The sequence below is a fragment of the Crinia signifera genome, chromosome 1, assembly GCF_055691185.1.
Source record: "Crinia signifera chromosome 1, ASM5569118v1, whole genome shotgun sequence".
In the NCBI taxonomy this organism is placed as follows: Eukaryota; Metazoa; Chordata; class Amphibia; order Anura; family Myobatrachidae; genus Crinia; species Crinia signifera.
Genome location: NC_139217.1, coordinates 379,651,081 through 379,794,328, shown reverse-complemented (window position 1 = coordinate 379,794,328; position 143,248 = coordinate 379,651,081). Strand labels below are relative to the sequence as shown.

The following is a 143,248-nucleotide window of genomic DNA, read 5'->3' as shown; positions in this document are numbered from 1 at the left end:
GGACTTCAGCAGAATAATGCTCATCTGAATCATCTGATGTAATGTCTGGCAGAACTGGCTCATCCAGTCTGGATGTAGCCACTACATTTATGTTAGGATTACAAAAAAAGGAAGATGTGCCAATCTAATGGCATGGACCTATCTCAATGTATAACCAGCCAGAAGTCCTGTTTTACTTTGCTATATAAATACTGCACAGTAAGCGGAAAATGAGTTCATCCTGTTTATGTGTGGGAGGTTTACACTATTCACAGCCCAAGCAGAATTTAATATAGCAATCATTTGAGCTAAATTTGTACATCCCAGTCACTGGATGAGCCCTAGTTTGGATTGAAAGTCACCAGAAATACTGTATGATGTGTTATATATTTTATGTCCGAGTGAGTTTATTTCCTCTAAAATTGTATGATTCTGTAGGTTTGGTATGGTGAGTGACTCATTAGATCAGTACCTCTGTCAGATATTTTCAACTATCTCACAGGCTTTAAATGTATATATTTTTTTAAATATGTGCATTTAAATAATACACATTTGATACCATTGGTAAGCACTGAGAACACTAAAAGGTGGTATTTGCCAAATCTTGGAGAAGATGAAACTTGTAGAGAAATAGTACCAGCCAATAAGCGTCTGCCTTTCATTTCAGTCTGTGTTTAAAAAATGAGTTAGATTTGTACTTTACCTGTCAGAAAATTTAACAATTGTATCTCTCTCCAAGATTTGATAAATATCCACGTTAGATCAGCATGTTGTTCCAGACATGCAGCATAAATATGTGTTTATATGTATATATATATATATATATATATATATGTATGTGATGTATCAGGAAATGTACCCTTGCACTGTCCAAATGCACAACATTTCAGGAGAAGGTAATCAGTGTTGAAGGGGACGCACTAGTAGTTACTTAAAAATGTTACTTTTATTGGTAATATGTATCAATAAAAGTTCAATCACAAGGTAACTACTAGTGCGTTACCTTCAACGGTCCTTCCGTACTCCTAAAATTTTTTTTAAACTTTGACTGTTGGGAACAGCACCCCCACTGTTGATTTAAGAACATTTGGGGTTCCTTTTTCCTGTAATGACCAATTAAAGTTGGTGTGCAGATATGTATTGTGCTCCCCAGAGGGGCAAACAAATACTGTCCGGATACACAAATGAACTTGGCATGTAGACTATATACAGACACAAAATGAAATTCTGGAATCTTAAAATGTAACAGCACAAAGCTTGAGCTTGCATAAATCCTCAGCTCTGCTCATATTAAGGCAAATCCCTTTCCGTTCCATTCAAAGCCAAAATTTTACAGCTACCTTTTCAGCTCCAGCTTGAATTATATATGTTACAAAACAGTTTAAAAAAAGCTACTACAAAGACCAACTTACTGAGCCCACCCTATTCATCACTCTAAAGTTCTAGTTTTTCTCCTTAAACACTGCTCATTGTAGCCTCTTATATTATCATGGGTGAAAGTACATCAGGACCATATTTAATACGTGTCATTTGTTGTCTGAATGTGTCTATTACACTGCATAGAAAAGCATGTTCCCAAATAAATGTGCTTCAACTGCACTTGGGGGGGGGGAGGATAAATATCAAAACGGGGATCATTTAAAAGAATCACATTTAAATGTACTGTGCCACTAAGTGATATCATTTAGCTACATGAGTATAAAAAGGGAGTCAAATACATTATCTGCCATGCTCCTCAGATCACTGCAAAATGGGCAAAACGATGGAAAAAAAAAACCTACAAAAATTAGAAAGAGGACAAACTTGAGATCTGCATACACCCTAGAGCAGGGGTTTTCAAACACGGTCCTCAAGGCACACCAAAAGTCCAATTTTTGCTACACTGGAGCACAGGTGACTTAATCAGTACCTCAGTTATTTTGATGAAGCCATCAGTACTAAGGTCTGTCAGTGTGCCTTGAGGACTGTGGTTGGGAAGCACTGCCCTAGACATAGAAGAATATAAATCTATACAAAAAAATAAGAATTAAAAACATCAGTCATCACTCCTATATAATGGAAGCAGAGCGGATACTACAGCCACAAACACCATCAGGCAAACTTCAGCTGGGTACATACTATATGACCTGCATGAACGATATGCACAATAAAAATATCATTGCGCATATCGTTCAGTGTGTAGGAACTATATCGTTAACATCGTCTTTATCGTCTGAGTACGCAGTCCACTCTGACGATATCGTCCGTGATTGCATGTTCACCGGAGCTCCCGGTGACCGCACTGAACAATATCATTGACTAAATGACTACTAGCAACAATAATAAAAATGTTTTCCAGATCTTTATAATACAGCTTCAAAAAAGGGGTTACATATTCATGCACAATCACTACATTTACACATATTCCCAATGGTTAGAAAAATAAACAACCATTCCCAAGCAGAAAAAAATCCCAAGTTAATTTCTAAATCTCAAGTGGTGTCCCTGGTGTGCTCATGTGATCAATAGCGTGCCAGACACCTCTCACATGGACTGCCCTGTACACAACAGCAACAGACCATCTCCTGGGATTCATGATTATACCATTACTCACTATTCTGCAAAAAGAGCAACATACACCACGTAATGGCATGCAATGCAAGTCACTGTTCCTTATAGCCACCTTCTCTGAAGTGGCTGCATTAATGATTCCTTATTTTCTAAGCCAGTGCTTTCTTAAATCCAGTCCTCAGGAAAAACTAAAGGTGCATACACACAATTTTTTTTGACCAATTTAGTTGAAAGACATTTCCATTGAACCCAGTGTCCTGGACGAAAGACGAAAGATCTAGCTACAATTTATAGGCTCTTTTTGAAAGATATCTTAATTGAGCTGCATGCACAGTTGACAAACAATCTTGATGAACAACTGGCGGGTATGGGCATCATCATCATTCGTTGTTCTTCACAAAAGCACTGAAAGATATTTTGACCAATTTCGTTTATAATGGCTGAAATGAGTGAAATTGGTCAAAAAAATTGGTAAAAAAAAAAAATCCGGTTTCCTCCCTCAATCCAAAAATATACTGGTAGTCAATTGTCTTTCAACAAAAATTAACCCAAGAATGTCTGTATGTGCGTGCACATGTGGTAGGGAATATAGATTGTAAGCTCGACTGGGGCAGCGACTGATGTGAATGTAAAGTGCTGCGGAATATGTATGGGCTATATAATAAACTGTTAATAAATAAATAAATAATAGGTGACCTGAAAAACGTTAACTGCCAGTGTGTCCCGAGGACTGGATTTCAGAAACACTGTTCTTAGACACTGAGCGGTGAATAAGAAACTAGAAACCAATACCTAAAAAGTGTTGAATGAAGGAACAAGCAATATGCAATGTTTTGGATATCGTACATTACCTAGATATCTTAAGAAGGAATAGTATTGTAGATTGAATGTCTAATTATGAAGAATACATGGATGATGGTCTGTCTCTTCCTCTTTCAGGTTAGGAAGTCTGGCATCCACATGAGGAGCAGTAATTGAAGCCATTGGTGCCTGAAGATGAAGAGGATATTCCTGTGCTGTACATATAGTGCAGATGAAGGAGCGGATACATGGAATGGCTTTGAGGGCTGACAACATCTGCCATCAGGGCTTCAATGCATGCAATGAACAATCAACCTTACTGTCCTCTAGGTAGTAGGTAGCTGCCACCAGCCAGCAAGGTCTGGAAGAATGTGCAATGAGCGGATTAATGTGTGGTGTGGTGAAGCTCTCCTGGAGGGCTCTAAAGTAAACCCGTAGTGCAATGGTTAAACTACAACCTAAATCGCACTACAGGGTTGCAACTGCTTCCAGTCTCAGAAGTTTGTTTGCAAGTGTGTGGATTTTTGAGGTTTCTATAAGACACACTATAATGTGTGTACATATTGTATGTACATAATAGATTCTATTTATTGTACATAAAGTGGTTACTCTTTTCATTCAGTACACACTCCGTACCATTATGGACAATTCCATTTTTAAGATTTATATTGCATAGGTATATTGCTCATGAGAAAGCAGGTTCACATCGATTGATTTATTATCTTTAATGGAAAAAGCAAGAGAAAGCTATTTATTAATGTTTATGTTATGTTTATTTATATGTGTGTGCTGCAGATCAGATACAGCCTTAATGATTTTCTAGGTGCTGTAAAAAGGTGATTTACTAAAAGATGTTCTCTTAAATCGGAATTTTATCATTATCCGGCTGGGCTGTCTACACAGTCTGGCTGCGGCTGGGAAATACAATCTAGCGAGCATTTATGTGGTACTTTTCTATGACAACACTGAGCCTCATCTTTCACTCAAACACTGTTAATCAGCACAAGTTTGTGCCAACCAAGTCATCTTTTACAGCAGACTTTGTACCTTTTACATTCTCTTTTGTAAATGGTTTAAATGTGAATTCTTATCTTGAATTATAAGTAACAGACATACATAAAAATGTTAATATTGTGTTTTTTTAAGTGACTTACGTGTATATAAATGATCAAACAGGAACTTATCTTAGGGAGTTAAATGGTGCTAAGATAATCTTTTTTACAGCACATAATACAAAATGTTTTTATCAATACTGAACTTAATCTGTCCCCGACTTCTTAAAGTTTGCTTTGGTCCTGATTATATATATATATATATATATATATATATATATATATATATATATATATATATATATATATATATATATATATATATATATATATATATATATATATATATATATATATATATATATGTTCAAAGCAAAAAAGTCCCAATTTGCACAGTCAAAAACTGACTTTATAATAACAAGGTCCAGAGGTAATTTGATTATATCGTCTCTGCAGCTCTCCGTATATGAGGGTCCTTCCAATAACCCGATTCTAGAATTGAATAAAAAAATGGGAGTAGCACGATAGTGTAGTACATTTTTTAAAAGGTAATGCTCAAAAGGAAAAAATGGGGCAGAGCATGGCTGATGGCAAGGACGCTGTGACGTCACAGACCCAGAAACCGGAAATCGATGGTTGGAGGCCATCGCTGTAGGAGATGGTGATATGCCAGTTATTTTTAACCAGTCCCCTTTGTGTTAATGGGGCAGATGTATTAGGCCTTAACAAGAGATAAATGCAAGGGTGATAAGAAGAGATAAACGTCCAGCCAATCACCTTCTTACTGGTTTTTTTTTCAAACTCAGCCTGTAACATGGCAGTTAGCAGGTGATTGGCTGGACATTTATCTCTCCTTATCACCCTTGCATTTATCTCTTGTTAAGGCTTAATACATCTGCCCCCATGTGAATTAACACCTCTATGCTTGTGAATGTTTTAATAACTGAAGCTTACCTTTTATAAATGTACTACACTATTGTGTGCCTCCCATTTTCTATTCAATATATAGTCAATGATTTTAATGGCCGGCACTCCGCTGACAAATGATAATGGACTGGGTGCCCTCCCAGGAGGTGAAAACTCACTCCAATATAGCAGCATACAGATGGGTGGCACTCCAAAAAAAACGACTCAGCAGCCAAGTATGGTGGACCGACATTTCAAATGTATTACAACATTTTTCACCCGGATGAAAAATGTTGTAATACATTTGAAACATCGGTCCACCATACTTGGCTGCTGAGTCGTTTTTTTTGGAGTGCCACCCATCTGTATGCTGCTATTCAATATATATATATATATATATATATATATATATATTCATTCACTGCCTCATGGCTGGGTACAGAATAAGGCCAACCCACCAACTAAGAAGAAGGTGTGCACCTACCATGTATAGACCAGCTACATTATTACAACATTCCCACTTGTTAGTATTTAAAAAATATCAATTGTGCTAATAAACAAAAACTAAACTCATTACAACAAAAGCAAAATAAAAAAAGTCATGCTGTGAACTAACTTTAAAATTAAGTATATATATATATATATATATATATATATATATATATATATATATATATATATATATATATATATATATATATATATAGTTGTAAGATAAGATATATTATTTCAACAATAAGGTTTGAAGGATTACCAGTTATGTTATATATAGGAATGTTGATTTAAACTGACCAAAATGAATTACAAGACTTGCCATGTAATAATCCGTTCTATAACCAGCACTACTATATCACATCTCTGCTGTTCATAACAGGATTTCATGCATATCTTAAATGCACTTTGTAATAAATACATTAGAGATGGAGCAGAGATTACTGCAATGAATGGCACGCCATGACAGATAGCGTGTATTCTCTGCACGGTCCTTAGTCACGGCGCACCATCCAACTCTGCTGCATTGCATATATTATACATTTAACACTGGAGCTATGGTGAATTAAAGACAATTAGAACATGTTGCCATTCATTCTCTAGTGTCCTGCACACTGCATGAAAATATATTAGTCATACTGAGTTTTGACATGCTTATTCAAGACAAAAAAGTCAACGATCATTAACCCTTTGAGTGTCAACATCTCTGTGAAGATGCGCAAAATATCCAATAAAAATGCCAGTGTCGCTCACATTTGTTATATAAATTAAAATAAAAATGTTGTGTAAAAAAAAAAAAAAGACTATTTCTTATATACTAAGGCAACATAACAGGTCATTATGATGAATAAAGGGATTTGCTTTGCAAATTTCACACCTATTTTGACAAATTCCCTTGACACTCAAAGAGTTAATATCAACACAATGTGTGGTATTTAATTGGCATATCGCTCTCAATCTCCCATCTAAAATGGCGGGAGATCGTATGGTGATATTTAATTGATCTATATTTTTGCGCATATCGTGCTTATTATGGTCAGGTTTAGTCACGCATTCGTGCATTTCAGCTCGCCACGCCCGGGGATAGTGAGCTGAAATGCTGGTGAAAAACAATTGAATACCGCCCCTTGTGTTTACACTTACCATGCATAATTTAATATTCACTGCATAGAGCAGTGGTTCCCAAACTGTTTGTGATGCCAAAGGCTATTCCAGTGATGCCTCCAGTTGGTGGTACAGAACTAAATCAAATTATTTATGGTCAACGTCATAGGCGAAATCAGTGCTAGCGCCTGCCAATCCAAAAAACATGTAGATAATCATAAGCACAACTGTACACCGACCCTGGGGATGACAGGCAAAACATTTATCAAAGGGGTGCTGTGAAAATAATACTGTTACTCTAGGGTGCTGTGATTCAGGACAGTTTGGGAACCACTGTTAGACTATAACTAGGGGGAAATTTACTAAGATGGGAGTTCTATTTAAGATGGTATGTTGCAATGGGCAACCAAACAGATTCTATTCTATTCTCTTCTAGAAGGTGCTAAATAAGAAGTAAAATCTGATTGGTTTCTCATAGCAACATGCCATCTGAAATTCCGTATTCACTGGAATACCTCAAATGTAGATAAAGCGTAAGGTCTCTACCAACTTCAGTAACATTTCTGATGTGTAGTATTAGATGCATACAGTACTTCTGAATATGTTTTTAATTTACCATGTCTCAAAAAACACAAGATTTCATCCTACAGTATAAGGAAAATACCTACACATAAAACACTTTGTAATGCAAAATTACTGTGTACAATTGCAATGCAGCACATTACAACACTAGTATATGATGTATGATTGATTTATAATGTGATCAGTAGTCTAGTTTCTTATGTAACAGTGGCTGGTAATTTTGTCATAGTATTTGCAATGATTACTGACTCCTTACCTAGTCTTGAAGCCATGTTAGAAGGCTTTCTGCTACAAGGTTCTGTACCAAGGAAGTTACTGATGGATGGCTTTGGAGGCAGGAGAACTTTTGCTGTAATAATCACTGCTGACAAGTGTTAGGTTCTGTATAAAACATTATTATAACTTATAGCACTAGCTATATAACCATTCTTTATCAGATTAAATAGAATACTTTTATATAAGTGCCTGATTTGGTCACCTTGGTATATATACCACTAGTGATAAGTATATAATATTACAACATGACTGTTAGAGCTGTACAATATTAACCAAACATGTATTTTCTTTACAGTGTGCTATGGGTCTGTTGTTTTGCCTTATAACACTGGGCTGGTGCTGATGAGTCAGGTTGGAAGGGAGATAATCTATAAATCTAGGCTGGACCTGGGATTTGCAGTAGGCTGGGGATGGGACTTGAGAAGTCCCGATGCTGGTGCTAGAGCCTAGTGAGGCCTTTAAACCTAGGCTCTTATCATGAAGAGTAATCTTAGGAAAGAGATTTATGAATAAAGGATTGTGCTGAAAATAATAGTAGATTCATTTTTTACATAGGTCCTGTATATAAAACTGGCAATACTAAGACTGGTTGTTTCTGGAGCCTGGAGTAACTTCATGGTAATCAAATAGACTGGTTTTGGCCTGGTGCTAATTCCTCAGATTTTCGGTCGGTGCTATGTTCTCTTGAACATTTCAAGGGCTATTGGAATGATTAATAAAAATAAAATAAAAACAAAACAAAATACATCTTAATGTAGTTGTGTGATCCAAAAACATTTGGGGTCATTTTGATACTTCAAGCTTCAAGTGATGACAAGTTTGGTGTATGAACTAGCACAAATATATATGTTTTTAGTAGAAGAACCAATGTAATAACAAAAGTACACAAAAACAAAATCAGTTTGCGTAAACGCAGGAAATTTAAAGAGCCCCGCGGCGCAGGGTGTTTCCCACAGCTGCAGGGTTTTGCTATTCAGTTGCTGGAGAAAAAATTGGATGCAGGCTCCTCCAGAGAAATCTGATTATTTCTACAACCTTGCACCCAATTTATTTCCCCAGAATTGTTTGTCCTTGAAACAATTTTCGATTACTGTTATTTTTGCTATCCATGAGCATTTGTTTTCATGCAAGCCAATCATTAATCAGGCAAGCAGAAACTATTTATAATAAAACAAAAAATATAGAAAACACGTTATAGATGCTGCAGGTAGTGGATGCATATTCCTGTATTGTACTTATATGTTTTTGGGATGAACTAAACCTTATACCCAACAACTATTTATTGCATTACTTTTAGTTTTGCTAACTAGATCACAAGTTAGCGGCAAGTCAATGAATGCATAATTAGCGCCTCAATGATACAGCTCGCATTAGCACACTGCTGTTTATTAAATGCTTTTTTTTTTTAAATCATTTCATACATACCCCCTCAGTGTAATGGGGAACAGAGTGACACTAAAATGACATGGCTGAATGTGCTTAATGTTATAATATTAATATTTTGATTATTAAAAACATTATTCCATTGTTCTATTTACCGTCATTTAAAAACAGAACATTTTATTTGCTTCATTAAAGTACTTACATGTTTATTTATCCTTGTATACAATGTGGCACCGAGTAGCAGTCAATTGATTGACTGACGTTTTACCGACGGTCAGAATACCAACATTCATTGACCGACAATCAAAATTCAGACATGGTCAATATACCAACATTCATTATGCTGACATGTTCAATTGACTGACACAGTCAAAATGCTGACATTTAACCCTTTCAAGTCCAATGTCTAGTCAGACTCAACAACCCTAGTGCTAGTAGCAGATCCAATGGTAAGAACATTAACATCGTTCAACATTCAATGTAGACCATTTTTTTTATTAAAAAAATTAAAAATAAACAATTAAATTTAAACATTTAAACCAGACCGTTTAAATTGCAAAAATAAATTTGGACTGCAAAAGGTTAACATGTGGACATGTCTTTCTGTGTCAGCCTTGTTATGTTTTATCCCATTAACTGTATTTTTCTGCCATTTATAATACTACCATTTGCAGAAATCAGTTGAATTCACCATTTCCAAACAATTTCTTTTAACAGATTAGCAGATTAGGAAGATAAAACCAGTCTGATGTTGGTGAATTGTCACAGTGGAAATATTAAACGATTGATGCTCTTCATTGTATATATCAGGCTGGGCACATAAAAAGAAAAATGTTTTTGTGCAATGGTACAAAATTATCTCTCCCTTCTCAAAGCACAAGATCTGGGGATTAAAACAATAACTTAATACTTAGTTATTGCTAATTAGTACATATTTTAACCACCTATTTTTTCTGCACATGAGTGGAAAAAGAATCAAACCCTACATGGGACATTGTAGAATAAATAAAATTCTACCTGCTTGTATGGAAAAAAATTATACAAGAAACATATATTGAAAATTCCATCATTTATTTCTCAAAGTGACCAACAAGGATTCCATATCTAATCTATTTATAATCAATTGTTTCACTTTGACAATGAGACCATTTCAATATTTTGAAGGAACACACAAACACACTCTTCAAGCTGGTTATTATAGCGTCTGAGTTCAACGGCTGTGCGGGATGTGTTTTTTTTTTTTAAAGTGGCAATCATTTACAAGGCACGGTGTTGCCTTGTACAAGATTGCCCCTTTAAAAAATCTGAGTTCATCTGGTATCCTGCACAGTCGCTGGACTTGGAAGCTATTACACCCAGGCCTAAGACTACTAAATACAAATAATACGGTATGCATTACCGAACAAACGAATATTCGTGCAATAATGTCAGAGTTTATACTGTACTGTACTCATCTGTATAGCACAATGCTCCATCAAAGTGTTGTAAGCAGACATTTTGAAACAGCTTAGGGAAAAGAGCCTCTATCTCGTGTATTGCTCAGAGGCAGAGCAAAATCTAGGCATTAGGTTAAAATACTGTGCAGGTTTGTGGATTGTGATGTTCGTAATTATTTAATGCCACAAAAAGCATGATTGTTGTGTGCCCTATATTGTATTTAGAATACTGGAGGTATTTAGTGTTCTAGGATGGTGTGAGTAGGAAATGCCCAAGTGCAAGTTACTTTTAATTAATATGAGTGGGGGAGGACCGATTCGTGCTTTTTATCTATATTCTTAACGTGAAAACATTTTTCTTAATTAAGTCACTTAACTAGTATTCATGGGCATGCAGCCTATCTCTTGACTAGGAACCATAAATGCGTTGCCTCTGTATGGTTTCCAGAATGTTTGAACAACATATATCTGTGATGTTACTAGCTACTAGTAAACTGCTTACACAGAAATATTGGTCTAGGCTGCACCCATTGTCTTAAAGTGATATGTACATTTTTCTTACTGAAACCAGTATGGGATAACATCCTGTAAGAAGAGTACAACTGTCAAGTTTGAATGGCACTTATTATTTGTATTAATAATATTTTTCTCATTACCATTGGAAATGCTGAATGTAATTTTATCGTCGCACTTTTTTCTATTATTATATATCATTCTAATTTATCACATCCTTACATGAGAGGAAAGGGGTCCATTTGGGAGAAAGATAAAGGACACTAAGGAATGACTTTGTTTTGCTGTCAAATGTAGGAGAAAATATTTATTATGTATACAAGTACAATAATGTACAATGTTTTTATTTTAATATTTAATGTTGTTTTTTTTTTTTTTTTCCATGAGTAGTAATAACTTAAGGAGAACCCCTGGATACGATTCTCCTGCCTGTTTTATGATAAATGTAAAAGATAAATGAAAAAAAATAATCTTTTTTTTCTTTCAAAAAATAATCTGCTGTTTACAGAAATTCTTAATACAGATGTTAATAAAAACTTGAAATTCTTCTCTTTTCTCGTTTTCTGCTACATACCTGTATATAGACTATATCTACAGATCACACTGACATATAGCCAACAATCTAAACAAGAAGTTCCCAAAAACAGTCCTCAAGGCATCCCAACAGTATATATACGGGAAGAGTTGGAATAATCATCAAACTGACTAAAGGTGCCCATAAACGGTACAATTATTGTATGCAATTTGGACTAGATTACATCGCATCGCAAAATGTATGCAATCTATTCTAAATTGCATATAATAATTGTACAGTGTATGGGCACCTTAAGTCAATGGTGCCTAAGCATGGATATGCTTAAAACCTGCACTGTTGGGGTTCCATGAGGACCACATTTGTGAACCACTGCTCTACACCATTATATGACAAGCACATTGAGTAGAGTATAAACAGAAAAACTCACTTGGAGACAAATGGAGAATGTCAACATCGGATTAACCTTACATTGGTTAGATACAGACGTATCCTTATACACTATTGCTGCAATTGTGCCAAACATCTTTTCTCTTACCAGATCCTGAGAAACAAAATAGTTTCACAAGACTTTACTGATTTGATATGCAACACCTGCATACAGTATCAATGTGGTTTTGAGGTTGTACAGGAAGTGTTACAATGTAGCAGCCACAATTTTCCTTCCATGGCGAGTTCCATTGTGCTTCATATACAGATTCAGGCTTATTGGCACACAGGGATACAAGTGTTGTATACATAATTATTCAGTTCAGCCTCATGGAGCAGTTTCGTTGCACTGCAATTAAGATGCACATTCAAGCAAAAAGATGCTATTCTGATAGGCATGGCTCACTCACCACAGGCGTCTCATGCTGCACGCCATATTGAGACTAGGGTATATATTCATTTGTTGGAATGGAACCAAAACTACCTATTCAAATTACCGACCAAATCCGAATGCCGGATGTGGGCACTAATTGCTGCTCCGGCCGGGAGAGCGTGAGGCAGCTGGGAGGGTGCAGGAGCTGGGACGGCAGGACAAGTGGTGTGTGGTTTGAGGACTGTTTCAATCCGGATTGAGATTGTCGGAAACGGGGCAAAAACCTGTCGGGTTTGGCCACGTTTCCGTGAAAAGCAGGTGGATCCATGGATATTACGCAAATCCCTCTGGTTTCCGACAGGTTGGAGCATTCCGACCTAATGGAAAAAAAGCAGCCAACCCTTTCTGACATAAATCAGTTGGATACTGCCATCTTACATACAGTATAGGCTGACAACTGGGAATGCCGTAGATGACTACATTTGGATTTGATTGCATCAAGGTGGAGAATTCCTGCTGCCAATAAATCAAATCAGACTGTCTGTGGCTAATAATGGATAATGATATAATTTAGATTTATTTTCCCAAATATACAATAATGCCACGTAATTTTCACATTGGCTAAATTCAGGAAGAATGTGTAGGTGAAATTGTGGGCTATGCAGAGTTGTGCATATGGGTAAGAGTGTATATGGGTACCCATTCTATTTTCACATGGATATGCACTGATGATTACAGCTATGAAACAAGTTTAGAGATAGAGAGAGCCTTGTAAACATCTAACAAAAGTCAAAGATTAAGGGGGCGTGGCTTGGCGGCCATCCGGGACGGCAGCTTTTCCAGAGGCTCCCTCTATCAGGTTGGAAACCTGCCTCCATCCACACCACAGACGGCCCCTACATCCCATCCCTACCCAGTCTTGCCTTGTGAGCAACCCGGTGACCGGCCCGCGGCGGCAGCGGAGTCGGGGGACCTCTCCTGAGGTTCCTGCGGATTGCGGCCTACCGCGGCCGGGAAGCCGGGGCCTCGATTAGGAGCCGCGTCGCCGATCGGAGCTACTCCACCGCGAACGGAGGGATTCCCTCCCCTCTGAGGGCTCCCCCCGAGCCTCCCAGCACCTGGGATCCCTCCGGTGACCGTCCCCAGAGAGAGGGGGAGCCGGGGATCCTTGGCTGCTGCCTGCGCGATTTGCGGCCTAGCGCGGCCTGAAGCCGGGGGCTAAATTAGAAGCATGTCGCCGGACGCGGCGCGACCCCGCTATCCGGAAGGCCCCACCTCCGCTTGAAGAGCTCCCATCGTGCCTGGGGGGCTACCTGGACCTGACAGGACCTTGCTGCCCACAGCAGAACAACGGACAGACGACTTTCAGGCAGCTGGGCACAAGTACAGGACCCACGGAGAGACTGAAGCTGCAGTGAGCCTCAGACTACAGCTAAGTGCCATTGTAACACTCAAGCCCAAGCTTCACATCAGCTGGCTGAGGCACTAGTTAGGCAGATTGATCCTGCTGGATTCCCATTTCACCCAGCATAGGCTGCCCCTCTTCAGAGAACCCGTCCTCCGGTGAGTCAGTTGGGGATCCCTGATTGTCATCCTGCTCACTGTGCTCCCCCCTCCTCTTACCTCCCACTGCCATTGATCTGACACACTAGAGGCCATTTACTGCCCACTACCGTCAAGTACGTGGGGGCACGGGAGAGAGTCCTCTAACACCTACCCCAGAAAGTGAGCTAGGTAATAATATCTCGCTGGGCCACGCTAACGACAGGCAGACCCCTGTCAGTACTACACCGTGATATCTATATATCCTGCTGCGGACCCCTAGAACCACAGAGAGGTCACAGCCCTGATTGCCCAAAGAGAGTGACACTCGAAGCAAGCCCAATCTTGCTTCTAAATAATACCATGACATTGTCCATCCTGCCTTAATCACTGAAGTAATGCCGGATTGACCGCCACCCCTCATGGGGACCGGTGATTGACGGGAAGCCTCCGGCAGATGACCACTCGCACCAAATAAGAAGACACCCAGACGAGAGAACCACTGCGGCTTTTCCGGGAAGCAATATGGGCAAATCTGGGAAATCATCCCAAAAGAAAGACACCTCAACTCCCAGAAAAGATTCCACTCAAACAAACCTGAGACCGTTCCTCCTACCCACATCTACTGATCCCGAACCTCCAACAGCTGTTATGGACTCGCCACACTCTCCATCAACAGCTCCCACTCTCGCTAAAGAGGATGATGTGTCAGCGTCAAGGCCCTCCAGGTCCGACAACGATATAGCAGAAATCCTTTCCTATATAAAGACTCTCCCAACAAAGAAGGACCTTCATGCCGTGGTTAGGGAGGAGATGACCTCACTTAAACAAGATCTGACTCAAATGTCCAACAGGATGGAGGCACTAGAAGAGAGCCAGGCTTTCACAGATAAAAGGGTGTCCTCCCTGTTAGAGGTGGTCTCCTCACAAGCTTCGGAATTGAGACTTATTCAAACAAAGCTGGAAGATCTGGACAATAGAGGGAGAAGAAATAACATCCGCATTAAAGGACTGCCAGAGGATGTAACAAATAATGACCTAATCAACGCCCTAACGAAGATATTCAATGAAATTCTGGGAAACGACCCCCAAACAGAGATTATCTTCGACCGGGCACACAGGGCACTAAAACCCCGAGGTTCTCCCGCCGATAGACCCAGAGATGTGATCTGCAGGCTCCACTATTACAATCAAAAGGAGGAAATTATGAGGAAGGCCCGTCAGCTAGAAGGAGTCGACTTCAACGGCTCTGTCATTCAGATCTACCAAGACCTGTCACTATCAACCCTTCAACAACGCAGAGCCCTACGACCCCTAACCGAGGAACTCCGCAAGAGGCAGTTGAGATACAGGTGGGGTTTCCCTTTTCATATTCAAGTCCTCCACGCCGGGAAGCCACACACCCTCCACTCTCCAGAAAACCTCCCTTCCTTCTGCACTGCGTTGGGGCTTCCGTCCATCACCCTCCCAGATTGGAAGACCACAGCAATGGCAGCTATCTCCGCAATACCCCAGAAACCCCCAGACTCTTGGCAAAAGGTCTCAGGGACTGGAAGACGCCGCGATCCAGCTCCAGAACGCTCTCCCTCCAGGAACACGTGAGAGACTCTTTTACATGACTGGTGTTTTTGATTGGTACATTCCTCAAGCTGCCCCTAAAATTAGTGATCGGCTATAAGCCTTTCATGTGGACCCCCCCACCACAGTTATTTAAGAATGATATACACCCAATGGCCCTGTGATGATGTACCACACTACGGCCTAGTCCGACCCCCGGTGGTTTTACTAAGGGTAGGCAGCTTTAGGCGGGCCGGCTGTGGTCCTCGGCGGGGTCCTCGGTTTACATGTGTATCTTAGGGGCTCGGTGAATTCTTAATCACCCCCTTCTTCTTTCTTTTCTTCTGAGGAATAACTTTTCACACTACCAGTCTCCGTGGACTCTAGATACTAGGTGGTTAAACGTTTGTTTATTTGATAGATTGTTTGTCTTCTAATTTCATTTCATTACCAATTATTTGGTTTCAATGGTTTTCTTTAGAAGGTTATCTCAAATATGTTAACTTGTTCTGTTTTCCTAGAAATTGAAATAAGGCTGACCTAAGTCACTTGTCCCCGGTGACCCCCGACCCGCACACGCAACAAGGTCTCTGTGGCCCTGGTTCCTCCCTTTTGGCACCAGCGCCCCAGAAGCGGGTATACCTGACTTATGTTTCATCTTTCTCTTATTGTTTTTTGTTATAATATGTTGTACCCTCCCCACTTCCCCCCCCCCCCACAATTTTGCCCACTCACTCCCCTCCAACTGGCACACCCTAGGCAAGCATTCCTCAAGACCAATTGCCATGACAGAGTCCCTTAAGTTCCTGTCTATTAATGCCAGGGGCCTCAACATACCAGAAAAACGTTCTATGTTACTCAGAATGCTATGGGCCGAGAGAGCTGATATTGTGTTCGTACAGGAGACGCACTTCAAAGTAGGACCCCAGAATCCCCGCCTTACCAATGCGCGCTTCCCGCTAGCATACTATAACAACAATCCTACTAGCAAGTCCAAAGGAGTGGCAATATTGTTCTCATCTAGATTACACGTCACAGAGGTGGTTACACACAAGATAGACCCTGGGAGAGCTCTCTTCCTGAATTGCACAATCTTCAACCAGCAATACACACTGGGAGTGATTTACGCCCCTAATCAGGACCAACTCCCCTTCCACAAGCGCTGTCTCTCCCCCCTAGACTCACTTATGCAGGGAGTGGTAGTTATTGGGGGCGACTTTAACTGGACGATGAACCCGAATATAGACTCCTCTACTCTGTCACCCCGCTACTCAGAAATGAAACACCGCCAAATGAGGAAGATTTTCCACAACTTAAGACTAGCTGACACTTGGAGGGTCCTACATCCTACAGAAAGAGATTACTCTTTTTACTCCCATCCCCGACAGTCTTACTCCCGTTTAGACTACTTCTTCATTAGCCATCACCACCTCCCACAATTAACAGATGCATCAATAGGACCTATCACATGGTCAGACCATGCCCCGATTACTGCTACCATTCAGGTTTTACCCAAAACGAAAGGACAATGGTCCTGGCGCCTCAACGAATCCCTCTTGCAGGATCCCTTCTGCAAGTCCGAAATTGAGAAGGCCCTAGCTGATTATATAGTCAACAATGATAACGGGCTCACATCCAAACTCACGTTGTGGGAAGCTCACAAATGTGTTCTAAGGGGGAAGATTATCCAACTAGGAGCTTATATTAAGAAGCAGAGAACGGCCCAAATAACTTCCCTCATTCAAAAAATCCATCTTCTAGAAGCCACCCATAAATCATCACCTCTAAACCCCCTACCAAATGAACTAACGGAAGCCCGCAAACATTTAAATTCACTACTCTCAGCCCAAGTAAAATCCTCCATGCGTAAATGCAAAAGCAGGTACTATCAATGGGGAAATAAACCCAGCCGTCTCCTAGCCAACGCCCTTAGGGCACAGAGAGTGTCATCTTTCATAAGCCATATGAAAAACTCATCGGGATCCCAGCATTCTCAGACCCCGGAGATAGCATCTTGCTTTCACGAGTTCTATTCCACCCTTTACAACCTACGCAAACCGCAATCGGACATAGAGGCCTCTAAATCTAAAACACAAATACAACAGTATCTGACCAGGGTGCTCTACCCCTCACTTCCTAGTGAGGAGCGGGACTCTTTGGATTCCCCTTTTACCCAAGAGGAGCTAGATAAGGCTATCGCATCGAGCCCCTCGGGTAAAAGCCCAGGTCCAGATGGTTTTACCATTTCATATTACAAAACCTTCAAGGACAAACTCACCCCCATACTCCTCGATGCTTTCAACTCAGTATCGGAAACGACCCCTTTTAGCCCACAGTCACTAGAAGCACACATTACAGTCTTGCCTAAACCTGGGAAGGATCCTTCAACCTGCTCGAGTTATAGACCCATATCGTTATTAAATGTAGACCTTAAGATCTACGCGAAGCTCCTAGCAAATAGGATCAATAGGTTGCTTCCTTCACTGATACACTCTGACCAGGTGGGGTTTGTGCCGGGGAGAGAGGCGAAAGATAATACTACCAAAATCTTGAGCCTACTACATCTTGCGACTTCCAAGCAAATCCCCACGATCCTCCTGTCTACGGACGCTGAAAAGGCTTTCGACAGGGTGGACTGGGGCTTCATGCGAGCAGTGTTAGAACATATAGGCCTTGGCCCAATATCCCTGCAGAGAATCATGGCACTTTATAGCCAACCTACCGCCAGAGTTAAGGTTAATGGGTCCCTCTCCGCCCCGTTCCCGATTAGAAACGGTACAAGACAGGGGTGTCCACTATCTCCCCTGCTCTTCGTACTATGTATTGAGGCTCTAGCTAGATCAATTCGAGCAAACGCAAACATTACGGGCATAGAAATAGGGGACTCCAGTTATAAACTAGCTTTATTTGCAGACGACCTCCTTGCAATAATAACCAGCCCAACTACCTCCCTCCCACACTTAACTGAAGAATTTGAACATTTCGGATCTCTCTCTAATTTTAAAATTAACATGAATAAATCCTCCGCGCTGAATATATCTACTCCCCAACACATAGTAACAGGCCTCAAAAGCTCTTTTCCCTTCACTTGGAGCAACTCCTCAATAACGTACCTAGGGATTAAAATAACAGGAGACTCGTCTAGACTGTTCACTTTGAATTATCAACCTCTGATCCGTGCTATGCAGCTAGACTATAACAGATGGCAGAATAGACGACTCTCCTGGCTAGGTAGACTGAATGTGGTAAAGATGAATACCCTCCCCAAACTACTTTTCACCCTCCAAGCTCTTCCTATCGCGGTGCCTGACTCTTGGTTCCGCTCAGTAAGGACGCTGATCCAGCAATTTGTATGGGCTCGTAAACCTTCTAGGATCAATTACTCCACTATGACGAGGTCCTTTCACCAGGGAGGCCTTCAACTTCCTGACATTAAACTTTACCATAGGGCAATCGTCCTGAGCAGAGTGTTAGACTGGTCAAGAAGCAGGCTCCACAAGCAGTGGGTGGAATTGGAGGGTGTCTGTATACAACAATTTCCCGAAATATTCCCCTGGCTGCCCTCATTCCCCAAATTGATACCCCATCACCCAACCATTACTCCCACCCTGTCAATCTGGAAACTCTTGAGAAGACTGAGTTATGTCTCTTCTGAAATAAGTCCTTTGACTTCATTCCTAGCAAACCCTGATTTCCAACCAGGTTTCCGCATAGTGCATTTCTCCAAATGGGCCAACGCAGGGCTTTTCAGGATAGGACAACTAATTTCTCCCCCTAGCTTTTTTAAACAGTTTTCAGAGATCACAGATAAATGGGATATCCCAACATCAGACTTCTGGAAATTCCTCCAGGTGCGTCATTTCGTAAGCTCGACAACCATTCTACCATCTGCTGCGCGAGAGCTAACTGCTTTCGAGAAGTTATGCATCTCCTCAGCCGATCTAACACGCACTATTTCCACCCTATACAAACTCCTCCAACATAACTTAGGACAATCCCCTACTAACTTCCGACAGGCCTGGGAAAGGGAGTTGAGAGTGTCTCTGACAGACAAGGATTGGGAAAACATCTACCTGAAAACTAAAGCTAGCTCAATCTGCATTCAAATAAGGGAAACCCAAGTTAAGATTTTGACACGATGGTATAGAAGTCCCAAACTTCTACACGCTATATCGCCCCGCATCTCAGACAAATGCTGGAGATGTTTGACTTCCACGGGGTCATTAATTCATATATGGTGGGAATGCCCACGTATTCGCCCTTTCTGGGAGGATGTGATTTCAACTACTAGATTGATCCTTTCCTCTGAGATTCCATCCGACCCTGCCTTTTGGATCTTAAGCCACTCCAAAATTCCCATATCAAAGTATAAGAAGTCGCTAGCAAGACATCTGTGTAATGCAGCCCGAGCAATTATTCCTTCACTGTGGAAGTCTGCTCTCCCCCCCACTATAAACCACTGGTTCTCTAGATTGGACTATTACATGTCGATGGAGGACTTGCTGATGTCGACAGGCAACAGAGTAACTGAATTTTCTGAAACATGGCTCCCATGGCTCGAGTTCAAAGAGTCTACCCACTACAAAAATAGAATTCGGGACACTACAGAAACATCATAAGAAAAGCACTGTTATTCGCCATTCTTTCTCACCAACCTAGTGATTTAAGATGTGTCACCCCCCCCCCTCCTCCTCCCCCCTATCCCCTCCTTATCCCCTTCCCTTCCACCCCCCCCCCAATCCTTCCCCCCCCTTCACTCACCCTTCCGCTCACCTCCTTCCCACCACATGATTAAGTTAAACAAACAACACAGGCCAACACAAGAGAGAAAACAAATTTTATAGCTCTATACAGGACTTGTTCACTACTTAACGATGTTTTAGACAATACCCTGTATGTTGTGATGCTCCTCTGTTTTTGTTATTCTCAATTATTTACGATTGTACTCTATCTGATTGTTTGGCTCTATGTTAATAAATAAATAAAGAATACAAAAAAAAAAAAAAGTCAAAGATTAAATTGGTATACATTTGCCAACCTATTTGAAGGGGATTTGCAAAATGGGAATGGACTTCTTCAAAAATTATCTTTCATTCACTTACATTACAATGTGTTTCAATGGTTGCAGACAATGGAGCATTTTCATTAAAACAGTCAAAAGGAAAGATTAAATACTATTATACAACTACAGGTCTAAAAGAAAGCAATATTGTCCATTCACAGCTGGAAATACAGGTGGCAGATTTTGGACAATAAATGAACAATGTAATTATGGCAATACCTGTATTTGTTATTTTCATTAAAAACCTTTGATAAATTTCCTCTTAAATGTTTTAATAAGGCTGTGGGCCACCGCGAGACACCGACACACCTTAAAGACGTCTTAGTATTTATTCTATACTTTCTTAATTTCTTAGCTGAAACTTTGTACGTGGTGGTGTGAATTCAGATATATGGCAACACTCTATAGCAGCTTTCATTAGTTGATGATACATTACCCCCAAGCTTCCATAATTGGCTTAGCCAGTGTTTCTCATAAAACAGCAATGCTGTCAATGTTACTTCTATTTGCACTAAAGATCACCTCTTAGTAAAGTCTATTAACCCCTTGAGGGATTTGCTGGGGCAGGACAAACCTACCAGGGCAGGTTTGTCCTGCCCCAGCAATACTTACCACTCAAGGGCAGCAGCCAGTTTGTCAACTCGCCTCTTGAGGACATCACAAGTTCTCAATGTGGAGGTTCCTGGCCATAAACCCAAAATTTCAATGTTTTGTTCCCAGAGCCACTTAGTTATCAATTTTGCCTTATCGCAAGGTGCTCCATCATTCTGGAAAAAACACGCGTTTCGCTCTGCAGCTTTCTCAAGGTGATGACCTCGAGAAGCTGCAAATCGAAACACATCAGTGTCTCTTAGCACGGACACCCACCAATTGTATTATACACCTGTCCTCTTATTTTGTGACCGGACCAGCTTCCATGTTATCCCGGTAGCCGTTTTCTAAATTGGGACTCCAAACAGCCAGCACACAAAGTGGAACTCCATAACAACAGGTGTTCCCTTGGCAGGAGAGCGCAGTCTCTCCCTCAAAGTCCTTTCTTTGGTTAAATCGGCCTCCAACATTTGGTACATAAAAAGGAAAGCATCATACAAACGGACACTGGACCTTGGGTGGCTATATCTATATTATTGAACCTCTCATGGTACCAGCTGCACTTTTTTCTTACATTGTTACCTAGCAAATTTATATTGTTTTTAAACTCAATACTTTTGTTTTAATAAATTATATATATTTTTTATCACACCTTTTGCATGTTCTTAGGTGTAGCGCAGTTTAACATTTTCTTCTTTGCATTTCCACAATATTTGGGCCTGACACCCAAATTATCTTAACTGCAGCTCAACAATGCTGCTCCCACTTAGTGCCCTAAACTCCCTCTTTTTTTCTATCCTAGAAACTGAGACATCAAACTTTGTGAATACCAATACTTGTCTCATTCTCTAAACTTTTGGCCATGGCTGTACAATGCACTGCTTCATTGCCGCAGAAAGCCAAAATAGACAGAAGAACCCCCTGAAAACACTTTCTAACCTTTAGTGAGCGGTTACCATTAATTATCTAGTGACTTTAATGGCCAATGGCATAGATTTAATACACAGCTAAAACAGACTGCTGAAACTCTTTATTACAGATTTCACACTTCGCAATATACTGTAGTTAATGTTTGAATTTTTTAATAGTTATACAATCCAAAAATTAAGATCATAGGTGCTAAACACGGTAACACAAAGACATTATTTTAGCCTTGTCACCTCGATCTAGAACTGGGATTAATCTATTTGTATGCACAATAGATTTTCATACTGCTTCTACTACCGGCAACTATTAACCATCATCTGTATATGACACAAGCACATTTGCTTTTGAGTTGTTAACAGTGTACACAGAATGTCAGTACACCACAAACAGATATCAAACAACACATTTGATCCAGTACATTTTTAAAAGGCAAAAAGAGGCAGCTGGATTTATCCAGGATGATACTTTGCTGTTCAGTACTGCTGGAAGTGCCAGAACCATTGTGCTTTTTGGTTAGCACAGGTACCGACATTTACCTAATATATTTTGTATGCGATAACCATGTATGTCAGTACACCTGGAAGTGGGCAGAGGTGGAACCATCCTTCCACAAGCGCAGAGTTTCCACAGCTAGAGAGCGGCAGAGGGGACAGGTTCTCTCTCTGTCAAACCAAAGACACAAGCATTCCTCACAGAACACGTGCTAAAATATGGGAGACAGAAACACTGTTTAGAAGTACTTAGTGGATTGTATAACAATATTCTAAGTAACAACAATAATATGAAGAAACAATGATATGACTTCAGCCTATTTACTTGTCAAATGGAAAACAAATATCTAAGTACAGATGTGCCCTCATACACTATTGTTGCAGTTGCGAAAAATATCTCTTCTAGGGGAGCCAGGAGCTGTGCAATTAGGCTTGCGCTGAGCATCTTTTTTTGCATCTTAAGGAATGAAACAAAACAGCTTCATGAGACTGTACTGATAAATATGATATGTGACAGGTGACACGTGTGTAACTAGGTGTGGCTGAGTCTGAAGCTGTGTCTTTTGAAGTTGTTTTGTCGCAAAGTTTTGCGTTAAAGTTTTAAAGGACGCTTGGCGCAGCTCACTTGCACCACATGGTGTAGCGAGGCTAGGTGTACAAGGACACATCTGTACACTACTTCCAGGTTTAAAAAAGGGATTTTTGTAAGAACTTACCGTTCGAATCCCTTTCTCTGATATGGTCCTGGTGACACAGCTTCACATTGGGATGTAGGAGGGTCCGCAGGAGCCAGGCACCTATCCTAAAGCTTTTGGAGGGTAGGCTCCTCCCCTACTGCATCCCAGATTCCTCAGTTCAATCTTTCAAAGCCACTGGAATACATTAACTCAGTACAAACAACTGCACATATTATATGCACAATTTTAAATTTAACTTTTCAACCAATTATAACATGAAACATCATGAACACTGGCATACTTACTGAGCGTAAGGGAGGGATCGCTGTGTCACCAGGACCATATCAGAGAAAGGGATTCGAACGGTAAGTTCTTACAAAAATCCCTTTTTCTCTTTCAATGGTCCTGGTGACACAGCTTCACATTGGGACGTTCCAGAGCCGGTCCTTTTGGGTGGGTACGCTCAGGTCTGCAGTATTCATCACTGCTCGCCCGAATGATGCGTCCACCGACGCGAACTCATGGAACCTATCGAATTTGGCAAAATTATGAACAGATGACCAAGTGGCAGCGCTGCAAACCTGCTCAGCTGTTGCCCCATGTCGAACCGCCCAAGAGGTGGCAACCGACCTGGTGGTATGCGCATTAATCCTGGCCGGTACAGGCCTACCAACTTTAGTATATGCAAACGCAATAACAGAGCGCAACCACCTAGCAATGGTCTGCTTTTTTAGAAGCAGGCCAACTAAGTTTGTGTATGTCATACAAAACCAGTAAAGTATCAGTCTTTCTGACACTCTTAACTCTGTCCACATAAACGCGCAAGACGCGCACAACATCCAAATTCCTCAATTTGTCCCTTTTCCTAACAACCCTCTGGGGGTTGAAACACAGGCAGAACAATCTCCTGATTTAGAAGAAAAGCAGAGACTACTTTTGGTAAAAATCTAGGGGTACTGTCCGAAAGGCAGCCCTATCATCATGACATATAAGGGAGGAATACTTGTAGAACAAAGCAATCAACTCCGATATTTTTTTTTTTTCTGCTGACGCCACCGCCAACAAAAATACCAGCTTCCCTGAAAGGAAACTAAGGTCAACCGACCTTAACGGCTCAAAAGGCGCCTCTTTAAGGTACTCCAGAGCCAGAGATAATTCCCCTGGTGCTACTGGTTGGTTGTAGGGAGGTTTCAATAGATAAACCCCCTGCAGGAAGGTCTGTACTTCTGGTTCTAACGCAATCCTTCTTTGGAAAGAAAAATTGACACGGTCGAGATATGTACTCTGAGTGACTGAAGGCCTAACCCAGAGGAAAGGCCCTCCTGTAAAAAACTCCAACAATTAAGCCATTTTAAATCTCGATGTGTGTGACCTCTGTCTTACACACCACCAAATATAGGTCTTTCAGGCCCCAAAATAATTTACAGAAGACACTGACTTTCTGGCTTTCCTCATTGTGTTAACCACCGCCTCTGAGAATCCTATATTCCTCAAAATGGCGTTTTCAACAGTCAGACCGTCAAAATTAATCGAGCTGAATCCAGCTGGTTGAACGGTCCTTGTTTTAGAAGGTCTGACCTCAGAGGTAGACGCCACGAGTCCACAGAGAATCTCTGAAGCCTCGAGTACCAGGATCTCCCTGGCCAATCTGGGGCCACTAAAATTACTGGAATTGTCTGGGCCTGTATTGTTTTCAACTCTCTTGCCAGCATTGGAACTGGCGGAAAATCATAAAGAAGATTCCCCTCCCAGGGGATAGTCATGGCATCCACTGCTTCTGCCAGTGGATCCCACATCCTGTCATACAACCTGGGTACCTGATGGATGAACCTGTATGCCTTCAGGTCCCTCTCCGGGGTTTCCCCCTTATTGTAATCTAGTGGAATACTTGTGGATTCAGCCTCCATTTTCCTTCCATCAGTTTCTCCCTGCTCAGGAAGTCGGCCTCTATATACTCCACTCCTGGTATGAAGATTGCTGATAATGCTAGAACATTCTGTTCCGCCCACAAGAAGATTCGGGACACCTCCCACATGGCCAGATTGCTGTGTGTGCCTCCCTGGTGATTCAGATATGCCACAGCTGTGACGTTGTCGGTCTGAATGCCTAAAAGGGAGCTCTTGTAATCTTTTCTCCCACCAGAGAAAACCTCTTCCACACAGCCCTCAGTTCCAAGATGTTGATCAGTAAGGCAGACTGTAAAGTATCAGTCTTTCTGCTCTAAAGTGCACAAGCCCTGCAGACGCAGGTCCATGACTACTGCCCCTCATCCTCTGAGACTGGCGTCGGTAGTTTTGACTACCAACCAGCTCCAGGACTGCAGGGACCGACTCCCCCGAAGGGAATCCACCTCCATCCACCATTTTAGGAAGGATCGAGTTTCTGAAAACAACACCATTTGTTCTGACCTCATGGTCTGAGTGTTCCCTGTCCACTGGGACACTCTAGAGTGGAACCTGGCGAACTGTAACGTCTCGAAAGACGCCACCATCTTCCCCAGCAGTTTGAGGCACCTCCATACTGCTGTGCTCTGAGACCCTAGGATCTCTTGTACCAAGGCAGCCAGATCCCTGGCCTATGCCTCTGGTAGAAACACCCAATGCAACTGGGTATCCAGACCAATCCCCAAGAATTGGAGTCTCTGTGACGGCACCAACTGAGACTTTTGTAAGTTTAAAAAAAAAAAAAAACAGCCGTGAGCCTGCCAAAAACCCAATGGCTTTTGCCCAGTGACTCTTCAACATGTCTGCTGACTCCGCTCTGAACAGCAGGTCGTCCAAATATGGGATCACAGTGTTTCCCCTCAGTCGAAGCACAGCCGCCATTACAGACATTATCTTGGTGAATACCCTTGACGCTGAGGCCAGGCCGAAGTGCAACACCTGGAATTGCAAGTGCATGGTCTCCTATCTCAATAGAACCTGATGTCCTGGGTGAACAGGAACATGAAGGTATGCGTCCTGGACATCCATGAACGCCAAAAATTCTCCCTGGTCCAGGCTACACAGCACTGACCGTAGAGACTCCATTTTGAAATGGTCTACCCACAAATGGATAATTAACGACTTTAAATTGAGAATCGGTCTGAAAGACCCTTCTGGTTTGGACACCCGACACAGAGTGGGATAAAAGCCTTTTTTCCATTCCGCTCTGGGGACCGGGATCACCACACCCTTCTCTAAAAGAGAATGAGCCGCTCCCAAGGGAGCTGTACGGAGCCGAGCCCCTTTTGGTATTGGCGTGGGAATGAATCTTCTTGGAAGAAGACCCTTGAAGGGAATTCTGTAACCCTGGGTTATAATTTCTAACACCCAAGAATCCCGGTCTAACAATGCCCATGCGTCTTTGAACAGTGTCAGATGTCCCCCCCCCATCTTGACCACCGCCGGGCAAAACCCTTGGCAGTCATGCAGACGGTTGTCCTCTCCTTTGTGTTTGGTTTCTTATGAAAGGAACCAAATTTAGACTTTAGGACCTTTCCCCTGAAGGGCTGTCCTCAGAAAGACGCACCTCCTCTAAGGGAGGGCCGCAAGGCTGGCCTGAAAGCAGAAAGCCTTGATGTCTGCTTGGCTGCAGGGACTGGCAGGACAGTACTTTTGCCACCTGTGGCCTGCTTAATAATCTCTTTCAGTTCAGAAGCAAGTAACAGCTTTCCTTTAAAAGCTATTGTCTCTAAGGCTTTCTTAGACACATTATCTGCCTCCCAAGCCTTAAGCCAGATCACTCTCCTGGCATTTACAGACACTGTGGAAACTCTGGCAGCCATTTTGAGAGCTTCCTCTCAGACTCCAATACATGCTCTGAAGCCGTTTTTAAGCTTCTCTGCAAGCAATAACACACAAGGGTCAGCGTGTAAAATAGTGCACAAATTTCTGGCCCACACGATCATGGCCTTGGAGACCCAGGCTGAAATCCTCAGAGGGCGTAGGGTGTATCCCACCCCTTAAAATAATGCTTTGAGGCTACCCTCCAGCTTTTAGTCTGCGGGGTCCTTAAACGCTGCTACCCCTTGTACTGGTAGCACAGTGGCTCCACCTGAGGTCTTGATACACGTGCCACAGAAGCATCTACCACTGGGACTTTTTTTCCGAGGTCAGCATGCACCTCAGGCATGGGGTACAGGCTTAGAAATCTTTTAAGTATCTGAAGCCTTTTATCAGGGGTTTTTCAGGCCCCTTAGCAGGGAGATATCAGATTCTTTACGCTGTCTCATAAAAAACAACCTTTGCAGGAGTTTATCCTTCACAGACAAATTTAATGCCTGTTTAACAGCAGTAATAAAATCCTCTACCCCTGAGGCTGAGGACTCTTCAGAAATATCACCCTGGTTTGCTCTGTGTACTCTCCTACCTCATCAGCAGCTAAAAATGGCCCTGAATAAGACCTTTTAGGGGTCCCCACAGAATAACCATAAAACTTGTGCAACAAGTAATTTAAACCTGCTGATTCCCATAGCAGTATCCTGCATGACCAGTAATAAATCAGGATCTGTCTGGGTCCGAGGCACAGAGCTAGGGGACTGCTGAGAGAATGGCAATGGTCTAGGGAAGTTACCAGCCATCCCTCTGCCTGTCCAGTAATGCTCCAAGGCATTTTTAGACCTGCCTAGGGCTTGGCCCATGCAAGTTCCGATGTACTACCCTCTGGAGTTCACTCCCCATGGGTTTCACAGCAGCGCATATAAATACATAAGCCCCCCTCAGGGACAATTCTCAGTGTACAACCACTGCAAGCGCTCAATGCATTTAAGGCTCCCTCCCCCAAGACCACAGGCTGTTGCTCAGACCTGATGTTCTCAATAACACGGTCACAACATTAAATGTACATACATTATATACAGTGTACTCAGTCACTTAGCTTTCTGTAGTCTTCAGAATGGGGAAAGCGAAGCCCAGGAAATCCAATCACTCTGTCAGGATCTGTAAGCCAGCTCAGCTCCGCTGCAAGCGTTCTGAATGGCGCCAAAACAGAGTGAGGGAAGGGATCAAGTCCCTGCTGCTGCGGGGTCTGTGACTTTTGGCGCCAACTACCCCCAGACAGCCGCTCCCATTGTAGGATCTCCTTGTTCCAGTATCTCCCCCTCAGCTGGGGACCACTCGGAACATGCCTGTAACAACACTGCTGTCCTCTCATATCAGGAGCTCAGTGTGTAAGCTCCGCATAAAATGGCCGCCGCCATCACGGAGCGCCTGTCCCCCATGATCCCCACCTAGCGTGAAGCCGGTTTCAGAGCGCTCCGGAGCCCAGGCAGCTTCTTAAAAGAAGCTGTAAGCGCTGCACAGGGAGGCCAGACAGCGTCTCCCATGTGCACAGTGAGCTGACAGGACGCGCTTCTGTCAGCTCCTGCTGCGCTAGCAGTGTGAAGATTCACTAATGAGAATCCTCACACTGTGCCTACCTAGCTAGTGTAAAAGTTAATAAAATAATAAAAACCCTAACTAGCTCTACTCCTTCGGCTGCTCCGGCAGCCCTTTAGAATAGCACCCACTCCAGTGGGCACCTAACACGAACTGAGGAATCTGGGATGCAGTAGGGGAGGAGCCTACCCTCCAAAAGCTTTAGGATAGGTGCCTGGCTCCTGCGGACCCTCCTACATCCCAATGTGAAGCTGTGTCACCAGGACCATTGAAAGAGAAATAGGATTTATATCCACTACCTGCCTGATCCTATCACAGCACAACAAATATGTGATGTAATACAATAACGTTTGAACTCTGCTAACCTAGATGAGAATCGAAATGTGAAAGTCTTGTATGGTATGATTTTATAGTGTAAGCTTACTGACAGGTTACTTATCCTATATAATACAAGGCTGATTCTGATCCCCACCTCTATGGGGGGCAACTAGATGGCGTCTGGTGGAGCAATTCAAGGTTTCTCTGTTCAGGCGCACACAGACATTGGTGCTGTCCTTACTGTTATGTTGTTCTCTCATTTTGGCCGGCTGGTAACTAGTAGGGACGTACAGTTTGTAGCAGCGCTCGATGTTGTTGCAACGACCACTAGTGACCCTTGGTGCGGAATCGCTATGCCACTTTTTATGAGCTGCATGTGCTAATGAGACCCACTAGGTTTCCTAGGTTGATGTGATCAGGGTTTGGCTGATTCGCAGCACCTGTGGCTTTCTGTTAAATCTGTGTCCAGGGCAGGAGGTAATTTCTCCTGATGGTGGAATAGCAGTCTAGGGGATAGGCTGGGGTTGTGGGCTACGATAGGGCCATTGGAGGGTGTGAGGAGTTTGGTGAACTGTGCTGCGGTCACCTGTATGCTGCTATACTGTAACCCTGTGACCATACTGGAATGCTGTTACCTGCTACAAATAAAGACTCAGACTGCATCTGTGTCCAGTGTATAGGATTCCTTGTCACATACTCACACACACATATATAATTAAATAAATGTTCATTACATTTAGTCTACCTTTAACTTCTAAAATTTTACCTGACATATTAGAATGATAGGATCTTTGAAGTCTGTCTGGCAAATAGCGCATATATTCCCAGCTTCACTGCATTGCTGGCTGCTGGCACGGACACCATACTTCTGCAGAGAAGGACGATAAACATGACAACAGACATAGACTTATAACTTAGCAGGTTAAATCAATACAGTGTCATTAGGCAGTAACCTTTCCATAACATAAAGCACCACCCCCACTAACAGGTCACAATATTACTAAACACACTGTACATTATTTAGAGGCATCATTATATACTTAGGTGAAGTCAGCACTACTGTAGCTGAGACACAGGAGAATGATGACAAATGGTTCACTGGGAGCAATTCAATTGTTTCTGCCTGTCCAATCATGTTTAAACAGACAGGACAATATTCAATTGTTTGAGATTTTGGTGCTTGTCACGCTTAGGGGGATATTCAATCTCCGTCGAGCATCTCCCGTGGGGGAGATGCTCGACGGGCCCTATTCAATGCTGTCTTCCCCGACAGCATTGAACAGGGTTTTCTCCCAGAACGAGTCCGACATCTCTAGCTGTCGGGCTCGTTCTGCCGAGAACAGCCGGGAAGTGACGAGATGCCGGCTGCATCTCGTCACTTCCCGGCCGCAACTCGCGGCCACGCCCCCTTCTCGACCCGCTGCAGGCGGGACATTGAATCCCGCCTGCGTGTTCTCGGTCGAGCTGACCGAGAACGGGACTGGCTCACGGCAGGCGAGCAAGCTCGCCTGCCGTGATCGGAACATTGAATATCCCCCTCAGTTAGAACAGCTTTAGCCATGTACAGGAGGTTAAACATGTCTAAAATCCTGTTTGTGCAATAATCCGCTCACGTCATAAATGTGTATGTCCTGATAAATTTGTAAAGTATGAACAAAATCCAGTAGCACCAGGGTGAAATCTCAGCAGAAGCTGAAGTCTGCTTAAATATTGGGACAATGTCCTGGTTAATATGGACATTGGTAAGAAATGTAGGACTATCCGGTCCGAATGAAATATAAGAATTGGTAGCATACGGGAGAGAGAGAGCAGCCATTTCTGAAAAAAAATAAATAAACAACCATCAAAGTGATATTGAAGCTCAAAAGGTTCAAGTGGGAGCCTTATTTATTACCAGTTATTTATATAACACTCACATATTCCACAGCTCTATCTGCTCTTATGAAAAATAAATGTTTTCCACTGCTTTAGTCCCTAAAAGTTACTATCAACACAGAAAATAACTTGCCTTTATAAAACAATATGAACAACAAGTCCCTCAAAAGAGAATAGCACAGTATATGTTGCTTATGAAATAGAATGCAGCAACCATTCAAAACACTAGGTTATTTACACAGAGGTAATAATCCTGGAATCTGCTTATCTGTTCCAGAGAGTTTAGCAGCAGTCCCCCAGTAGCTGTGAAAAGAAGACAATGCAGCTGTACACAGAGCCTGCCAAAATAGTGTTTAGGGCGGAGTTCATCTCAACCAAGCCATCAATCAATTGCAGGTGGGTGTGGCTGTGTACCCCGGTCTTCACACAGACTCATTGAACACAGCTGCACATTTGTTACAGCAATACAAAATAATATTGATTCTGTTTGTGGGGTCTGCTTTTATTAGTTATTGCACTATTTAGGCAAGGACATCATTGGCAGTTATTCAATGCTGTGGGCGAGCGGCGACAGCGAGCAGAGCTTCCTGCTCGCTGTCACCACTCACCCTGTCAGTATTCAATGCAGCCCCCTCATACGTCAATTTCCCCTTGCTCCATTTTTTGAGTAAGGGGGGAATTGGCGTATGCGGCTCCAGAAGCAGCAAGACTCGTGGCTAAATACAGCGGGTTCGCTGCATTAGCCGCAGGTCTCGCTGTTTTGGGGAATTCTCGCTGTGCTGTGACGGCGAGGATTTCCACAGAACGTTGACTAGAGCAAGCGGCCGGCGCGGGGGTTAAACAGCGAGGATCGCTGGTTTTCTGCAGTCCTTGCTGTTTAACCCCCTCGCCGGCCGCATTTAATACCTGCCTTTTTATTAGGAAGGGGCTGTTTGCACTACGAGCTGCTGCTTTTTTTGACATACTGTATATTATTATTATTAATTAACAGTTCCTTATATAGCGTACACATATTCAGCGCTTTACAGAGAATATTTGAACAGTCACAGTCCCAGCCCCAGTGGAGCTTACGATCTATATTCCCTACCACATATACACGCACACACAGACATTCTAGGGTTAATTTTTGTTGGGATCCAGTTAGCCTACCAGTATGTTTTTGGATTGTGGGAGAAACCCAGAGTACCCGGAGTAAACCCACGCAAGTACGGGGAGTATATACAAACTCCGCACAGTTAGGGCCATGGTGGGAAGCAAACCTATGACCTTAGTGCTGTGATACAGTAATGCTAACCATCACACCATCCGTATGTCAGCAATGTGTGCTAAGCGATCTGTGCTTAAGTGCATTGCTCAGCATGGGGCTCCATCGCCCCATGTGCATGGGGTGTTTAAGCATGGGCAAGTTTACTAGCCAATCTCTCATCTTCCATACTGCTCCAATATTTTAAAGGCCTGTTTACACTCATCTCACACAAACTACTGGACTCACTTCAGTTGGTTCCATCATTAGGCAGCTTTATGCAACTGCCTGGAGAACCGGGATCTGGTAAGTTGCCACTGAGTCTGTCTATAACAAAATGAATGAAGTCTACGAGCGCCTAATGTATGGGGCAGCTGTGGAACTTCTAAGTCACGACCTCCAGGAGCTCACTTGAGGGTCTGGAAAGTGGGTATTGGAGGAGGAGGAGGGGGGGGGGGGAATGTTCGATTTGAAGACCTCTCTTCTATTTACAGTATAATTCTTCTCTTGGAAAAGTAAAAAGCTCCTTTAAGTTTCAATTTCACATGTATGTGGATGGCATCCAAATTTATCTATACTCTCCAGATATTACACCATCTGTGCTGGCTCGAGTTACTGCATGTCTTTCTGCCATTTCATCTTGGATATCCTCATACTACCTCAAAGTCAATCTTTCAAAAATGAAGCTATAATAATATTTCTACTAGCCAACAGCAGCTACATACACACACAATCTCTGTGTCTATCACTGCATACAACCTGACAATAAAATCTACTTTACAAGCTCACTGCCTATGTGTCAGTCTTGAATGCAATTCGATCTGTAGTTCTTTCTCCAAATTTGCATCTCCGAATCTTTAGAGTTGATTCAATTCAGCCCACAATGAATAGTGCCGGGAAGGAGCTCCCGGAGTTCTTCTGTTACTATTTTGTTGGAGAATGCCGGTACTCGTGACTTAAATGAGGGGGTGTATTCAATGCTCCGGCGAGCACAGCACAGCATTCTCCATTTTTGTTCGCTGTGCATTTTCTATTTTTTCTACCGATCGCCATTTTTTCTACCCCTATTCAGCGTGTCAGCTATTCGCCACCCCTGACGGCGAGCATTGACCAATGCGTTGTAGGAGGATGTAATGGCTCCATTTGTAGGGAGTTTTCAAATATTGCAGAGATATGCAGAAAAATGCAAATTAGCCTAAAATAAATTATTCCAAAGCAGCTGATGTGTGAAAAGCTGCATATCTCCTCATAGGTCAAATGAAGGAGTGAGGAAGAAGAGGTGAATCATGGGTAATCTCTGAGGTGAATCATGGGTAGAATAATCAGTGAAAAAAAAAAGGCATCATGGGTGGAAAAATATATATAAACATTTTTTTTAAATAAAATAATGTGGTGCTTCTAAAGAAAAAAATAATATCGATCCTTCAAATAATAAAAAAATAGATAAGTAGACACAAAAAAAACAATAAAAAACATTTATTTTATAAGTACGTACACAAAATTTCCCATAAGAAAGCAACGGCGATGACTAAGCAGCGATCAAGGCTCTCTATTTATTTTTGGCATACCAGGAGTGTTGAATAGGGCGAGGTACATTTTTGGAGAGAGGACTGCCCTTCACGCCAAAAAAAAAAGTGAACCTCACTGGAAAAGAAAAGCGAAATGGGAGCATTGAATACAGCCCCAGGTGTTTAGTCACAAGAATGGCATTTCTCCAACTTAAGTACAAAACAGCATTGTGGGCAAAGATTGCTTCTAGCACCCCAGGAGTGTTTATGACAGATTATTCACAGACACAATTACAGTATGTGATAGTGGGAAACCGATAGTACCTGGTCATGCTATGAGAGATTTATGAAGGTTGTAGAAAGCAGATGTTTAGTATCAGATGATTAACTCATTATTTTCCCCAACTCTATTTTCACATGAATTCAGCCACTCACACTTGTTTATTGACATCACACCCATTTGTGTTCTAGAACTACAACTCGTGGTTGTCCCAAAGCGTCACCAGGTCGCTTTCATAGAGGACATGCTCATAATACCATACCCACAGACTCAGTCGCAAAGAATATACAAGCATTGCACATTAAACTACTCAGCACAGCCTGGTCGTGCGTCAGGCACTTTGTATTGCATTTTCAGCAAAAAAACCTCCCAACCCTAGCAGAGTTTTTCTGGAAGTGGTAGTCCACCAATGTATGAGAACATGACTGTACATGCACAGTGATCGCATCATATTTTACCAATAAATAGCTCCCAATGATCCACTTTTTAAAATATCAATGGATCCCACAGAATGCACTATGACCTGTCTGTGTGTTTCACCCTCCATGCTGCAGTTATCTGCAGTGTCTCCCAAGCCAATCACCATCTTGCCTGTAGTGTCCCGAAAGTCAATTGCCTGGGCACCTGTAGTGTCTTCCTCCCTCCCTACCCGACAATTCAGCTCTCCAGTGGTACCTCTGCATCCTCATTCTCCAGTGGATAGCACTAGGTAGGATGGAGCACCACTATTTAGGTAGCTTGGTGTGTACAGATAATACACAACTAAAACTTTCAGAATTGTAGCTGTAGTTTGGCAATAAGTGGAGAGCTGCTTATAAGTGTAGACAAATTGCTAGGTCTCATCATTACAGGGGCAGATGAAAATACAATCTCTGAAGCTGTAGCCCGGGGAGCCAGGTGTCTTCCCGACGGTCAGTAAACCGACATTGGAGTCCTGACTGTTAACAGCTTGACAGTCTGGATCCCGACTTACATGGGCTAGTCTCCCTTTTGGGGGTCCACAAGCCCCATAGAGGGAGAATAGAACCTGTGGTGAGTGTGGCAAACACAGTGAGCCAGTAAGGGGCTTCGTATTGCTTGCCCACCTAATGACCGTTGGAATCCCGCCTGTCGGCAGCTCATACCACACCCGTAGCCTGGGTGCTAGACTGTCACCAAACATAGTGGAGCATTATGGGTAAGATAAAGTGAGCTTGAGTGACGGGTGTTGCTGTAGTGTGAGCGATGCCTGTGATTATCACTGTAAATGCTATGCATGAACAGTACTGATCGGTACAGAACAGTACGCACTTTCCAATAAAACTATAAGCACACAAGTTGTTCAGAGTGGATATGGGAGAATTCAAAGAATTTCAATGGGCAATCAGATATAAAAATGTATGAGGATTAGGAACGGCTTGGGCACTATGCAGGAATGATGAGGCTTTAATTGGCCACTGTCTGTCACTCTGGGGTGTTCTAAAATCAAACTACATTCTGGTAGAAACAATATTTTCTGAGATCTGATCCATGGAAAAGAAAATCCTTTCCAGCCGAAAAGAAGGAGCAGAGCAGCTTGCTTCACATTAATACCCATATGGCTTGACATAGAAAGTGTACAGGTATGTCATTCTGTGTACATTAATATAGAAATGGACCTCTTATTTTGCAGGCATACTGTAGCTATGACTTGGCAAGCTAAATTATTTTAAGGTATGGCATGGTAATATAAAAAGGAATGGGTATGGAGTAAGTGGCTAATGGAAATGAATGTCTTGGGATTTTAAAACAATTACCTGTGGATAGCAGAGAACTCTTAATGCTTTCCTTAAGCCTCCAATACGACCACAGATGTCAAAGGACTAGAAGACAAAGCAGAAGCTCAGGAAATGAATGCACAAACACTATAATATGTCATACAGATTCACAACTAATCAGGAACTTGATTTCATGATAAATATTTAGTCATAAAAAAGAAGTGTCCTATAAACTTACTAGTTCACAAAACAATTATGGACAATACAAGCTTAGATGTTTTGATGACAGTATGAACAGCTTCATTGTTCTCGATAGACAGACTTGTGTGTATACATACAGGCCATTTAGAAAGAGGCACCGTAGTATTACTGGACAAATAAACTCCTACTAGATCCAATAACACTGTTTCATGGTCTGATGCTCTATGCTGAGTAATTGTCTGCCCAGATAGCATTAGCAAAGGAATCCCTATCTACTGTATAAGAGAGTGTAAACTGAAACCTTGCCAGGACTTTTCCTTAAGTATCCTTTTTAATGCATGTGTCTGCTCCTACTGGGCGATATACAATGGCAGCCACCACCAGGGAATACATTAACTGCTTCTCTGCTGGAGCCTATTCTGTCATTATTGGAATTACCGTAGTATCCTCACATAGGCGCTCATTCAGATTTAGGGGGGTATTCAATCATTAATGTGCACCCACAGCCATCTCCCGACGGGGGAGATGGCTGCGGGGCCCTATTCAATGCTGTCTTCCCCGACAGCATTGAACAGGGTTTCACCGCAGAACGAGCCCGACATCACAAGCTGTCGGGCTCGTTCTGCCGAGAAAAGCCGGAAATAGGCGAGCTCCTGGCCGGAGCTCGTCTATTTCCGTCATGAACTCGCGGCCACGCCCCCTTCTCGCCGCTCGGCGGCCGGGACATTGAATCCCGACTGCCGAGCTCCAGGCGAGCTGACCGAGAACGGGACAGGGGCACGGCTGTCGAGCTTCCTCGACAGCCATTCCCCTAACATTCAATACCCCCCTAAATATACTTAGGGAAACACCAATAATGAAGAATGGCTAAAATGTGCCACCCACAACCTGTCTCTTACTCTCAGTCACTTCCAGATATTAGAGGTTAAATAGGGATAACAAATCCCAGTTGTTCTACATTTATTTCAGTACAGTTCCCATTTTAAAGAAATACTGTAGATCAATTTTTAACAGGAATTGGGCAATTTTAAGGGAAGAGCCTGTGGAATGACTTCTGTGACTGACTCTCTGGTTTCAAGTTTCAGGTACTATGCATATTTACAGATTATGGGGGGTATTCAATTCAGGCCATATTTTTCTTGCTAGCTGAAAAACATGGGGTGAAATGTAATAGGGTGAGGGATTCAGAAAGTGAGAGATTTGGTAAAAAATCTCCAGTTTTTTTTTTAAAGTGGCAATCATTGACACTGCAAAATCTAACTGTTTCTGCAGTGTCAATGATTGCCACTTTAAAAAAACTGGAGATTTCTTACCAAATCTCTCACTTTCTGATTATCAAACCTTATTACATTTCACCCACAGACTTTACAATACAATTGCGACCATTTTCAGATGTTTTTTTTTTTAAACAATAGATTTTTATTTTTATTTTTTATTTTACAGGAAAGAAAAAAGGAACAAAAACAGTTATACACTTTAGCAAGTAGTTTGATTACACATAATTATAGCATCAACTAAAGTTAATGTAGGAACATCTGAAGATGAAGAGAAAAAAAAAAAAAGAATACAGATGATCAACATAAAATAAAATACAGTTACAATTAAAATTAAAGTACAATTAGAATTAAAGTACAATTAGCAGAGTTCAGGGATTCAGATGTTTTTTAAACATGTTTAACTTTTGAGATCATGGATTCACGTTTTTTCGACCATAAAATCAGCTAAAAGTGCAGTTTTTTCGACTATCCAAAAAACGGCACAGAATTGAATACCCATTGAATACCCCCTAATGTCTTGCTCCATTATTGGAGTCGGCTTATTATAACCTCAATCACAGATATCCCATCAACCTTTATCACTGATTGCAGGTAAAAGGCTCGGCCAGGACTCTATAATTAGCCCCAAAAAGCCGGCCTTGCCGATGCTTATTGGGCATATTGTTTCGCCTGCCCCAAGTAGATGAAGCAAAATCACTGAAAACAGCCCAGTTTACCAGCAAAACCAGGGCTGCGGCGGCCGAAAACACACAGGTTTCAATGTATTTTTGGGAGAGCTTGTGCTGTTTATTGGATGATCAATATGGGATAGCCTAATAAAAGAACATCAGTAAAATATAGGGAAAGAGTTTTCCACACCGGAGTTTTATTGGTGATAATAGGATGTCTCCAAACACCTGTAGATTTCTGTGTATCACCCACACAAATCAGGCTTCGATTTTTTGGTGTTTTTTGTGGTGGTGATGATGGTGGTGGTGGTGGCGGTGGGTTGTGGTTATTATATTTCCGAAATCAATATCACTGTATTAATTATAATGAAGTCTAAAGTGCACATTAATCTTAGGTAGTGACCCAATAGGGCAAATTAGGAAAATGTTATTTACAGATTTATGGTTTGCCCTCATTCCAGCAATAATTACTCATACAAGCCACAATTGAAATCAATGTTGTATATTCTGTCAGGGCCTAATTCAATTACCTGCAGTAATTTACTGTGCTTAACAAAGGGTGGTAGCTATTCAATTTCAGCCCCTATTATTTTTGTGACAACCCACAGAACCTGGGATAACTTCCTGTAGTTTTGGATTAACAGTTTTAAAGCACCCACTATGAGGTTGTAGAACACAAATTTATGCTAGAGTCTACTCAGGCTCAGTGGCGCACTGGGGGGGGGGGGGGGGTTGGGTTCTGAGTACCAAGAAAACCCCCCCAGGAATCTGAGGGCAATAGACTGAAAGCTGAGGGTCCCCTCTTTCCATGGGTACAATAATTTTAAAAATCGGCCCTGGGGAACCAGAGATACTTCAAATCAGTGGTCCTCATCCAAGCCTGTTAATTGCTATTCCCAGTAAGATATTTCAGGTTCTGTCTGACTTAAGAGTTTTTCTGAGGGTATGTTCCAAAAGCTGGAACTCTCCCCCTTTGATGGACACTAGTAGCTTGTCTCAACTCTGCCCAGAACCAGAGATACCAGCCTTCCAGCAGCTGATTACTGCTCCAGCTTCACACACCTGGTATCTAGTTTTATATACTCGTTGGCAGATTGCTCTGCCTCCTGAAGTGTGATCCCCTAGTGGGATTCTCTAATTTTTAATTCCATTAAAAGCTAAGAAATCTAGTTCCGGGAACTGGAGATATCTGCAGTCAAACAAGCTGTCCTCCCACCAGTAAATTATGAATAATAAGCCCATTCCACTATTCACCCCTCCTCTGCATATTAAACATCCTCTACCACCCTGGAAGTTATGTATCAAGGCCCCTTCATTCAGCCCAATGCCCCCTTCTCCCACCATTTGTGCAGTAAAGGGGTAATTAGTGGAAACTACTGATCCAGGCCCTACATGCTGAGCGGTTGATATAATACCCCCTACCACCCGCGGGACATCAAAGCTTCCGCTCATAGCACCCCCCACCCCTACCGCTGGAGGATAGGTAGGGGCCCCAATACATTGCTATGCCCAGGGGTCTACACAGCTGTTATGTATATATACATATATATATTATTATTATTTATATACATTTGGTCTATCTATAATACTTTAACGGACCTGGCATATACTGGGTCACCTAAGTGTCCATCTCCGTGCTTTTCTCCGCCCCTCTCTGGAAATCCCCTTCTGAAAATCCTGCGTTTGCCCCTGAGGCTCCAACAGAAATCAGAGTTTACTGCAGCCTGGTGACAGGCTATAACTGAATAGCCCTGGAAGATCAATTAGCCCACAGTAATTAATTGCAGCTGATTGAATATGCCCATTGTCTAAGATCAATCAAATGTTAATCTGGAATGGAAGAAAAGGATGATGAACATGACCATGATCTGACAGTGTGTGCCTCTATTATTTAGCTACATTAGTTGTGTCCCATAGAACTTGACTATTGTGCTTCACTTGACTCATCCTACCTGGCCACATATTTGAATGACCAAACTGGACATAGATCTAGATGTCCCATCTTAGTAAATTTCCCCCAAAGACTGTTATTTTTAGAAAGTTACAGGGAATATAACAATACTTTTGCCAATCATATTCCAAAATGTGATGTTACCGTTCCAGCTCACCTTACAGAGACTGTACAGGATTATCAGGATGCCACCTAGGAAATAGGTGCTTGAAGGATCGTCACCTATTATATATTTATACCACAGTTGGATGGGCACCAGGGAACGGACCAGCTGGCTCAGCTCTTCAATCAACAGGTAAAACTTGCCCTGTAGAGACACAGGTAAACACTTAATGCCAGAGAGACAAAGAAGACTCAAACACAGAGGCTTTGATTACTGTATTTCATGTGGTATTATGAATCTATTGAGAATATATAATAATAAAGAATTCAATACTACGAGGTCCAGAGCAATAACTCTACAGATTACTAAACAGGATACTTAGTATAACAATGCAAAGATTGTACGCTTGCTAGCAGGGCCCACCTACCTCCGTGTCGATTTGTATCTACCCAGTTTGTTTAATCACTGTTGTTTCCAACTGTAAAGGGCAACGGAATATGCTGCGTTATATAAGAAACTGTAAATAAATTATAAATAAAGAATAAAACAGGGGCATTTACCACCACTAATCTCACTGCCTTCTGGATCACTGCCTCCACAATTCCAGATTACGAAATTAACTGTCACAGATTGACAAATTAGGAGGCCAGTGACAAGAGTAAAATCTGTCAATGAATTGCCTGCTACCCACACAAGGCTAAGAAAGGTCTGTCAACAATATGCCTGCTAACTACAAAGGGGTAAGGCCCGTCAGTGATATAACTGATTCACACACAGGGGTAAGTAAGGCCCATCAGTTATACCACAGGTCTTCAACCTGTGGCCCTCCAGATGTTGTGGAACTACATGTCCCAGCATGCCCTGAGGTTTTTTGGCATGCTCTTATAGGAAAAAATGTGGCAATGCATGTTGGAACATGTAGTTTCACAACATCTGGAGGGCCACAGGTTGAAGACCCATGAATACAGTATACCTGCTTCACACAGGGGTAAATAAAGGCCCATCAGTGATATTCCTGCTTCACACACAGGGGTAAATAAGGACCATCAGTGATATTCCTGCTTCACACACAGGGGTAAGTAAGGCCCATCAGTGATATACCTGCTTCACACACAGGGGTAAGTAAAGGTGGCCATACATTAGAAAGATATTGTACCCAATCATACAATCTCAATTGATTGTAAGATGGATTGTATGCAGATTGTGTGCACATCTTGTGTACACAATCATACAATCAATCAGCAGATGGATTGCATGACTGATTGTATGATAGATTGTATGCACATCTTGTGTACACAATCATACAGCAGATGGAATGTATGACTGATTGTATGATGGATTGTGTGTAAATTGTGTGTCCAAAAACCACCAAGGACTGCTGGGGATTTCAAGGGAAATTGGACACAATCATGAGCGCAATCGATCTTAAGATTGATCTTTCTGATGTATGGCCAGCTTAAGGCCCATCAGTGATATACCTGCTTCACACAGGGATAAGTAAGGCCCATCAGTGATATTCCTGCTTCACACAGGGGTAAGTAAGGCCCATCAGTGATATACCTGCTTCACACAGGGATAAGTAAGGCCCATCAGTGATATACCTGCTTCACACACATGGGTAAGTAAGGCCCATCAGTGATATTCCTGCTTCACACAGGGGTTAGTAAGGCCCATCAGTGATATACCTGCTTCACACACATGGGTAAGTAAGGCCCATCAGTGATATTTCTGCTTCACACAGGGGTTAGTAAGGCCCATCAGTGATATACCTGCTTCACACAGGGGTAAGTAAGGCCCATCAGTGATATACCTGCTTCACATACAGGGGTAAGTAAGGCCCATCAGTGATATACCTGCTTCACACAGGGGTAAGTAAGGCCCATCAGTGATATTCCTGCTTCACATACAGGGGTAAGTAAGGCCCATCAGTGATATACCTGCTTCACACAGGGGTAAGTAAGGCCCATCAGTGATATTCCTGCTTCACATACAGGGGTAAGTAAGGCCCATCAGTGATATACCTGCTTCACACACAGGGGTAAGTAAGGCCCATCAGTGATATTCCTGCTTCACACAGGGGTTAGTAAGGCCCATCAGTGATATACCTGCTTCACACAGGGGTAAGTAAGGCCCATCAGTGATATTCCTGCTTCACACACAGGGGTAATTAAGGCCCATCAGTGATATACCTGCTTCACACAGGGTTAAGTAAGGCCCATCAGTGATATACCTGCTTCACACAGGGGTTAGTAAGGCCCATCAGTGATATACCTGCTTCACACACAGGGTTAAATAAGGCCTGTCTGATGTTCCTGCTACCCACAAAGGGGCAAGGCCGGTCAGTGTTTTGCTAGTCACCCACAAAGGGGCAAGGCCTGTTGATGATTTGCCAGCTACCCAGAAGCTCTGGTCAGTAGAATATATCTGCAGGTGAAGTAGTCTGGTGGTGACAGCAACTGTGCTCCTACACCTCTGGTGGCAATAGGTGTACAAGGAGCATAGTCAAAGTGACCCACTACTGTGGGTCTAAAGATGGGGAGAACCCCCTAGAATGAAAAGTCTCTAAAACTGTGCAAACCAGACAACGAATTTCTTTGCTCGTCTCACTGAGCAACCCGGTGAGATGAGAGGAAAAATTAGTCAAATTTGGCTACTATATTAAACAGTGAAATGCATGGCTACTTAAATAGTGGTCATCTTTGCAAAAAGGGTGAAAGACTGCAAAAGTATAAGAAATGGAACATTTAAGTGTTAACCTGGAAAACACTGTAATATAGCATTTGTATGCAGAGACAGCAGTAGTCTGAATATAGACATGTTGCATATAATTTTATTCAGCTTGTACGTTCTATTCGCTCTGTTTTGCAAATAAGACCCTATTTAACGGATACATTCGCAAAAAAGCCACTTGGCACTACAGTGTCACAAAGAGCTCACTCGTTCTGTATAATGAGATTTGTATCATATACAGTAGAGGACAGATGTATGTGGACACATCTGTAAGGTCACTGGTAAGCTACTGCTTTACTTTGTTAGACAGGTCGGGCAGGGAATGCAGCGAGGGGACCAGAGAGCCGGGTACGTGAAGCCTGGTGGCAGGCACACGTAGAAGGGGAGGGAGCCAGGGAGCGTAGGGAAACCCGGGCAGTGCAGGGACATAGAAAAAAACCCATACAAATTATTGGACACCCAGTGATTGGCTGAGAGCTCTCTCAGCCAATCACTGACTGACCATTCATTTGTATGTTGTTTTTTTTCTATGTGTGCCCGCTGCCTGGTTTCCCCTAATGCTACCTGGCTCCCTCCACCCTCTATGTGCTTCACATACCAGGCTCTCTGGTCCCCTAGCTGCATTCACTGCCTCTGCCTGTCTCCAGACTGCACATAAGATTTACCAAATCACACCGGGACCGTGCATCGGGTCGGAAGGGATGTCTGCACATGCGATTTGGGCCGATTTCACGGCCCGATCCATCCGAATTGGGTGAAACAAATAAATAAAGAACAAATGAATAAAGATTTATCTGAAATCCCCAATTGCTTGAATAACAATGCCTGCAGGCATTTAAAAACCACACAATATATTAAAAAGGTACAACATTTTAAAATACATTTTCCAGAGATATATGATTTTTTGTTCAATGAGTTTACAGGCTATATGTCCTGATACTGGCTTGTGAAGTAAAGATGGCACCAATTACAGACGAGCATGTGCGTTTGGTACACATGCTGACATCAGCTCATTAGCATCTTAGGAAACTGGCACCAAAGACACCTCAATCTCTCCAGTGCAGGGCCATGTGCTATGGCATTGTGTAGAGTACTGCACACACTGCTGTGCTGCAGATGAAAAGACCAGAGAGTGTGCTACACTGATTAACGACTCAGCCATGGATTACAGCCTTCTCAGTCCTAGCATCCCCTGAGATCTCTGGGAGAGGAGGAGTGTGTGTTTATGCCTGTGTTTAGAGGCTGGGAGAAAAAGAAGGTGAGATCATACTGCATGCCTTGTGTTTTACAGTCCCGCTGCTAGGAATAAGTCTCATTGCTCAGGGCTTTGGCATGCTCATGATCTCATAGCCCTCCAATGAGCTGCGAGCGAGGTCACATTTTCATCTGCTCACAGCACCTCACTTGCATTGTTTTCATTTACTATTTACTCCATAGGAGTGAAATAAACCAAATTATAATGTTAGAACATTTACATTCACTTGGCTTATTGCTGCTAAAACCTTTGTTGCTGACTGGAAGCACCTGGCTCGTGCTGGCTTTGATGAAATCGGTCGCAGCGCTTCTAACCTTCAGAATGAAGTTCTAAATCGCCAAGGAGCAAGAATAAGCGGAGGCATCACAGCACCTTCTAGTTAGCAATTTACAAGAACAGGCTCAGTTTAATTTAATGGCAGTGAATAGCAAATCTATACACTGAATCCCCAATCTGTGCGTGACTGCTCGTCAATCTCATGGGTGGTAGAAATGGATCAATGAAGTGTAAAACAACATGTTGTAATATGAAGAGGGCAGAAGTAGAGCTAAGCTCCAATTACTATATTACTACCATTAATTGGTAAGAAACAGCAGGGTGACCTTGGGATAAGTAATTCTATGGCTTGTGGGCTGAAAATATTGGTCTCCAAAAATAAACTTTTACATAATAGGAAATATTGCGCACTACCAGCTAAGGTGTTAGTTCATATTATTTTGCACCAAATTGCTGTATATTAAAACACTACAATGCATACAGATTTACTAACATATGCAATTAGTAACACAAAGGATGGCTCTCTTGATAAGAGCTGTCCTTTGCCATCCGTGGACTTCCTGGTTTCAGCCCTAGGAGTCCCTCCATGTATGGAAAGAGGGATGTGGCAGCTGTGGGAGATCCGGATTGGGCATTGTAGAAGGAAGGCCTTAGGATTCTATAGGGAAATGCCAGCAAAAGCTGAAATTACCCACCACGTGGCATCTAGGCTTCTGCGCCATCACTGTAGCTGCCATGTACAAGAGTTATTTACAGCAGAGGGTTCCTGGGGAACCCTGCCAGAACAATAGCGACACATCTGGTAGCATTGCATCCCCATAGAAACATACTGTATGGGGGATATGGCTGCCGGCCGGAATGGAGGGGTTGCAGCAGGTATCAGATATACCTGCCGAAATCTCTCCTTCTTACATTGCAGGGATAAATAATATTTGTGGCTATTATATAGTTGCAAATATTATTTGATAAATGAGCCCCAAAACCCAAAACAGGAGCTGTGGCTGCATTTTCACTTTAGTACATCCCTCCCTTAATATCTAACAATTGAGTGAGATAAGTGAAACACCTTTGCAAAAGCTCCCATGCAGCAGCGAAACGCGTCAGTGCCCGCACTTTTTGGACCCATATTATCTGCTCATCACTTACTGCCACTTTATCAAACCAAGAAAGACATGCTCTATGATGTAACTGAGACTCCCGTTACACCCGAAGGGCTGCAGTCACGCAGCACCCAGCAGTGAGTACATGGAGCAGCCAGCTTGGACTGCTTTTGAACCTGCATCCTTACTTGGATGGAGTCCTGCATTAACTTTCTGGTGTGCAGCCAAGAGGAAACACCTGACCGCAGCGCGACCACAAACGGAGTCGGCACTCGACTTGGAATATACAGCCTATCAGCGGATTTTTGAACACCACTCTGTTCCGGCCGTAAAGGATCCCTCCAGCACTAACAAGGAGGAGGTAATTAATCACTGTCAGTGGCTATATACAAGACGGTTTTTAAACATTACACCAACAGTTTTTGTCCACCACTATTTTGTGGACACTGATCTAATTTAGATGAACAGTTGCTGACTGTGACTTTTTTTTTTAATCTCCATGGAGTATAAAGGTGCCCATACACGTTACAATTATTGTACTGTATACAATATTGCATTGCATTGGTTTTGCAATGCAATGAGATGAGATCTAGTACAATAAGTATGTGCTGCACATACTTTTTGTACTAGATCTCATCTCATTTCATTGCAAAACCTATGCAATGCGATATTGTATACAATAATTGTAACGTGTATGGGCACGTTAACAATTATTATATGAAGTACTGATACACCATGTAGCAATTTGATATTGTTTTATCATCATTATTATGATAACTCATTTGTTTACTATTATATGTTCACCAATTTCTAAATGCAATTCCAACTAATATTTTAAGACCCAACCAGCTATTTAAAATTAATATGGATTATTAATATAAGATATATTTATTAACAGTTTCTTACAGTATATAGCACATACAAATTCCGTAGCGCTTTACAGAGAGTATTTGAACAGTCACATCAGTCCCTGCCCCAGTGGAGCTTACAGTCTATATTCCCTACCACATGTACACGCACACACAGACATTCTAGGGTTAATTTGTTGGGAGCCAATTAGCCTACCAGTATATTTTTGGAATGTGGGAAGAAACCGGAGTACTCAGAGGAAACCCACGCAAGTATGGGGAGAATATACAAACTCTACACAGAGCCATGGTGGGAATCGAACCCATGACCTCAGTGCAGAGAGGCGGTAATGCTAACCATTACACCATCCATACTACCCAAATATATTTGTTCTTCCCTGTCAGTTGCAAGTTTTTTATATGGTGCAGAGCACCATGTTGTTTAATAAATGAGCCCCAAAAATCCAAAAAACAGAAGTTTGGGGGTTTTAGCTGTATTTTTACTTTTGTACATTCCACCATTAATATATAACAAGTGTTTGAGATAAGTGAAACAGCTAGAACGTGACCCATATACCAGGGTTGCTGACTTTTACAGTTTCCTCTCCGGGAGAACCCCGGAGAGGAGACTGTCAGCATCACTTCTGGGGGCGGGGCCTTATAGAGACATCATCAATCCCTGCCTCCAGTGATGCAAATCCCGCAATATGCGGGTCTCCGTTGAGGGGGCGGAGCTAAATATGACAGCTTTGCATATTTAGCCCCGCCCCATTCCACCGAAACGCCGCGAATGGCGGCAATTTCAAGCTTCTGCCAACAGGTAAATGAGGGAGGAAGGGGACCGCCGGAATCCGGGAGGGTTGCCCACCTTTCCGGGGGGCCGGGAGGGGGACCCGATTTTCGGGATCCTCCCGACCATTCCAGGAGGGTTGGCAACCCTGCCATATACCCAAGCTAAAGCCAGAAAGTATTATGTAGCTGAACCCTGGGAATCTTATGATGCAGGCTTGTAGAACTATTTACAGTATTACTGTGGTTGCCATATGGATGTACTGTATGGGAAACCTTTCAATGTTCTGCATAGAAGCCTTAGTGAGCATGTAATCCACCCCACAGATGTCTAAATACCACTAACTGTTCTCTAACTGGTCATTTATACCATTCTGACCCGTGCCTCTGTCTGCCAAGCAGAACAGCACAGCATGTAGCCACATGCATGACATATATTGCTGAGAACATAAAAAATAATATGCATGGATAAGAGTTACAAGTTGGCAGTGGGTTCTCTCAGGTGGGAATATGATAGAGTGCAGGGTATGTGAGGGCAGAGTTAAAGAAATAAGATGAAGTAAATGTAAATGCATTAGGAAGTGTAATGGGTCGGGATACTGTGTGGCCAGTTGTAGACTAATCCCAAGTCACATCAATCATATCCAAGACTAAAGTGAAAGGGCTGAAATTTGCAATGCACCAATCAACTAAGCACTTGGGTTGCTATCACAAAGCAGCAGCATTAGGTAATTTGCTCCTTATAGATACTAGTATCTGACTCATGCTCGCCCTCTACTGGACTTATTGCTACAGCAGCATCTTTTTGTGCAAAAATCAATACATTTTCTACTTTCGTCATGAATCCTATTTTTAGCCGAAGAAAAATATATTCAAAGGAAAACTTTAATCATCTATTTAACAGAATGTTAGCAAAAACAATAAAGAAATATCTTGCAATTTACAAATTGTTACCATTACATATTGTGTAATTTCCTTACCAATTCCAGCACAGGGTTGTGGTATGATGGAAAATGGATAATATCTCCCTTTCAATTAAAGCTTTTAGCTATCATCATAATGTGCAGAAAAAAAACCTAAAAAGCTGCAAATGGTCAAAACAAAGTTTACTTTACTTTTTAATAATTCAAACAATAAATAAGACACATTAGTGGCTCTTTCTGCTGAGCAGCCATATGAATTATCTATGAAAATACTTGTAGTGGGAAGACTTAAAAATACATTAAGGATCATTTATATAGTGTAAAGTTCCAGCCCATCTATGCTATTGCAGTACCAAGCAGCTACTTTTACACCTGTGTCTATGGGTCGATGTGCAGGCCAAGGTACAATAGCAGCATCCACAGCAGCCCATCGTCCAATAAGGAATGCTAAGTGGGTAGTCCTGCTAAGTGGGGGTCCTTGCTAAGTGTAGACCTAGGTCTCACTAACGCACTGCAATAAAGAAAAGGTACTGGTGTCATTTCACGGCGGCACTTACGTAGTCAGCGTAGTGTCCCTGTTAGAATCAGCGTAGTGTTCCAGCTGCTAGTATAGTCAGCTTGTGTCTGCGACTGTGTGTACGTTCGCGCCTAACCGAAGCTTACGTAGTTAGCTTTGTCAGTCAGCGTTACCATTGACCTTATTTAACCTGCCTGACATGACAGGTGTGAATGTGTTCCTGAAACACCCCCACTATCTACGTCAGACCGAAGCGTGGAGCGCACAGTGCGCCCCGCGAGGGGACGTTGTACGGGTCCTCCCGACTTGTTCATACCCACCACTATCCATGTCGGCGTGGAGTTGATTTTATAGAGTGTGGTGAGTGTAGAAAGCCACCGAGCCCGAAGCTTGGCGAGCGCAGCGAACCCCACGAGGGGATGCGTAAAACGAGCCCAAAGCGTGGCGAGCGGACGCGGATTACTTGACATGTATTCCACGTCCCCTCGCCATGCTTCGGGCTCATTTTACGCTTCCGCTCGCCACGCTTCGGGCTCGGTGGCTCGCCACACTTTATAAAATCAAATCCACGCCGATGTGGATAGTGGGGGTATGAAAAGGTTGGGAGGACGCGTACCGCCGCCCCTCGCCACACTTCGAGTTGACGTTTATAGTGGGGGTTTGAAATGGAGGCATTTGCCAGTATGTAACATGGAGCACTGGCAAATGTGTCCTTTATTGTGCACGAGACGCACTTGAGCCCGTACCCCCCCTTTGTGCATGAGACGCACGCGCTATCGAACCCCTAACCCTGGCAGTCTCCCTGAAGCGGACATGGGCAGGGTTGCCGTACCCTACCACAAAAATTACTGAGGCACACAAGCGTATGAGACACTCCTCCGGTGCCCGTATGATCGCCTCTCTGCCAGCGTCCCCCAGTGCAGGGGATCTGGCGGTTACTGGCGCTGTGTGAGAGGCGCTCACTAGGCTTACCAGGGACGCTGAGGACAGAGCTGCAGCTCGCGGGGACAGTACGTGACTATACTGCCTGACGGGGACACTACGCTGACTACGCAGGGCTGCAGTTGGGACAGTACGCTGACATCGTAGCGTAGCGTGCCACCATGAAACTACACAAGTACCAAAGAAAATACTGTAAATGCATTTTGCCACAAACTAAACTTTAAATGAAAGGGGACATTTAGGAAGATGTTCCTTGTTTTCTGGTAGGGCACAGAGCACTTTATATATACCCCAGATGGAGTGTTCTGGCAGCTGTGAGATAGGGTTTCATCCCTATACTTATGAATGAGACACATATTGCACATATCCGTTTCACTTTTTGACAAAGTGCATTTCTGAGCACAGTTTGATCAATGTACACAAACTACAAAACAATCGTAGACAACGGTCATGTTACCTCACTCTAATTACTAATATAAGACCTAAATAAGAGTTCAATTTAGCTGTATTTTAGGAGAAAAACATTAAAAGCAACTCCGTGAAGCTGGTTGTCCTGTTGACCTAGATTACTTTTTCACCATTTTCACTATGTGCAGTTTTATGGAGCTTTAAGAAGTTATGAGCAGTCGCTGTGCGCACCTGGGAATGGACCTGACTGACAAGTAAGAACTCTTATGCACATAGAGAAGCCTGGCGTCATTTATCATTGCTGTATCGAAGCTTAGGTATAACACAGATGTTCAGTACAATAAATTGTAAGAGCTGCATTATGGAAACTGTATGCAAATCTACCATACACTAGTTTACATAATATTTCATTCCAATTCTTGCACTAAGTGCAGTTACTGGGGTGCAGGGGAGTTGGCGGGTTTGTCTCCAAAAATTGGCTCAATTCTTTAGAAAGTAATAGGACAAAGTACAATGTTCAGTAATGTAGAAAGGAGAGTAAACTGGATCTATGGAAATATACAGTAGAATATGCCACAAATGTGTACGCAGCACATATAAAATAGTTGTGTACAAACATCATTATTATACTGACCACCTGACATTGTTTATCTATGGTTTTTTTGACCCGAATGTCGACACAGTCGACATGGACACTGGTTAAAGTGCACTGCTGCACTTGCCATACTTCGGGCACGGTGCCTCGCTACGCTCAGCGCACTATTTTATTCTCTGACCACACCCTAGTGGATGGTAGAGCATGAAATGCCACCTGTCGGCACATGTCATGTCGACATGGACACCGAAACGTAGCACCACATCCACCCGCATGGCTCATTGCGCTCGCCATGCTTCGGGCACACAATTTTATTCTCACACCACACACATGTCGGGTCAAGAAACTGTCAAAAACCCCATGTCTACCTATTGACTGTCGACCTAGACCATGTCGACCTAATGCTTGTGTCGACCCAATGACCTGTCCATCTAAAGCCATGTCGACCTATACCCATGTTGACCTAATGCTGTCAACCTAACGATTGTCGACCAACTTGCTGTAGACCAAATGAACGTATCCCATGGTCACTAACACTAGAGCACCAACTGCTAAGTACTGCTCCCTGAGGCCTGATTTTATATAACATATAAGCTGTTTTCCACTATACACAATAAATGCACATGAAGTTAAATAGTATTAGGTTATTATTGTTCCCATGTTATGTTGTGTATAGCAGGTAAATTAAAGTACATGCCTGCTATTGGATGCTGCCTACAACAGAGAGACGAAGTACAGCTGATGTCACCATTTCAAATTGGTGCTTTTGCACACTTGAGAATTTGTAGGCACAATATTTAAAGGTTCTTTTTAAAGGCACTTCATTGTTGCAGTTTTTAATACTTGTGAAAATAATGTAGACAACCTGCCCCTGGTAATACAGTATGTGGACAACTACTTTTTTTCCCTACATCTCAGCTGTATTGTGTACTGAGAATTGGGTGGCCTATTGTCACCTGTACTTTGCTTTTAGTTACTGTAATGTTATGTACCCAGTATTGGTGTGCCTTATGTACGGAGCTGCAAACCACTTGTGGCGCCTTATAAAAAAAAAGTAATAAAAATATAGTCATTGGAATAAAATTATTTTTTTCTATACTTCCAGAGCTTGGGAGAGGGCACAGAAAAACAATGCAGCCTATATGCAAATGTAGTCACGCAAATTGCTCCATTGTCATTCCCAGGTGGCTGGCTACCTACGTCACATCTCACCACAGCCTGTGAGTCAGGGGAGCAAGTGTAGAGCAATAATCGGGACGTAATGTTGCAGATAATAGACTGTGGATTGCCAAAAGAAAACTGCTTTCCTTTGCAAAGTTCACTAAACAAAAAATATGTAATTCTTTCCCTGTAATTAACTTGTACACAGCTAGTGCAAATACAGTGACAGATACATCAATATCTATCATGGAATGTATCTCAGATACCTTTACCTTTTAGGCAAAGTGACATTTAATGGGTAATGACATTTAAGAAACGATTGTGACAGTATTTTACAAATTCATAAAAATCAGGAGATTAGAAATAACCATGAATAAATAGCATTACGTTATCTATAACTTGTGATTCCTATTTCCCTCCAACGAACATGAAAAGCTTTTACAGAAAATACAAAAAACACCCATGTATTCTGGCTGGCCGGCTAAGATATTGTGACTTAGTACATTAGATCTAGACATTTCAATGTGATTTATGCCACTTTTCCAGCAAGTACCATGCAACAGACATGGGAAGTGCAAACAGATGACTGTGCAAGTCATTTTCAAATGAAAACCTAGCGCATTATTTAAATGACTAAGTGATCATCATCATTTTCCATCAGTGCAAATGAAGATGTACCAGTGGAAACAATAGCTACAAAAACAAAACACAGTCAGCTGGCAGCTCTGTTGAAGACTACTTATTAATCAAAACGTTGGCTAAGGGGACACCAAAATCACCATGCAGAAACCTGGAAGCTCTCAACCTTTAATCATCAAACAGCATCTGTGACTGTACTGGGCTCTTTGCTAGTGGCACCCAATAAGTTCGTATTGTGATCGAGTGCCGACCAGATGTGTTTGTGTGGCTAAAATGAATATACCTCTATTATTTTGCTACTAAATTGCCTGCTTAGTAATTCAATGAGCCATTTCCTCCTGGTTATAAAATACCCTCTGTGTTCCAATGAGCTGGGGCATCGAGCCCCACAAACCCACGGCCAGCTAAAAAGATCATCAGTGTCCGCATGTGGGTTACCAGCTGTAGATAAGGTTGTCAATTGAAACTGGTTTCACACAAAACAAAACAGCAGCACAACAATGAAAAGGACTATGTGAATGCAAAATAGGATGTGTGTCCCACTGGCGATCTACTAGTGAGTATTCCGTGCAAAATAAACACAAAATAAAGAAATATTATGTCTCCAGTTTGGATTTGCAATTGTCAGACGGTCTTTCGGTTCAAGCGGTCTTTCCTTAATCAGTCTGGTCAAGGGGGATTATGTATAAGAAATAGAAAACAAGAAATTCATGTGTAGTAAGGTTTACAGTGTGGCACCTTCATCTACTGTTACACAGAAGTACTCCAGGCGTACCAAACTTACACAATGGTAAGTATGCATCCTAATATCCACAGATAGCCTTGGTTCAGTCCAAAAGCTATGGTTGGTGGGTGTGTAGAAAAGCAAATCACAAACCTCTCACCGGGCATTTAAGGATGATTAAAAAAATTAAGATCCCTGGGCAAAACTGCCCTCTGTTAACCACCTTAAACGTTTCCTAGGTAGAAATGCGGACTCATCAGATGCTTAAACTATAATTAGGGATATATGTAACCCAGAATGTAACAAAAAGTGGCATTTGTCCCTTTAACTTCTAGTATATATCAGTAGTTAGAGATTGAAATATGCAATACTGCATCAAAACTAACGGGAACATATAGCAACTAGATACTAAGGGGGATATTCAATCTCCGTCGAGCATCTCCCGTGGGGGAGATGCTCGACGGGCCCTATTCAATGCTGTCTTCCCCGACAGCATTGAACAGGGTTTCCTGCCAGAACGAGCCCGACATCTCTAGCTGTCGGGCTCGTTCTGCCGAGAACAGCCGGGAAGTGACGAGCTGCCGGCTGCAGCTCGTCACTTCCCGGCCGCAACTCGCGGCCACGCCCCCTTCTCGCCCCGCTGCAGGCGGGACATTGAATCCCGCCTGCGTGTTCTCGGTCGAGCTGACCGAGAACGGGACTGGGTCACGGCAGGCGAGCAAGCTCGCCTGCCGTGACCTGAAGATTGAATATCCCCCTAAGTGGTAGATGTATGAAGCAGTGATAATGGAGGAGAAGTGATAAAGTGCCTGGTACTTTATCACTGGCCAATCAGCTCCTGACTGTTAAGTTACATGTTGGGTTTAAAAAGGGATGGTCAGGAGCTGATTGGCTGGTGATAAAGTACCAGGTATGTTATCATTTCTCCTCCCTTATCACTGCTTCATACATCTACCACTAAGCAAGAATAGTTTCTGGACTTGTACAATAATCACCGTTTTGACATGGACATCTTACATTTTACATTTTTGTCCCATCCAGAAACATAAGTGTTCAACACAAGCTCGATCATTTTTTAAGATTATTTACATTGATTATTTGGGTACTTGTTTCCTAGCACGGCGCCCATCGTGGGTCATCGCATAATTTAAGTTAAGGTATGCGATGGACGCGACCGACGTGATTTTTGGCTATTTTTAGCCTTTTCCCCGACGCGATTTAACATTGAATGCATTGTATTCAATGTTAAATTCCTGTGTAAAATCAGGTCCATTGTATGGCATTATAATGGCATACAATGCGACCGATGCGATGGACCCGATTTTACATAGGGAACAATGTTAAATGGCCCAATAGACCCGATTTTTATTGTATACCCACCCTGATGGGTAATTTGTATGTGAAATGGCTCCCCATTGTTAACGCTACCCCACGATGAACGCCAACCCGAAGCGTGGCGAGCGCAGCGAGCCCGCGAGGGGTGGCGGTACGCGTCCTCCGACCTTTTGATACCCCCACTATCCACGTCGGCGTGGAGTTGATTTTATATAGTGTGGCGAGCGCAGCGAGCCACCGAGCCCGAAGCGTGGCGATCCCCGCGCGGGGACGCTTAATACCTGTGAAGTAATGATCGCCACGCTTCGGGCTCGGTGGCTCGCTGCAGTCGCCACACTATATAAAATCAACTCCACGCCGACGTGGATAGTGGAGGTATGAAAAGGTCGGAGGACGCGTACCGGAGGACGCGCCCGCCACACTATATAGAATCAACTCCACGCCGACGTGGATAGTGGGGGTATGAAAAGGTCGGAGGACGCCTACCTGAGGACGCGTTTGCCACACTATATAAAATCAACTCCACGCCGACGTGGATAGTGGGGGTATGAAAAGGTCGGAGGACGGGTACCGCCGCCCCTCGCGGGCTTGCTGCGCCCTCCACGCTTCGGGTTGGCGTTCATCGGGGGGTGGCGTTAACAATGGGGGGGCATTTGACCCATCAGGGTGGGGATGCAATGAAAATTGGGGTCTGGGGGGCATTTAACATTGGGGCCAATGTAAAAATCGGGTCTCAGGGACCATTTTACATTGGTTCCAATGTAAAAATTGCGTCGATCGCATCGCATGCGATTTGGTTGCATGCAATGCGATCAACGCGATTTTGTAGGACCCGATGGATACAATTAAAATCGCTGGCGCCGTGCTAGGAAACAAGTACCATTATTTGTGCACAGACACATCACACTGCTATAGGAAGCAGTTGTGATCAACAGTGTCCATGCTTCCAAGGTGTTATTATGATGTATGCACTGCAATTATAGTGGTTTGCGCTATCAAATGAAAAAAAAGAGAAAAAATGCAATTGATTAAATTATAAAATCAGAAATCCTGTTTAGAAAATGTTACAATTCCTACATTGAGAATGAAAGAAAACAGCCTATGAAACGTTGCTACATTACGTAATGCCAGGATCTCAGCTATCTGCACTGTGGTGCACTGTGCAGAGTTAATAAAACCTCCCATTATAGTGGCTCTGTCCGATGCTGATTTCATCTAAAAAAGATGAATCCTTCATGTTAGACAAAGCCTTGGTGGAAATCTGGGGTGCCTTTCCTTCCTATCATCCACTAGCAAAATGACAAGGATTAATGACTGCTCCCATTTGACGGTAGATAGCGGTGGGGGTTGTGGAGCGACTCTCAACCTTTTTCGATGAAGCAATTTATCTCAGGAGAGATCACTCCTGTCTGCTCAGCTTTAGCATATTAATTCTAACCAAAAACAAAAAGATGCTAAAGAAAGAGAGAAAGGAGGGGGGAGCTTAGGTTGGAGCAGGGCCAGGAACAAATGAAGAGCTGCCTGGCCGTATTCCTTGTGTGCCAAAAGTTAATTGAGCTGCCCGTGGCACTTGTCTGCCAATGATAAGATGGGAATTGTGAACCAATCGAAACTTACCATCGGTGAACTTCAAAGGGGCCAGGCCTACTTACAAAGGCAAAGGCTATTTCTATTTCAAAACAAAATGAATACAGTTAAGGAGGCAGGAGTAAAATATTCAATTATTAATTCTAAACTAAACTCAAAGTGGAATAAAATAGACAGAAAAAACTAATAACTGTGTTTGCAAACGATACATTTGTTCCTTATTCGTGCCCTTTCCTAGGTAACTGCTATAAATGGACATAGACCACTTTAATGAGTAGGTTTCATTTGACCTTAATTTTCTACATGCAGCGTAGCTGTGGTTATGCTGTATTTATTAATATGTAAGGCGGTGCTAGGCTTTCTACATGCAGCGTAGCTGTGGTTATGTTGTATTTATTAATATGTAAGGCGGTGCTAGGCTTTCTACATGCAGCGTAGCTGTGGTTATGTTGTATTTATTAATACGTAAGGCGGTGCTAGGCTTTCTACATGCAGCGTAGCTGTGGTTATGTTGTATTTATTAATACGTAAGGCGGTGCTAGGCTTTCTGCATGCAGCGTAGCTGTGGTTATGCTGTATTTATTAATATGTAAGGCGGTGCTAGGCTGTCTACATGCAGCGTAGCTGTGGTTATGCTGTATTTATTAATATGTAAGGCGGTGCTAGTCTTTCTACATGCAGCGTAGCTGTGGTTATGCTGTATTTATTAATATGTAAGGCGGTGCTAGGCTTTCTACATGCAGCGTAGCTGTGGTTATGCTGTATTTATTAATATGTAAGGCGGTGCTAGGCTTTCTACATGCAGCGTAGCTGTGGTTATGCTGTATTTATTAATATGTAAGGCGGTGCTAGTCTTTCTACATGCAGCGTAGCTGTGGTTATGCTGTATTTATTAATATGTAAGGCGGTGCTAGGCTTTCTACATGCAGCGTAGCTGTGGTTATGCTGTATTTATTAATATGTAAGGCGGTGCTAGGCTTTGTACATGCAGCGTAGCTGTGGTTATGCTGTATTTATTAATATGTAAGGCGGTGCTAGGCTTTGTACATGCAGCGTAGCTGTGGTTATGCTGTATTTATTAATATGTAAGGCGGTGCTAGTCTTTCTACATGCAGCGTAGCTGTGGTTATGCTGTATTTATTAATATGTAAGGCGGTGCTAGTCTTTCTACATGCAGCGTAGCTGTGGTTATGTTGTATTTATTAATATGTAAGGCGGTGCTAGGCTTTCTACATGCAGCGTAGCTGTGGTTATGCTGTATTTATTAATACGTAAGGCGGTGCTAGGCTTTCTGCATGCAGCGTAGCTGTGGTTATGCTGTATTTATTAATATGTAAGGCGGTGCTAGGCTTTCTACATGCAGCGTAGCTGTGGTTATGCTGTATTTATTAATATGTAAGGCGGTGCTAGGCTTTCTACATGCAGCGTATCTGTGGTTATGCTGTATTTATTAATATGTAAGGCGGTGCTAGGCTTTGTACATGCAGCGTAGCTGTGGTTATGCTGTATTTATTAATATGTAAGGCGGTGCTAGGCTGTCTACATGCAGCGTAGCTGTGGTTATGCTGTATTTATTAATATGTAAGGCGGTGCTAGGCTTTCTACATGCAGCGTAGCTGTGGTTATGCTGTATTTATTAATATGTAAGGCGGTGCTAGGCTTTCTACATGCAGTGTATCTGTGGTTATGCTGTATTAATTAATATGTAAGGTGGTGCTAGGCTTTTTTGCACTCTCTGGCATTGAACTGTAATATGTGGTAAGTAGTGCATACTAACTAATAAAAAAAACAACAATGCATGGGCAACAATGCAGTATCAAGAGTCAGTTATGTATCTCAGGGGCAGATTTATTAAGCTTGGAGAAGAGATAAACTGGAGATAAAGCAGAGAAAAGGTAAAAGGAGATAAAGCACCAGCCAATCAGCTGTGTTTGAAAAAGACAGTTGGGAGTTGATTGGCTGGTGCTTTATCTCCTTTTACCTTTTCTTCGCTTTATCTCCAGTTTATCTCTTCTCCAAGCTTAATAAATCTGCCCCTCAATGTCCATACACACCAGGCGATTTTGCCCAGCGTGTATGCTGACCGATGATGGGGGAAATCGATGGTCTGAAAAACGCTCAGTGCATAAACACTGAGCGTTTTTCTCCCGTTTTAGCGATTTTCCCTGGAGTGGGTAAATTTCCATAGCGTTATGGAAAGCCGTCCACCCCGTCGCTCATCTGCCTGTAATACCTGCAGATGAGTGTCTGGGCCAGTGATGATGCGGGATCGCGCATCAGCCTTCACCGCTCATCACTGCCCCGTACACACTGGGCGGCTTTCGAATTGAAAGCAGCTCAAACGTGTAAACTTTCAGCTCACAGTTGCCCAGTGTGTAGGGGCCTTTAGGTGAATGATGAAGCTATTTATGAATCATATGAGATACCTAAAATATGCTGGAATACTATTAATGTCGGATTGCTATTCACACACCATTACATTCTATACAAACTGCCAACACTCTACCTGGATTGGAACGGCTGTTATGGAACTCCCCATTACTCTGGGTCAATGACTTGGATCAGGTTTCAGTGACACTGACATTCACCTTACAGAGCACAGCGGTACCAGCAGTCATGTGTTCATTATTCCATGTGGTGAGATAATGGAACTCCTATTCTGCAATTACTGATTCCGGGTTTTTGTATGATATACTTTCAAATGACTACATCAGAAGCATAACCTATGTTTTATGTTTAATGCTTTGCCAGGAAAGCTCTTATGCAAAGAATACACTTATGTTGTGCAGATATATTGTATGGAATTATATATTAATGATAATTGTCCAGACATGTATAATGACACTATATACTGCAGCTGCTAATATTCATAACAATAATATCTGTATGAGTGTACCTTTCTGTGAACATATTTGCATTCATTTACATAATTGTTAGCAGCTCCGCTGCTTGATCACACTATAGTGCTAATAAATCTCAGCCATGCACATCATGTTACACTGTATTGCCCTGTTATGAGGGTTATTGCTCATGATGATGAAGCTCATTCATTTGAGGATCTTTGCATCTATTCTTCACTGTATTTGATAACAGAAACTGAACAAGGAGAACGCTGGTGAAGTACGGCACACGTGTATTCTTGTTTGCATGTGCTTGTATGGTGCTGACATGTTTTCTGTGGTTACAGCAAACATTTTAACTTTGGGCCTGATTCAAAATCGGATGCTGTATCAATGAGGTCCCAGCTGTCCAATGTTTTATTTTACTGTGCCTGTGTTGGAGCTGCAGTGTGCATGTGCCGCAATGCTGCTGCGGCTCCAGTGACCATGGGCCTTATTCTAGTTCACTGTTTCTGTCAAAATCCTTCTTAGATGGACATAACCATGTGCACTGCAGGTGGGGCAGATGTTACTTGTGCAGAGAGAATTAGATTTGGGTGGGGTTTTACTTCGAAGTGAGATCTATATTGCAGTGTAAAAATAAAGCAGCCAGTATTTACCCTGCACAGAAACAAAATAACTCACCCAAATCTAATTCTCTCTGCACAATTTACATCTGCCCCCCTGCAGCGCACATGGTTTTGTCCATCTAAGAAGGATTTTGTCAGAAAGAGTGAACTAGAATAAGGCCCCATATCGGGATGACGAAGGGATGGAAAATACAGGTGTGTTGTCATTATTCTAGGGTTGTGCTGAAGCCAGTGATTGTGATGTTGGGCGCAGCTTCCCTGGCTTCAGCTGCACACTGTGAGCAACCTTTATGCTTGTGCAGATGTCCAATATCCCAGGGTGATTCTACACAATGCCTGCCCCTCCAGTAATTCTACACAATGCCTGCCCCTCCAGTAATTCCACACGCCTGCCCCTCCAGTAATTCTACACAATGCCTGCCCCTCCAGTAATTCTACACAATGCCTGCCCCTCCAGTAATTCTACACAATGCCTGCCCCCTCCAGTAATTCCACACGCCTGCCCCCTCCCAGTAATTCCACACAATGCCTGCCCCCTCCCAGTAATTCCATGCAATCTCTGACAACCCAGTAATTTAAAACAGTAATACAATGAAATAGTTTTTTTTTTTTATTATTTAATGGACCTGTATAATATGCACTAGTGTGGGATATAAGTCAGGCCCCCAGCACTATCAAATCGCCTGGAACAACTTGTCTGTTCCCTGTAATACTCTCCAGAGTCAGTCCAAGGCTCCCAGGCTATTTCTCCCAGTGTTACCTGTGCCCTGTGCTGCTACTAGCAAACCTCCTAGTTATCTCCACCTGCCAGACACTCTGCCGTTTACCACCATGAGCTTCCAATTAGTATATGTGTGTCCCAGATGTCTGCTAGCAGGTATCAGCATCGGCTCCTAAGCCACATCATCCTCAGCTCCTAAGCTGCATCACCATCGGCCTGTAAACTGCATCATCATCGGCTCCTAAGCTGTATCACCATAGGCTCCTAAGCCGCATCTCCATCGGCTCACAGGCCAAGTCACCATTGCCTCCCAGGCCGCATCACTATCGGCTCCCAGGCCGCATCTCCAGTGCTCACAGGCCTAATACCCTCCTTTGTTCCCAGACTGACACCAGTACACTGATACACCATCATATCTTCATTCTCAAGTCATCCAGTATACCTTGCCCCAAGTATCCTGTATCTCCAGCATTCCAGCTCATTGGTAGCAGTACACAGAGGACAAGGGCACGGGGCCGCAACCTGCTCATTGGGCGCAGTAGACCAAAGCCCCTTGAAGGGTTCCCTGGTGAAGACCACCGGCGAGTTAGACTCCGCTCCCCTGTCCCTGGTTTACAGTCAACAATCTGTCCCTGCTGCCTCCTTGTGCTACAGTTATTTCAAGTTGCTGCATGTCATTCCACGTCCTAAAGCCACCTAGTTTCAAGTATCCAGCACCCTCCACTGGCCCACCAAGGTCACAGCTGGAAACTCAGAACTCAGCAGCATTGCCACCTACCTCCCTGCAAGTGTTCTTGTCGAAACTCATGTGAAATGGAATGCTTGGGACAACCCCAATTCTTTTGTAACCTCTATTTAGCACTTTTTGGTCCTTATGCTGCAGTTTCAGGGGGTCATTTAGGCAAGGTGCCATAATGCATTGACCGTTCTTATTCCACACATTAATAACAAAAGACACAGTTGATTAAGGGACCTTCCTAACATCCGCAACTCTTCTACCTCCGATCAAGCCGAACATGGTTAACATCTTCCGGCAAGCTATTCATTTAGAAAATGATCCACTTAGTGCCCCATTACCCATTGTATACCTTCACAAACACCTCTCTGCTGCAGGAGCACATCATTTCACTTGTGAGAGGGTGATCAATCACTATTGTCTACACTGTGTATATTGGAATACTTTCATTCCAACAAATACTATGGTCATGTCTTGGTGGGTACACAAATAAAAATGTGTACCGTACCTGGCCTATATGCCACACAAACAAACAGAAGATACCACATGCAACCTGTGGGAATGAAAAATCTAGCATAAAACACTGTCCAATATGCAGGATATCTCTTTGTGCTGTTGTCGCCATAGTGTGTACCCTCCCTTAGTCTAAGGGCAGTATTCAATGAGAAAAATTCCCCCGTGCATGGCGAGAGATTTTTTCTCTCGCCATGCACTCGCCCTGTTCCGGAGGGCTCGCTGCCACTCCTGCTCCCACTATTCAATGTGGTTAAGACTCGCCGCCACTCGCGGCGAGTCTTAACCCCTGCAGCGGACGAGCGCCCGCGGCAGGGAGCTGGCAGGGAGCCGGGGGACGGTGGCAGCCAGGGAGATTAAAGTCTCCCTGGATGCCCCAGAACATATGTGGAGGGGAGGTGGGCTCCCCGGGACCCAGGCAGCACAAGCTGCCCCCCACTATAGCCAGCGGGGGACCCAGTATTCACTGCACTCGATCGTGCATATGTAATGATCGGATGCAGTGAATATATGAATATCTAATGAGCGGCTCGAGAGCTCCGGCCCCCTGCTGGCTGCTTTTTTTTTTTTTTTTATTAAATATATATTCATGTGCTATAAGCACATGATTAAAAATAACATGCCCCTTCACAGAAAAAAAATCCTGATTTTTTGGCACCAAAATTTAAAAAAAAAAACCTTTTAGTTTAAAAGTTCACATTCCAGTTCTCCATGAAAAGATGGAGAATTGGTACACGGAGAGACACGGCGAAAATCACTTAAAACGACGGCGAAAATATCACATTGAATAGGGTGGTTCACTTTTGGAGAGCAAAATGCTCCATCCAACGCGAAAACAGCACAAACTCGCCATAAAACAAGGCAAATTTTTCTCATTGAATACTGGCCTAAGACATTTAAAAACAGTTGATGCCACACCAAACCAATATCAAAATATTTAAAATCATTTTTCAATGTTTTCTTCATGACATGAGTTACAATAACTGCTTACCCCTTTTCTGAATGAATTGATACTATTAAAGGATTACACTAACCCAAAACAATGTTTTTTTTATTTATAATTAAGGTACTTGTTTCCTAGCACGGCCACACCGATTTACATCGGGGTGGTCGTGTCGGAAAAATCGGGTCGATCGCATCGCATGCGATCGACCGATTTTGGACCCGATTTTTTCATTGAATGAAATGTAAATCGGGTCCCTGGGACCCTATTTTACATTGGATTCAATGTAAAATATTCCCAACCCCCCCAAATTTAACGGCGTACACCCAACCCCACGATAGACGCCAACCCGAAGCGTGGCGAGCGCAGCGAGCCCGCGAGGGGCGGCGGTGCGCGTCCTCCGACCTTTTCATTCCCCTACTATCCACGTCGGCGTGGAGTTGAGAATAGAATAGTGTGGCGAGCGCAGCGAGCCCCGCGAGGGGACGCGTATAACTTCACAGGTATACGCGTCCGCTCGCCACGCTTCGGGCTCGGTGGCTCGCTGCGCTCGCCACACTATTCTATTCTCAACTCCACGCCGACGTGGATAGTAGGGGAATGAAAAGGTCGGAGGACGCGCACCGCCTGCGCTCGCCACGCTTCGGGTTGGCGTCTATCGTGGGGTGACGACGGGGACATCTATAATGTGAAATGGGTCATATTGGCCCATTTCACATTTTTCACATTTTTTCACGATTTCAATGTTAAAAAATATTTTAACATTGAAGCGTATGGAAAAATCGGGGGCATCGCGTCGGGACCAATGTTAATGGTCCCGACCGACGCGATGCCCCCGATATTTTACCTTTCCCGACACGATTTCAATGTTAAAATATTTTTTAACATTGAAACCTATGGAAATATCGGGGGCATCGCGTCGGGACCAATGTTAATGGTCCCGACCGACGCGATGCCCCCGATATTGTGTCCTAGCCGGCAAAATGGACCTGATTTCAAAGGAAATCGGGTCCATCTTATGGATCGTGTACCTTAACTTAAAGGTACACGATCCATAAGATTGTGGCCGTGCTAGGAAACAAGTACCATAATTAAAAACAACCTGTCACGTGTGCTTGATTATTACTTAATAATACCCTGGTATATTCTATCCAAGGCATCCAACTGAAAAGATAGACCAACATCTGGGATCCCCCACCTCTGAGGAGAATTTAAAAAACTATTCCCGCTCTCTCTTACACTAAATTAGGTTAGCAGCAAATTAACACAATCACCAACCGGGCAGTGATAGGGTGAATGTATCTGTGCAATATACCGACAACATCTCTCATCATTCAGATGTCTTGTTACCTAGAAAATCTGAATGTCTATTCAGCTATACTAACACTGGCTAGAGAGCAATAACCTTCGGTGCCAAAGTGCCGTATAGACAATAAACAACATGCACATGTAAATATAACACACTGTCAATCAATATAAATAATAAATTGCATGCATTGCCGTGTAACTGATAGAACAACATATTATTAGATGCCACTGACAAGTAAGGAAGTTAGGTCACTGTGGTGTGCAGGAAACCACACAGTTATGAGCACATGCTTATATGTACCTTGGATTTAACAGCTATCACAATTCTAGGAAGAGCGAGAATAAGACACTTCAGTGACACTGTGATGTATTTCAGGACAAAGTCCGAGATCCCCACGATCCACATGAGCTCAAAGAAATCCATGCTGTCTAAGTTTGGTTTCAGAAAGATGAGACTGTGGAATCGATAAAAAAACAACAAGTTAACATAATGAAATGCGACAATCGGGGAAGACTTTTACACTGCAAATGGGACTAAACTTTGCGATAAATTAACCGTCAAAGAGAAGAGTGTAGTTAAGACAGACACATAAAGAAAACAGAAGTTACATGTCCCTAAATGCCTTGGTTTACTGTCCCTGACATCATCCACAAATAAGCCAATTAGAGAATTGGAATGCTGAAGTGCTGGCCTCCAGGGATTTGCTGCCTCTGCAAATTGCCCATTACTTCTATACCTGTAATCAGCATTGTTGTAAAGATTAAACTACCCTATTTGACAAGATTTAGTCTCAGGTATATTGCACACTATATGGCACAATAACCTGTCAGAAGAGACAATGAAATTATCCTTCATCTGTTTCACGGCTCTGATATTAAACTAAGGGGATCAGAAGCACTGAGGAGACAACTAAACAAATTGCCTATGTCAGTGTGATTGTTTGTCTGCGATGCAGAACATAATGCATATTCAACACCTTAATAGAGGCCAATCTTACCCTTGTCCCGGTAAATACAACTGTCAAGTAAGTTTTACAGCCCTTTTTTCAAGAGAAAAATGTTACAAAACAGTTTAAGAATCTAATAGGGTGTACACACGCTTCGATTCAGTCTATTTTTCTATATGCTCTTGCTTAAACTGTATAAGCACAATCGAATTGAAATTGAAGCAAAAGAAAATCAAATGCATTCGATTCAATCCCAATGCATGGCAACCAAATCGAATGGAAAAATAGACTGCACTGTGTGTACAGTACTTAAAAAATAGAATGTATCTAATGCAAATGATACATATAACCTGTATGTATACAAAATATGATCTATACCCATATACAGTACATGTCCCTTCCAAGTGTATGTGGCCCACGTAGGAATACAATAATTCCAGTAAATCACATATAGATTTAAAATGAACGATTATTAATTTTAAACCTAAATTACCTCTTTTAAAAGAGAGAACCACTCATAGAGGGGTATGCAATCCAGGATTACGGCTGTTGATCCCTCCCGACAGCCGTGATCCTGGCCCGTTTTCCGGTCTGATCGACTGCAAAATGACAGGCGGGATTGAACGTCCCGTCTGCCGATCAGCGCAAAGGGGGCATGGCTGCGAAAACGGCTGTGGATTGGCGATCTGCGGCCAGGATCGCGTCAATCCACAGCTGTTATCGGCAGAACGGGCCTGACAGCTTCTAAAGTTGGGCCCGTTCTGCCGTAATCCCACTTCAATGCTGTCGCTAAAGACAGCATTGATTTCCCCCGTCGGAAATAGCGGTGGCAGATTGCATACCCCCCATAAACTGTAATCTATACCTTACAGCTGAACTTCCATTTTAAATTGGGAAACTGATTTGATTTGCTGGTTCTGTATCAAAGGTAGAAAGGAAGGGTGGTCTTTACCACCACATTTTATTTAGTGTAAAGTGCAGCTTTCATATGTACAGTAGATGTAATGTACTTTATTATACTTATAGTTATTGATTGTTTTTCTATTAATCCCTTTTTTTCTACAAATAAAGAAATAAAATACAAGACATGTCTACACAGTGTGAGGTGCGGCACTTTAGTATTTATAATGAGAACTTTATTACCACCCCTAGTAGAGAAATGGCTTAAGAACTATGCAAGACATTTCATTATTCATGCAAAAACGTGTACATGTAGAGCTATTCTGATAGCAATGTTGAGCATTGGGTTGTTATAAGTATATAGCTAATTTAGACGTTGATGATAATAAGCACTATAGTCTATAAACGCACAGTGCTTTGCATGTGCTACTCTAGACCTTGTTTTCTGGTGAGCCATTTTCATTTTTCATTTACAGTTTAGTTTTAGAAATCCAATACAGACAAAGAGTGATCACCATGCAAGCTCCCACTGCGAGCGCCATGTCTCTCTGTCCCAATTACATCCTAGAAACGGTACAGAAGCGACCTTCACTGAGCATTGAACAATGTGTCCAACTGCAGGACGACAGGCATGTTCTTAATCTTCCTCTGCTGATCTTTGACTCAGAGCTCATCTTTCCTCCTGTTACATTCCCTTGCCATACTCTACCCGTCCTCCCGGTGATATGCTCTTGGTAAGTTCTCAAAACAAGTAAATATATTAAATATTGAAGAAAAGTAATGCAAAAGCAAAACAAAATCATAAGCAAACAAATAGAAATTAAAACGTAAAAATACTCACACACCACACTGGACTAAATGATAACCTAAAACATAAAAGTGAAAAAGTAATAAAAAAAGGGCCAATAAAATTAAAGGAAAAGCAAACAAAAGTAAAATTTCTATTAATTATTATTAATTAGAATTTATAAAGAGAATGAGTTTAATCCAATTGTGTGTAACTTTCTCACACCCGCTAGTTGCATTTTACATTTTAATCTGAACTGACACAAACGTGCTCGCTTCCCCATAGGCCTGCAAGGAGTTTTGTGTGAATTCAGGCAGAAATCAAGCACGGGGGAGGACAGAATGCATTGAAATGCTGTGGTAATGGCAACTCGCGCCTTCACTTATAATTGGACTGAACCCTTTGACGGCAACATAAACCTTAGACTCTTAGAACTACTTTCTGTCCTCAGATTCTATACTACTGTGTTGATTTGTTTTTGTAGACTTCATATCTTATAAAATGTGACTAACCACCTTCTTGTGCCAAATAAAATTATTTCCTGCTACAATATAAAAGCCTATAATAAACCCATTAGTGAATGACAGCTAAAGTGCTGATTGCATTCGTATAAAAAGGAGACTGAAGCAAAGATCATCCATGAACCTTTTATTGCGTCTTATAAGTTATTTATTGGACAAATGTGTAATCACATTATTCCGATCTGATCGCTGCTGTGCGGAACTGCAGAACCCTGCAATCAGATAGCCGCTTCCCCGCCAGAGTGAAAACCCGCCCTGTGCAAGGCTACGGATGGCTTGCAAAAATCACGCTGTTTGGGGGCTAGCTGCAAATACATTCGCAACTCACTCACTATCTAACAATTTTCCCTACTCTGCCTGTGCCATAGAAACAGGCATTGAGGCTGGAGCGGACGTCCCACATCCTACGTGAAAACTGTCTGGGTATGCCTGCATTTTCCCTGACACTTCCAGATAATGGCAGGTTGCCACCCCCAAACTGCTGCTTCCTGTCAGACAAACAGCATCTGGCTTGCGATTTAAGTGCTAATTTTTGGAATCAGGTTTGAATAACCCCCATAGTGAAGTACATGCAAACATAAATAAGAAAAGGTGATACCTGCAACCGTTTTAGAATGCCCTAACACCACCACTGTGGCAAGGCATGCTGTAGACTAACGCGTTTCGCTGGGGGGCTCCCAGCTTTTTCAAAGGTGAAAAAGCTGGGAGCCCCCCAGCAAAAAGGCATTAGGCTACAGCACCCCCACTCCTTCCTTCCATTGTGGACTGAGGATTACAAACCCATTTGGTAACAAACCCTGACCTGGAACTCAAAAGTGGACATACCATCAATTGGGGGCATCCAAAAGAGATCAGAGGACAGCACAAAAACTACACGGGGACCACCTCAAGTGCAGTTTGCAGCGGTGACAGCCATCCCAGATATGTGAGTGACAGTGACTTTTTCCCCCCTTTCCCCAATTAACAACATCCGTAGAGTCCAAAGGGAACAGGTTCCACACACAAAAAGGATAAAGTGGGGTGCATTATTCCAAAACTTGCCCTTTATAAAAGTGGAGATCTTATTTATCAGAGCTTGCATCAATTGCATTCCATTTTAGTGTTATTTTATTGTATGTATACATCAATCATGCACATGATGATTATTATTATATTTTAACTTTATTTGATTGTTTATTAATACATTGTTAAATATCAATGTGGTAAATTTCTTCCTCAAATAGCACAGTTATAAAATCTTTTTCTTGTATAAAGGGAAAAGTCAAAACTGAAATTGTTGGTACTGAACTGCATATTTGGGAATACAGTATACATTATTGACCTTCACTGAACTGCATATTTGGGAATACAGTATAGTGTTCATTCTAGCACCCGCTATCTTTGACCCTCTTCCCTGTCTGGGGTGTCGCTGTCTGCTGTAGTGCTTCTAGCACTGTGTGGTCTGTATATCAGCACTGATATGCAAACCAGACCTATACTAGAAACAACAAAGCAGACAGCGACACCCCAGGCAGGGAAGAGGGTCAAAGATAGCGGGTGCTAGAATGAACACTATACTGTATTCCCAAATATGCAGTTCAGTGAAGGTCAATAATGTATACTGTATTCCCAAATATGCAGTTCAGTACCACCAATTTCATGGGAACATAGCGGGTGCTAGAATGAACACTAGAGTATACATTATTGACCTTCACAAAATGTGACATTCAAGTAAACATCCTTGAGAACCATGGATACAGTATACAATCAACATGTAAACAATGTTAGAATGTCAACATGACAATGTTGTTGATATCATGAATGCTTATAAAAGAATGTTGACAGCAGTATTTCTATAAACGGTTTTTAGAGGTTAGCTGTAGGCTTAGGGATACTTATTCTCAGCAATGAAAAATCACATAGTGACACACCGACTGGAAGTCAACATTCAGGTGTCGACATCATAAACATCACCATTTTGTAACACACTCATCCGGTTCAATGCACTGATGACATATATGAACTGTTACATTTTGTACCTGTCTGAGTGCTGATCTGAACCAAAAAGATTAGAGTGGAAATTGTTCACCTTGTGTTCTACTGGAATTCAATCAATCACATCCATGGCAAATACCAGCCCGTTATACAGGCTGCTTATCTGAGGGCTTTTATGTCATCTTCTTGGCAGACCAAGACAGTTTTCCTCTAAGGTGACCGCTAGAACTAGATAAAAATCGATACAGTATCTTGTTTCCCCAATTCTTCCTTTACCAACAAAATAAGGCCACCGTGCTTTTGCCAACTTTACTAGCATGTAAGAAATCTATTCACCTATTGATTGGCTAATCACCTTATCCAGCTCAGGGCCAAATAAAACTTCATCTGAAAAAGAAAATACACAAGACTCTTTTTGACTTTACAACCACCTCCCTGGGCTTGAGTCTGAGGGTTTGGTGATCTGAGACCTTTTGAAGAGAAAAATCTGGCCCCAATGTGTTCTGCAAGGTGTAGATAATATACATTTGTAACTTCTGGTTACATTCAGGTTGTAGATCCTGTATCTCACACCAAAGGAGGAATCGGAAATGGCATCCCATGTTGCATCCCCCAGACACTGACGCTTTATGCATATTTTCTGCAATACATTATGTTGGCAATTCAGACCCAGAACCCTCTGCCTGCAAGTATTCTAATAATTGCTGTGACCTCTGCAAGCCAAGGCTAAATTGGATCTTCATTAGCACCAGCCTATACCGAAACAGATTTAAGAATAAATGTTCTATAGTCTTAAACGTGCCCATACACGTCCCGATGCGGGCGGTGCGATCTGTGCTTTGAGGTGCGCACTCCCGCGGCATCTCATCGCACAGTACAAAAAGTATGTGCTGCACATACTTTTTGTACTTGCTTTTCATCGCATCGCTTTGCATGCACAACGCATGCACAAGGCATGCAATGCGATGCGTGCTATTTAAGCTCAGAATGCATGCCCACATTGGGACGTGTATGGGCACCTTAAGAGCTGTGGCATTCAGAATAGAAATAGTGGTGGCCCTAATCAATCCTGAAATTCTTCCTGTTTGAGCCAGGTAACACAGGTAATTCTTCTATGGAAAAATAAAAGTAACTGCTGTTTCTATATAAAACTGGGTACTTGTGTACTTTCACGGCACCAGCATGGCGCCGTGTGTCTGTGTCCCCTTGCAGGGCTCGCCCGCGCTGCACTAGCCCACGCTGCGGGCTCGGTGGCTCGCTACGCTATCTAAAATCAACTCCATGCCAACGTGGATAGCGGGGGTACGAACTATACACGTTGGCATGGAGCTTTCAGCCCCGCAGCTGGACACTGACGCACGGTGCCATGATGGCGCCGTGAAACCACACAAGTACCTTAAACTGCATATTGACAAACTCTGCTTACTTAACACTATCCTGATGTCTGGAACAGGACAAATCATCTGTATGAAATCATCTAGCATATGCCGTGTTACAGAGTCCTCAAAAATCAAAAGTAACCCTCAATGTGCGATTCCTTCCATAAATCACCCAATTTTAAGGAGGAGGGCACAGTAAGCAAACCTTCAACTGACTTAACCACACAGTCCATGTAAACTGGATAGCTTGGTTATATCCGATGAGAGGCGTACTCTGCAGATGTGTGGGACAGGTTGCCATCCACCACGCCAGCTGTATAGACTATAAAGCATCATAAGGAGAGAATGAGTTGCCGGCACTGTACTTGCTTTAAGCTTTTCAGTAAGCAGCAAATCAGTCAAGGGGGGGGGGGGGGGGGGGTTTGCAATTTATAATGCTTGTGGTTTGCTACTACCCTTAAGGTCCATCATATCATCAGCCGTTTTGGAGAAGATAACCTCCACCCATGCACTATGCCTGTTCTTACTGGGTGAGGTCTTTGCTGGAACTACAACACAGGCAAGTGATAGGTATGACCTGATCACAAAGCTGCTTTATTAGCAAATGGACAAAACCATGCTGCACTGCAGGTGAGACAAATGTGCAGAGAGAGAGAGAGATTTGCTTTCTGCAAATAGCCCCCAATAGATAAGTATCAAGCCTTAAAGATAAAGTACCAAATAATCAGCTACTGTCATTTTATAGGCTGTGTTCTGAAAATAACAGGAGCTGATTGGTTTGTACTTTATCTCTTTCCATTCTCACCTTTCAAGGTTTGATAGATCCTCCACAAAGGTCTTCATTTTGTTTTACATTCAATTAATAAGACATCTTTTACATGATAGTATCAATTTAATTAGCTGCTACTGTACAGTAAACATAAACAGTACAGTAATGTACTGTTTATGTTTACTGTACAGTAGCAGCTAATTAAATTAGCAGCTGTAAATGTACAGTAATACATAAACAAATCAACCTACTATGGAACTGTACTTATTAGTGTGTGATAATTTTCACAGACTGCAGATTTATGCATGAAATGTTGGAGAAATATGCCTGTATATGTTCAAAATATAGTATGTTATAGAATATTAAATATGCTAAATATATAACTGAAGTTTGCATAAGGCAGGACCCTATTCCCTCTGATTTCTGCACACTAATGTTATTTGTATAGCATAATGGGGCAGATGTATTAAGCATTAACAAGAGATAAATGCAAGGGTGATAAAGAGAGATAAACATCCAGCCAATCACCTGCTAACTGAGTTCTTTCAAACACCGCCTGTAACTTGGCAGTAAGCAGGTGATTGGCTGGACGTTTATCTCTCTTTGGGCCAGATTCTCTAAGCTTCAAAAGTGATAAAATGGAGAGTGATAAACAGCCAGCCAATCAGCTCCTGTCTGACATTTTTCAAACACAGTCTGTGACATGGCAGGTAGGAGCTGATTGGCTGGCTGTTTATCACTCTCCATTTTATCAATTTTGAAGCTTAGAGAATCTGGCCCGCTATCATCATTGCGTTTATCTCTTGTTAAGGCTTAATACATCTGCCCCAATGATCTGAATATTTAAAGTGCTACATTTGACTGTAATAGTTGTGTACATATGCGATCCACTACTGATAGCACTGCAGAAACCCTGTGACATCATTCAAATAATGGATAATAATGATGCTAACTTAATTCGCTTATCATAACATCTACGTGTGTCCTATATACACTCAAGTGACTTTACGCTATTCACATGAGAAATAGATATATTTGGAAACAATGACATATACTGTACATGCATGGACACTATAATTCTATACCTCAGACAATACTCACCTGTAATACAGCTGCTGGGAGCGGAAGCTATATAGTAGATAAATGGTGTTTCCAATCAGGAACACCACAATCCAAAATACAGTAAACACAGAACGCTTCTCCTAAAGAGTAAATAAAAATAAACATATTTTGTTTTGCAAACAATCACTACAATGATCAGTTATTAGTAAGTATCTACCCAATAGTTTTACAGAAAAGCAAAATACAACAGGTGTCTTCTAAACATGTTACATGCAAAATGCAAGGCCATTCCCCAGGCTAAAGCAGAATGGACTACTTATTTTTGTTCATTATTTCTGCTGATGCTCTTCCAATAGTATCTTTCCCCAAGGCGGTTTAGAGAAGAATCTGCATATTCATCACAACTTTTAATCTTCAGTGTAAAGCTGGGTACACACCTATTTACCCTAAGAGAATATATGCCCATACCATCATGTTTTATCAGAAGAAAACTGATCGCACCTGAAGAGCAGGTGTTATAGACATCCTAATAGTCACCAGATGCAATGGTGCAACCAAGTGTTCTAATACTTCTGTCCCTTTCCAATACAGAATCACAGATTGAACGGTAGATTGTAATATGGTGTATGCAGGAATCTGCATGTCTATCTGGACTGTCAGGGGGCTCATCAAGCTTTGCCGAGGGTTCCAACAGTCGAAAAATAGGCACTTTTTGGTCGAATCTACATTTAATTCAAGTGATGATTTTTTGACTGTCGGAAAAATCGGCACGGATGGAAAACATGTGGATTGGCGATTACTCACTTTTTTTGTAGAAAACATGGCCATTTTTGACTAATTTCCGAAGATGCAGATTCGACTTTAAACAAAGTTGAATCTCTATCAGCGGAAAGGCTGGCCGAAAATGGCCGCATTGAATAGGGATGTCCGATTAATTAACCCCCCCCCCCCCAAAGTCGTAAATGTAACCAAATCACATATGAATTAAGATTGTACAAGTAGGTACCTAGCTTAATTGTAAGAACAACTGCATCTCATAGTAAGATTCTAACACTCCATACACACACACTAGTTTTTAAATGATATCGCTCATTCTGACCCCTCTGTGCATTAGTGTGTATGCTCAATATCGTCAAGGATGTGCACTTCCCTTTATCGTTATCGACCCCTCTCCAGGTGTCTGCGCTGCATGGTCAATGTAGACTATATCATCAACAAGGTTTGTCACTGATGGTATTGTTTACCAATATCCTTCAATATGCATACACAATAATACAGTGGTTAAACTAAACACTGTTGTTTGGTATCTACAGTATCTAGCAATAAAATATATTGCAATTTTGGCCAGACTAGTGTTTCGATAAAGCTGGTCTTTTTATTTACTTAGATTCTCATTATAATAAGTTTCCAGACCTACCCAGCTTGTCTGAGAACCGTGCTTTCAAAGCATATTTCCTTACCTTTAGAGACACCTGGTGTTTGACAGAGGAATTAGCATATGCAAAAGTACTGGCCATTCCGATGCACACAGCTATGCCTGCGGGGAAACATTATTACAAGTGTTAGTTGATCAGTAGGATGATTTCAAATAAAAATGCCTACCACTTGAAACTCACAATCAATACAAAGTAATTGTATTACACAAACATAGAAAGAGGGGGTATATCATTAAGCATGATATTTTGGGAAACGCAAGAAGTCTGTATTCACCAGCAAGAGATTCAAATATCTGTGTTCCACAGCTATCTGACGATAGAAAAGAATTGGTTTGTAATTAAAAACATACCCATCTCTTATATGTTCCTCTACTCTCCACTTACACTTTTGTTTCCTCTTCCTAGTATAATCTCTTTTCTCCTTTTTATGGTTACCAATTTACTTACACACTTAACTTTGCCTAAGCACAACTGATGCTGCTTTCTCCTTGTTCAATGCACATTTGTACTAGTGGGTTGTTCTGGTTCACTTGGAAAGGCAAATTCACTCTTTAATGGACGAAAACATATGCACTGCAGGTGGGGCTGATGTAAAATGGGCAGAGAGAGTTATGCTGGCCAGATATCAGACCAACTTTCCAACTAGTTGGTTGGTTGGATTGAAAATCTGGTACTGTATAGGGGCAAATGGCAATAAGCAATTTGCTCACAAACTCAGGAGAATGGACAAAACATTCAGGTAAAGTAGTTTAAATCAAATAGGTCCAACTACAGAACATTGGGACTTATTCTAGTTCACTTTCTGACAAAATCCTTCTTAGATGGACAAAACCATGTGCACTGCAGGTGGGGTAGATGTTACTTGTGCAGAGAGAGTTAGATTTGAGTGGGATTTTACTTCAAAGTGAGATCTATATTGCAGTGTAAAAATAAAGCAGTCAGTATTTACCCTGCACAGAAACAAAATAACTCACCCAGATCTAATTCTCTCTGCACATATTACATCTGCCCCCTGCAGTGCACATGGTTTTGTCCATCTAAGAAAGATTTTGTCAGAAAGAGTGAACTAGAATAAGGCCTATTGTCTGAGTGACAGTTGTTCTCCATTTTCGGATTTGGGAAACAAATTACTTAATTACAAATTACATTTGCTCCTATCCAGTACCAGATTTGTATTCCATCCAACCAACTAGTTGGATGGTTGGAGGAAAGTTGGTCTGATGTGTGGCCAGCATTAGATATGGGTGTTATATTGTTTCTGTGCAGGGTAAATACTGGCTGCTTTATTGTTACACTGCAATATAGATATCAGTTTGAAGTACAAACCGCACCCAAATCGTATTCTCTCTGCACATGTTACATCAGCCCCACCTGCAGTGCATATAGTTTTGTCCATTAGAGAGTGAATTTGCCTTTGCGAGTGAACCAGAATAACCCCTTGGTTCATTAACCAACCTGGAATTTATTCCTTGTTACCCTTGCCTATTATAGATGTGCTGTGCTACTGCAATTGCTTTTAGGGTTATGCTTGTTATCCTTTCTTTATTAAAACAATAGAAACAAACGGCACTAAAAAATACAAGTTCATGCAAGTGAGCAATTATTGTCAAAGTGCGCAGGTGCCGCGATCGCACTGCACATGCGAGAAGGCGTTACTGTGATCCAGCACGCAATGAGGATATCAGAAAGTAATTGTTTGGAGGAGTGGCCTGGGAATGGTTGCAAAAGTGCAGGTATGTCATGGCCGTTTTCAGGGCGTGCACCTTCTGTCAGATGCAATCATCTACATACAAAAACATGACATCTGCGGTCGGCCATAGGGTTACCCTTAAGTTCCATGTTCCTCGTTTTTGCCTTTAGGCTGCAAATGTGTATACCAGTGGTTCCCAAACATTTTGAATCACGTCACTCTTAAGTATCAGAATATTTTTCACGGCACCCCTAGGCCAAAAGTTGGTTACTAACTTCAGGAAAAAATATTAAGTAAGTTGTGATTTAAATGTTTTCTTTAGGTCCAGTTATGTGGTGAGAAACATGATTCACTTCTGATTACTCACATATTCTTAATTGGAATCCACAAGCACTAATTTTGCCTATTTCATTGACCATAAATAATTTGAATTGGTTCTGGACCACCAACCTGAGGTGCACAGTTTGGGAATCACTGGTGTACACAATTGCGAATGAGTTGCGATAGCTCCAATTAAATCTAATTTAATTAATGGGCAGCAGCTTCACTGGCTAATTGTTAACAGTTCCATAGCCTAGAAAGCACAACTGCATTAGCTTACAATGTATATGCTGCGCAAGCTTAACTGAACTAGAACATACTCTAGTCAGTGGAGAGTGATTATCGATAGTGTGATATATTATTTTTTTCAGGTTTCACTCAATCCCATCACAATATTGAAAATATTTTAGAAGCTATTTTAATTAAATTCATTGCTTATTAGGTTTTTTTGAATGGGGTCTCAGAATGACTAGTAAGGAGTATGTTTACGTATATGTATGTACTGCCACCTGGTGGATAATTTGCACACCTGTTTGTAATTATGGACATTTTTATCAATATTTTGTGCACACATGCTCATTTTTATGCACCTAGGCATTAAGTGGAATTGCTAAGTACAGTCTAGCCCAGGGCTGGGCAACACCGGCCCTCCAGATGTTAATGAACTACACATCCCAGGATGCTTTGCATTAGTTTTGCTATGTGGCCATGCTGAAACTGATGCAAGGCATGCTGGGATGTGTAGTTCATCAAACATCTGGAGGGCCGGTGTTGCCCAGCCCTGGTCTAGCCTCTTAAGAATAGTCATTGCAGTTGTGTTTGCTTGTGATTAAGGCCAACGTCATTCTGAGATTGAGATTTGTGACCTACTGCTGAAAGCTCCCACTACCACACTGTAAAATATTATAGATATAATACAGAAATAGATATAATATAGATATTAGAGATAGTAATGTCATTTTCTTCTTTAAATTCTAAGATATCATTGTGTACAATAAACAAAACATGAAATCGGCAGAGGGCCTGTTTCTGATTCGCAGGAAAGTTCCAAAATGGCTGCACCTAATGAATTGCAGCAAGCTGGGCATGTAACCTGGGCTGCAGATGCATCGTTGCAAATTTCTGAGTTGATCTCAGTTGTTTCTCTGCAATGGCTGAATGGGCATTACTGCGTGGCAAATGGTCATCTGCATTACATACACATGCAAGAAAACCATTTTGTGTGCACACCATGGGGAATGCAGTCAAAGTTACAAGGCAAGTTGTGTGTATGCACAACAGGCACCTACAGTAGTTCATATGGCTCTCCTGAACCAAGCATACATATATAGTATATACAGTATATGTGCTGATGATAATGCTGACAGCTGCGGTGGACAAAGGGAAGGGGCGATGTGATTGTATAGATTCGTACTGATCAGAATACGGGCTGATAATCGCATTAGCATTCAGTTTGCAGTGTTGGCCCAGAATTGAGCTCACATTTATCTGCAGCCCAGAATCAGGCCCTGCGTTTGCATCAGTAGACTGTTGTACACTTACCAAGTTTATGCTGAAAGCAGACTTTAGCCAGTAGAATAAGAATGAATGGTAGCCCCTTCTGTAACCACGAGACGACAGCTTTAAGTTCAGAAAGGGCTGGAGCTGGGGTGCCTGGTTCCTCATTGTTCTCCTCCCTATTGCTGTCTGTAGTAGCTGCATGTAGCAGTGATGCTCGGGAATGTGAGTGCTGAAAGTGATGCTGCTGATGGTGTGCTGGTGGCTGTGGCTGCTGCCTGTGATGAGGATGATGGTGATGATGATGATGGGTAAAAGTGCTAGTGTCTGAGCGGCCACCTGCTTCCTCCCTAAGTGGTGCAGGCATTTGTATAAACACATCGCCTCCTCCTGCTTTGGAGCCCAGAACTAAACCAGACTGCACTGTGATGGGACCAGGCTGGAGACCGGCTAAACTGGAGAACAGATGCTGAGACGAAGGAGTTTCTTGTTTTAATCCATTAAACACACCATCATCTATATTGGTATCGGAGCTCAAGTTCTGGCTTCGACTCCTAAGTAAAAATAATTAGAGGAATAGGTGCTCAGCAGTGTAACAGTACATCGAAAGACATGTCCACATTTAAACAAGTGGCTTTTCATTAAATACATTAACCCTTTGAGTGCCACCATCTCTGTGTGTAATATCCGCTAAAATGCCAGCATCGCTCACATCTCTTATATAATAGCCCAGAACTGTCAAACTGTGAGTAGAACGCTGAGCGGAGTCATACACAGTCACAGAGTGAGCCTGGGGCAGGGCGCCAGAGAACGGTCCATAAAAGCACGATGTTCTGGGGAAATCCTTGCTGGATTCCCACGAACGGCAAGGTTCGCCGCTGATGCAGCAAGCCCGCTGCATATAGCCGCAAGCCTCGCCGTTTTGACGGCCGCACTCGCTGTTTCTACCTCGCTTTTTAGAAACAGAGTGGTGGAATTGGCGTGTGGAGTGGGTTGAAATTGAGGGCGGGCTATGATGGCCAGAAATAGGCACCTGTATGGCATTGAATATACCCAAAAATGTTAACTCACTTTGAGAGTGGTTTATCTGTATCATGTTACAGCTGACCTGTAGAACTATGCTGTATAGCATGTAAGGATTTTATACATACTGTCAATATGATCTCAAGGACATTCAGATGGGAGGCACTAGCGTTCATGACTGTAGTGGTATAGTACTGCATTAAAGCACGTTTTTCCAGTTTAAAGTCTGCTGCAACAAGTCTCTGAGTGACGCTTGCTATACCGCAGCTGTTTATCAATGGACAACTTTGTCCTACATGAAGGCACCGGAGCAAGTTAGTCCAAGGGGACCACAGAGTGCCGGAGCATATTTACAGTACATATTATATATACATATACACACAGATGTGTCCACGTAAATCTAGACTCCTTTTGCGTTAAACAGTCCTTCTAGTCACGCACACGATAGAGCAGGGCATCTTTTTGAGGCTTTTTCGGTTTTCTAGGAAAACGCTGTAATGGTCCATGTCGTGTATAAACAGTGCTGCTTAATATTTGGGCACTATATAAATAATTGGTTGGTGACCGCATTCCCTTGACTGGATTCCAATGGATTTAATAATATCTGCCATTATAATTACTGCAGTGTAAAATCATTAATGTGTACACATATACAATTTCTAAAGGCCTCATTTCCTGAGGCGACTGGCAGTCTAATACTGCATATTCCAGCAGTTTACCATATAACATCATTGAATCAGGCTGATAAATACAACTGTCTCATCACATTTATTGAGTTCAGCAGGTTTATTGAATTATCTCATAGTCATCAATTATAAAACGTGAGTTGATAATTATTAGCTTGAGGACTTGATTATAATCAGGGTACCTCTGGGAGTCTAGAACGCATCAATATTTAATATATTCTCCGCAGTTGATTATTTGACTGTGGAGAACTGGACACGTTATGAATTGTATTTACAAACTCTTTCCGACACGTATGCTTGTCTTATATTTTCATGCACATACTATCGATTTCTCTTCTCTATGTCAATACAACACATGGTGATAGTAAAGGTTTCTACACACGTGGCAGGATTCAGATGTGGACAGAGTAGTTATTTCTACTGCTTACATTGAAGTTGACTGTGTGACCCATTGTGCAAGCCGGCTGCCACGGGTTCTAGGAAGAGGTCAGGAAATCTCTGACCTCTGATGAAATGGAGTAACGAAGATGGAGTCATTGGAGGCACATCGGTCGCTAAACAACTACCTATGTAAGCCTATTGTGCAGACTGGCTGATGGAACTGAAACGCCCAAGCCATTTTGATTTCATGCGGGATGATAGTCAGCGGATGTCAGCTGCTCGCCTGCTTCCCCTACTGGGTGCTCGCGATCAGAGACACCATAGAGGTATCTCTGATCTGCGAGCGCTGGAGAAATCATTCGATGGTCACTGAGCATCGAATAATTCCCCCCCCCGCACCCAAGGCTGCGAATGGATGATTATACAAATCTTCCATTCGCAGCCTTGGGGGGAGGTTTAAGGACGCGAGGGGGGCGGCACTGCTGCAGGCGTTTAATCCACACGCAGTGCTGCAAATTTTGCAGTGTTGCGTGTGGACCAGAATACGTTTTTTTCCCTGGATATAAAACAGTAAACCTCTGGAATGTCTTTAGCAAGAGAGGGGCAATTGCCAATTTATTAACTATATAGTTAAAACCAAAACTTTGAAACAAATTTGAGTAATACTTCATATATTTAGAAGAAAAAAACAAAACAAATGGATGATTGCAAGTAACTTTTCAATTTACCTCTCTGGAGGAGGGTTGTCTGTTAGGCTGCTGTGTCTTCTCTGCATTGTCCTCAGGACCTTGAAACAATACATTTAAAGGCTACTGTCTATGGATGAGGTGAGCAGGCTGCTATAAGTTTGCTGGAAGGCCTTGAACACGAGTGGTCTTCGCATGACTTCGCAGATTTAGAGTTCAGAGACTATACCGGAGCCTCTTCAACATTGCTTAAACCCAACTGGACATACTGTATAGTAGGGAACACAACAAGAAAATGCAACAAAGATAAATCTTTTCTCTCAAGCTAAACAGTAACATGGTGATACCATTAAGAACATAACATTATTTATACCCCTTTCACACTCGCAGAGCCGGGTCATACCCGGGAATGTGTTCCCGGATGCTTCCCGGGACTCTACCAGGGAATGTACCCTTTCACACTGCACTCAGACCTGGGATCGACCCGGGACAGCCCCATTCACACTGATCCTGGGAAATCCCTGCAAATACATATGCATGTCATTAGAAATGCACTCTAGGGCTCTGAAAGATGACATCAGCATTTGTGAGCCCAAGAAAGCTCCAATCAGCAGCTTTTTTAAAGTCCTGTGTCAATTCCGGAATCTACCCAGGTCAGGACCTGGGTAGAAATCCCAGGATGTTCATCCTGGGATATTCTTTCAAGACCCTTTCACACTGAGCTAAATCCCGGGTTGATGCGCTTTCATGTGCAAAAACCCGGGATATTTTTGCAAGTGTGAAAGGGGTATTAGACACCTATGATTGGGCTAAAACAATAATAATAAAATCTGAAGGGTAACAACTTTCACTTTACTGCCCATCTCAGCACTGTCCCCTCCCCAAATGTCACCCCATCTCAGCACTGTCCCCTACAAAGCTGTCACCCAATCTCAGATCTGTCCTATCCGCAGCTGTCACCCCATCTCTGCATGTCAATGCTGTCACCTCTTCCAGCATTGTCTGCAGCTGGCAGCCCATCTCAGCCCTGTCCCCTCCGTAGCTGTCAATCCCATCTCAGCCTTGTGCCCGCCACAGTTGTCATCCCATCCCAGCCATGTCCTCTCCGTAGCTGTCAACCCATCACAGCTCTGTTTTCTCAGCCCTGTCACATCTTCAGCTGGCATCCTATCTCAGTACTGTCCCCTCCCCAGCAGTTACACCTTCTCAGCCCTGTCCCTCCCAGCTGTCACCTTATTTCAGCTCTGTCCCCTCCCCAGCCGTCACATCATCTCCTCCCACCCCTCTTCCTAGCTATCAGTCCATCTCAGCACTGTCCCCTCCCCAGCTGTTACCCCATATCTGCCCTGTCCCCTCCCCAGCTGTCACCATATATCTGCCCTGTCTCCTCCCCAGCTGCCACCCCATTTCTACCCTGTCCCCTCCCTAGCTGTTTCCCCATTTTTACCCTGTCCCCACCCAAACTGTCTCCCCATTTCTGCTCTGTTCACTCCGCAGCTGTCACCCTTTCACTGCCCTGTCCCCTCCCCAGCTGTCACCTTATCTAATTACTGTCTGCATCTCTGCTGTCACCCCATCTCAGCTCTGTCCCTCCCAATCTCTGATCTGTCCCCTCCCAAGCTGTCACCTTAAAACAGCCGTCACCCGATCACATTTATTCATTAACCATTCCTGTTCACATCCTCACCTCTATGCAGTCCCCTCCTTATCTCTCACTCCATCTCAGTACTGTCCCCTCCTCATCTCTCACCCCATTTCAGTGCTGTCGCTCCTCATCACTCGCCGCATTCAGTGCTGTCGCTCCTCATCACTCACCCCATTCAATGCTGTTCCTCCTCATCTCTCACCCAATCTCAACATTGTCACCTCACTAGCTCTCACCCCATGTCAATACTGTCCCATTCCAGTACTGTCCCCTTCTCATCTCTCACTCCATCTCAGTACTGTCCCCTCATCTCTCACCCCTTCTCAGTGCTGTCACCTCCTGATCTCTTACTCCATCTCAGTATGTCCCATCCTCATTTCTCACCCCATTTCAACTTTGTCACCTCTCTAGCTCTCAACCAATGTCAGTATTATCCCATCCTCAATTCTCTCCCCATCTCAGTGCTGTCCCCATCCTCATCTCTGTACTGTTACCTCCTCATATCTCACCCCATTTCACTGCTGTCCCTTCTCATCTCTTACCCAATCTCAGCATGTTCACATTGGTAGCTCTCACCCCGTGCCAATACTGCCCCATCCTCAGCTCTCACCCCATCCCAGCACTGCCCCCTCCTCATCACTCACTCCATCTCAGTACTGTCCCATCCTCATCTCTCACCCCAACTGAATTCTGACCCATCCTCTTCTCACCCCAGTACAACATTGTCACTTCTCTAGCTCTCACCCCCATCTCAGTTCTGTCCCTCTCCTCATGTCTCACCCCATCTCAGTGCTGTCCCCTCCTCATCTCTCACCCCATCTCAGTGTTGTCCCTTCCTTATGACTCACCCCACCTCTCTCCCCATCTCAGTAAAGTCCCCGTCTCATCTCTCACCCCCAAGTGTGTGCTGTCCGCTCCTCATTTCTCACCCCCATCTGCCTTGTCCCCTCATTTCTTACCCCATCTCAGCATTGTCACCTACCTAGCTCTCAACCCAAGTCAGTAATGTCCCATCCTCAGCTCTCACCCTATCCCAGCACTGTCCCCTCCTTATCTATCACTCCATAACCATCTTAGTACTGTCACATCCTCATCTCTCACCCCATTTAAACATTGTCACCTGTCTAGCTCTCACCCCATGTCAGTACTATCCCATCCTCAGCTCTGACCCCATCTCAGTGATGTCCCCTCCTCATCTCTCACCCCATCTCAGTGATGTCCCTTCCTTATGTCTCACCCCACCTCACCTCCCCATCTCAGTAAAGTCCCCTCCTCATCTCTCACCGCATATCAGTGCTGTCCCCTCCTCATCTCTCACCCCAACTCAGTGCTGTTCCCTCCTCATCTCTCACCCCATCTCAGTAATGGTTTCCTTGTGGCTGCAGAGGAGACTGAGAGGATTCTGTATGAGAATGAGCAGGCAGGGCGCAGCACAGACCGGCGACTCCGACCCCGTCACTATAGGAACAGCATCTGTTCAGGAAGTGCGACCTCAGAGGGATGAGTTCCGGGGCATAATAATACATGATACACTACACTACATGTCATATGGCGGCTGCAGGGAGACCCGTGCTGACACTTATACCCGGCACGGGCACTGATCCCTGGCGGTAACACGCGTCACCGGGCAGGAATCAGAAACTCCCGGGGGACTACGATTAAACAACATCTTCCTCAGCCAACTCTCGGATCCCTCCGCCGAAAGGAGGCGCTGCGGCCAGGTACTTTCTGCTACTGCTCCCTCATTCACTTAAATTGTCTATGTTCTGTATGTAAATACTCACACTGCAATACATTACACACTGCATATACTGCTGTACACATTACACAGGAAGTCACACACACTGCATATACTGCTCTACACAGGAGGTCACACATACACTGCATATACTGCTCTACATATATTACACAGGAGGTCACACACTGCCTACACTGAATCATTGGCAACAGTTTATTTAGATTCCTAATTACATATAATTACATATTGCAGGGTAGGGACAGAGAACGGAGGGCAAGGCAAGCAACCTGTCAATGACCTTCATTGATTTATGATGTGGGGGCGTCCCACCTGCCTTCGCTGTAGTTCCTCGGCTACACCTACTCCCCCCCCCCCCCCCCTGTGAGCCAGCCCCTGACGATCACCCCCTACCTGGCGCACAGCCGGCCGGCCCACCATCGACAGCTAGAGCCAGGGGTGCCGAGAGTTGGGGGGGGGGCAGGTACAGCTTGCCCAGGCGGCAGGCCTGTCAGGCACACAACACAATTTTTTTTTTATTTGGTGGTGAGTGCGCTGGGTCTGAGTGCACCGCAGTCAACTTTTCAGCGACGGCATTGGAAGTGCGGACGTGGGCCGGCATGGGGGCAGCAGCATCACAGAGGTTCTTCCGCTCTCCGACTCCAGGGCCTGCTGAGAGCCCGCCACGTGATTTGGGAGTTTACTCCTGGCAGAGCAGGTTAATCCCATGGCAAAGAGCATGTAACTCTGGGTAGAGCTTGTAACCCATGGCAGAGCATGTATCCCATGGCAAAGAGCATGTTAACCCCTGGCAGAAAATGTTAACCCCTGGCAGAGCATGTAACTCTGGGCAGAGCATGTAACCCCTGGCAGAGCAGGTTAATCCCATGGCAAAGAGCATGTTAACCCCTGGTAGAGAATGTAACTCCAGGCAAGCATGTAACCCCTGGCAGAGCAGGTTAATCCCATGGCAGAGAGCATGTTAACCCCTGGTAGAGAATGTAACTCCAGGCAAGCATGTAAACCCATGGCAACGAGCATGTTGTCCCCTAGTAGAGCATGTTAACCCCTAACATCAAGCATGAAGACCATAGAAATTAGCATTTAGGTAAGTGGAATTTACAGTATGTGGCATAATATGTGTGGTATTATATGTAATAGACATTACAGTGTGTGGCATAATATGCAATGAGCATTACGGTGTGTGGAATAATGTGTAATGGGCATTATGGCATGTGGTAAAATATGTAATAGGTATTACAGTGTTTGGTATAATGTGTGCTGGCCACTATGGTGTGGCATAATGTGTAATGAGGATTATGACATGTGGTATAATATGTAATGGGTGTGTGACATGTGTAATGGGCATTAAGGTGTACATTTTTGTCCCTTTATCCACCTTGGAAGCGGTGGCGTAACAAGGGTCAACAGAGTGTGCGGGGAGCTCCATCCGTGGGGGCCCCAGGATTTCTCTTGGTGGCCCTGGCTAGAGCCTGGCGTGCGGCCCGACCAAGGGTGAATCTGCGAACCTCAGCTGGCTCCTCCTGTCCTGATAACTTGCGCACCACTTCTTCCCGTCCCTGGGGCCCCTCTGCCCAGGGCCGAACCCTCCCCCCCTGCTGTGTCTCCCTTTGGAATGCGGCCTCCCCCGCCGGCTCTGCAATTTAACCCCCTCTCCCCGCACCCCCTGACTGGCTGGCCGGAGCGCCAGGTGTGAAAAGGGGGTCAGGCATACCTGCCTGCACCCCTAGCTTCCAGCCGTTCGGACCTCTGTTCGCCACTGCCCCACCCCCCTATGCCTCCCCGGCCGCCATCTTGGCCGCCTGCACTCCCTTTATAGGAGGTCACGCATACTGCATACAATGCTCTGCACATTACACAGGTGGTACCGCACACGCTACATTTACTGCTCTACAAATTACAGGAGGTCACATATACTGTACTGCTCTACACAGTTTGCACATGTGAAGATCTCTTGAAGTGTGACCAGCCACGGATGGGACCTAATGCAAATATGAGAAAACCATCTATGTCGGAATACTGCCATTGAATGCTAAAATCACTACCATCATATTATGGCAGAGTCATCCCTAGTCACTGCAGGACACACACACACATAGTCAAAATTGATTGTCAAATTGTACCGTGTGTACACAGCTTTACAATCTAAAGATTGTCTGTCTACTTCACAGGTTCTCAAACTCGGTCCTCAGGACCCCACACAGTGCATGTTTTGCCGGTCTCCTCACAGAATCAAGTGAAGTAATTAGCTCCACCTGTCAATGAGTAATGAGTGCACCTGTGAGGTGACCTGGAAAATGTGAACTGTGTGGGGTGAGGACTGAGTTTGAGAACCACTGGTCTACTTAAAAGCACTTCCCGTTTTCAGTATAGAGAGATTTTACACATCACTTACAGTGAAAAGCGCAATCCATTACTTGCTGATAAACAATACTTGACGCTCACAATATATACCAGTGAAAGATAAATCTATATACGTCCCAAGTATAGTAATTGCAATCAGACTTTTCTCTACTGTCTTATATTAATGTAGGTTTGGAATGGTCCAATTGTTATCTATGGTGTGGAGGAAGATCCTACGTAAGAGATGGGTGCTCGGTGTGGTTTTTGGCCTCTCTCTGATATATTTTCTCACCAGTACCTTCAAGCAGGTGCGTACTGCCCTTTAAGTCTATTTAGGTGTTGCCAGTTTAGTTCAGATTTATTAAAGCCCTGTACACACTGTTGGATTATGTCTATCTTTCTATCTGATTTTGCGTATATAGTAAAAATCTAATTCAAATTGAAACTGAATCGGAATCAAATGGTTTTCAGCTGCATTCGATCCCAAAGCGCGGCCACGTGGCATCAAAATCAAATTGAAAAATAGACTGTGCAGGCAAGACTACTGTAAATAGTACAGATCTGTACTATATAGTCTAAATCGAATGTGTACATGACGCCGAGCGATTCGAGAAAAGGAATCACATCATGGGGGGGGGGGATATTCTTGTTCACTTGCAAAGGCAAATTCCTTCTCAAATGGACAAAACCATGTTTACTGAAGGTGGGGCAGATATAAGATGTGCAGATAGAATTAGATTTGGGGGTGTTTTACTTCAAAGTGAGATCTATATTGCAGTGTAAAAATAAAGCAGACAGTATTTACCCTGCGCAGAAACAAAATAACTCTAAATCTAAATCTCTCTGCACATGTTACATCTGCCCACCTTGCAGTGCACATGATTTTGTCCATTTAAAGATTGTTGCTCACACTGCAACAACGAATGACAGTATAACTAAAGACCTTGCACTTGACACAAGTAACATTTTCATTAAAAGGGAATAATTACCTTCATCACAGTAGTGTGATATATACATTGTATTTGCTATAGTAATTATGATTGATTCTATTGATTGGCAATTAAGGTTCAATATCACTATTTGACCACCCATCAAAAGTGCAGGCAAATGTCCACAGATACTGGCTGGTGCTTGCTTAAGTTAACTAATAAATTTTGTTTGGCTCCACCAAAGAAGTCTCAGACATTGGAGTTCATTAGATTGTTTTGTTATTTTGCTGTACAGTATGTAATGTATACCCCCTCAGTTTTGGTGATTGACCATAATTCTCTTCTTTATAAATTGTTTTCGGCCTTCCCCAGGAAGAGAGAACAGTGAGAGACAGAACACTCCTTCAGACAAACGATCAAGATAGAAATATTCAATGGAGAATTCAGTTCAATCTTGGGAACAGCAGTAGGATCAGTAACCGGTGTCGCAACTCAGTGCAGGGAAAACACCTTATTACAGATGATCTAGGTAACACAATATATCTTCATATAGTCATTGTTAATTGTGCCGATACTGTAAAAGTTAAATATTGACGTTAACACTTTTGTAAATACACTGTGCAAGTGACTTGTAACTTGCATAATTTTTGGAAAATAAGGTGTTTTTAACATGATTCCTTCTAGTTAGCTTTTAAGAATAATAAAATAAATAATAGAGGGTACACACTGTGAGATATGCACTATTTTTGTATTTGATTTTGCTTATAGAAGCAAAATCGTATTGAAATTGAATAGAAAATCAAATGGGCATCGAATGGGTTTTCTACATTCGATGCAGATTCGATCCCAATGCGTGCTCCCATGTAGTGTAAATCAAATAGAAAAATAGTTGTGGTAGGCAAGACCATATAGTACAGATCTGTACTACATAGTCAAAATCAAATGTGAACGCTGTAACCAATTCAGACCCAGATTAAGACCTAGATCGAATAGGGGTCAAATAGAAAGTGAAATCTCACCATGTGTATGTATAGACTTCTTGTTTTGCTAATTTCTTAAACTGATGTTTTTTTATTGGAGAGAGCTTTTCGAGTCCGTAGTCATTATAGAAGTGTATTTATGAATGTTAAAATAAATTTGTTACTTGTTTCCTAGAACGGCGCCCACTAAGCTATTTGCCTGGGCTATTCTGCATAGTGAAATCGCATGGGCCATTTTAGAGCCATGCGATGTGCGATGCGATGCGATTTTCCTATGTAATTTATTCACTGCTCTATCAGTGATCGCATATGATTTCATAGGGTGTGTGATGCCATGACATTAGGTATACAATAATTTGATTGTATGTCCTAAAAAATAGGTTTAAAGCACCCCCCCCCCCCCACACACTATCCACGCCACCCCGAAGCTTGGTGAGCGGCGGTGGAACGCGTCCTCTGACTTTTTCATTCCCCCACTATTCACGTCGGCGTGGAGTTGATTTAATATAGTGTGGCGAGCGCTGCGAGCCCGAAGCGTGGCGAGCGGACGCGGAATACATGTAAAGTAATCCTTGTCCGCTCGCCACACTATATTAAATCAACTCCACGCCGACGTGGATAGTGGGGTAATGAAAAAGTTGGAGGATGCGTTCACGCTTCGGGGTGGCGTGGATAGTGTGTGTGGGGGGGTGCGTTAAATCTATTTTTGGGACATACAATCATATTATTGTATACCTAATGTCATGGCATCGCACACCCTATAAAATTGCATGCGATTTTGCGGGACATGCGATGCAATGCGATGCAATATAGTGGTGTGCAATGAGGGAAAAAAAAATTCATGAAAAAATCCCATCACATGCCACTATAATCGCCTATGCGATGCGATTTCCAATACGGTGCCGTACGTTGAAAATCGGGTGTGGTAAAGGACTCCGACAGTCGGGATCCCTACATTCATTATCCCGACGTCGGGATCCCGACTGCCCGGAGTCAGACAGCATGGCGAGCGCAAAAAAGCCCCCTGCGGGCTCGCTGCGCTCGCCATGCTGCAGGCACGGTGGCTCGCGAGCCACCTATTCTATTCTCCCTCTATGGGGTCGTGGACCCCCATTAGGGAAAATAGCGGGTGGCCGTCGGGCACCCGGCTGTCGGCGTTTTGACAGTCGGGATCCCGACGTCGGGTAAACGACTGTCGGGATCCCGACTGTCGGAAAACCCGTCCCGCACCCTAGAAAATCTGGGCGCCGTGCTAGGAAACAAGTACCATTAATTTGCATAGATGTGTTTGAAATACATTATACAAAGTATCATACATTTCCAAAAATTGGATGAGCATGATGATACATACAAGGCAGTTAAAAACTGTAGTAATAGTGGGTACACATGGTTCGATTCCCTTTTTTGATTTTCACTCTTTACTATTCGATTTACTATTTGATGTGCATTCAATTTGCACTATTCAATTTGCTATTCGATCTCACAGTGGCCCTTATTCTGGTTGGTGCGGATATGTCCGCGTGCGTTCGTTCCGCCGATGTTTTGTGTTTGCGCATGTGCAGAGGCATATCTTCGCATGTGTGAAAGGGACATACGTCCAAATTCCGCATGAATTGTTTACACTACGAACAGGGGGAGGAGAAGGGCGTGAAGGGCTGTTTGGCCTCATTAACATATGCATACGCCCCGCGTTTCATGGGCGTTCCCATGAAAACGCTGGGCGTATGTATGGTAATGCGGCCGTGACGCACTTGTAGGGGGCGGACATATGACATTGCCAGATGTCAGCTGCCTGCCCAGATCCCTGCTTTTGCATGGAGAAATGCCAGAGTGGTCTGAGCTCGCGGGAGCTGCCTGACCACTCGGTCCTGCATTCGATGGTATGCGACCATCGAATGATGGGGGAGGTTCCCAGAGATGGAAGAGGTGTATACATGAGAAATCCACTCGTGCTCCGTGCGGTCAGCGGCTTACCGCATTCGGACGGAGTGAGCGATCCATACGGAAGGCGGGGTTTAGGACGCACGGTCCTGGCCGCATATTCGGCTCCGGCCGCACAGACCAGAATAAGGCCCAGTGTTCCTGATCCTCAGGCAGGAAATTGAAATCGAATCTGGATGAGAGATTCAGAAAGTGCGAGATTTGGTAAGAATCTCCAGTTTTTTTTTAAAACGGCAATTATTTACACTGCAAAGTCAGACTGGTTGTGCATTGTAAAGCTGGAGATTTCTTACCGATTCTTTCACTTTCTGAATCTCTCACCCTATTAAATTTCCCCCATAGTGTATTTCTCACTGTGTGCACCCACTATAAGACACACAAGAAATTAAACATAGTTACCAGACTAGTAGCACTACATGCCATAATGTGATCTATATTTAATGCATGGCGAGTTAAAATAAATACTTCTTGCTTGAATTTATTGGAAGTGTGCCTGCAGCATGAACGTGAAATATCTATATTTTTTTGTAGAAATGGTATCTCCTAAAATGTTCTTGAAAATATGCTTATTTGTATAGCCTAAAGAAGGTAATGCGGACATTCTCATTGGTGCCTGTATGTATTTTCTAATCCCCCCCCCCCCCCATTTTACAGGATATGTCTGTGAGCGTAAAGAACTTCTTGCAAATGGCTGCTGCAACATTAATGTGGCCATTACAAGGCAGTACAACTGTCAGAGCTGCTTATCCAATGGATGCTGCAGTGTTTACGAGTATTGTGTGTCTTGTTGCCTACAGCCTAACAAGGTTTGTTCTCAATCTGTCTTTAGCTATATGTGTTTTTTTAATGATAGTAAATACATTTATCAGAGTTCTTATCTTTTATGTGATCCGTATGGTTTGGTGGCCCAGCATGAGCAAGACCCTTGTTAAACATTCATTTAGCTAGACTCATTTAGCCATGAGCGAAGTTGCAAAGGGAGCTAATGCAAATTTTAGGTTGCACCCCAGGAGTAGGTGAGGGTGTGAAATGTGAGGAAAATGTCTTATTTTAAGGCAACACTGTGCAGAGCATTTACAGTATCTGTACTTTGCTTTCTCCCAATTAATAATAATGTATTAAGAGATAGTCCTATCAGGCCAAGGAAGACTTTATTTTTCAATTGTCCCTAAAACTTTGTAAAATGAGTTAAATAATGTAGAAAATATTTTTTTTGTTGTTGTGTTTTTTTTTCTAACTTCAGTTATAAGTTTTCTGTTATCTTGAAAATACCAGAAATAAACCATTTTACACTGTTTTACTGGCATTAATACTGTAGCTACTAACAGCCTTCTACACTGGCCCTCTAACTTATTTTCTGCTATGTTGGGGTGCAGGATAATTTCTCTACTCTATTATCACTATCACATGGGTGAAACACTACAGGGCGATATTCAATGCCACCAGCGAGGGGGTTTGTGCAGCGAGGATGTCTTGTTTTTGGCGAGGATCGCCGAAAACAAGCCATCTTTGTCGTCCAACCCCCTCGCCGGCCGCTCGCTGTAGTCTATGTTCCGGGGAGGATGGTGAGGATTCCCTGCTGCATATAGTGGGGAGCCTCACCGTTTCCAGCTTGCTGAAAAGAACCAGTGAGGTGAAAATGGCGAGTGTAGGGGGGTTAGTTGAATACTGACCGCAAGCTATCGGCACTGTTCGCCATCATAGCTTGCCCCTTGGCATTGAATATACCCCTACAGAGTTAATGGGAGACATTTGTGTAATGCAGTGTCTAATTGATGTAAATCTCATGAAATATGCAGGTTAATGTACAGTAACGTGGAAGTTCACATTAATAAGCTCATGGCTACTTGGATCTTTCCTTAAATATAAAACACTAAGGTGGCTGATTACCTTAACCTTTGTATTAATTGATCTCTTGCTTTGCACAGCAACATGTACTGGAGCGTTTTTTAAAACGAGCAGCAATGGGCTTTCAGAACTTATTTATGGCCGTAGAAGACCACTTTGAGTTGTGTTTGGCCAAATGTCGGACATCATCACAGGTAAGGAGTTCAGCTTAAGTTACATATATGTTTTGTAAACAGTGGTCACTTTTTTACACCAAGAGTATTTACTAAGGAGGATTGTTTTATAGAAAAATGGATTTCTAAATTTTAAGTCCTAAGAACACACTTATAATAAATGGTTCCTCATTCTCACTTATAATATAATGGTACTATTTGTTTAAGTTATATGGGATAGTTATGCTTTTCCATTCTAAGATTGATCCCAAGATATGCATGTCATGTACTCCTGAATTGCAGGGGAAAGTGTGGAGACTGCCTGAATGTGGGTTGGCATTGTTTTGTATATAACAACTGTATTGTGGTGACTTGGGCAATGGTTTTAAATCTTATTAGTAAGTTATCACTTTGGTGTTCCATTTTGAAAAGGTTCCCTCATCCTTATCAGTTTATTCATGTTGAGTTTACTTTATGCCTTAACTGACATAACCCATGCCTTAACATTGCCAGTCCTAAATAATACTAAGATAATGTTACTGGAAGAACAGGCTTCATCTAACTGCTTAGGAGAGGATCAGAGAAGATTACCTGCCTCACCAGTGCTCTCTGCCCCCTTCTCTTCAACCAGCCAATCAGAGGTGTCCCATTGATAGAGTGGCAGAGAAACAATTTTGCCCCTGTTCCCCATGTGATTGGGATCATCCACTGGGAAAGATCAATTATGTTAATGAAGTGACCCAGACTATGTTGAGTCACTTAAGGCTGCTGCCTTGCGGCTGCAGCCACCCCCACCGCTCTGCCCTTCCCTCTGCTGCCTTGTCCCTGTGTGTTACTGCTGCACCCCCCCCCCCCCACCGCTCTGCCCCTCCTCTCAGCCAAAGCTGCCCTGCGCCGTCGTTTCACCACCTTTCTGTCCTCCACCCACCCACTGCACTCTCTATTTCTGGTTATGCTGCCCCTGGCCCCAAGCACCATCACTGTCCCTGCTGTCCTCAGCTCATTTTGCCCCCACCCTTTGTTCTATCTGCATGATGTTTGCACAGGCTGGCTGGCTTTGCATGTAATGTAAGTGTATATGAATTACTACTTAACGTCACAATATATTGTATCATAAAGCAATATATATGCTTCTATGTAGCAACAATTCTGATCTTGTTCCATGTATTATAAGGCAATATTGATTTGTTTATTTTATTTTCTACCTTTTTTCCCAGCTTTTCAGCATTTAAGTTTGAAGGAACAGCACTGCGGTAATACACTGTACAAGCAAAGTAATAGAAGGCTTTGTTTGTGTAATACTAAAAACAAAACCTTCTATTTCTTGTTCCGCAAATGCTTAGTCATGCACTTACTTAACAATGCGAATAGTCTCCTATTTGCATTGTTTAGTCTGCAGTATAAAAATAGTAAGTGTATGTTGAGCTCCAGCCTCCCACAATGTGTATATAGGCTTTATATTAGTCTATATACATCAGGTTTATATATAAATGTTATCTTTGGTGAGTTCAACATCCAATGGGTATCCCCACAGAATCATCGACCTCTAAACTCCTTAACCTCACATCATCACTTGGGGCCTTATTTTAGTTCACTCTTTCTGACAAAATCCTTCTTAGATGGGCAAAACCATGTGCACTGCAGGTGGGGCAGATGTAACTTGTGCAGAGAGAATTAGATTTGGGTGGGGTTTTACTTCAAAGTGAGATCTATATTGCAGTGTAAAAATAAAGCAGCCAGTATTTTCCCTTCACAGAAACAAAATAACTCACCCAAATCTAATTCTCTCTGCACATTTTACATCTGCCCCCCCTGCAGTGCACATGGTTTTGTCCATCTAAGAAGGATTTTGTCAGAAAGAGTGAACCAAAATAAGGCCCTTGATCTCTCCCAGTGGACCTCCTCACCCTCCCATGTAAGTGGGAACTCAATTGATCTAGTCTTCACTCACCGTTATGCCTTTTCTGACTTCTCCAACTCCCCCCTCCCCCTCTCTGACCATCACCTGGTGTCTTTTACCTTCTGCCTCTTTACGTCTCCATCTCTACCTCCCAGGGAAACAACCAATAAGCATAACGTTGAGGCCATTGACACAGCTTCCTTATCCCCTCTGCTTGACACACTTCTGCTTCCTATTCTCTTGCTGTCCTGTCCTGTTAGCAAATCTGCAATTTTTGCAAGTGGACAAACCATGCTGCACTGCAGATGGGGCAAATGTAACATGTAGAGAGAGTTAGATTTGGGTGAGGTGTGTTCAAACTGAAATCTATATTGCAGTGTAAGAATAAAGCAGCAAATATTTACCCTGCACAGAAACAAAATAACTCACCCAAATCTCACTCTCTCTGCACATGTTACATCTGCCCCACCTGCAGTGAAGCATGGTTTTGTCCATCTGCAAAAATTGCAGCCTTGCTAACAGGTCTGAATAAGGTCCAAAGTGTCAGTGAAATGTTGTGTATCAATTTATTTTGTTATATTATACTATAACTCTCCTTTTCTTTTTAGTTTAGGTGGTATTAAACAAACATAACTTTTTTTTTACAAGTACATTCATTTGATTAAACCTAGGGTGGCCAATCCTGGAATGGAGAATGACAGGATCCTGGGACTTGGATCCTGGGATTGGAGTCCCAGGGTTGCGTGACTGAGCTGCGCATGCGTGGCTTTATGTTTCTGCCGGGCAGTGCTGACTGCTCTGCAAATCCCAGCAGTAGCGTGGAATGGTTGAGCCTGCCACAACAGAGAGCTCAACAGGACTGGTTAGACAGCTGGCTTTGGACTCAGGGGCCGGAATTAGCCTCCCTAATTAAAGCCTTTAATCTGGCTCTGAAGATTTGTTCTTGATCCTTACGTTCCAAGTTTATTGCACTTTATATTATTTTTCAATGACAGTCTTGACCGCACATAATAGATTATAAAAGTTATGTATACCCAAGTGTGATGGTGATGTCCCTTTAAGTCACCATGCAATCGTAGGAATGTGATGCTGATTACTGATGCTCCAGAAGCTTGAACCTATGGCAGTAGTTGTCCAGGGTTGTAAGCTCACAGATGGTTACTTAATGAAAGCCCTCCACGCCCTGACATGAGAGATGCTGTTCATAGATTTCTTGCCAAATGTCTACAATTAGTGAAAACTGTCCCCAGTTAAATGTAAGATAATGTGTTTATTTGGTGGCAATAGCCCAACTTGCTCTAGTTAACAAATGGATTTAGCATTTTAATATGGCATCCACTACATACCAAACTTTCATAGACTAAGCTGTTTTTTCTTTCCTTGCCCCCCCCTCCCCATTAGAGTGTCCAACATGAGAACACATATAGGAATCCAGTCGCCAAGTACTGCTATGGAGAAAGCCCCCCAGAGCTGCTCCCCATGTGATCAACAACGTGACTAAGAACAATATATCAACCTCTTCTTCCTGCAACATCTGCTGCTCCGCACAGTGCGATACAGAATACTACGGGTATATACACATACTGTAATGTAGCAACGCCAGAAGACTTGTTTATTTGGGGAATTCCTAACCCTCTTAATAAGTTCTTCATGGGCACAGTCTACTTATAAAAAAAATGATCTACAGACAATATTTCCATATTTCCCAGTATGCACCGAGTGCAGTGTACAGTTCACTTGCCATTTAAAGATGGACAAGAACTTACTGAAGACTGAAGACTGAAGACTTTTGCACATATTAAACTATTGAAACATTTGACAATTTTGTTTAACCAGGTATTTTTATAAAGATTTTTTTTTTGTTTCCATATAGAATCTTTGTTGTACGTAATTGATATAATTTATTAAATGTATATCTGTTTTGTTTTATGGAATTTTAGTTGTGCTTATCAAAAATAAAAAATAAAACTGAAAGCTGGTAAGTTCAATTGACAGTAAGCGTTATCTTGTCATATGCAATTTTTCTAGGTTAGGTGGAATTTTATAAAAACTTGCCCCACATGTGTATTGCTCCTAAGCGCAAATTGCGTAGCTAAGATTTTAGTATTAGACCTATACTCTTCTCCAGCATATATTATGGCAGAGCTGAATACATACAGTATGGTGTTTGAAGGGTAATCTGTTTAATTTCAGAAATGGCTTGGGAATGATATCAGTGACATTTTAACTAAATGCAATACTTGTTTTCCAAGACTCTGTATGTTGATAATGTGAATCCCAAATTGATGACATTTCCAGAGTTGCCATCATTATGTTCCGCTGTTAGATGCACACATGGTGCAACGCCTTAAATCTGCCTCTTCTAAAAGACTGATTAATTTGCTGTGTAACACAATAGCTTCACTCTTCCTGTCCTCCTCTTTCTGCCAAATTCCACTCGGTTGATTAATGACAGGGACAGATTTTCAGGTTCATCCTCTCTGCATTCTCCCACATTTCATTGTCACTGTTTATAATGCAATCTTTCCTGAAAAAATGATAATGTTCTGCTGTAGTAGCTTGGCAATGCCTTTGGCATTCTTGGGCAATCAGACAGATGGAAGTAGATGGACATGTCATCTTAAAGAATGTCCACCTGCAATCCATCAGAAGGTTCCAGTTATGTGAGAACATGTTGGCCTCCGTTAAAATGAGATTATCATAATGTTCAGAATAAGATGCGTTTGCCATTTTTGCATATTTGTAATTACTGCAAATGTTTGCTCTTTGACTTTCGCAAAACAGAAAAGCAACATGTTAATGATCACTTTAAGGAAGACAGAAGGCAGAGGAACATTATTTTCCTAGCATGTAAGCTCTGTATACTGGCTCTTAACAAAACGGAAATACTTTGTATTTATGTCTATATATTGTACTACAATTCGGATGACAACATAATACACAATAGCGTTTTATATTTATTCCAATTTCATTAAGTTCCTTTAACCAAAGTGTTTTATTTAATGTTCTCCTTATTTTCTGTGGAATTTTTTGCTGGCATCAGGGCCGAGTAAAGTGCTTTTTTATTGGAATGTAATCCAAAATGCAGTGTATCAAAATGCCATACAGTATGTAACCTTCTGGGGTCATTTGAAGTTTTGTCTAATGTTAATGTTGATCTGTTGAGAATTTTCATTAGTTTTGTTGTTGACTCATTGTTACATTTTTATTCAGTCACATGATCCTCAGGGGCTATTTTAGGTCCAATATGTCTGTGTTGGCCTACATGTATAGCATAGACAATATTAATAATACTGTATTTAATTCCCTAAACTTACCTATCACCATAAATATCAATTAACCATAGACCTGTGATAAAATGATTGGAAGGGCCCCTGTAAGTTGGGATCCTGGCTGTCGGGCAGTTTAACAGTCGGGATTCCGACGTCTGAGTACTGACCGTCGGAATCCCGACTGACAGCAGGGCATCCAGCACCTGAGGGAATAATTTTCAGAATTATATACATTTCAAATTACAACAACAGTCAACATCCAAATAAAAGAAACCACACATATTTTAAACTTAATTTTTTTACTTAAAACGAGACCTAAAAAAAAAAAAGTTTATCAAAATATATGAGGAAAACAACTGCCTCTGGGGAAGGGACTATCACAACAAGGCAAATCGGAATCAAAGTGCTCAGCCTCTGACTCAGAATACAGCTGGGCAGCTCACAGCTCTCTGCCCGGCTGTCAAAGATTTCTTCCCGGCGGCAGCAAGATATTAAAAAAAAAATAATTGTGTCATAAATGACCGGGGGGGGGGGGGGGGGTTGTGTGTGTGTGTGTGTGTGTTTGTGCACATGCCCGGGTGCCGCCCCCCCCCGAATCCGCCCATTGGGCTCAGGGGTAGCTTCCTAGAAAAAAAAAGTTTATATTATTTAATTTGACAGTTTCTTACATACAGAACATGTCATATCAAAAACTTACACTCTCCGGATTTTCTAGTGAATCAATTTCCAGAAGGTCTTCATCCAAAGGAGTACCCTCTGATCTTCTCCTTGGTGCTTGATCAACGATAAATTTCATTCGCTCGTAGTACCTCAATTTCGGCTTGTAAAGGTCATCAGTCCCGGCTCCTGAACGTTGAGATTCCCGGACTTGATTGTTCTCCTTCACCACCACTGTTCGCATATTTGCGATCTTCTTCCGAACCCACTTAGAGTCTGCAGCACTGTCACTGGCTCTACTGTAATTAACCAATTTCTCGTATGCCTGATTCCTTTTGGCCTTATTATGATAGTTCCTGTGATCGGTCCTCCAGAGGCAGTCGTTTTTCTTATATATTTCAATAAAACGAGACCAAAATTTGTGCCCCATTGCTCCTGGCATTTCTGAAAAAAAAAAAACATTTTTAAAAACTGGAAGGTTATACTCACTGGAAAGGTAAATCTGACGATCAATGTCTAATATACTGTAACCAACAACAAAAAATACCTTTAGCAGAATGATGAAATGACAAAATGCTCACTGCTTTCACCAACTAGAAAAGAAAGAAAAAAAAATAATATATGCTAGTACGATATTGATAATAATTTAGTACAATATTAATTACATTGCACCACATGCTACTCCACCAGTACAATATCATAAATAATAAATAAACAGCAATCTGCACCGCCATTAAATTAATAAAAACATGACACCGCAGTCTGCTCCGTCATTATATTAATAACAACATAACACCACAGTCTACTCCGCCATAACATTAGTAATAACATGACACCACGGTCTGCTCTACCAGTACAATAACATGACACAGCAATCTGTACAATAATAACAACATGACACCAGAGTCTGCTCCGCCAGTACAATAACAATAACATGACACAGCAATCTGCTCCGCCAGTACAATAATAACAACATGACACCAGAGTCTGCTCCGCCAGTACAATAACAATAACATGACACAGCAATCTGCTCCGCCAGTAGAATAATAACAACATGACACCAGAGTCTGCTCCGCCAGTACAATAACAATAACATGACACAGCAATCTGCACTGCCATTACTTTGACATCGCAGTCTGCTCTGCCATTACAATAATAACAACATGACACCGCAGTCTGCTACACCTGTATAATAGTAATAACATGACACAACGGGCTAGCCACCCTGCATAACAACTGGAAATGACAGGCTACTCGCCATGCATCATTACACCCCCCACTGCACATCATAACCCCCCCCCTGCACATCATTACCCCCCACCCCTGCACATGATTCCCCTACCCCCCCCCCCCCCCCCCCCCGGGCATAATCACCCCCCTCCCCCCACATGTTCACCCCCCCTGCACATGATCACCCCCTCCCCTGCACAGCAACCCTCCCTTGCACATCATCACCCCTGAACATGAAGAACCCCCCCTCACATGTTCACCCCCCCCCCCCTGCTCCGAATCCAACCACCTGCAAAGCAAAAAAAATTACATTAAAACTACTTACCAAACAGTAGGGACACGCTGCTCTGGATCTGCTCACTGCTACGCGTCACGTGCAGCTTCTATCTTGGCGCCTCTGGAGTTGTGACTGACAGGGGGGCGTGAAATCGCATTGCACACATCGCACGGCAAGAAACGTACCTTGCGATGCAATGCGATTTCACTACGCCTACATACGTATGCTAATTGGGCATCCTGCAAATACATAAGTACCCCTTGAACTGCTACTATTACTCTCATTAGATGCGAAGAAGTATTTGACAGATTGCATTGGGGATATTTACAAGCAGTATTGACTAAGTTTGGTATTAACGGTAGGGCCCTATCCTCAATTACTACTCTATATGCAAACCCTTCAGCTAGAGTCTTATCAACGGAATACTTTCAATCCTCTTTGTTATTTCTAATGGCAAGCGCCAGTGTTGCTCCCTATCCCCTCTGGTGTTTGCCTTGGCAATTGAGCCATTGGCTGAAACCATCAGAGCCACGCCTTTAATAACAGGCCCCTCCCTGTTGGGCCACTCATATAAAAAAATTTTTGCAGACAATGTTTTATTTACCCTCACAAATCCATGCATCTGTTTACCGGGCATCTGTTTACCGGATTTCTACAGGACTATTCCTCCATATCCTTCTATAAATAAACTGCTCTGAACCGGAGGCACTGCCAATTAATTTTCCATCTGCCTTACTAGAACAATTTCAATCTATATACCCATATGCCTGGCAGGGCAACAACATTAAATACCTTGGTATACACATTCCAGCAAAAGCCCAAGACATTCTCTCTTGTAACTACTGTACCTCCCATTGTTCACTAAACTTTCAAAATTGACACAAGAATGGATGATGCAACATGTAACTTGGATGGGCCGAATAGCTGCCCTAAACAATGGGAAAAAAACAAAACTGGCACAAAGGACAATGGTTATTCTTTCCTCTCTCTGGGCTTGGTTGATAACTGATAAACCCAGACCTTGGGTTATAGTGGAAAGGGGTCTTGTATCCCAATTTCCTCTTATAGACTTTTTATGGTTGCCTCCGTCAGAAGGAAGACATTTAACCCATGCCTCTACAGTGGTCCAAGCGGTACATAAGACATGGTGTATTTTGATGTCACGAGTGCCGGAAGTTTCGCAATCTACTTTAGAATTATCATTGAGTGGATTAGCACATTTGATCCCTGATTTGTCCCTAAACTCGTGGATATCTAATAACATTATTACATTGAAGGACATATCAGGATCAGGTACATTACAATTCTTCTCCCAAATTCAGACAAAATATTCGGTACTTGTGTATTATCACGGCGCCCCCGTTTCCATCGAATGCCATTGTTCAACCAAAAAAATGCGTCGCATCGCATGCGATGCGATGAGACGCGATTATACCCGATTTTAAATTGTACACGCACCCAGACCCGATTTCACATTGTACACCCACCCTGATGGGTACTGACAATGTTAAATGCCCCCCCATTGTTAACGCCACCCCACTACCAACGCCAACCCGAAGCGTGGCGAGCGCAGCGGTACGCTTCCTCCGACCTTTTCATACCCTACTATCCACGTCGGCGTGGAGTTGATTTTATATTGTGTGGCAAGCGCAGCGAGCCACCGAGCCCGAAGCGTGGCGAGCGGACGCGTAATACTTGTGAAGTAATGCGCGTCCGCTCGCCACGCTTCGGGCTCAGTGGCTCGCTGCGCTCGCCACACTATATAAAATCAACTCCACGCCGACGTGGATAGTGGGGGTATGAAAAGGTCGGAGGATGCGTACCGCTGTGCTCGCCACGCTTCGGGTTGGTGTTGATGTGGGGTGGCGTTAACAATGGGGGGGACATTTAACATACTTATTACCCATCAGGGTGGGGATACAATAAAAAATCGGGTCTGCCTGGGCATTCAACATTGAAATCGCGTCGCGATGCAATATTAAAATTGTACACTCTTCCCGGGAAAAGCCTCAAATCGGGTCCATCGCATACCATCGCATACCTTAATTAGTGGTATGCGATGCGATGGGTGCCGTGATAATACACAAGTACCAAATATTCTATATCCTGGAAAGAATTCTTCAAATAAGTGAGACACTGGCTGCGGAGTGTCTCCCCATCCTCTCACACTCTAACGCCATTACCTACAGTGACATGGGAACTACTTCAAAAGACAAATAGTAAAGGTGCAATATCTAGGTGGTATACATTCCTAATTACACCTCCACATTTCACAAAATTTTCTTCTAAGGTCAAATGGGAAATCGACATAGGAGGAGGAATGGCAATCAGTATTCCAGATGGGTGTCAAAATGTCTAAGTGCATATCTCATCTCCAACAACATTTTAAACTTATCCATTTATATATGACATGCTTTATTACACAAAATAAGCCCCACAAACCCAAATTTATGTTGGTGCAACTGTGGTGGGGTGAGATCAATTTATCATGTATTCTGGGCATGTCCTCTCTTAATCGATTTATAGAAGTCGGTATTTCAACTTATCTCTACTATCTTAGAAAGAGTTATTGCTCCACAACCAAAAATTGCATTATGTCATGTACTTTCAGACACAGCCTCACCTTCTGATAAATACGTAATTGGTCATATATTATTTTCCACTAAACGCCTTCTGTTTCGTAACTGGAGAACTGTTAATATACCCTGTTTAACTGACATAGAAAAGGCTGTTCGATCACACTTTGAAACAGCTGGCATACCTTTTAATTCACTCCCACTATCGTCCACAACAAAGACATGGCTATCTTGGGTAGAATATAAGTTGATGGATCATCAGTAATGCTCTATATAAATCGGGTGTGAATCAGTTGGTCACCAGCAAGTTGTTAGACAGTCATTCGGTCGACACCATTAGGTCTATATGCATTTAGGTCAACGTGTGTCTAGGTCGACATGAATCTAGGTCAACATAGGTTAGGTTGACAGGGTCATAAGCTCGACAGGGTCATTAGGTCGACATGGATTAGGCTGACAGTCATAAGGTCGACATGGGGTTTTTCACTATTTTTTATCCAAATGTCGACACGAAAAAAGGTTAAAGTGCACCACGCTGCGTTCATGATGCTTTGGGATTGGTGCCTCGCTACGCTTGGCACACTATTTTATTCTCCCACCACGAGCCTAGTGGATGGTAGGGCATGAAAAACCGCCTGTCGGCACATGTCGGCTCTTTAAACATTGAAAAACCCCATGTCGACCTTTTTACTTTCAACCTAACCATTGTCGACCTAATGACCCTGTCAACCTAACCCATGTAGACCTAGACTCATGTCGACCTTCCTGCATGTCGACCTAGACACATGTCCTAAATGCATGTCAACCTAATGGTGTCGACCTAATGACTGTCTAACAACTTGCTGGTGACCCAATGACCGTTTCGCTATAAATCTGCAAGGGACAGCACACACTAATGACAGATGTTACAAATCATGCCCCTTAAGTGTGCCTACTGTGCATGGAGTTGTGACAGTGGGAAGCTGGAACGGTTATAATGATGTATTTCTACTATTTATATACTTTGCTAATACTATACTATTGTATTGTTACCGTTCCCGTCCCTCCCTTTCCCTTTCTTTGTTTGTTTTGTACCCTCCTCCCCCCTTTCTCCTTAAAAAAACAACAATAACGAATGTTTGATTTGTTTACTGTTTTGTATTTTCTTATATCACATTCAGGGGCGGGCTGGGCCGGGGGGCAGGGTGCCATCTGCCCCCCAGGCCGCTCTGCCAGGTGTGCTGCAGGCCGTGGCCGTGTCCGAGGCCGCCTTACCGTTTTATTTGCACTGCCGGCGGCCATGTTCCTGTGGTCTTTTAAAAGATGTCTGCGGCCACAGGAACATGGCCGCCGGCCTCCACGGCTACGTGGAGGAGGGCCCGGCCGTCTGTTCCCTCTTATCCCCGGGCGGCAGACGCTGGGTGGGGACGTCATGACGATGACGCCTCCCACCCACGCGTCTGCAAAGAGAAAGGAAAGCAGGCCGCAGGACGAGTCGGGGGGGCCGCAGCCGCAGCAGGACAGGCCGCAGAGAGCGGAATTTAAATTCCTGGAGCCGCAGCAGCAGCAGGACAGGAGGGATAAAATACAGTAAGTTAGCATTAAACACAAATTAAAAAAACAATATATCTGCTGTTTCATGTATAATAATAATAATAATGCAATGACACCACAGGCTGCTCCCCCTGTATAATAATTTGTGTCATGGCATTACTATTATATTATACAGGGGGAGCAGCCTGTGGTGTCATGGCATTACTTTTATATTGTACAGGGGGAGCAGCCTGTGGTGTCATGGCATTATGCCATGATACCACAGGCTGCTCCCTCTGTATAATAATAATGCAATGACGCCACAGGCTGCTCCCCCTGTATAATAATTTGTGTCATGGCATTACTATTGTTATATTATACAGCCAGAGGCGTAGGGAGGGCGGAGCCACTGGAGCGTACGCTCCGGGCGCAGGAGGGGCACAGGGCGCCGCCCTCCCTCCGCAAGTTGCCAGCGCGGTGTGCTGTACTCTCTGTCTGGATTCCCCCGCCCCGTGCAGCCCGAGCGATTCACCCCGCACACATCATCCGCCCACTATCTTCCTCTCCGTCCTCACCCTCCAATCCGCCCCACCCCAGGCATATTCCTGTCATTGATCACCTCCCGCCCTCCGTCCTCCGCATGTTCCCGAATCCCGCGATCGCGCCCCGCCCACCCTCCCCCCCCCCCATCTGACTGCGCGGCCCCTTCCTGCTGTTGCTCGGTGCTGCTGACACTGGGGGGCACGGAACAGCAGCCACGAGCCTATCCTTTAGGTGGCTGACAGCCTCCCCCAAGCGCTGGATAACAAGTTTGCAATGGACATGGGGGGATTTCCACATGCAGCCACTCTAGACAACTTATACACCCTGGCTTAGGTGAGTCCCTCCTGGGTCCTGGCACCCATTGTGACTGTGTCAATTTTGAAGTCATATATGTGCAAACTGTATGCATGTGTGTGTGTGTATATATGTGTGTGTGTGTGTATAATATGTGTATAACGACCAAAGTACCCTTTTATATGGACTGTCTTGTTTCTCTCGATATACTATAAATGTATATCTGTATTTTAAGGTTGGGGGGCTCTATATGTACATACTGTATGCATGGATTCAGTATTGAATCCCGGCGGTCGGGATCCCGGCGTTCAGAATCCCGACGCCGGAATCCCGACAGCCGAAATGCCGACAAGGGGGGGACGTGGATCGCCCACCCTTGCGGGCTCGCTGCGCTCGCCACGCAGCGGGCCCGGTGCCTCGCTACGCTCGGCACACTAATTTATTCTCCCTCCAGGGGTGTCGTGGACACCCCAGGAGGGAGAATGTGTCGGCATTTCGGCGGTCGGGATTCCGGCGTCGGGATTCTGAACGCCGGGATCCCGACCGCCGGGATTTTAACTGCATCCCGTATGCATGTGTGTGTGTGTGTATATAATTTCTGTGTATGTATGTGTGTGTGTATATATATATATATATATATATATATATATATATATATAATGTGTGTGTGTATACCTGCCGAAGTACCCGTTGATGTGGCTGTGCCAAACTGTTAAACTGTCTTCTCTCTCTCTCTCTGTATATATATATATATATATATATATATATATAAATGTCTGTATTTCAAGGTTGGGGGGCTCTACAGGTATTAGTGTACCAGGCCCCAATATTTCTGTTTATGCCCCCGCCACCCAGCATAGTCCCACAATTCATCCCACACCTTACCCGCCTCCTTGCGGCTCCCTCCATTGGGACCACAAATGATGCAAGCAGGCCATGGACCTGGGGCTGAATGAGCTTCCCCAAACACCACCTGATCCATCCCCCTTCACAGCCATCCCTAACCAGCAATCCCTATCCCGTGCATGAATGAGACTTCAAGGGTGGAATTTCTCGTCTGTAGCCACAACCACGTAGAAGGGGTTACATATGATATCCCATTGGTGGGGATGCCGGTGGTCAAAACACCAACCCCAGCATCCCAATACGGAAAATCCCATCAGGACAGCCTAACCCTTTCAACCAGTGCCTAACCCTGTCCCCCTCTGCTTAAACCTAACCCTCCAGCCTGCAAAATCCTAGACCCCTGTTCTAATTGCCAAACTTGCCCTTCTGCAACCTAACCCACCTCCTAACTCTAGTTCCTCCACTAGTGCCTAAACCTACCCCCCCCCCCCCCCCCATCCCTGGCCGACCACTGCTACTCCCCATATACTCATCAGTCGGGATGCTGGCTGCATGGCATCTATTAGTGCATTTACAGCATGAATGGCAGTTTTAGCAGGATGCTGCTAAAGGGGCAGGGACATTTTGCCCTTAAAGGTGCGTACACACGGGGCAATATGATCGCTGGCAATATATTGCTCAGTGTCCCGTTTTCATCTGCGACCAGAGATCGCAGATGAAAATTAAAACACTGCCAGGAGAAGAGGCAGGGGATGTCACTGGTCAGAGGAGCATGTTCCTCCGACCAGCGACCATTCAGGGGCTGAAAACGGGAGCGCGCACCCAGCGATTTATCGCTGGTGCACACTCCAATCACTGGCAATATGGTCGCTCAGCGACCATATTCCCAGCGATTTCATCCCCTATCGCCCCCGTGTGTACACAGCATTAGACATTGGGCGTAACTACTAATTCTTAACACCTTAAGCCACGCTGGTAAATCAATCATAATATCGTATCAAGCGCTGGCTGTAGCCTGGAGGAGGAGGCTGACTGCTGCTGGCTGTCTCTCATCAAGGTGGATTTTAGTTTTTTATGTAAAGATCAAGTCATGGGGAATAATCATGGATCATGGGGTTTGGGAGATTGGTGGTGGTGGTGGGGGGGGGCGCGAAACATGCCCTTGCTCCGGGCACCATGGCACCTAGCTACACCGCTGTATACAGCGGGAGCAGCCTGTGGTATCATTGCATTATTATTATACAGCGGGAGCAGCCTGTGGTGTCATTGCATTATTATTATACAGAGGGAGCAGCCAGTGGTGTCATGGCATTACTTTTATGTTATACAGCGGGAGCAGCCTGTGGTGTCATTGCATTATTATTATACAGCGGGAGCAGCCTGTGGTGTCATAATTATTATTGTACAGGGGGAGCAGCCTGTGGTGTCATGGCATTAATTTTATTATACAGGGAGAGTGACCTGTGGTGTCATGGCATTATTATTATACAGGGAGAGCAGCCTGTGGTGTCCGTTTTTTTTACGCAAGTGTGCAACCTGTGGTGCCGTGTTCTTTATGCAGGAGAGCAGCCTGAGGTGTCCAGTTCTTTATTTATGCATGGAAGCAGCCCGTGCTGTCCTTTTTATTTATGCAAGGGAGAAGCCTGTGGTGTCCTGTTCTTCATTTATGCAGGAGAGCAGCCAGTGGTGTCCTCTTATTTTTTTTGTATGCAGGTGAGCAGCCTGTGGAAGGGGCGGATTGGGATGCCGGGAAGCCAGGCAAATTTTCAGTGTGCCGTGTCCCGCACTCCTCTCAGTGGCCATTCTCCTACCAAGCCAGGCTGATACATACAAACCCTCAGCTGCCACAATTGGAGCTTCTGCGCTTGCGCAAGATTTCAGTTAACCTGGAGCCACATTACAATAATGTGCTAGGCCAGGGGGTAGTGTCACTAATCCCCCTGCATCATATATTAGGCTGGCTGCAGGAGACTGTCCGTGTGGCAGCTGCGGCCACTCTCACTGCCATAGGTGAGCAGCTCCGCCTCCTTCAGCTACTCAAGGAGGCGGAGCTGACCAGCAATGACAGTAAGAGCTTCCGGAAGCGTCCACAGCCTGCTGTAAGCATGGCAGGGGAGGTGGGGTGGTGTGTACAAAAGCCCTCCGCCGGCTACTGTGAGTTTGTGTGTGCCAGTGCCCGGCTTCCCCTGATCCTTGTGCGGGTATCAGCCTGCGGTGTCCTGATATTATCCAGGGAGCAGTATGTGGTGTCCTGTTATTATACAGGGCAGCAGTCTGTGGTGTCCTGTTATTATACAGGGTAGCAGTCTGTGGTGTCCTGTTATTATACAGGGCAGCAGTCTGTGGTGTCCTGTTATTTTACAGGGCAGCAGTCTGTGGTGTCCTGTTATTATACAGGGGGAGCAGCCTGTGGTGTCCTGTTATTATACAGGGGGAGTAGCCTGTGGTGTTATTATTATTTTTTTTTTACTAATACATATATTTTTAACAAAAAACCTCCATTTTTATGATGTGCTGTTACTTATGGGCCAGTGCTTTGGACTTGCCCCCCAGGCTAAAAGTTGCCAGCCAGCCCCTGATCAATTAACCAAAGGGGGAGGGGGAGAGTGAAAAAAATCACTCAGTAGCGCTGGCTGACTTTACTGGGGGATCTGACCCACCTTTATTCAATATATACTTTGAGTATGGCTGCTGCCACCTTTACAGAGAGATTGTGAATCTCTGTGGAAGAAGCAGAACTATGGTGTGTGTGGAGATAATATCCCCACTCAGTAGCGCTGCCACACTCAATAAATGGATACCCAGTCTTTTATGGGAAAAGTACAAATTTCTTTACTTAGGTGTCAGACCATAATACATTTTAAAAATTACACATTACATATACATAGTATTACACTCAAAAAGGACATACAAGACATACAACATAAAACACATAAGGCATGGGCTGGCTATGAGGCTTGTATCTGCATATACACTGTATATATATGAGGCAATAACATTTGTTTATTTGAGCAAATAGTTACCAGTCCTCCTTGCAATCAGCAGCTCGTGCTATATCCGAGCCTATGGATGCTGTTGAAATAGCTCACTCCCTGTTGGGGGAGATCGGCTCCAGGTGCTTGTAACTCCCACAATGTCCAGATCCCCACTGGGATATTTGTAATCCAAAGATGTACTCAGACTGGTTGACTGGTTGTCTATGCGGCTAGAGCGGGCTCCAATACGCGTTTCTCCGCCTCTCTTACTCGGCGGCTTCCTCAGCTGGATGCCCTGTCTCTTCTGATGCGGGTTTTTATTTGATATGCGTTCGCGGGCTTCCGCGACTTCCGCATTTTGCGGGTCACGCCTCACTCTGGATATCCCACATTTGGCGGCCATCTTCTTCCGCACCTTGCGGCTCAAGCCTCGCTTTCACCCACCAGTGAGTGTACAGCGGCGGCCATCTTTATTACTCGAAGCTGTTTGCTGTTTTTACATGTAGCGGCGGCCATCTTTTTGGTTATTTGTCAATGTGACATCGGCGGCCATCTTTTTGGTTGGATGTCAATATGACAGCGGTCGCTTCCCTGGAGATTCTCGGCGGCCATTTTTATATATAAATATAAATAGATATATCTCCGTGTTTCTTAGTCCATCCCCATTAGAACGGTCACCATTTTGTTGGTTATAATTCCATTATGGCTTTTCGTATCAATGGACCATCACTGGGTATTTGCATTTATGCCTCATTATTAAGAAGTCCCGAAAACACAGTCTTTATACATGTATATGCAGATTTTATTTTTGTTTTATTATATTGTACAATATATGCCTCTTTCTTTATATACATTTAGTAGTCTTGCCCATTGTCACGCCCATAATAGGTTGCCGCTTAGCCCATAGATTTGCTCATTTATTGCCTCATATATCATGCCACCATGCCAGCCTCATGACCAGATATGATATCATAAAAATAATAATGATAATTTTCAATTACTATATTTATTTCATAAAAAGGCCTATCATTAATTAAGAGACACCTATAACAATAATATTAATAATAAAAAATATATATAATAAAAAATATATATAATTAGTATATATATAGAAAGAATCCATATATATATATATATATATATATATATACACATACAAAATATACATAAAAATAAATTAAATAATAATAATGAACATAGTAATGATAATCCTAATACTAATAATCATGGCCTATACACTCAATTGATAAAATTAATTAATAATATCTTTATAATAGCAATAGTCCCTTTTGGGTTTAGGGGGATCTCTTCGGGGGCTACATAAGGAAAGGGGGGGGGGAAGGGGGAGAGAGAGAGAGAAAAACAAGAGAGATGATGAGGGAAGGAAGGGACGGAAGGGAAAAGGGTATTTTCCGTTCTCAAGAAAGGGTCGGCATCTTATGGGACAATGCAACAGGTTCCCTAATATTCATATTATCATGTTCCAAGATGGGGGTCAGGTGGGGTCCGTTATCCATGATCACATTCTTCTGACCTCCATATTGGGACACACACATTTCTAGATTTCTACATTATATGAACCTATCTTCATCAAAAAAGAGGTAGGGATACAAGGGGAGATAGATTATATGGACCTATCTTCATCAAAAAGAGGTAGGGATACAGAGGGGAGATGGAGCAAAATCCCTTCACAATAGCATTATATATATATATATATATATATATATATATATATATATATATATATATACACTTGGGGATCAGATAGGGTATATTTCTCATAGTTTTATTTCGCTATCTTCCGTAACAGAAGGTCTGTGTAGTCACGAATCTATATACCATTCATTTCTATTGTGTCGTTCAGGCCTTGTGGGGTCCATGTCCTTAGACAAAATATCCAATATGCCTCCTTACGGCACAGTTGGCTATATCTGTCTCCCCCTCTTGCCGTATGTTTAATTTGTTCGATCCCTATCATGGTCACATTTTTCATATCCCCTTTTTGGCAGATTGCCATATGTTTGTAAAGGCTATTTGTCCTTGACATACCAATTATGTTCCTCCTATGCTCCATAAATCTTATATGCCGATTCCTAATTGTTCGTCCTACGTATTGAAGCCCGCATCCGCAGGTCAATACGTATATTATATAATCTGTCTTACAGTTAATGAAACTTTTTATTGGGAACATTTCATTCGTTACTTGGGATTTGAAGTTCAGATTTTTTCTTTCTAAGTTCTTACAGGACAGGCATTTTTCATTTCCACATACATGATATCCATCCGGCTTCTCAGGTAGCCATGATGGTTTTAGGGATTTTTTATTTTTATCCTTATACATACTTGGGGCTAATTTTGTTTTCAGATTTTTTGATTTTCTAAAAACTACAGTGTTGTTAATATTTATTTCTGGTTTGATATGTTCATCTAATTCTAAAAGATGCATATTTTTCTTAACGATCTTCTTGATTTTATTGGCCTGTGTATTAAATTGAGTTACAAAGAATGCTCCTCCTTCTCTGTTTTTCTTCTTATTTTGTTGTTTTTGTGGATTTGGTTTAAGTAAAACTTCCCTATCCATCCCTTCTACTGCTGCTAGGGATTCCTTTAGTAATTCATCCGGATAGCCCTGTTCTGCAAAAGCGTCATATAAGTTTTTACTTGGAGTTTCAAAGGCAGTGTGTGATGAACAATTTCTCTTTACCCTCATGAATTGGCTTTTTGGGATGTTCCTCTTCCACTAATCATAGTGGTTACTATTGTAATTCAAATAGCGATTTTGGTCTACGTCTTTCACAAAAGTTTCTGTTGTGATGACTCCCTCTATGACAGTGAGAGCAATATCCAGAAAATTTACCTTCTCCTTGTGATGAGTGCTTGTGAATTTGAGACCAAACGAATTAGTGTTTAAATTATCCGTGAATTTCGTGACTGATTCCAAATCCCCATCCCAAATTAAAATTAAGTCGTCTATATACCTACGTAAAATTAAGTCGTCTATGGTCTGTTTAATAAATTAGAGAACTTATGCACAGACGAGACAAGGCACTGGTGGGACCATATCTCATTACAAAAATACTTAGACCTAAATTTGATACCAAGAGGCCTCAGAATTCTAAAAACCTCCACATTTAAGGACGATAAAGGGTTCACAGAGGAATGGGATACTCTGTTAGACAATTGCTCAAAAAATGTGATGAAGTTACTCATCAAATACAGAGAGAAAAAAGTACAAGAGATCCAAAAGGAGATTAAGTCCGTCCAGGAACTCCTTAAAAAACATACTGGAGATCCAGAATTCTCAAAAAGAGATCAACTGGTTAATAAAAATGTGGAGGATTTTGAGAATTCTTTGATACATAGGAAAAATAGCAAGATGGATAGGGATAAGATTGATTATGAACAGGGTACTGTACATTCTTACAATAGACCAAAAGGGAAGGGATGGGACACGAGATACCCCCTAGAAATGAATATGAGAGGAGACCTCATGGTGATTATCAGGAACAAAGGAATAAAAGATTCAATGGCCAAAAATTTCAACAGAGAGGTAGGGGAGAGGATAGAGAAAGATATCCCATTGTAACAAGAAATAGATATGAACCCCTTTCAGAATGTGAGACCCCAACAAGTCAGGAGAAATACAGTAATTTTAGGGGAGCAGTAAGGATTTTTGATGGGGACAGAGGAGGAGTTAGGAGATATAAGGGAGCAAGTAATACCCCATATAGAAGAGGAGAACCTGTTTTTTTTAGGGGGAACACCGAGGTCCAATTATGCCCCATACAGAACAGAGGGTCAAAAGGGAACATCAAAAAGAGCAAGAGAGTACGACCAAGGGGAAAACGAGGAGGAAGTAAACGGAAGAGGGAAAAGACAGTGAAAGGAAAAGGCATTTTTAATTTATCAAAAAAAGTGTTAACAGAGGAGGAAATAAGTGTATTACAGAAAGGGTTAAATGTTGCACCTGCGAATAAACCCAACTTATTTGAACTTTTTATCAACCTAAATAGGTTTGTCAGAACCCTCAGCCAAAAGAGATTTTTTTCCCTTAAAAAACAGAAATTTATAACCAATGAGGATTTTTCTGTAACTCTGAATCAGGAGGATGATGAAATGATTAAAATCCTTGAATCCCTTTCAGAGGAAAATGATATACAGGAGGACGAGGGGGTTCAAATCTTTAGTCTCAATGAGGGCACTAAAAGGATGAGGTTCAAGAAAAAATCAGAATTTTATCCCCTGCAATATAGAGGCCCCTTTATAGAGAGCTTCTATAAAAATACATTGGAGGAATTTAGGGAGCTATGCACTAAAACAGATAAGGATAAGATGAGGGATAATCTGACAAAACAAGAAAGAGAGGCAATAAAGGCAATGTGTGATGACCCTAATCTGACCATTAAACAGGCAGACAAGGGGGGGGGGGGGTTGTTCTCATGGAGACAGTGGATTATCTAAAAGAGGCTTACAGACAGCTGAATAATGAGGATTACTATGGAAAACTGCCTGGAAATCCAACTGTGAGATTTCAGGAAGAATATAAACATATGTTGGATGAGGGTATGGCAGTGGGAGCAATATCCAGAGAAACCAGCACTTTTTTGTTTATTACGCACCCGGTCACACCCACGTATTATTTTCTGCCGAAAATACATAAAACTCTAATAGACCCCCCCGGTAGACCAATTATTGCCGGGGTGGGGTCAATGACCAATAATTTATCATTTTTCGTTGACAGTCACCTTCAGAAATATGTTATGGAATTGGACTCATATATTAAAGACACAACACACTTTTTAAGTAAAATTAATGATGTGGTGTGGAAAGAGGGTTATTATTTTATCACGTGTGATGTAGAATCACTTTATTCAAATATAGATCACAGTTTGGGAATAACAGCGGTTGAACACTATTTGTTAATGGATATGGACGTGACACCACAACTTCGCACATTTATTTTACAGGCTATTGAGTTTATTTTAACGCACAATTATTTTATTTTTGATTCACAATTTTATTTACAGTCACGGGGGACGGCCATGGGGACCAGGTTCGCCCTGAGTTTCGCCAACCTATTTATGGGTCGCTTTGAGGAGCGATACATTTGGGGGGGCGGATACGGGGCGAACCTGGTCCTCTATGGTAGGTATATAGACGACTTTATTTTAATTTGGGATGGGGATTTGGAATCAGTCACGAAATTCACGGATAATTTAAACACTAATTCGTTTGGTCTCAAATTCACAAGCACTCATCACAAGGAGAAGGTAAATTTTCTGGATATTGCTCTCACTGTCATAGAGGGAGTCATCACAACAGAAACTTTTGTGAAAGACGTAGACCAAAATCGCTATTTGAATTACAATAGTAACCACTATGATAAGTGGAAGAGGAACATCCCAAAAAGCCAATTCATGAGGGTAAAGAGAAATTGTTCATCACACACTGCCTTTGAAACTCCAAGTAAAAACTTATATGACGCTTTTGCAGAACAGGGCTATCTGGATGAATTACTAAAGGAATCCCTAGCAGCAGTAGAAGGGATGCATAGGGAAGTTTTACTTAAACCAAATCCACAAAAACAACAAAATAAGAAGAAAAACAGAGAAGGAGGAGCATTCTTTGTAACTCAATTTAATACACAGGCCAATAAAATCAAGAAGATCGTTAAGAAAAATATGCATCTTTTCGAATTAGATGAACATATCAAACCAGAAATAAATATTAACAACACTGTAGTTTTTAGAAAATCAAAAAATCTGAAAACAAAATTAGCCCCAAGTATGTATAAGGATAAAAATAAAAAATCCCTAAAACCATCATGGCTACCTGAGAAGCCGGATGGATATCATGTATGTGGAAATGAAAAATGCCTGTCCTGTAAGAACTTAGAAAGAAAAAATCTGAACTTCAAATCCCAAGTAACGAATGAAATGTTCCCAATAAAAAGTTTCATTAACTGTAAGACAGATTATATAATATACGTATTGACCTGCGGATGCGGGCTTCAATACGTAGGACGAACAATTAGGAATCTGCATATAAGATTTATGGAGCATAGGAGGAACATAATTGGTATGTCAAGGACAAATAGCCTTTACAAACATATGGCAATCTGCCAAAAAGGGGATATGAAAAATGTGACCATGATAGGGATCGAACAAATTAAACATACGGCAAGAGGGGGAGACAGATATAGCCAACTGTGCCGTAAGGAGGCATATTGGATATTTTTTCTAAGGACATTGACCCCACAATGCCTGAACGACACAATAGAAATGAATGGTATATAGATTCGTGACTACACAGACCTTCTGTTATGGAAGATAGCGAAATAAAACTATGAGAAATATACCCTATCTGATCCCCACGTGTATATATATATATATAAAAATGCTATTGTGAAGGGATTTTGCTCCATCTCCCCTCTGTATCCCTACCTCTTTTTGATGAAGATAGGTCCATATAATCTATCTCCCCTTGTATCCCTACCTCTTTTTTGATGAAGATAGGTTCATATAATGTAGAAATCTAGAAATGTGTGTGTCCCAATATGGAGGTCAGAAGAATGTGATCATGGATAACGGACCCCACCTGACCCCCATCTTGGAACATGATAATATGAATATTAGGGAACCTGTTGCATTGTCCCATAAGATGCCGACCCTTTCTTGAGAACGGAAAATACCCTTTTCCCTTCCGTCCCTTCCTTCCCTCATCATCTCTCTTGTTTTTCTCTCTCTCTCTCCCCCTTCCCCCCCCCCTTTCCTTATGTAGCCCCCGAAGAGATCCCCCTAAACCCAAAAGGGACTTTTGCTATTATAAAGATATTATTAATTAATTTTATCAATTGAGTGTATAGACCATGATTATTAGTATTAGGATTATCATTACTATGTTCATTATTATTATTTAATTTATTTTGATGTATATTTTGTATGTGTATATATATATGGATTCTTTCTATATATATATACTAATTATATATATTTTTTATTATATATATTTTTTATTATTAATATTATTGTTATAGGTGTCTCTTAATTAATGATAGGCCTTTTTATGAAATAAATATAGTAATTGAAAATTATCATTATTATTTTTTATGATATGATATCTGGTCATGAGGCTGGCATGGTGGCATGATATATGAGGCAATAAATGAGCAAATCTATGGGCTAAGCGGCAACCTATTATGGGCGTGACAATGGGCATGACTACTAAATGTATATAAAGAAAGAGGCATAATATTGTACAATATAATAAAACAAAAATAAAATCTGCATATACATGTATAAAGACTGTGTTTTCGGGACTTCTTTATAATGAGGCATAAATGCAAATACCCAGTGATGGTCCATTGATACGAAAAGCCATAATGGAATTATAACCAACAAAATGGTGACCGTTTAAATGGGGATGGACTAAGAAACACCGAGATATATCTATTTATATTTATATATAAAAATGGCCGCCGAGAATCCCCAGGGAAGCGACCGCTGTCATATTGACATCCAACCAAAAAGATGGCCGCCGATGTCACATTAGGATTCCTTACTTGCTGAGAATGGCTAAACAGCCAGATCCCAGTTTAGCAAGGTCCCCGGCGCTTTATAGGGAGTTAATATAGTCACGCTATGGTGCTTAATTACTCAATTGTCTGCTGCTGCATACAGCACCTGTGGGATTGCCTCAACCCACAATAGAAAGTAGCAAAGTTAAATCTAGGGGGTAGGTGTGTACTTGCGCTGCTGACAATTTATTTGATAAATTTAACACTCTAATTTGCCAGACAATTGTGCTGAGAAATGAATGAAGGACACACTGCTTAAATAATACAAAATTTATATGTAAAAAGATAAAAAAGCTTACAATACACAATACATAAATAATTACATATATAGAAATAAGCAAAAATAAGAAAATAAAAATATATGCAGGTAACAATAGGATTAATATCAATATAATGGGCTTGTTGGAGTAAATACCATATAATATGGTTTTGAGAATAGGACTGGACGTATAGTTTGGAAGCTCCGCTTTTTAAATATATTTCAAGTACGTTTATAGCAGCAATTGTAAAGGTCCAAAAAGTTTATTGTATGGTGATGAGTTAGTGGATTAGTATCCAGATAGAGTTATTGTTAGTAGTATGAGTAGTTGAAACGCTGGATGTATGGACGAATTTAGCATGTAAATTTACATGCATCCAGAAATAAATAGCCAGGTAATGCTGGTAATTGCGATGGTATAGTAATACAGAGCGGGGCTCTGGTTGTATCTCACCCCTTATGGACAAGTTGTCAGCTGGTTGCTCCTGATCGAGGGGGCGGCTGGAGTAGGTATCGTGCGGGGCGCTTCAATGCGCCGTCAGCCAGCGCTCACTCCTCCGGCAGCAGGAGCGTCCAAGTAGTGCAGACGCTGTGGGTGATGTTGGGGTGAGAGCCCTGCAGGAAGAACGGGGTAAACGAGAGCTGGAAGTGCACAGCGGTCTCGTATGCGGCAGCCTGTAGCCCAGATGCGTCCGTGGTCTGGTGACGTCAACGCGTTTCGTCTCCTGAATCAAATGGAGACTTTCGTCTTGAGAAAGTCTCCATTTGATTCAGGAGACGAAACGCGTTGACGTCACCAGACCACGGACGCATCTGGGCTACAGGCTGCCGCATACGAGACCGCTGTGCACTTCCAGCTCTCGTTTACCCCGTTCTTCCTGCAGGGCTCTCACCCCAACATCACCCACAGCGTCTGCACTACTTGGACGCTCCTGCTGCCGGAGGAGTGAGCGCTGGCTGACGGCGCATTGAAGCGCCCCGCACGATACCTACTCCAGCCGCCCCCTCGATCAGGAGCAACCAGCTGACAACTTGTCCATAAGGGGTGAGATACAACCAGAGCCCCGCTCTGTATTACTATACCATCGCAATTACCAGCATTACCTGGCTATTTATTTCTGGATGCATGTAAATTTACATGCTAAATTCGTCCATACATCCAGCGTTTCAACTACTCATACTACTAACAATAACTCTATCTGGATACTAATCCACTAACTCATCACCATACAATAAACTTTTTGGACCTTTACAATTGCTGCTATAAACGTACTTGAAATATATTTAAAAAGCGGAGCTTCCAAACTATACGTCCAGTCCTATTCTCAAAACCATATTATATGGTATTTACTCCAACAAGCCCATTATATTGATATTAATCCTATTGTTACCTGCATATATTTTTATTTTCTTATTTTTGCTTATTTCTATATATGTAATTATTTATGTATTGTGTATTGTAAGCTTTTTTATCTTTTTACATATAAATTTTGTATTATTTAAGCAGTGTGTCCTTCATTCATTTCTCAGCACAATTGTCTGGCAAATTAGAGTGTTAAATTTATCAAATAAATTGTCAGCAGCGCAAGTACACACCTACCCCCTAGATTTAACTTTGCCGATGTCACATTGACAAATAACCAAAAAGATGGCCGCCGCTACATGTAAAAACAGCAAACAGCTTTGAGTAATAAAGATGGCCGCCGCTGTACACTCACTGGTGGGTGAAAGCGAGGCTTGAGCCGCAAGGTGCGGAAGAAGATGGCCGCCAAATGTGGGATATCCAGAGTGAGGCGTGACCCGCAAAATGCGGAAGTCGCGGAAGCCCGCAAACGCATATCAAATAAAAACCGGCATCAGAAGAGACAGGGCATCCAGCTGAGGAAGCCGCCGAGTAAGAGAGGCGGAGAAATGCGTATTGGAGCCCGCTCTAGCCGCATAGACAACCAGTCAACCAGTCTGAGTACATCTTTGGATTACAAATATTCCAGTGGGGATCTGGACATTGTGGGAGTTACAAGCACCTGGAGCCGATCTCCCCCAACAGGGAGTGAGCTATTTCAACAGCATCCATAGGCTCGGATATAGGACTTGGTGACCCGCACCCAGTACAGCACGAGCTGCTGATTGCAAGGAGGACTGGTAACTATTTGCTCAAACAAACAAATGTTATTGCCTCATATATATACAGTGTATATGCAGATACAAGCCTCATAGCCAGCCCATGCCTTATGTGTTTTATGTTGTATGTCTTGTATGTCCTTTTTGAGTGTAATACTATGTATATGTAATGTGTAATTTTTAAAATGTATTATGGTCTGACACCTAAGTAAAGAAATTTGTACTTTTCCCATAAAAGACTGGGTATCCATTTATTGAGTGTGGCAGCGCTACTGAGTGGGGATATTATCTCCACACACACCATAGTTCAGCCCCTGATCACATTCAATAAAAATATAAATAAAGTAATAAAAAAAAAATATTAATATTGGCGTTGGAATATGATCAGTGCTAATGTTTAAACAAAACGGCCTCAGAACAAGGGTAAGAAAGTGTTTTTTTTAGACAAAAGTAAAGCATAAAAATAAAGTTTCATGTGAGTTTCACTTCAATTGCTGTGCTCCTGTAGAAGTGGATGTTTCCACTTAAGAGTTTATTAGATGATTTATCAACTTATTATACACCAGCGATGGAGAGTCGTTTCGTAAGCAACCTTTCTGCACCGCTTGTATTAACCTTTGATTTTGCATCCTTCAGCAATAAAGAGTAATCTTTTGATGTAGACTTGACCTTGGAATAGAAAGCATTCTCAGCCAATTATAATGCCAGTGATATATATATCAGATTATTTAATAGTAATGCAACAGTATTAAATGCAATAAAATAAAGTCCCATTGGGACTAATATAATCCTGTAGAATCCAAATTCCTGCTAATTAGGGATATAAGTATATGATAAATGCCACAATCTAGAAGGCAATTCAATGCTGTATGAATAACTGTAGGTTCTATACATACATAATTATACACTTTCGGTATCACACATGGCATTAATTTGACAATGTAAAAATTAACAAGGATCAGATGTGTTAGACGATACCAAAAGTAATGTTCTAGAAATCAATGCTGTATTTGGACTTTGATAGTGACTTGTATGTTGTATGGAAATGTATGTTTCAGGATTGCGGAGATAGTGCAGTGGTGAGACAGGACATGTTATCAGTCCAGACAATAGTAAAGCTCCGTACACACGGGAAAAATATGATCGCTGAACAATATTGGCTTAAGCCCCATACACACGGGGTGAATTGCCGGGGATATGGTCGCTGAGTGACCATATCCCTGTGCGTACTGGCCATCTGTCGCTGGAGTACGCTCCCGCAACCAGCGCTGCAATGGTTGCTGGCCACAGGAGCATGCTCCTGCCAGAGGATCCCCTTAAATGGTGCGGTTCACCGCAAATGCAGCGGTGCTTTTTATGGCGAGCCCGCCATTTAAATGGGCACAAAATGGGCTGAAAAGAACCAGAAAGGTGGAAACGGTGAGTGAAGGGGAGGCAGTTGAATACTCTGACGGTGAGCTATCGGCACTGCTCGCCATTATAGCTTGCAGTCAGAGCATTGAATACACTCCAATGATAATGTTATAAAATAAAAATTTGTGCTGTATGAATAAGAGAAATGGTTATTGCTGAGAAATTTAGCTGGGTTAGATAATAGGAACAGGGAACAAATGGTCAAGATAGACCAGGAATGGTCACACCCTGAGTTCCATACCATGGAGACCATACTGCAATGAACTTGTCCACCATGTTGTTTTGGAGACTTGTAATATACTCCATTTTGGCTACAAACCAGATACGATCGAGAAGCTGTTGGTGTGTTGGAGGGTGCTGGTGTTTCCAAGATTGTGTGATCTGAACAGTGGCGTGTGGTGGGGTGAGGCAGGTGAGGCACAGCCTTTCCTGTCGTACTAGCTTATATGCCGGCATTTTGAATTGATAAAGTATGTCAAAAATAAAAATAATTTATAAAAAAAAATCGGTACTTGTGTATTATCACGGCGCCCACGATATTCAGTCGTATGGCATTGTATTTCATTTAAAATTGTATACCATTGTATATGGCATACAATGGCATACAATGCAATGAGATGAGATTTTAAATTGTATATACAATCTTTAATTTTATAAGCACCTTAATAGGTGCTTACAATGTTAAATGCACCCCCACGCCACTGCCACTATCAACGCCAACCCGAAGCGTGGTGAGCGCAGCGAGCCAGCGAGGGGCGTCGGTATGCGTCCTCCGACCTTTTCATACCCCCACTATCCACGTCGGCGTGGAGTTGATTTTATATAGTGTGGCGAGCGTAGCGAGCCACTGAGCCCGAAGCATGGCGAGTGCAGCGAGCCCCGCGATTTTCACCGTCGGGATTTCATACCGAATCCGTATCAACAAATGAAAGTATCTAAAAACATACATTATGGGTATTCACAGTCACATGAACATTACTACTCATCAGCACACCGTGTCAGTGTCAATGATGCCAGAGGGCTGGATCACTTCTGGTGGAATCAGCTCAAGCATCATCTGCTAATAGTCTGTGAACTTGATGGTGGAAGGGGCAGTCTCACCATTGTGGCGCTGCTGTTTTGCCTCCTCAGATATTTTCTTCTTCACCAGCCGCTTGATATCGTAACAGCGATTCTTACAATTATCAAGTGACCGGCGAACACTGCCTTCCGGATTCACAGCAGTAACCGCCTTCTGCCACAAAGTGGATTTCCTGCTCACAGACACCTTCTCCGACTCAGGGCTGAAGAGCTGCCAGGGGTGTCTCAATAAAACAGTCACCAGGGCGTAACTCTCCGCATGGGAGAATTTCACCATGCTGCGTTTCTTGCCTCTGGTCTCAGACCCCTGAACGGCAACTTCCTCAACAGAGAAGTCTACTCCTCCATCTCCTCCACCCCACCTCACTAACATCACTGCCAGACATAAATACAAAAATACTTACAATAACAAAAATACGAATATGCATGGCAAAATATGAATCCATTCAACAACACAGCCATTGGAAAATAATAATAATAATAATAAAAAAAAACAACAGCTTAGTAAATTTGAAAAAAAAAATTCTGCATATGTTAAAAAAAAAAAACACCCGATGACAGTTGTAGGCATTGCTGAATATGAATGAATATGAGACTTATTCATATTCTTTGTAAATAACCCTCAGTTACTTTTTGTTTGCAATAGCAATCTGTTGAGTGCTCCAGTTATTCTTTCATTCTCTCTCTCTCTATCTATTTATTATAAGAAAATAAGAATATAGTATAATAAGAAATACCAATATTGCGCTTGATGGTATAAATAACCTGTTTTTTCACACTTGGAAATACGGGGAGATTAGTTGTTTTTTTAAAGACATTTTAAAGAAGATTTGGGGAATTTTTGACTATTTAGATGGGGACATTTTACATGTGTCAACTTTTTATGTATGGTCAAATAAATATGAATTTCAGGAACTTATTGGCTGAACTTTTTATGCTTCTCGTACTGTATGTGATTTAGTTTACACTTAGGATATAGGATTTACTAAAACTCAAGTTGCACAAGTGTATTAACATCTATTCTAGCTCTGGTTATTATCCATCTACTTTGTGTGTTGTTTATATGCAAATGATTGAATTGGTCACTTGATGGGTAAACTAGCTGCAGGTAAGAGTTTTTCATACTGACTTTTATGGTATAAATTATGTATACCTTAAAACAGATTTACAGATTTACAAACAATGGCTGCCAAATCCCCGGTCTGGTCCTTTGCCTAATTAGGATTACAACTAGCAAAAATACAAAAAAAAAAAGAAGGTTGGGGAGCACCTTTTCTACCAGAATCAAATGATCCCAACCTAAGATGGGAGTTCTATTTCACATGGGATGTTGCTATTGGCAACCAACCAGAATCTATTTCTTATTCTTATTGATTTAACACCCTTTTGAAGATAATAGATAGTATCTGATTGGTTGCCCATAGCAATATCCCTTCTGAAATAGATTTTGCATCTTTGTAAATTTCCCCCTCAGTTAAATTAAACACTTTAAAAATATTTACATGATATTAAATTAAAATTCAGCAGTAACATATGGAATTACTTATATAAAACACTAGTTTTTCTTAGGGTGTGAAACTTGTCATAGATCACTGTGCACCCACAACTTCCACAATGGGTCCACCGACACGTTTCATCCAAAAGGACTTCCTCCTTTTATTTGTTTATTGGTGACTTTTCTTATCAGAGTTCACGAACTAGATACAGAAATATATATTGGGGGGTAAGACTCTAATAAAGGTTGAGAGAAGAAGTGACTGACCCTCAACCATTACTGCAGTACTCGGCTGCAGTGCGGGCTTCCATCTTCCGTTACTCTCACATCTGGTTCAGTGCGCCCTGCCGCGATGCTGTCTTTGTTGCCGTGTGTTACCTTGGCAATATGGCTTGCTGAAATGACAACAAAAATATTACAGCACCACATGATTGGTAGCAGCTAAAAGTCAGCTGTGTAAACTTAGACTATAAAAAGTAAACAAACAAATGTCCATTTGTGAACAACCAGCATATAGGGGCGGGAAGTCATTTGTACGGACAAAGTAATATTTATGAATGGGATATTAAGTAGTTGTTGGTAAACAAAAATTGCATACCCCCTGTGGGGTCTGCATTAACCATTATGGACTATTGTGTGAGGGGGAAAATGATGGCATATTGTTACATTCACCATTAATCTTATTTGCTATACTAAATGTAAATAATAAAAAAATATAAAAATATAAAAACCTACCTCATTACTTAGGTGTATGACACTATAATGAGATTGTAATACCTCATGTAGGCACACCCACTGGGTACAGTGCTTAGAAAATGCTCTATGTAATTTTTTCATTCAACCTCCCTGAGTGTATGGTCTTTAATTCAAACATCCATCGCAATTCCAGCTGCAGCAGTTTCCTTTCTCTGTCACCTCCCCATAGACTGATAAGCACATGGTTGTTGATGACTTGTTGCTGAAGTTGGTCTATTGTATGATCCTCCATGCAGAGGCTTTTACAATGCATCACGTGATCAGGATGTCCGCGATCACATGGTCGTCCGGGCTGCAGCATTTATAGTAATAATATAGGCTAGCACAGGTATCAGCTCTGAATTGGGCAGCGTCATCTTTGTTACTGGCAGGAAGGGGATGTCTGCCCTCACTTATAACGTGGTCCAGACTCCAGATTCTTTGCTTTCACAAGTAAAGAGTCCGGACCCTGTTGCTTGATAGAGGGAATTTCTTGTAGAAATTATAGGCCTTCCAAGAGGCTTATCTAACCTCTTGCGCACTTTCAGCACTATGAAGAAGACTGGAGCAACTGGAAAATCCTGTATTAATCCGGTTGCTGTTTTGTTGGAAAGACTCATTTTCAAAAATGACAACTATATCAAGGACACTACCACTTTTCTGCAGCTTATTTAAAAACAAGGGGGCAAGTCTGATGTGCCGGAGTTTACCCCCAGGGACAAACCCTTTTATGCTGCTTTCCCACTGCCTACACGGGTAATGACCCGTTTTTTTTAAACGGGTCTTTAAACGGGTAAGAGCCATAAAGACTCTTTCCCACTGCAGCTTTTAAACGGTAAATTACCGTTTAAAAGCTGTTTAGGTCACATTCACACTTACCCGTTTAAAAACCCGTTTAAGCAGTGTAAAGATAGGGGGGGGGGGGGAGAATTTAAAAAAAAAAAAACGGCGTGGGGCCCCCCCCACTGCCGTAACCAGCACCAGGCTGAAAGAGCCGGGGCTGGTAATAAAAAATCAGGAAACCCGACAAATAGGGGTTCCCTGATTTTTTACAACCAGCCCCAGGCTCCAGGTCCGGGGCTGGTTCCCAAAATACGGGGGACAAAATGACTAGGGGTCCCCCGTATTTTAAGAACCAGCCCCAGGCACAACCAGCCAGCAGGGTAATGCCACAGCCGGGGGACACTTATGATATAAGTTCCCGCGGCCAAAGCATTAACCCTACCGACCAGTCAGCCTGGCCAGGGGCCCTGGGGGAGTGGGGACCCCCCCAATAAAGGGGTCCCCCCCCTCCAGGACTTACCTGACCAGGCTGAAGCCTGGTGCTGTCCTCGATGCCCCTGGGCGGTGGGCATCGAGCTGATGGTATGGTGTAAAAAATAGAATAAAAACCAGTGTCTTTTACTGGTGAACTATGAGTCCCAGCAAGCCTCCCCCGCAAGCTGGGACTTGGAGAACCACAAGTCCCAGCCTGCGGGGCATTAAAGGGCCCGCTGGGTCTTGTAGTTCCACAGTAAAAGAAAGAGTTAAATAAACACACTGACACACGTGAAAAATAAAAGTTTAATACATACATAACACATACATACTGATACTTACCTATCTTCTTCCCGTAGGTAGCCCTGGTCCTGATGTCCTGGTCCGTGTCGGCGTCTGTATCCATGTCGGCGTCCCTGTCGGCGACGGCGTCGGCGGTCCGGAGTCCGAAGAAATCCATTTGGGAAGCTGTGGAAGGAAACCATACTCACCTGTCCCAGCGCGACGTAGTCCAGGTAAGGTCTTTGCAAAAAAAACAAACCGACACCCGAACCAAGCGAACAGGCAGAGAGCCGCACGGTGTGTTTACATCGTGCGGCTCCGCCCCCGAATGCCGCTATTGGCCGCCTTGCGGCCTAGCGGCCAATAGCGGCATTCGGGAGGCGGAGCCGCACGATGTAAACAAACACCGTGCGTCTCCCTGTCCGGTCTGGTTTCGCGTTCTCGGTTTGTTTTTTTTGCAAAGACCTTACCTGGACTACGTCGCGCTGGGACAGGTGAGTATGGTTTCCTTCCACAGCTTCCCAAATGGATTTCTTCGGACTCCGGACCGCCGACGCCGTCGCCGACAGGGACGCCGACATGGATACAGACGCCGACACGGACCAGGACATCAGGACCAGGGCTACCTACGGGAAGAAGATAGGTAAGTATCAGTATGTATGTGTTATGTATGTATTAAACTTTTATTTTTCACGTGTGTCAGTGTGTTTATTTAACTCTTTCTTTTACTGTGGAACTACAAGACCCAGCGGGCCCTTTAATGCCCCGCAGGCTGGGACTTGTGGTTCTCCAAGTCCCAGCTTGCGGGGGAGGCTTGCTGGGACTCATAGTTCACCAGTAAAAGACAATGGTTTTTATTCTATTTTTTACACCATACCATCAGCTCGATGCCCACCGCCCAGGGGCATCGAGGACAGCACCAGGCTTCAGCCTGGTCAGGTAAGTCCTGGAGGGGGGGGACCCCTTTATTGGGGGGGTCCCCACTCCCCCAGGGCCCCTGGCCAGGCTGACTGGTCGGTAGGGTTAATGCTTTGGCCGCGGGAACTTATATCATAAGTGTCCCCCGGCTGTGGCATTACCCTGCTGGCTGGTTGTGCCTGGGGTTGGTTCTTAAAATACGGGGGACCCCTAGTCATTTTGTCCCCCGTATTTTGGGAACCAGCCCCGGACCTGGAGCCTGGGGCTGGTTGTAAAAAATCAGGGAACCCCTATTTGTCGGGTTTCCTGGTTTTTTTAATACCAGCCCCGGCTCCTTCAGCCTGGTGCTGGTTACGGCAGTGGGGGGGGGGCCCCATGCCGTTTTTTTTTTTAACGTGTAAAGGGCTACCCCTTTCCCACTGCCGAAAAAACGGCTCTTACACGTTAAAAACACTGCTTTTTACACGGGTAACAAAAACCGGTATTTGTTACCCGTGTAAAGCAACCTGGAGCTTTCCCACTGCAGCTCTAGCCGTTTAAAAAGGCTAAAAAAACGGCATTTTACCGTGTAAAGCCTGCAGTGGGAAAGGGGCATTAGAGACATTTGTCCGGCATATCACAGCATGAAAGCAATTGCTGCGAGTATGGGTTGTCAATCTATGACATGTGTGCTGCGACCAGCCAGGAGAAAGGAGGCCGGTGGTGGCCAGGTCTAGCTCAGTGGGCGACCACACTTTTGAAGACAATGTTCTCTACCATTCAAAATGAGTACCATAGGTGAATTATGCTGGTACCATGGTGCTGAAACAGTGGCAACACTAATGGGGGCCGACTACATCTATTAGTTGCCACCACAAAAGGGACCAGTCACCACAGCATCGTGGTTCACCATCCTGCTCATTACCATCCCCATGATGAGTTTTGCTTTTAACCATCCATTTCCCCCTTCCAATGTGTGGGCTACTGTCAGAGGCGTAACTAGACCTGTCTGGGCCCCATAGCAAAATTTTGAAAGGGCCCCCCAGCATTCCGCCGGAATGAGGGGGGGTTTGGGGGGGGTCAGATTAGTAGATGGGGAGGGGTGAGACAGAGTAGACAACTGGATCAGACAGACTGGATACTGGTTAAGGTGACATGACTGTGATGATTAAGGTTATGTGGGGGGGGGGCTGTGACTGTACCGACTGAGGGTTGGGTGGTGGGCAGTGGGATGTGGGCAGTAATCTGAGTAGGGGGGGGGGGTGGCAGGGTGACAAGACACTGGGAAGGGGGGGGGGGGCACTGGGAAGGGGGGTGGGATGGTTGGTTAAAAGGGGGGGTGCTGGGCTGGGGATGGTTGGTTAGATGGAGGGCACTGAGCTGAGGGCAGGGGATGGGTGGTTAGATGGGACACTGGGCTGGGGACAGGGGATGGTTGGTTAGATGGGGGCACTTGCCTGGGGATGGTTGGTCAGATGGGGGGTGCACTGGGCTGGGGTCAAGGACATGAGTGCACTGGGCTTGGGACAGTGGATGGTAGTACTGACCTGGGGAATGCTTCTCTGGCTTGCCCAATCCAGTTCCTCAGCTCCAGCTGCTGCTGCATGGCAGTCCTCCTTGATCCGTGCTAGGGCTGGGGAGGAGGGAGCCAGTCACCCCCCCCCCCCACACACACACACTGGGTCTGGGGATCAGTGCCTGGGCTTGCTGGGACCAGTGCCGGGGGAGCCACCAAGCTCCCCATGGAGGTCTTACGATCATTCCCAGGGGTGGGGGGCCACCAAGCTCTTGCGGTCAGTGCCTGGGGAGGAGGGAGCCACTGCTGGGTCTCGCTGTCATTGTACTGGAGGCGGAGCCGGCAAGACGGACAGAGGAGCCTCCAGTGCCAGTTCCCTAGCACCGTCCCACCGCCCAGGGTTTCGGAGATCAGCCGCACCAGGGAGGGGGGTGTTAACTTAGCTTGCTTTCAGTTTCTGTTCTGGACTCGGAGGCATCGCACAGGTGACGGCGCGTGGGGCGAGGGGGAGGGGATCTTCCGCTAACATATATGGAAGCTGGAAAGGGGATATCACCAGAGTGGGGGCACACTAGTTAATACATACATTTCAAGAGGGTGCAGGGGGATGGCTGCTGGGCTTCGGTCTCCCCAAGCCACCGGGCCCCATAGCAGCTGCACCCCCTGCACCCTCTATAGTTACGCCACTAGTCAAGGGCCCATATACTGTAACCACACTGAATCATTGCAAAACTGCTGAGTGAAGATTTTGCATTCCGGCACAGACTGTACCTGGGATTGCATGGAAGTATTGTTTTATGCAGATGCTCCCAGACAGTGTTGCGAGGACCGAGACCATTCCCAGTTTTAGACTGTCATACGGTGTTTGGAGAGCGCATTCACATAAAGCCTGAAGGAGAAGAGAAACCAGAGATCCTATATGAAAAATATATTATACACTAAAAGGCAATACCGACACCGACATCCGACCTACCGCCAGAAGCCAGTAACGCTGATATTACTAAGGATGCCAGTGCCAGAATACAGACATCAATGAGGATGCCGAACAGAAGTATGAAGGCGGGTTAGGCCAGGGGGGAAGGCAAGTCTGCTTACTAGAACCCTGTTGGGATTCCGATGGGGATGTCAGCGTTGGTATTCTGATCGCCAGCATCCCCGCTGCCAGTCATCTGTATGTATGCATGCAGCCAATAGGGGGCACATTAACTCCAGTGTGTTCTAAATATTACAGTATTTGTAAAACCATAGGGGCATCCTAAATAAGATGCAGGGATTACTGCCTGTAGAACATCTTATTTGTAGAAAGGGGTTCAGAACCTTTCAGCAGGGACAGAATTTATATATGTAAATCAGCTTTATGCCACATAGCCCTGTCTGCAGAGCAGCCACGTCTTCCATCTACAGCATGGATCTTTAACCTGCGGCCCTCCAGTTGTGGATCTACATGTCCCAGCATGCCCTGACAGTTTTTCATTTCTCCTATAGGAAAAATGTGGCAATGCATGTTGGAACATGGGGTGACATTTAATGAGATGCAAAAATGTGATTTTTTTTTTAATGATTTTTTTTTCACCAAAAACAGACGAAATCGCACTTTTTCCCGAATTCGCATATTTAATGAGATGCGAAAAACTTTTTTGCCTAGAAATTGCACTTTCTGAAAGTGCGATTTTTAGTTGCGCCGGAACTCGCATCCAGATGTTTTCCCATTGAAAAGTATACAATTCGCAGATTTAATGAGATGCCAATTCGGGAAAATGTGTCTACAAATTGCCAAACATTTAGCCCAGGTTCTGATATGCGAATTGGCCAGAACCCTGGTCATGTGTTAAAAAATGTGTTAAAGTGTTTTTTTATTTTTTAAATGGCGTGGGGTCCCCCCTCCTGAGCATAACTGGCCCCGGGCTCATTAAGTCGGACCTGGTTCCAAAAATACGGGGTACAAAAAAATCTGGGGGTCCCCCGTATTTTGAAACGAGCACCGGGGGACACTTTTTATATAAGGTCCCCCAGCCGAAACATGAGCACTGTGGCTGGTCAGCCTTGGATGGGGTACCTGGAGGAGTGGGGACCCCCCAATAAAGGGGTTCTCTCCCCCCCCAGGCTTCACCAGTCCAGGGCTGAAGCCTGAGGCTGTCACCCGGCATCCATGGCCAGTGGACGCCGGCCTGATAGGGTTAATTCTCACATACCTAACATTGCTTTATGCAGGAGAACTACAAGTGCCAGCAGAACTCCCCCACATGCTGGGACTTGGAGAACCACAAGTCCCCGCATGCGGGGCATTACTGTGCCCGCTGGGAATTGTAGTCCACCTGTAAAAATGTTAATAGAAAACACTATTGTAAAGCGCAACGGAATCTGCTGCGCTATATAAGAAACTGTAAATAAATAAAATAAATAATAAAACACACACACAGAAAAGTATAACTTTATGTCACACACATCACTTTTACACCAATATACTTACCAATCCAGGATCCAGCGCTGGTCTGTCTGCAGCATAGCCGGCTCACCCAGCACTGACAGCGGGGTGAGCCGGCTTTGACACCGCTGGGCAGCGACGGACTGGGCCACCGAATCAGCCCTGGCCATCGGCCCCTCTGGCATTTGTCAGACGTGCCAGATGGCCAGTCTGGCTCTGGGGACTTCTTCTGTTCCCTGCACACAGTCCCCAGCTCCTGCTCATCTACTGTGCCAGAGGCATGGTCTCCCGCTCTCTGGTGCCGGCTCTGTTGCAGCCTGCACAATCACATTGTACAGTATACTGAGCCGAACTTCTCCTGTGCCTTGGCACACAGTCTCCTGCTTTGTGGCGGAGGCTCTGCTGCTGCCAGTACATTCAAGCCGGCGCCGGGCCTCAACTGCGTATCAGCGCACGGTCCCCAGCTCCCACTCACTGAACCCAGGAGCCACTGGCCAGGCAGAGGCAGGGACGGAGCTGCTGTCACCACGGTAAGCATCTGAGTGGCCTGGATTTCCCTGATGGCGGCAGCGGGCCCCATTAACTGCATGGGCCCATTGCACTGCATCGGCTGTACCAGCAGTAGTTCCGCCCCTGCAATGACCTCCTTATGGACAGGGACCATCTCACTTCTAGGTCCTAGGAAAAGGAGCCATCCCTATCCAGCACTTGATTTTCAGAAGGGCTTTCCTCACTGAGGCAAGCCTGCCAGAAAACAGACATGGCATAAGTCTACACACCAAATGCTGCTCTGAACGTTGTATCTGGTTTGCAGTTCACAATCTGTTTGTCTTTGTGTCCTGTAGCCATCTTCCCTTATTTTTCCAATCTCATCTCAAAAGGGTAGTATGTCTATGGCTTGTTTTTTTAGATTTTCAAACCATAAACTCTAGCAGAAAGATGTCGATTTTGTGTATGTGAGCCGCACTTACTGGTAGGATGTTCCACTTTGAACCATCCTTGGTGAGGTGGTCAGACTAATCCATACTGACCATTTGCTGCTCTTCACCTCACCCAGGGGTCAAGAGGGAATCTTAATCTCTTACGTGGATGCTTTGGGAATAAATCTGTCCCTACCAGTAGAGAACAGTCCGTAGTGTGTGCCGCTATTGCAGTAATGGCGAATCATGCGGAATACATCACCCCCTTAGTATCTGAACTAGCTGCAGCTCCAACAATGCAGGATAGGCATTAAATAGCCACAAGAACAAAAAGATACATTATTATTATCAGTTATCTATATAGCTGGCAATAATACCAGTTATATATAACACGTAGCAGCCAAGTAACAATAGAATCTAGTCAGAGTACCCATAATGGTTAGTCATAACTGTTTCAAACACGTAGGGATCATTAGGTCACCAGCAAGTAGATCGACAAACATTAGGTCGATATGGTTTAAGGTCGACATGGGTAAGGCCGACAGGGTCATTAGGTTGACATGGGTAAGGTCGACAGTGAAAAAGTCGACATGGTTTTTTATTTACCCAAATGTCGACACAGTCAACATAAACACTAAACCATAGCACTGCGTCCCATCGCCATGCTTTGGGCACACTATTGTATTCTCCCACCATGCCCTAGTGGATGGTAGGGCATGAGATACCGTCTGTCGGCACATGTCATATCGACATGGACAGCAAAACGTACGTCGTCCCCTCGCATGGCTTGCTGCGCATGTCATGCTTCAGGCACGGTGCCTCGCTAAGCTTGGCACACTATTTTATTCTCCTACCACGCCCTCTGCGATGGTAGGGCATGAAATACTGCCTGTCAGCACATGTCGGCTAGAAAAAAACAGTAAAAAAACCTGTTGAGCTTTTAACTGTTAACCATCTCCATGTCGACCTAATGACCCTGTCGACCTAAAGTCAAGTCGACCTAGTGGTGACAACCTAATGGGCGACCCAAGATCATATCGAACATGTAGGGATAAATTTACTAAAGCTTCTAGAAATGAGAGGAAATGTTGCAAATAACAACAAATCAGATGCTGCCTATAGATCATGTCACAATTACATCCTAGAAAATGATAGACAGAAGCTGATAGTTTTTTAAGGGCAACTTCACCTTCATTTTAGAAGCTGTAATATAAATGTATCATGGACAGCCTGGTAGACAGATTATCATCCCTCTCCACACCCCAAACATATAGCTGTGCTCAATGCTTCCTAATTACTGTAATATATATATGGGTGAGCATTGGGCCTCCTGTGCGCATACCTGGGTGCCCCCCTCACATTAGGGGTACAATTACCATGTGGATTAATTATAGGTTATGCTGATGGCAGGGCGAGTGTTGGGGTCACTACTGTAGCCAGCCTCCAGTTCCCCAACCCCAGCCTGCAGTTTACACTCCCACTCACCACCATGTTATTACTAGCCAGCCTTTAACTATTCACCCTGTAGCCAGCTTCCAGACTCTTCATAAGATGCTTCTCTGTAGCCATCCCCCCCCCCCTCCCCTTGGTGTGTACATCTGTAAATGACCTCCAGCAACCCTCTAGTGCAGGCCTGTGGCTCTCCAGATGTTGGGAAACTACAAGTCCCAGCATGCTTTTCCACAGTTTTAGCATTCCATAATAGCAAAACTGTGGCAATGCATGCTGGGACTTGTAGTTTCACAACAGCTGGATTGCCGCAGGTTGGCCAGGCCTGCTCTAGTGTATACCACTGTAGCCAGTCTCCAGCCACCTTCATAGTGTGCACCCCTATAGACAGCTATCCAGCCCCTCTGTGTTTATGATGCCTTATACCCCACGTATGACACATTATGCACGCACTACAACTGTATGTGTGTGACACCTTATGCACTCCTAGTGTATCACAATCTGTACCCTTTACACTGTGTATCAAATATTTATTTTATCTGTCACATATTGAATATGCCTGAATGCTCCCATGATCGCTTGTACTGGATTACAGTCACCTTCAGGCCTAATACAGAGAAGGATGCACCATCAATCTTGTACACAGTGCATACCTCCCAACATGACCCATGCCAGGAGGGACACAATGCTCTGCTCCAGGACTTCCCGTCCTCTTAATGTATGATTGCTATCACCTGTTTTTGAACAGGTTAACTAATAAGAAAGGTGTTCCACCACAGGTGATGGCAATCATACATTAAGAGAAAAGTGCAGGAGCAGAGCATTCTGTCCCTACTGGAGAGGGTCATGTTGGGAGGTATGGAGTCTTGTTGGTAAAGAAGGTATACCACACTTGTTAAACTGCTGTGCAGTAGCCTAACATTTCATCATGTCAGACTATATTGACAATGACATCGGACTTGTTTTCTATTGTAAGATATGTTTCCATGGAGTCATAGCAATTGCACATTAAGTCTATGTACAGTGGAGACATACCTCCCAACATGACCCTCTCCAGGAGGGACAGAATGCTCTATTCCTGGACTTTCCTTTTAATTTAAGATTACCATCACCTGTGGTGAAACACCTTTGTTATCAATTAACCTGTTTAAAACAGGTGATGGCAATCATACATTTAGAAGGAAGTCCAGAAACAGCATTGTGTCCCTCCTGGAATGGGTCATGTTGGGAGGTATGCAGTGGGGGGATTACGTGCTGCTATGTATGCTTATAAGGCACACTGTGTCTGGTGACAGTGGTTGCGGATAATAGTTGTTGGAAGTAATGAGGGAGTGGCCCATGAAACACAGGTACGTTGGACCGTTTTGGGGCATGTTACTGCTTTCGACTGTGATCCCAGTTACAACTGATCGGGCATCACAATTCATACTGTGTGACCATAGGGTCAACAAACAACCATTGCTTGTCCAATGTTTTTGTCTTCATACCCAAACTGCGGATCAGAGATTCCTCCGGTGGATGTCTTAATACAAATTCTGTGTACACAGTGGTTGTGACAGCATTGATGTACAGTATATCTGTGAATCAGGCCTCATATAGCAATGAATATTTTGTCCAGTTTAAATAATTATACAGAGCATTATTCAGCCATATTCTTATAATCAGAAGAAGCAAGATTATGCCACCTGGATTTTTCCTGGATACAGGAAAGATTGCTATAGGTTGATAAATGCATAATTTCATACTAGATGATGTTACAAAGCAAAAACTATTTTTTTTATTAAAAGACTCTTATTGCTTTAGAACAAAGTTCAAATGTTAGATCTTTTGGAAATGTAAAAATATGTTGACATGTAATACTAACAGAATCCACAAGATGCCACTGTTACACATGGAAACTATTAAAGGTAGCAATGAATACTGTGCAAACATTTCTACAATACAGTACATATATAGGTCATCTACATAGACAACAGAGTATAAGATGATGAACTATTGTACAATATGCATCAGACACTTGGGGCCTGATTCTGAGATGCATGCAAGTCCAAATGTGGGGATATATAGTTATTTTTTTTGTAAGCTGAGCATGCACAAAAAGTTACACTTTTAACAATTCTGTGTCAGATATATCTCAGACACTTCTCAATGATTGCTAAAAGGATGCTACTGGTGGCAAGTGTTCATTCACACATAAAATAAGAGTATTGTGTGTCAGAACCGGGCCATCTGCAAGGATGGATACACAATTAGGCAACCAGTGCCACCTAGGGTTTGCTGGTTGCCTGTCTGCCTCCAGCAATGGCATAACTTTAAATACCTTTTTCTTTAAGTACAATTCAATAATTGCCAAACCCAGCTAGCCGCATGGGCATACTTGCCGACTTTTGCTGGCTGCCTTCCGGGAGAGGGCAGCCAGCTCTGTTATACAGGGGGGCGGGGCTATCGCCGGGAGCTAAAAAGAGGGAGATTGGGGGCGGAGCCACAGACTGGCTTTCCTGTTGGGGGGCGTGCCTACAGTGATCGCGTCATTTTATCCACGCCCCCCGCCGTGCAATGCCGGTATTTCAGGCATTGCACGGTGGGGTTAAAATGACGCGATCGCGTCATTTTACTCACTGACCCCCCCGCCGAGGGACAGATCGCGGGGGATTGGGGTTAATGCGGGAGGGTTGCCCCCCTTTCCGGGGGGCCGGGAGGGGGACCCGATTTCCGGGACCCTCCCGGCCATTCCGGGAGGGTAGGCAACCCTGCGCATGGGGGTAACGGAGACAGGCTTATGTTATTGAGACAGGGCCTGATTAAAGGTTCCAGGTGCCCAAGGCTAATACACATGTTGTAAGGCTGCCAAACACACGCTCAGGGACTCACTAGTCATACTGCCCATGTGCATGTAAGGAAGGTTATACAACTGGCATGTAATGATTTAATCAATAGTTACATTGGTACATCTACCTGGCAGTCACATTAAGAGCTTTACAGCCCACAGTACATCAGGATGGGTGATAGCTAACAAGCATGGAATACATTTGAGCCCCCTATCCCCCTTCCTTTCGTGGTACCCTAGTCTGCAGCCTAAGCAGCCCATTGGTTAATAAGGCACTGTATTGAAAGCACTTGCAGCACTGCACATGGTGACAGAAGTCCTGCGGCTCTGTCACTGTCTTGGGTGGCAGGCACATGCACAGGAAAGCAGAGAATAGGGGTCCCCACCTGCTCCATCCTTCTATTCCACACTCCTCCACACACAGCTCTCCAGGTGCAAGCCCAGACTTCTGAGAGACATTGTTCAGGAAAGGTAAGATGGGGCATCCCTTAGAGCTGGCACACGGGAAAGGATCTAGGGCTTAGAAGAGGCACATGTCTCTGTATAACTGATGTGGAAAATATGGGGAACATTTAACAAGTAATATTCTTGTTATAACTCATTCCAAATGTAAATTAGTGCCCCAGCCAATCACCTCCTAACCATTTAGGATTTGTAACAAGTAATAACAAGAATATCACTGTACAGATGTAGCCCCTGGCAGCCGCCAGCCCCCACCAGGGAGTGCGCACGCACGAGACGCTCGCGCACCCTGTGGCAACGGAGCTCCCCGCTTCCTCTTCTGCCGCCACTGACGGTCCCAATCGTCGCTCGACCCCCCCCCCCGCCCAACCCTGCCCATCTCCCTGAAGCCACCGAGAGACTGGGACACACTCTGATGGAGTCCCTCTCCGCCGGCTTGTGCCAGCGGGGACGTTCTGGCGAGAGCTGAAAAAAGATGAGAGGGGCTCCATCTGTAACTGCCAGTATATTTAGAAACTATACTGGATGAGTCACGTGCATATAGCGGCAAGCTTCGCAGCTTTGATGGCCGCACTTGCCGTTTCCGCCTCAGTAAGCAGGCAAGGTGGAAATGGCGAGTGAGGGGAGAGCATTGAATACTGAAGGTGGGCTAATGGCGCTGCTCGCCGTATAGGTCACCGTCAGCCGCTCGCCGCAACCCCACCCCACATTGAATATGGACTGGCAAAGCACTGTGCATCAGGAGCCATGTTTAGCATAAGGCAATACACTTCATCTAAGCCTGTTCTTAGACTACCATTGGATGATTTTGTTGGAGTCTGGGGGCTGACTTAGAAGAAGTGTGATGCCTTATGCATAGTCCCGGGTGCCGTATGGTGCCTGATGCACACACTGCCGATGATCACTGGAGGAACCAGCCTGTACAAATATTACATACATCAGAACGTATGTTTATACTAGAGATGAACGGTTTGGATTCCTTGAAATCCAAACTGCTCCTAGCATCAGGATCTGAGAACACCCAAGCCTGCAGCTTGGGTGTTCTTGACAGACCCAGATCCAGGGGCGGATTTAGGGATGAGGGCGCCCCTAGGCACAACAATAATGTTTACTAAGTAGGACAGTTTATAGGGGCAGTATCTGCATGTCCTATCCATTTACACTCTATTTAAGATGGAATATAGTAAAGTACAGTGGATATTTTGCAGTTATTGGCACATTTTGGGCTGACAGTACTATCACAGGCATCCAAGTGCCGCCCCCAAACATGTGCAGCCCCTAGGCCGGTGCCTCACGTGCCTAATGGGAAATTCGGCTCTGCCCAGATCCCATATAGATAGATAGATAGATAGATAGATAGATAGATATATAGATAGAAAATCAATTTAAACAGTAACATACATATAAATTAAAATAAATACATATATTATAAAACGTGGTAATTGTGCTTTGCTACTCTAATAATATCACACTAATATATACACTTTTTAGAAGATCAAGGTCTTTCCCAACTAGGCATAATAAAGTACAGTTGTTATATTACCATTCTCAATAATGATCCACAGTGATGGGGTTAGGAGAAATTAGGGATGTAGCTGTTGTCCCATATGATAAATTTGAGTCTCCAGTCCTCCCGTGATGCTCTATAATGTCAAGAGCTTAACATTCCTGATGGCAATCCACATATCGGTCTGGAAAAAATTAGGGATATGGCTAGGTACCCCAAAAAGGTGCATGTTTGCAAGGCCAGTCCTTCCCATTGTGCTCTAGAATTTCAGGAGTATTATTGTAGATCGAATGGTAGTCCCATATACATCCTAGTTGGTATCAAAATTCTCAGTAATAGTGATATAAATAGCTCAATGTGTTTCCTCGGATCATGTGCACTCTGGCTTCCCCAGGAGCAAGTGTGAGGTTGGGTAAAAGGCAGCTCAATATACTGTACCACTCAAGTAATTACGAAGAAGATTCACATGTGCTAATACTCACATTTTTTCGTAAAACCATCATAACAATATATATAAATCAATAAATATAAAGTGTGGCATTCCTGAATGTCATGCTTAACTATAACAACAAACATTTTATGCAGTTATCAGGTTTCATTTGTACACATCTGTTGTATAATCAGTCTATCTCTGTTTCACTGACTCAATGTGGTCACATGACCCGGAATTCGGATAATCTGAACTTAAATATAGAGATTGTAAGGCTGGTTATATAGTATTCATCAGAAGCTTCTCTATATCTCCTTCTCAGCGGATAACACTGGCATCGCTGACACATCGCTGTGTGCTGAACAATCCTGCTGAGTGTTATGAGCAATCTAGCATCACTCAGAATGCTCAGCATTGTCGCTGTGGGTGTAGGCCCCTTTGGTCTTTATTTTGTATCAGGTAACAGCTTACCATGTAATCAGCATAAGCTAGGAAGGTTACAGCATTGCAGCATAGAGGTGTCACAGCATAATACAAACTCTTCAGAATCCTCCAGAGGTCCCTACTGTAGCCCACACTTCGGCCTATCACTTGGGAAGCTATTTCACCATCAAGATCAATGACCCTCTATCCTGGAAACACTTTTATTAGGAAGCCACAGGTGCTACTAATCAGCCCAACCTTGATCACATCAGTTTTCTTTCTGCTGCTGCTCTAAAACCTGGACTGGATCTTCCACATTACTTTCATGTATAAAGATCTGCCACACTTGAATGATTTATAGTTGAACATTCAATTTACTTACCATATACAATACAGTATCTTATATTTTGTGATTCTGGAAGTAGAATAGATATTGATCTTAAATATATTTTCAAACCTGCAATTGTTTCAGAGTGAAATAAATATCTCTTAACATATTCTTACAGTAAAGCTTTTCTAGACAGCATTTTTATGCAAGTCCATCTATTTTCTAGTCAGTGTTGAACTACAGGTTCCAGCATGCCTTAGCTTATTGTCCTGGGACTTATGATTGACAGATGAATCTTCAAAGTTTTTATGTCTGAAATATAGTATATTAGAAATTAAGGTTACACTCCACTGTATCTTATTTATGTGTGATCCCAGGGTTAAAATTGAGTCAGCTTTTGGGTTACATTTTCAAGCCTGTAGCTGATTTACTGGAAAAATGACCAGACATGACTGAATGAATGGTGACGTTTTACGTGCAAAGGTCTTCTGAGCTCAGCAGTTCTAGACAAGTCCATTTCTTTCTAATCACAATGGCAATGCGAAATTCATTGACAGCTCATGGCTAAGAAAAGACCTCCTGACATTGCAAAACCCCTTAGTGTCACAGGGGTAATGAATCTATCTGTGACCATGATTGATGGGTTCTAGAACAATGAGTTCAATCATTTTGATAGCAAAATCCCTTGGGTGTTATGTTGTGTGAACCCACACTCTATGGTTGTAGGGTAAGAAAACCTGAGTACCATTAGCTTAGCATCTTAAGAAATATGAAAGTACCCAGTAATTGTACAAAAAAAATCATTATACACATACACACATAGGTCAGTATTCAATGTCGCTGATTTGCCGCTTTTTCGGCGATTCGGGCTGTTTTCAGGCTCTGCTGCAAATCTTTTCACTGAAAATCTGATTCACCCTATTCAAAGATCACTGTTCAACGATCAATGTTCAACGATCACTGAATGCCGGCCAGTTTCATGCTTGCTGCAATTCGCTGGTGTATTTTAATGAGGTTTTGACTCTAATTCGCCGAGAGTGTATTCAATGCTAGAATGGAGAACTGCTTTCACCATGATTTTCGCCGAGATTCACTGTTTTTGCATTCGACATCTTTTTAAGGTGAACTGGAATGTGATCTTTTAAAATAAAGGTTTTCTTTCTTTTTTTTTTGGTGTCAAAAAATCATTAATTCTATTATGTGAAAGGTCTTGCTATTTGGATTCATGTACTTGCAGCACATGAATACTGTATATACTGTATATATATATTTTTACATGACATCATAAGGGGGGGGGGTGGGGAGCCACTCATTAATATTCACTGCGCTGGGTCCCGCTCATTACATATGCACGAGCACCCTCCACCTCCCCGCCTGCCTAGTCTCATCGGGGCGGCAGCTTCTGCTGCCTGTGTCCCTGCCAGCCCACCTTCTTCCCCGGCTGCTATGTGCAGCGTCCGGTGCAGGCAGGGAGGCTTCCATCTCCCTGCCTTCCGCAATCCTCCCAACTCCATAGGGCATTCGCCGAGGTGTGTGTGTGTTAAAATTCCCCATCAGGGGCAACAAGACCCTGACGCATTGATTAGGGGGAGAGGGAGGGCTGGCTGCAAATCCTCCAACCCTCTGGATGCCGGCGAATGTGCAGCGAATCCTAAACAGGATTCGCTGCACATAGTGAACGCGAGAATTGAATACTGGCCATACTGTTTGTCGACACTGACTGTAGCAAATGTGTAACTTTTGAGCCGTTTGATGTCTTTATGTTCTCAGCTTTGTGCACGTTTGTGTTTCTTCAGATGCATCAAAAAACATTTTTGGTGCAAAACGTGATAAACATGGGGCACTTGAGATTAGTGTGCCCTAAATAGCAACATTTGAGAAATGGGTTTTGGGTCATCATGCAGGTTTTACCGCATTTTTCCAATAGTAATCACTAGCAGGGCTGGTTGTCTTTTATCAGGAGCAGGGACCAATGGCAGGGATCAGTATTATGTGGAGATGACCTGGAAGTGTGTTGGGAGTCAGGTGGTTGAAGCTGTATGCGGTGTGTTGCCAATTCTTCAATGTGTGTTGGTACGCAGAACAGGACCAGTAGTACAGACAGCACAGGTTTGCTGGTATGCAGAGTAGGACCAATAAGAAAGGTAACATAGGAATACTGGTTTGCAGAGCAGCACCAGAAGTAGTAGCTGGAATGCGGAGCAGTACTAGCAGTACAGATAGCACAAGATAGCTGGATTACAGAGCAGCACCAGTAGTACAGATAGCACAGGTTGCGGAGCAGAACCAGTAGTGCAGGTAGCAAGGGATAAGCTGAATTGCAGAGCAGCACGGACAAATCAGATAGCACAGGATTAGCTGGATGACTGAGCAGTGCCAGTGGTGAAGGTTAGGGACCATTTAACATTGGTTCCAATGTAAAAATCGGGTCAGTCGCATCGCATGCAATTTGGTCGCATGCGATGCGATCTGCCCGATTTTTCGGACCCGATGGATACAATTATAATCGGTGGCGCCATGCTAGGAAACAAGTACCCATCCTTCTATATATGCTGAATCTATCACAGCGCAGGTTTTACTACAAAGTGAGATCTATATTGCAGTCAGTATTTTCCCTGCACAGAAACAAAATAACTCACCCAAATCTAAATCTCTGCACATGCTACCTCTGACCCCCCTCATACTTGCCTACCTGACCCTCTCCATGCGGGAGAAAATGCTCTGTTCCTGGACTTCCCTGGTAATGTATGATTGCCATCATCTGTGGGAGCTAGGTAAAGGTGTTTCACCACAGATGCTGGCAATCATACATTACCAGGGAAATCCAGGAACAGAGCATTTTCTCCCGCATGGAGAGGGTCAGGTAGACAAGTATGCCCCCCCTGCAGTGCACATGGTTTTGTCCATTTGAGAAGGAATTTGCCTTTGTAAGTGAACCAGAATAAGGGCCTGTGAGTAGATGATTCCCTGCAAGTTGTTTGAACAGGAAGAGAAGCTCCGTTTATTTCCTGGGAACAAGCAGTGCTTTGAGCAACTAGTCTGTGATTACTGCATGAATTGGAAGTTCTCACAGGTGCACAATCAGCAACAGCACACAGTCTCACATATAGAGAGCATACAGTTGGAAGCTACAGTCTGCAAGGATTATAAATTAATGCTGGGAGAAACTCAGAAAACAATGTGAAACAAAAGGTGAGAAACTGAACAGGTATCAGAATATACATCATGACTGATGATTACAGAATACATTACAGCTGGTGTGCTGTGCACATACATAAAGGTGTCCTGGCTGCTAGGCAACAGCTATGACCAGGAAACAGAGCGACCAACTGGAGTCATCATTGCCCGGCAACCACCGGGACCAGCAACCCTCGTGGCTGATGATACTTGGCATCTTGATTGCCTAGCAAATGCCAGGACCTGCTACCTCAATGAGCTGCAGTGGCGGCTCATAACATGATATTATAAATATTGCTTAGTGAATTACATAATCTTTAAACCATGTTATGTGTGCCAAAATTAGCAGAAATGAATATTGCTTACTTCCTACAATTATTAACCAATGATATACAGGGCTGCCATCAGGAATCTGGGCCCTGGGCCCCCCTCCTCACTTGACTTACCGTAACCGAGCTCCTGCTCCCCCATCTCCTTTTCAGCTGAGCTGCAGCCTTAAGGTTCCGGAACGCAGGCTTCTTCAACTCAGGATGTCGGTGGAAAATTAAAATGCAGCACCGACTGGTGTGCCAATCAGAGCTTGTGTACCGGCAGCTGCTCTGATTGGTTGCCGGTACGCGAGATCTGATTGGCTCAAAAGTCCTGAATTGAATAAGCCGGCGCTCCAGGACCTGCTTTGCATACCACAAGTGGTAGCTGAGGACACCACCACAGGCTGTACAGGCCCATCAGTGTGCGCCATCTTTGGAGGTGTTGGTTATGCCACTTGACAGTGTCAAAAAAACACAGTAATGAAAAAAAAAACCAGAACAAATGGATGGCAGGAGCTGTCAACTCTGTGAAATTTCCAATGCCGCCAGAGTAGCTCAGGCCACTAGGATACGAATGGCCCAAAGTGTAGATGCTGTATGCAGCTGGTTATGTTCACTCAAGCAATTAAGGCCCTCATTGAAGCTTATATATTGTGAATAGGGAGTTAGATGGGCAAATTGATACTTTGGAGACAGCATCAGTAACCAGAGTAAGCAGTCTGCCAACATCCTCAGTGTCTGCCTCACCCACTCCTCCCCCAAGGCATAGCCTGCATACTCATGGTAACTTAGTTAGGACAGGGTATAGGATGAGGAACAGTGGCTTATGTTCATCCATGTCGCCCGAAGGCAAGAACAAATTTGGTGCCCCCCATTGATAGATAGCTAGAGATAGGGGGAGTGAGGAAGAGAAAGAGAGAGAGAGGGAATCATGGAGAAAGAAGGGTGTCAGAGAGAAAGAAATGTCAGAAAGAGAGGGGGGGGGGCAGAGTGAGGAAATGAGAGGGGAGAGCGAGATGTGTCAGGGATAGAGAGTCAAGTAAAGAAAGAGAGGGGAGAGCGAGAGAGTGTCAAGAGGGTGTCAGGGATAGAGAGAATGGGGTGGAAATATTTAAGGGATAGGAGAGAGAGGGGTAATAGAGAGAGAGTTCAGGTACAGAGTGAGAGGGGGTGAGAGGGGAAGTCAGGCAGAGAGAGGGATGGGGTGACAGGTGTGTCAGGCAGAGAAAGAGGGGGGGGTGTCAGGCAGAGAGAGAAGGGGGTCAGGCAGCGAAAGAGAAAAGAGAGAGTGGTGGGCACAAGCCTGCAACAGCCTGGATACAGGCACTCAGGGCTAGAGTGGGAGGCAGACGGCTGCACTGACCTGCACAGGGCCCCACGGTGCTTATCCCTTCTGGACCATGCACACAAAGCAGGGGCCGTCTGGGTGTGAGGTGATGGGGAGGGATGAGGGGGTGACAGGTACCTTCTCCTTCTACCTCCATGTCTTCGGATTCGCTGAGCTGCTACTTCCCACGCTTCTCCTGATGGCGCTTCATGTCTAGGTTTGGCCTCCAGGGTCTCGAACAGTCCTGCTCACTGTGCAGGCTTCGATTTGGGCTGCAGGCCCGGCTGAGCTGGAACTTAGAGCGGCCTGTGCAGGGCCTGTGAAGGGGCTGCAACCTGGGCCTTCCTCCGCTGGCAGTGGCAGAAGCCCTCCATAGGGTAGTGGAGGGATCCGGGGGCAGGCTGCGCAAATTAGTTGCCTGCTGGGGGAAGGCGCAGTGGGGATGCTTCTCCCTGGGGGCCCTCAACAGCTGCCAGTGACTTCAGGCTGGCTGACACCCAGCCGGTGACACTAGTAGCAAGGGGCTGGGCTGCCCGGAGCTCGTATGCTGTGTGGCACCTTTCCTACACTGGCTGCGAGTCTCCCGCCCAACTCACAGTGAGTACAGCAGCAGCAAACCAGCTGACAAGGATAGGATAGAGGGTGTGTGTGTGTGGAGGCTCGCCGCGTCGCTGCCTACAATCAGGGTACCACTACAAATGAGCAGAACATCAGGAAACCAGTGCCCCCTTTAAGGCTGGTGCCCAGCGGCAGATGATACATTGCCTCCGGGAGTTCTGACACTGCTGAGGAAGCTCTGGACCTAAAAAAACTATTATTAAGTTATATTTTTGAAGTAAGTGTCATGGATTGACATATGTAATCTGTATGCCCTTTTGTTTCTAGCATTGCTTGTCATCTTTAATAAATATGATATATGTTTATTACTTTTGTTTTTTAATATATTTTGTCATGTTTTCTGTAATATGTATGGCATGTTTTTTTAAACTAGGGTTAGTCATAGAAAGTTTAAATGACATATTCTGTTATGTCTTCCTCTTATACACTTTAACACACTAATAAAGGTTTTTTGTTTGTTTAGTTTAACATTTCTAAACTAATATTATTTAAACATATTTTTAACCTGGAAAAGTGGATATATAAATATTATACATGGGCCAGATGCACCAAGCTTCAAATACTGATAAAGCGGAGAGTGATAAACAACCAGCCAACTAGCTCCTAAATGTAATGTTACAGGCTGGGTCTGAAAAATGACAGTTAGTGGCTGGTTGTTTATTACTTTCCTCTTTATCACTTTTTGAAGCTTGGTGCACTGTATGTTGTTTGGTTGGTGAATTTTCCGTGACTATGGGCCAGATTCTCTAAGCTTCAAAAGTGATAAAATGGAGAGTGATAAGCAGCCAGCCAATCAGCTCCTACCTGCCATGTCACAGACTGTGTTTGAAAAATGTCAGGCAGGAGCTGATTGGCTGGCTGTTTATCACTCTCCATTTTATCACTTTTTAAGCTTAGAGAATCTGGCCCTATAACACTTATCCCAGTACATCCAAAGGTTCTTTGAAATCTCCCTCTATAATGTAAATATATTTTGTATGCATTATTTCTAAGGATTAACTTAAAGACATACGGCGCTACAGTATATATGTATTAAGTCAACAAACACTGTGAGAAATACCGGTGTATGATTCTCTGGCAAATTTCATTTACACCCTCTGTATTTGCCACTTCCTCTAATGGAATTGGTTCAGGTTGCTCCACATCTGCTGCAGTGTCCCAAAGGACATCACACCCTTGGCCAAGGGCAATGCTATGGAACATGCAGTTTAGATTATATAACCTACTGACAGCTATATTAAAGCAGGATGCCAGCCAACCAGTCCAAACACCGGAAACTTGCTCTGCAGCATACCAAAGGTCTGCTGCGGGTGGCGATGTGTGTGATGTACTAGTGCTATGAAGGGCCTTGTGATCTGGACAGAGAGGCCATGAGACAAATTTGACA

General features: G+C 43.3%; 2 protein-coding genes across 4 annotated transcripts; one reads left to right on the top strand and one right to left on the bottom strand.

The window, feature by feature from the left end:
• Nucleotides 1-22,175: 22,175 nt before the first annotated feature.
• Nucleotides 22,176-82,639, bottom strand: RNFT2 (ring finger protein, transmembrane 2). Of its 3 annotated transcripts, none has more exons than XM_083151451.1 (10): nucleotides 82,280-82,639; nucleotides 79,393-79,618; nucleotides 76,620-77,128; nucleotides 73,091-73,167; nucleotides 71,670-71,770; nucleotides 63,593-63,746; nucleotides 39,827-39,976; nucleotides 35,612-35,677; nucleotides 29,697-29,798; nucleotides 22,176-22,790 (listed from the first exon to the last, which is right to left on the bottom strand). In XM_083151451.1, exons 2-10 carry the CDS (start codon nucleotides 79,464-79,466, stop codon nucleotides 22,656-22,658), a joined length of 1,368 nt encoding a protein of 455 aa, XP_083007577.1. In that variant the 5' UTR covers nucleotides 79,467-79,618; nucleotides 82,280-82,639; the 3' UTR covers nucleotides 22,176-22,655. The 3 variants fall into 3 exon arrangements, with proteins under 3 accessions (XP_083007577.1, XP_083007576.1, XP_083007575.1); XM_083151450.1 differs by having other exon boundaries at nucleotides 82,314-82,639; XM_083151449.1 differs by having other exon boundaries at nucleotides 82,348-82,639.
• On the top strand, nucleotides 82,496-94,832 carry SPRING1 (SREBF pathway regulator in golgi 1). Its single transcript, XM_083151452.1, has 6 exons — nucleotides 82,496-82,716; nucleotides 85,285-85,402; nucleotides 86,396-86,552; nucleotides 89,599-89,750; nucleotides 90,873-90,986; nucleotides 94,246-94,832. The coding sequence occupies exons 2-6, from the start codon at nucleotides 85,292-85,294 to the stop codon at nucleotides 94,327-94,329; spliced, it is 618 nt and encodes a 205-aa protein (XP_083007578.1). The 5' UTR covers nucleotides 82,496-82,716; nucleotides 85,285-85,291; the 3' UTR covers nucleotides 94,330-94,832.
• The last annotated feature ends 48,416 nt before the right edge of the window (nucleotides 94,833-143,248 follow it).

Coding starts and splice junctions, on each gene's coding strand:
- RNFT2 (XM_083151451.1), bottom strand. CDS start 79,466: ATGTATTGTTTCAAGGTCCTGAGGACAATGCAGAGAAGACACAGCAGC. Junction 63,747..71,669: donor TCCCAGCAGCTGTATTACAG/GTGAGTATTGTC, acceptor TCGATTCCACAG/TCTCATCTTTCTGAAACCAA. Junction 35,678..39,826: donor TCCTGTACAGTCTCTGTAAG/GTGAGCTGGAAC, acceptor TTTGTCTTCTAG/TCCTTTGACATCTGTGGTCG.
- SPRING1 (XM_083151452.1), top strand. CDS start 85,292: ATGGTCCAATTGTTATCTATGGTGTGGAGGAAGATCCTACGTAAGAGA. Junction 85,403..86,395: donor TCACCAGTACCTTCAAGCAG/GTGCGTACTGCC, acceptor GGCCTTCCCCAG/GAAGAGAGAACAGTGAGAGA. Junction 89,751..90,872: donor GTTGCCTACAGCCTAACAAG/GTTTGTTCTCAA, acceptor TGCTTTGCACAG/CAACATGTACTGGAGCGTTT.